The sequence below is a fragment of the Macaca mulatta genome, chromosome 9 (genome assembly GCF_049350105.2).
Source record: "Macaca mulatta isolate MMU2019108-1 chromosome 9, T2T-MMU8v2.0, whole genome shotgun sequence".
Classification (NCBI taxonomy): Eukaryota; Metazoa; Chordata; class Mammalia; order Primates; family Cercopithecidae; genus Macaca; species Macaca mulatta.
In genome coordinates, this window is record NC_133414.1 from 126,250,453 (window position 1) to 126,376,447 (window position 125,995).

At 38.9% G+C, this 125,995-nt stretch overlaps 2 protein-coding genes and 1 pseudogene across 6 annotated transcripts; 2 read left to right on the forward strand and 1 right to left on the reverse strand.

The window, feature by feature from the left end:
* The first annotated feature begins 7,184 nt into the window (after window positions 1–7,184).
* On the forward strand, window positions 7,185–7,650 carry LOC114669862 (ubiquitin-conjugating enzyme E2 variant 1 pseudogene; annotated as a pseudogene).
* A 2,925-nt stretch (window positions 7,651–10,575) lies between these two features.
* CCDC186 (coiled-coil domain containing 186) lies at window positions 10,576–65,845 on the reverse strand. Of its 4 annotated transcripts, XM_001118656.5 has the most exons (17): window positions 65,275–65,465; window positions 64,414–64,538; window positions 53,890–54,582; window positions 48,218–48,344; window positions 41,292–41,420; window positions 35,656–35,868; window positions 34,595–34,714; window positions 27,378–27,482; window positions 26,273–26,371; window positions 26,020–26,106; window positions 25,037–25,179; window positions 21,756–22,011; window positions 20,975–21,164; window positions 19,710–19,790; window positions 17,242–17,452; window positions 15,664–15,883; window positions 10,576–14,972 (listed from the first exon to the last, which is right to left on the reverse strand). In XM_001118656.5, the coding sequence occupies exons 3-17, from the start codon at window positions 54,519–54,521 to the stop codon at window positions 14,889–14,891; spliced, it is 2,697 nt and encodes an 898-aa protein (XP_001118656.2). In that variant the 5' UTR covers window positions 54,522–54,582; window positions 64,414–64,538; window positions 65,275–65,465; the 3' UTR covers window positions 10,576–14,888.
* Window positions 65,846–70,188: 4,343 nt separating this feature from the next.
* TDRD1 (tudor domain containing 1) lies at window positions 70,189–120,497 on the forward strand. 2 transcript variants are annotated; one of them, XM_077947556.1, is made up of 26 exons: window positions 70,189–70,640; window positions 78,880–79,210; window positions 81,992–82,050; window positions 90,149–90,293; window positions 92,396–92,501; window positions 93,539–93,602; window positions 94,375–94,479; window positions 94,707–94,886; window positions 95,353–95,496; window positions 95,984–96,155; window positions 97,501–97,587; window positions 101,870–102,037; window positions 102,149–102,256; window positions 103,465–103,635; window positions 104,950–105,192; window positions 105,573–105,710; window positions 108,356–108,466; window positions 109,205–109,375; window positions 111,369–111,644; window positions 112,198–112,317; window positions 113,416–113,532; window positions 116,896–117,063; window positions 117,920–118,147; window positions 118,752–118,798; window positions 118,880–118,972; window positions 120,361–120,497. In XM_077947556.1, the coding sequence occupies exons 2-25, from the start codon at window positions 78,886–78,888 to the stop codon at window positions 118,970–118,972; spliced, it is 3,546 nt and encodes a 1,181-aa protein (XP_077803682.1). In that variant the 5' UTR covers window positions 70,189–70,640; window positions 78,880–78,885; the 3' UTR covers window positions 120,361–120,497. The 2 variants fall into 2 exon arrangements, with proteins under 2 accessions (XP_077803682.1, XP_015003713.3); XM_015148227.3 differs by lacking the exon at window positions 120,361–120,497 and having other exon boundaries at window positions 118,880–120,304.
* Window positions 120,498–125,995: the final 5,498 nt, after the last annotated feature.

Here is a 125,995-nt window from a genome sequence, read left to right on the forward strand (position 1 = left end):
CTAAAAATACAAAAAAATTAGCTGGGCGTGGTGGCGGGTGCCTGTAAACCTAGCTACTCGGGAGGTTGAGGCAGGAGAATCGCTTGAACTTGGGAGGTGGAGGTTGCTGTGAGCCGAGATCATGCCATTGCACTCCACCCTGGGCAACAAGATCAAAACTCCATCTCAAAAAAAAAAAAAAAAAAAAGATAAAAGTAAATCCTATACAGTATGCTAGGGTTCAGAGAGAGTACTCAAGGAAGGAGTTGAGACCTTGTTGGAGAAGGTGTGGCTCAGCCCACTGGATAAGCAGCAATGTTAGATGGTTTGGCCAGGCCAGGGCTGGTCCACCGGTTGCTAAGCAACAGCTGACCTCTAGAATGTGGCTGGAGAGCAGGCAGTAGTCAGTCAGCAGCCACTGGTGTGGATATGCAGTGGGAGCCTGGACACCAGCAGGGAAGAGGCCTTCAGAGAATGTGGCCACACGGAAACTTGCAGAAGGAATGGCTATCCTGTGTATGACCCTCTAGGCAAAAGTACCTGTGTGTGGGCCAGGCAGGAGCTTTGGTTTCCATGTCAAGAGAGCTATGGAAAGGGTATCACAAGAAGAGGCTGTAAGGTTGTAGATGGACGGTTTCCTGGGCCCACAGCTGGGGTAGGCTACACTGGATGGAAATCTTCACACTCACAGGGCTGACACCAGCCTCACCCAGAAACTTGGGGAAGCCTCTTTGTCCTGGAATGTGCCTCCATGGCCCTCTACTGAGAAATCTTAACACCACACTCCCTTTAGTGGAGAAATGTTTAAAGGAATTCTCTTGTAATATTACAGGTATTGAAGAATGCATTTGGAGCTGTGAGGCAATAAATAGATAAGCAACACATCCTTCATCTTTAGAGCTTCCTTAGTTCATTTGGTTCCAAGGACCTACAGAACCCAAAGGTCATTAGTCCCTGTAAAGCCAGGAAAAGGCTAGCCTGGTGTAACCTCAGGCAAAACACTTCCTCCTACCAGCTTTTTTCCTCATCTTACAATAAGGGGTTGGACCACATCAGTGGTTGTCAAATACCAGGCTACTGTGAGGTGAAGAAAACAAATACAATATTTTGTAGAGTTGAAGTCATTCAATTTGAAAGTTGACTCTTTCTACCTTTATTTTCAGTGTTAAAACATCCTGTCGTTTATGAAATAGTGATAGTAAAGGGAAAAAAAATTTTTCATCCATACTTAGCAAAATAAAAGCAAGCTCAGAATTTTGTTTTCAGTTTTCCTATCCTGATAGTCTGGTCACTCTGGAACTGGATGTTCTCTCTCGAAGGGCTCTCCATTTCTGACGCTGGTCTAGAGGACCTGTTGGTCTTTGCTTCTTGTCATCCAACTCAAAAGCAGGCAGAAGAAACTCTAGAAAAGGTGATCGCTTCAGAGCATGTGTAGTAAATTTGGGTCTGTCACAGAATATCAGCAAGGCTCTGCACAATGATGACTGTCAAATATATGAAGAGTTTCATATTTTTAAGATATCTTATTAAACTCTACAGCAACCACAAAAACATTTTAAAAAGAGGCATAATTCATAAAGCCGTAATGAAAATATAATCAAATTTTATAAAATACTCAATACAAAAGCAAGCAGAAAATCTGGACAAAGATGGAACACTTATTTTGCATATGTGGTTTTTTTTTTTTTTTTTGAGATGGAGTCTCGCTCTGTCACCCAGGGTGGAGTGCAGTGGCGCAATCTGGATTCACTGCAACCTCTGCCTCCCAGGTTCAAGCGATTCACCTGCTTCAGCCTCCCCAGTAGCTGCGATTACAGGTGCGCACCACCACACCCAGCTAATTTTTAATATTTTTGGTAGAGATGGGGTTTCACCATGTTGGCCAGGCTGGGCTCGAACTCCTGACCTGAAGTGATCTGCCCACCTCGGTCTCCCAAAGTGCTGGGATTACAGGTGTGAGCTACAGCGCCCGGCCAATTTTTTTTTTTTTTTTTGAGAAGGAGTCTCGCTCTGCTGCCCAGGCTGGAGTGCAGTGGTGCCATCTCGACTCACTGCAACCTCTATCTCCCAGGTTTCAGCGATTCTCATGCCTCAGTCCCCCGAGTAGCTGGGATTACAGGCTCTTTCCATCACACCTGGTTAATTTTTATATTTTCAGTAGAGACGGGCTTTCACCATGTTGGCCAAGCTAGTCTTGAACTCCTGACCTCAGGTGATCCACCTGCCTTGGCCTCCCAAAGTGCTGAGATTACAGGCAGGACTCACTGCCCCGGCCTAGCAGGTGTTTCTTGCTTAGCATAATGGCTGAGTCCAAGTGGCAGCAATGAGTCTACGTTCTATCAAAACATTTATCATTTGAGTTAGGAGCAGTGCTTAAGATATATATATTGCTTTGGAAGCACCACAGAACCTCAGCAAAGTATTGAGGGGGAAGCTTTATTACATTTAAGAGAATGAGAGCGAACCATGTGGCGGGGTGACAGGTATGGAGACGTTCCTGCTTGTCTGGCTGCTCATCTTCATCAGCACCATCTCTGTGTCCCACACAAAGGGTGGCTGGAAATGTAACATCTAGACTCCCCTCCAAGGGCGGTTCAGATGCAATTCATGCAAACACCTCCCTTTTGTTGGAATTAGTAAACATTCCAATCCTTACAGTGCTTTTTCTCTTTTCTTCCCCATTCCTATAAAAAGTTAACCCCCCCACACACTATGTATACAATAGAAGCAGGCCCTCAGGACAGAAGCTGTGTCTGAGAATGTCAGACAATGATGAATTAAAAAGCTCCAGCCATCTGAACACTTCCCCTGCTGACTTTGTGTGGTTGTGCACAAGAGGAAGGGGCTGGGTTGAGAATGAGTAGAACACACACACAGCATTCCTCCATTCTTCCATCGTACTTATTCTCCAAATGCAGTGGCTACACCTACCAATCCACTTGTAGAAATGGGATTAGGCTCCAGGTGTCTCTTGGTACCTGTTGAAAAGTCAAACCAAGGTCTGAAACTGGAATTGGATTATAGATCTCAGGCGATGCTGCTCAGAAGGCCGTAGCTCTCTTTCAGCAACACACATCACCTTCTCCCACCTCTTCCCAAACCCAGTCTCTTCCAAAGAATTCAGAAAATTGAACATTAGGATCTTTCTAGACAATAAATGTATATATACACATACTATCTCCACACTCGCCCCCTTTCACCTTCCTAGAGGGCCAGGCATATAGCCCTCTAAAAATCAGGATATGATTCCTAGAATAATAATTTTTAAAGTTAACTATAGCAAAAGTAATACATACTCACTCAAAAACTTCCAACAACAGAAAAATATAAATTCAAATAGAAAGTCCACCACTCCATAATGTGATTTTCAGGAGAAACTACTGTGGAGTCTGGTATGTATCCAGTCAGAACTTTTTCTTTGCAAGTACACATGAATGCATATTTAAAGGTATTTTTTCGCTTGGTTGTAAAGTTTATGTTATTAAAGCAACAACTTTTACAGTACACATATGGACATCCTTCAACCTTTTTAATAATCACATTTTTTAAACAGAAATTAGGCCTCTGTTTTTGAAAATTTAGCTTAATAATATGTCCATGTCGCAGAGCTTTGCAGTTTTCAAAGTTCTTTCCCACGCATTGTCCTGTTTACAGAATGGCTCTGCCAGGCGGGCTTTCTCATCCCCATTTTACAGATGAGAAAACTGAAGCTCAATGAGGTGATTTGTAAACGGTTTCACAAAAAGTGGCAAGGTAAGGTCTTCCCAGTCCAAGTCCAGGGCCCCTTACGGTCCTCCGTTGCCTCCTCTAGTTGCCCTTGAAGGAGATGGTCAGGAAAGGGAGTCTCTGTTACAGTCATCCACAAGGCAGTGCACGGGAAGGTATGTGTGTAGGCAATTTAAAACTTAAGGAACACCTGGCTGGCACGATTGTTCACGCCTGTAATTCCAGCACGTTGGGAGGCCGAGGGAGGCTGATTGCTTGAGCCCAGGAGTTTGAGACCAGCCTGGGCAATATAGAGAAACTCTATCTCCACAAAAAATACAAAAAAATTTAGACGGGCTTAGTGACATATGCCTATAATCCCAGCTACTGGGAGCCTGAGACAGGAGAATCACCTGAGTCTGGTAAGTTGAACCTGTAGTGAGCCCTGACCATGCCACTGTTCTCCAGCCTGGGTGACAGAGTGAGACCCTGTCTCAAAAAAAAAAAAAAAAAAAAAAAAAAAGCTTAAGGAACACCTATTCGCTGTCCAGACTGTCAAGAAAATTACAATGTGATTTATTACCTATGATTCCCCCTCCATACACCTTTACAATTTAAGAGGAAATAAAATGATTGTTTTTATTTCCCTTCTTTGACTGTGGTTAGAGGAAAAGCTAAGTCAAAAGACAATCAAAAGATGAAAATAGAGGCACCAAGTCTCCAACGAAGAGTTTGCTAGATCACACGCTCTTTTGCATGTGCATCTTCTTTAAACTAATTATTGATACTTTTGTTAAAAGCATATTAAGCATAGAAAAGGAATCTAAATATGTCCTTACCCCACTTCCCAAGGTGTTAGAACTTTTGACTTTTGGGAAGCAGCAGAGAATAGCAAAAGCATCCCTAAACTGAGTTCAAATTCCAGTTCCACAAATTGAACTCTTACTACCCCTAGCAGTAAGCTCTGGGGTAAATTATTTGAGCCTCAGTTTCCTACCTCATAGGGTTGTCTGAGCCTCAATCAAAGCAGTTAATTAGTATTTGTTGTCTATCCCTCCACTAATATGTTTCCTTTAAATGTGTGTTATCATTTCGAAGGGAAAACATTCTTAAAATACGAAAGCACTAGAGTATGCTGCATTTGATTTCTGACCAGAATAGCTGCTAAATACTAGTCTGCTTTCTAAGTAACTATAGCATTAAGTAAACTTGGAAAATGCATAACAGCACCTCAGGGGATAAACAAACTGTGTCCATGTATGATGATGGAGCTACTTTTCTTACACTGAGAACAGAGAACAGGTATCCAGAATCACTTGGGGGCTTTGTAACTTCGTGGTGGGATGGATCATGTAGACAGCGGCACCAGGAAGTGAGAACTACGCCCGCCAGATCTCACCTGTATTCGAACTTGGTCTTTACCCTACTCCACCCTTGCAAAAAACTAGTAAGGTCCCTGCTTTTCATTTCCACAGATTGCAATACTCCATGCTGCATATTTATCTGTTAATGAGCATCTGAAAACAGGTTAACCTGGAAAAACGCTTTGGTATACTCTGAATAACTGTTTCTTAAGATGAACTGGCTCTTTTAAAAAAGTTCATAAAAGTCAACTTTAAATCACATAATACATAATTCCACAAAAACCCTGTACCCTCTTCCCCATCCCTCCAACACACATACATACAAGGTTACCATAGCTAGGACTTTATATCTTTCCAGAACCCTCTCCTTAAAAAATACATACATAGATGTCAAGCTGGTATATCTCTAGGTTGATTTATAATTATAAACGTACAAAGTGACATCAGGAATCACCATGGATTCACATGGAACATCCTCCATAAACACGATACATTAGCCTAAAGGCTGCTGGTCCTACTTCATGCGGCACTCCCGCCATCCAATGTGTAAGCCTCTCTGTGACGTGGAGCCCTCCCATCACCTCAACTGCAATTTGACAAATGTGACAAGGACTCTTGCTGAACTTGGTTCCTTCTACCTTTCATCTCTCACTCACCTGACTGACCTGGTCAATAAAAGCCCACCCCAACAGGATAATGGAGGAAACGTAGACACAGCCAAACCAGCTCTGGACGGTGAGAAGTGTTCTGGTTGTTTAGGACGGGGTGTTTGTTCTGTGGGTCGAGTGGGCACAGACAAATGGAAAACATTCTCTCCTGCTCTGTATCAAGTTGTTGCTGAAATGGGAACTGTACTATACTTGTGGGTCGAGTATGATCTTTAAAAATCATCAGCAACATCTTGGGCTTTGACATACAAGTTACTAGTATTAACCACTTACACTTCGGAGCACCTTTGTGAGATTGGATCATCCAGTATCTTGGAAGGCCCCTGGTACTTCTGCTTCAACTGTTTTTTGAAAGTTGATGCCTCAGAGCTTAGAAAGCATTTAATCGTATCAAAGAAAAACAGTGAAAAGCGTTTTTAGGCAAGCACATTCATCCTTTTTTACTCATAAACTGGGACAAGTTCTTAAGATAGTATCCACTATTTAAAATATGATTTCTATGAGAAAGAGTTCGGAATTCCAATTAGAGACACCAGAAACACCCTTTGCAGCCTGCTTGTCCCAGCAGGCTCTCTGCACAATCCCCTCCACCCTGACCTCAAATTAACACAAAGCAAAACACAAAGTCTAGGAACAAGCTAGTTCAGAGTCCAGAGAAGTACACCCCTTTGGTAGGGACACCTAGGGACCCGGTTTCTGGGGAAGAGATGGCATCCATAGGAGCTCTAGCGGGAGCAGAACCAAGACACAAAGTGTTTCTCCCAGAGGTGGCCAGCCCCACAGCTCCAGACCTAGAGCAAGGGCAGCAAGCTGGGGGACCGAGGGAGGGTGTCTTCCCGAGTCAGAACTCACCGAGGGGCCAGACCAAGAACCATTAGGTGGTGTGGCAGGTTTAACTGATGTTTCTTGGGACAAGCAAAGTGGGAAGATGCTGAAAACACTTCCCCCACACCCTTAGGGCTTTAGTGGCTAAAAACAAAAAAACTACACTTAGTTAAATGGACAATGTGGAAAGCTACTCTAGTATTTAATGTATTTCCTGAGTTACTGTAACTAGAAGTTACCTGTGGACAAGCTTGGTTATTTCAGTGGATCTTAAACTTTCAACAGAACTTTTGTACTGGGTTAGGTGGTAGAGATTCTTCTCTTGAATATAATAGCCTATCTGTTTTTATGGAGTGCAATTAGGGGCAGGTAGTCTGTCAAAAAGCCTGGCTGTTGGAAAAAGGCTGGAAATTCCTCAGAAATAAAATATTTCTTAAATATATGCTTCCCTCCACCTTGAGATTTTTTTTTTTAAGTAAGAATCAAGTATGTAAGTTAGGGAGCAACAGCGGCGGAAGGTGGCAGCTACCATAGGCTTGGGAGTAAAAAGGTCCCTCGCAGTTTCCGATTGCTGGAAGAACTTGCAGGCGGCCAGAAAACAGCAGATGGCACAGTTAACTGGGGTCTAGAAGATGACAAAGACATGTCACTTACAGGACGGACAGGAATGATGACTGGGCCGCCAAGAATAATTTATGAAAACCAGACATCCAGTCTTAAAATAGAATGTAGACCTAAATACCCAGAAGCACCCCCTTTGCAAGATTTGTAATGAAAATTAATATGGAGTTAATAGTTCCAGTGAAGTGGTGGGCCCAAGATCCGTATCAGTGCTAGCAAAATGGCAGAATTCTTAAAGCATCGAAGTTGTCCTGCAAGAGCTTTAGCGCCCAACAATATCTAAAGAAAATATGAAACTCCCTCAGCCTGCTGAAGGACAATGTTACAGCAATTAATTAAAAAGAAAAACCATGGGCCCTTCCCTTCCCCCGAATTCACTTAAAGGAGTCTTCATTTTCCACAGTAGTAAATTTTCTAGATATGTCTTGTAGACCTCAAAGGACTGGAAAGGAAACTCCCATTCAAAGGAAATTTATCTTAAGATACTAAATGATACCAATTTTTGGTCCGTTTGAAATAAGTTGTGCTATACGAAGTTATCCTGTCAAGTGTAACCACTGTCCACAGGGTTGAAACTCTGGGATCAAGGTAAGTATATTTAAATTGACTCCCATTGTAACTGGTGGGGCACATCTAACTGTGAAAAGACACAACACACAATCACCTTTTTCTGTTGATTACATGGCCTGGGCTCTCTGCCTTCTCTCCTTACCCCTCCCCCTAGGTCCTACCCTCCCTGCAACAGCCCTCTACTCTGGGGGCTTGTTACCCTCTTGTCCTAAATCTTCCTTTTTCTTGCAAACAAATACACAGTCTACTGAAAGCAGACTATTATGTTGAAAAGGTTTCTTTATGAATTTTACATTTACTCTACAGATCTTAGTTTCAGGGGATTCTTTCCAACAGTTAACTCATTAAGTTTCCTGGCATAATTTAAGTGTACCACAACTGTTAGAGCAATGGGAACCAATGCCTCCCTCTGAGATTGGCCTTCAATGAGGAATTTAGGGCTTTCTCCATATCTTCTCTTCCCCAGCTTTGAGGGGTGCTTTTTCTCCCCTTCTCCTCAAGTTCCTTTTGCACCATCACCACCCAACACTTTCCATGACATCCTTGCTTTGGCCAGAAGCGATTAGGTAAGGTTGGAAAGTTTCCCTGACCTCCCTCACTATTCACTCTCCACCAGGCTACAAAATGAATATTGGGTCCTCAGTCCTGCCACTCTCTGCGGTCATCATCAGCTGATGCGTTGTTTTTAGCTCAGGTTTTGATAAAGTGAATTGTCTCCAAGGTTACTCAGACCTGTCAGCTCTCAAAGTCCTTGGTGGTTAAACTTGGAGAAAGGGCACATGAAGACACTCATAAGCACACATAATCCCTCTGTATTTTTTTTTTTTTTCCTGTAATTGATTTTGCTTTTAGAAATTGAAGAAGTTTTGAACAGGGCTGTCATTTGGTCATCCTTCCAATTCATTGGGATCTAGTTTGAAATATGACAATTGGAACAAAACTTTGAATCCAGTGCATATTTTGGTTTTGGCGTCGCAGTTGCGTCTGAAGATCCTCGGAAGGGATTGAGACCTTGGTGTGCATGGTAGACCCCTGAAATTGGCGGGCTTGACCTCCTAGCAAATTGCTTCGTTTTTCCACTTCTGTTCAGGACCACTAAACACTGAAATGTGGATGCATACAGAAATAAATGCAGTTCATTATGTACTAAAGTTTTGTTTTTTAACTTGATATTTGTGTAAATCCACCTTTTGAAGCAACAACTATCAAGTCTGAAAAGCAACTGATGTTTCCATTAACGTTTTTCTGGGGAAAAGTTAGTTCTAAGGATTTAACATCCTGTAACTGAAGTTTAACATAACAGTATCCCATAAGCAGTCTTTTTAATTGTCATATTGCCAAATTTTAATTTTTAAAAGTGTGCGTTTTCTTCAAAAGTGTAAGTTAGAAATTAATAATTAATAATCTACTGGGCAGAAACATCAAGTCTGGTCACACTATTCTCAGACAGTCATTAAAACTTATTAAAACTCAGCATTAGCATCAGTTAATCACAGAGGAATGCTTCTGAGTTGCTGCTCCTGAAGAGCAGGTACTCATTCTGCATTCATTAACTTAAGCTATTTTTATTAAGAAAAAACAGATTTGGATATAAGTTCATCAGAATGGCCTTCCCATCTCATGACTGCAGGTCATACTGACCACGTGAATGGTACTTCGATATAGTTAACCGAATATAAAGGAGCCACTAAAAGCCTCTGCTCATAATTATCACCTCCAGTTCAAGTCACTACTGTCCTGCTACGTGGACCTAAATCAAGAACCACAAGCTAATATCTTTCCTTGATTTACCCTCTTGCCCTGTATCTTCCTTTCTCTTGCAAACAAATCCACAGGCTACTGAAAGCAGCCTGTTAAGTATGTTAGAAAACTTACTTTATTAATTTTACACTTACTCTACAGATCTTGATTTCAGGAGATTCTTTCCAATAGAGAACTCAGTAAGTTATATGGCATAATTTAAGCACACCAGAACTGTTAGAGCAATGGAAACCAATGCCTTGTTATGTGAAATATTTCATCCCACACATATTCACTTGATTGAATTAATGCCTTTTTCATGTCTTCTTATTGAACATACTTAGTTCTTTATTACTGAAGCTAGACTTCATGGCAAGTGAGTTCTATTTCACAGAAAATCTGAACACATCACTGGCTTACCAAATAAGAAATTTTCACATTACAAATGGGCCCAGAGCCTTCTGTAAAAGGCTCATGTGGTCTGGCTCTGTGTCCCCACTCAAATCTGATATTGAATTGTAATCCCCATAATTCCCAAGTGTTGAGGGAGAGACATGGTGGGAGGTGACTGAATCATGGGGACGGTTTCCCCCATGCTGTTCTCGTGGTAGTTAAGTTCTCACAAGATCTGATGGTTTTATAAGTGTTCGCAAGTTCTTCCTCCTTTTTCTCTCTCTTGCCTGCCACCATGTAAGACATGCCTGTTTCCTCTTCCACCATGATTGCAAGTTTCCTGAGGCCTCCCCAGCAATGCAGAACTGTGAATCAATTAAACCTCTTTCCTTTATAATTACCCAGTCTGGGGCAGTTCTTTACAGCAGTGTGAAAACCAATAAATACAAAGGCTAAGTTTTGCTATCAATAATTTAAACAAAAATTCAAAATACAACTTAGCATTCAACTTAAATCTGCTTACTATTGCTCACTGACTTCCAATCATATTGATAGAATAAAGACAACTATAGAAAGCAAAAATTCCCAGTCTAGTTAAAAAAAAGAAAATTGAAGCTATTTGAGTAAGCCTTGCCAACAGTCTGAAGAATCAGTCTGTTTACCAAATGGTGTATATAAACAAATAATTAAAGATGCCATTAAACTACAAGTTCGTAAACAGGCATTACCTATTTAATAAGTACAATATATACATAGAATCCTCTTGAAAAGCTTCATTTTATACAGAAACATATTTACAACAAACAGTGTAATCAAATTAAAGATTATCTGTACAATACACACAAACGCATATATATATGTCTTCTGGAAGACAAGTTTCATCACTGCAGTCAAAATGGATAGCCATTTGCATTTTAAAAAAGAATTCCATTCCAGAAGAAAAATACATCTCTAATATACAATTATATTTTTCATTTATTTTCCTAAAAATTCTCCATGTTTAGATTACCTTTTCAATTTTTCTTTGTTCATCCTTGAAAAATTTCAGGTTTCTAGTGCCACCAACTGGTGTTAATTAAAAATCAACAATCTTGGTGTCCAAAAAAAATTGCTTTTAAAAAAAAGGTTATCAAAAAATAGGCTACTGGAATAACCATTCATAAAGCATAAATGACAACATGATTTATAAAAATATTTTCACCAGGGTAGCATATCTAATAACATTTACATTATCAAGGATTCTATTTTTTTCTTTTACTGATAAATCTTGGTTTAAATTTGCATATAACAATTTTTAGAAAATAATATATTGCAAAAGAAAGTTTGGAAACATGCGTGACATGATTAATCTTTATGAGCACCAAATAGGCATTAATAATTTAATGGTAAAAAATCTAATGCCATTTTCTGGTCTTTGGATTTTTTTAAATTTTTCTTAAATAATAAACATTAAACTGTGACAAAAGTTAGGAAACATGCAGAACCACCTGGAAAACAGTAATTTACTCTCAGCGTACCTTTGCAAGGATTTTCCAAAGCCTCATGTAAGAGTGATTTCTGGGCCACTTGCACAAGTAGATAAACCCTCTTCTCAGGCTAGTTATAAAGGGCTGAGATGAGCCACAGAAGTCCAAGACCTGCTCTGATTGTCTCCCAGTTCTCCCAGCTATTTTCTTTCCTTTTTTTTTTTTTTTTTTTTTTGAGACAGAGTCTCACTCTGTCACCCAGGCTGGAGTACAGTGGCAATCATAGCTCACTGCAAGCTTCAACCTCCCAGGCTCAGATGATCCTCCCAACTCAGCCTCCTGGGTAGCTAGGACCACAGGCATGTGCCACTGCATCCGGCTAATTTTTTCTATCTTTTGTACACATGGGGTTTTGCCATGTTGCCCAGGCTGGTCTCAAACTCCTGGGCTCAAGCAATCCTCCCACCTCGGCCTCCCAAAGTGCTGGGATTACAGGGGTGAGCCACCACACCTGGCCCCAGCTATTTTGATTAGACCATAAACTCCATGAGGATGGAAATGCCCTGGTCTGCTCACTAGTATAAATACAATACCCTGTATGGTGCCAGTACAATAATATAGGTTTTCAATAAATGCATTTATTAAATAAATAAATAACATGTTGGTAGCCTGATAAAATTTAATTTCAAGCTAAATCGCTTTAAATGGGTATGAAGATAGAAAGTAAAAACAAAAAAAACACCATCAAAGTTCAAATTTATTCTTCTGCCCAAATCTACCATTTTCAGTCCTTAAAACTAAACAGGCTAAAGTCTGAAGTGGTATGGGAAAATGGAGTCACGGAAAATATTCACTTCAAAATTAAAACCTATTTAAGTGTATACATATACATACACAGAAAAAATCACTTCCAGCTCAAATAAACCAAAATATTGCTAAATAACCAAAACAGCCTTGATATGTACAACCAATAATGAACATATAAAACAAACCTCCCTCCAGGTTTCAGATTTATCCAGATCATTTTCCTTTTCCAGATACCCCATTCTTCTCGCCATGTATTTAGAGGGCAGAAGGCCCTCTAAATCCTTACATCAGGAGCTGTCTGTGAATTAGAGATAGGTATCTCTGACACATGTAGATTACTTTGCTCAGTCCTGATCCATATACAAAAGCACACAGTAGACACTGAAGAACAAAAGAAAACTAAAGCATTTTCTTTAAAAAATTTCCATAGTTTCTAAAATTTGTAAGGCAAAAAAGGTAATAGAGTCAAAATATTGTTTATAATAGTTTTCTTCTAAAATTTTCTCACTAAACTTCTCCAAGTAGATGGTAGCACAAATATTAATACTGGAGTGTGCATTTTTGTCTAAAATGTATACACATTTTAAAGTGTAGAGGCATAGGATACTATGGATCTGATCACTATTTGGTCTCCATTATACATTTTGTGCCTTGGAGGAAAAAATCCAAATACTGTAGTTTATGAATCTGTATCATAAGAAACTAGAAAAATTTAGTTATGCTGCCTACACAAAGTAGTCTTTAGGAGTGTTTAGTGTGTCTAGAAACAAATGGTAAAATAATTCAGATTTGATTGCACTTTCCCTCTCATTTTGATAAATTATTAATGGTAAAAAGAACAAGACACATTATGTTAAGACTAATAGTTTTTATAACTATTCTAAAAATAAAACATCTTTGAACACATATTTTCATTTTGAAGTGAAAAGATATTTGTTCTGGGATAACATCTAACTCAATATATAGAAAAAAAGACATTCATTAAATAATCTAATCCTTAGTAAATTATCTTTTTAAACAATGTTGATTAAAAAATGTTAAAACACATTAAAAGGATATTGCCACAATGAGCCCAACTTTTAGAGCCCATACAATTCTTTACAGGCTTTTAATCCATCATCCCAAAGCTTAATTCCCTTAATGGGAGAAAAAGGGAGGCAAAAATCCAAACCAAACAAGGCTTGCTGCAGTATCTGCACAAGAGCCAAGGTATCTTATTATAGTAATGATCTGAAGATAATGAAATATGAAAAATCACTCAGAAATTGTAAGTGAGAAATAATAAGGGGTGAGAAAAAATTCAATGACATAGAAATATTGATACTATGGCAACACTTAAGTGTATATCTTAAATAAATATTGTAAAAAATCCAACAAGATAGAAAAATTTGGCTCAAAAATTAAGTTCCTTTGGTTACAGATATATACTTATTTTAGGTACGTGTGAGGTTTTTTTGTTTTGTTTTAAGAGACAGGGTCTTGCTCTGTTGCCCACGCTGGAATGCTGTGGCACCATCATGGCTCACCTGCAGCCTTGACCTCCTGTGCTCAAGTGATTCTACCACTTCAGCCTCCCGAGTAGCTGGAACTAAAGGCATGCACCACCATGCCTGGATAATCTTTTAAAATTTCTTTGTAGAGATGGGGGTCTCGCTATGCTGCCAAGGCGAGTCTTAAACTCCTGGCCTCAGGTGATCCTCCTGCCTTGGCCTCCCAAAGTTCTGGGATTACAGGTGTGAGTTACTGCACCTGGACTATTTTATGTTTTAAATAAATACACTGAAACATCACATGTGGGGGAACTGTATGATCACTCCACTACAATACATAATTAATATATCAATGTTGAAGAATGGTGCTCAAATGAAATAGTTTATAGTGCCATATGCTGGTTTCTTTTGGAAGGTGGTTCTTCATAAATATTTATCTTTACACAATGTCAGTAAAACTAAAGTATTTCAGTTTCAAAGAACCATTCATCTCTCTGTTCTCATGATAGGATCCATTTCACAATTTAAAATATAAGTAAACTCCACAGAAATTTTATAAATTAATGATTTTTCATATTTTAAGTAACTAAAAACTTTAAAAATTCAACCATTAACTCAAACAATCAGAATCTGAAAAAATGTACCTAAAACCGATAAGAAAACCTGACAGAGGTAAATAATGACTGATCATTGCTGGTTACCAACAGCTAGCTTTCCTATTAAGTTCAGCTTTCATTAAAACTGAAATTAGAAGATTTAAGTATTCATACGCATCCCTAAAACTCACCCAATATGCTGGAGTATAAAAATAAAAAATTTTATCATTTTTTTAAGCTGTCTTGATGTTGGAGAAATAGTGTATTACTGAATGCTTACCACCTGTCTTTTTATACATAATTTTTAAAAGGTGAGTCATTTTTGACATTATGTATTTTAAAGGGAAGAAATATGAACAAAGGGCTTGATAAAAGCCCTTGTAATATTCAACATTTCTTATGAATATAAGCAAATTAAGTTGTTTAGATTCAATGACAGGCTGTTATATTACACCATACAAAAACAAACTTCATCAAAGCTTTCAGTCTTACAGTATATATAGCAATGCAATCATATTGTAAAAGGATATTTTCTGTGTACAGATGAAGCAAAACAATATTTTTACTGGCTGAAACAAAAAGTGGAAGAAAGTGTCCAACGATAGTGGTCAGTGGCACCTACTCCTGTGTGGCTTTTGTCTGTTTACTGAGCAGGAGGCTTGTATTAGGTTTTCTTTGTCTTCTGTTCTAGTTCATGCTGGTGTTTAATAAGACGTTCTATTTCTGTTCCAAGTGTTTGTAGATTTTCCTTTAATAATTGGGGTGAGGGGAAAGGGAAGAGAAAAACAAAAGTATAATAAATAAAACAATTCAGTTTGAACTATTTTTTGCCTAAATTTTGAAAATGAAAGAGTGGTTAGCCCTAAATGCTATGTCAGATAAACTAGCGATCCAGCTGTTTTCAGTAAAGTACTCCTGTCCATTTCAAAGTAATACTCAAACTTTCTACTGAAGCTACAGCAATTTTTTAATGCATAAAATAATTTCTTACTATTACTGATTTTAAAATTATTTTTAAACTCAGTACTAATTTTCAAGGCCCACCCACAGCAAAAATAAAATAGTTGGGTCAAATATTAACTGTAAAAAAGAAAATAAAGCTGAAAAATAAATCAGAAATGCCATAATCTTAAAAAATTGTTTCTTAAAAAATTTTTAATCTTAAAAAATTAAAACTAATTATATGTCAAAGCCATCCAATATAAATTTAATGACATCTTAGTGTCTATCAAATAGCAAAATTAATTTTTGCTATTTTTCATCTTTCCTAATATAAAGAACTATACTTTTTAAAAAGAGAAAATCACAAAACTTCATCTTCGGGTAAAATGACTGTCTTGCATTACAGAAACAGCCCAGTTAATTGCTAGATCAGACTGTGAAACAGGCATCATTTTGCCATGTTTACTGGTTGGCATATGAATGAGAAATACAAATACCTTCAAAGTAATATTTTTTAGTAACGTATCCTCCAAAACAGCCTGTAATTTTCGGTTGATCTCCAAAGAGAGCTCCAATGTTAATCCATTGTCAGCTGGATGGGATGTGTATAAAGATGCCATGATGCCACCCCGTCTACTTAAATGAACTTTGTTAAAATCAGATGCCTCTGAAGAAAGTGTGCCTGACTCTTCCCGTAAAATATAACTTTGAATTATTCTGCAAAACAAAATGATAGTATCAGTTGTGTACTTGTAGAATTAAAAAAAAATGGAATTTGCAAAAGTCAACTAATAATAAAGATAAGCATAAAATAAGTATTAGGTTAATAACCTAACTATATTAGGAAAGAATTCTCCTTATTCAGATGGTTTCTTAAACTACCTCATTTTTGTTCTATTGTAGCATTCAGAGTAAAGACATATAAACATTGTTTTTCTATGTCTTTCCTTATTAATCAAAATTTGAGCTTTTTTGTTTGTTTTTAAAGAGACAAGGTCTCATTCTGTCACCCAGGCTGGAGTGCAGTGGCACAAACATAGCTCACTGCAGCCTCCACTGGATGGGCTCAAGTGATCCTCCTGCCTCAGCCTTCCGAGCAGCTAGGACCACAGACGTGTACCACCATGCCTGAATAATTTTTTTTTTGAGATGGGGTCTTGCTATGTTGCTCAGGCTGGTTGACCTCCCAGCCTCAAGCAATCCTCCTGCCTTGGCCTCTGGCCTCCCAAAGTGCTGGGATTACAGGTGTGAGACACCATACCTAGCTGAACAATTTCTTTATTGCTCCAATTTGTTAATATTTTCTGTTTTCCTACTATTAGACTTACAATTTGCTGTATTTTATGCTCTTTTTTTTAAAAGTCACAGGCACACTTTCCTATAAGTCTAAAATTATTTCAAAATAAAAATTAAGTCATTGGAAAAGGCCTACAATATAAAAACAACTTTTATTTACATAAAACAGTATTTGTGAGAGGAATTTGGCGCAGCACTCCCCAGAGTTAGTCAGAGCTGGGTTTGGATCTTCAGCTCTAGGTCTGTCACACAGGTGATGAATGGTGGCCCTGAAACATTTAGTGATTTGACCTGAGCCCCAGTTATCTGCAAAATTAGAGAACTCATGCACTGAGTGGTTGTAAGCAATCAATGAGATATTGCTAAGCCATAGGCACAGTGCCTTGTACTACTAGGTACTCAATAAATTATCCCACTATGTCCTACCCAACAGGAAAAAAAAATCCACAACCCCATATATATCTCTTAGAGCCACAGTCATGAAAATAAAAAGCTAAGCAAACCATTATCTTTTTAAAATCTAAAGTTGTTTAAGTATCTTAAAAATATTAACATTGACTGAACTCTCTATCACTTTAAAGGAAAGACCCGTGTTTTATTTCATCTTAGTATTCACAAAACCTAGAACCTAATAGGTGATCATAAAAGACTGGGAACTCAATAACTATAATTATTTTTTGAAAGATAGGCTCTTGATAGGACTAATTTTAAAAACAGTAACTTTGCCATATGAGTAATAGTATTTTGAAGACCGATCATGCTACCATAATAATACATACTTTGTTTTTTTCCTAATTTCTTCCACCAGTTGTTTGATGTGGTCCTCCATAAATTCTATCTTTTCATTTTTCCGGGCATGTGCTTTTTGCAGCCTAACTATCCTCTCAATCAACATGGCCTTATCTACTTGTGGAAAGTTATCCACAGCTACTGAGGACCCAGTATTTTCTGGAGATCGATCTTCTGCACTGCTTCGAGCATTCAGGGACCCTGAAGACAAAAAAAAAAAAATTGGTTTAGATACTGTGCTTAATCTAACATCATCTCTCATCTCATATATTATTTATTCCAGTATCATTTCAAATATTCACTCTAACAGAGTTGGACACAGAAGACAACACAGGTCAACGTGGCCTAGGTTCTTGTTTCTGAATATACTGGTGACAGAGGTATCAACAGGGTCTATACTGTGTCTCTCAGGAAGTGGTAATAAGAGAAACAAGGATCTCAAAAAGAGTAACAAGTCTAAAGTGAGACCAAAATTAAACTATAATAGAACAAAGCAGAGAGGAGGAGGAAGGGAGGACAGGAACAGAGGTACGAGAGGAGACAGAGAAACAGAGGTTAGAATATAGTGGGTTAAGCTCTGAGGCCAGCCTGCCTGGGTTCAAATACTACTCCTCTACTTACTAGCTGTGTGACTTTGGACAAGGTATTTACTTTTCTGTGCCTTGGTTATGTCATCTTAAAGTGGCATAAATTACATTATTTACCTCACAGGATTGTTATCCTCATTTAAATGAATATATGTGAAATGCTTCGAAAAAGCCATATAGTAAGCATTACGCAGTGTTAGGTATTACTTTTACCAACATCAGTAAGAAGAATCTGATCCTCTTTACCCTACAAAGATTAGTTTTTTCCAATCCCATTTTATAGCTTTAAGTAATATCTCTTATCCAAAGTAATATATCTTATCCAAAGTTATATAACGAATAAATGGCAGACCTGGGATCTAAATACATGTCTATAATTTCAAATCCATGTTCTTACTACACATTTTTTTCCCACTACTATAACAGCTGATGATGGTTTTCTACTAATGTGCAACCTCTGGGAGGCAATATAGTATACTGCCAAGCAAGGACTCTGGAGCCAAAGATTTCTCACTGTGGACTTTGGGTGAATCATGCAGCCTCTGAATCTTGGTTTCCTCATCTATAAAATGGGAATTATAATACCTACCTCACATGACTTTTTTGCAGAGTAAATGGTATGTTTCAAGTGCTTAGCATGGTTCTTGGCATTCCAAAAAAGACATACTGATATTTTGCTAATTATCATTTTCATAATGGTATCAATCATAATTTTATAGACTCTACCCATTTTTACTTTAGAACATAGGCATATCTATCATGAGAAAAACTAAAAGATTTAAAAATATATACATGTGCATATATATGTAAAACTCTGGCACACAATGATGACATCTTCATTGGTTCTTGGCTGTTAAAAGAAAAAGAGAGAGACCACTGTACACCAAATCTCTTTATAAATCTGATTTTAAAAAACAGAAGAGGAAGCTGTTGCACAGAATAAAGCAGCAGCAGGCTAGAAAAAAGAAGGGGCTGGGCACGGTGGCTCACGCCTGTCATCCCACAACTCTGGGAGGCCAAGGTGGAAGGATCACTTGAAGCCAGGAGTTCAAGATCAGCCTGGGCAACATAGTGAGATCTTGTCTATACAAAACACAAAACAAAACAAACACAAAAACAAAAAACCAAAAAATAAACATTAGCTAGGCGTTTGGCATGTGCCTATAGTTGTAGCTACTTGAGAGGCTGAGGTGGGAAGATTGTGGTTGAGGTTGCAGGGAGCCAAAGTCACACCACTGCACTCCAGCCTGGGTGACCGAGTTAAGACCCTGTCTCCAAAAAAAAAAAAGAAAAAAAAAAAAAAGAAAAGAAAAGAAAAGAAAAGAAAAGACAACGAACAAAAAAGAAAGTAGGGACACAGATTGCATAGAACCTCATGACATATCTGAAATCCTGGGTAATGAATAGAACTTAAATATTTAACCAGAAACATTTTTTACAATATAATTATATGTAACCACTATGTTTCATACTTCAAACTGAAACAAAGCATATCAATACTTTTTAAAATTAAAAAATGCTATTTATTTATTTTTTGAGACAGAGTTTTGCTCTGTTGCCCAGGCTGGAGCACAGTGATGCAATCTCAGCTCACCGCAACTTCCACCTCCAAGTGATTCTCGTGCCTTAGCCTCCCGATGGGATTACAGGTAGGTGTAAACTACCACACCCAGCTAATTTTTGTATTTTTAGTAGAGATGGGGTTTCTCCATGTTGACCAGGCTGGTCTTGAACTTCTGACCGCAGGTGATCCACTCATCTTGGCCTCCCGAAGTGCTGGGATTACAGGTGTGAGCCATTGTACCTGGCCAAAAATGCTATTTATTTTTACATCAATCATGAAATAACAACCAGAGCCACTAGTTTTTTACCTGATGAACTAGAACGACTTCCCATGCTGCTGACTTCTTTGTCATAGCTTCCATTCTCAACTTGATCTAATTTTCTTCGTGCTATAGGAAAAAGAAGATTATTTGTCACAGTTATCAGGACCATTTGCTCCTACCATCTCTGACTTTAATTGCTAAAATCACTGAGGCAAAAATGGCATAGACAAGAGAAAGTTCTTGAATACATACTTTAGGCAGAGGGCTATGTCATTCATATAAAATGTCATTTGGAAATGTACAAGTACAAAATATACAGAAACAACATTATAACTGACACTGGCATCACTTAATCACAGTGGAGTTAACTTTTTAAAGTACTGAAAGATTCAGAAGTTCTTTACAGTACCAGAAATTTCCTCCAAATTTCCCTTCAATTACATCTACAAAAACAAATGAAATTCTATGGCAAATATCTGAATATATTCATATTAAGTAAATGCTAAGTCCCTTTTAGCTTATTACTATGTTTCAACCTATTTTAACACAAATAAAGCCATGGGAAATAGTGGAGAATAGGAGGTTAAAATACGTGTCTTACTTATTTTTGTATCCCAAGCATATAACACAGACACCCAATGATTATATGACTTTTTAAAAGAAAGAAATCTGGAATCTAGTTCAGCAGTCAATTGTTATGCTTGGGTAATTTATAACTTTTTGGGGTCTGTTTCTTGAGACCCAGGTGAACAGTTAAGTTGCAACAATTTCCAAGTTAGAGGACGCATCTGGGGTATCTGCACCCTAGATGCCGGTAGCCTAGATGCAGCACAAAAGAAATCACAGGAATGTGAAAGGAGAAGATATCAGAGCTGCTATTTATACTGATATTTAAAGATAGATGTTTAAAAATTTCTATTTTTCATGTTTTCTAATATACATAAAAGAGTAACGTATGTTTAAAATGTATAAATAAACACATATAAATTGGAGAACAAATGCCTAAGCACTTTTTACTGACAGGAGTATGTGATCACAAGTTTAGATACTAATGCCCTAACATTACTTTCCCAATTCTCATGTTTTGTGATTCTGTGAATAAATGTCCTTTAGCATACAAGATATCTTTTAGGATAAAAGACTATTCATGAAATTGCAAGAAGTTTAAGAATTTGGTTTACTAATATTAATAAAGAGAACATACAGCTTCAATGTGGTAGAACCACAAAAAATTATTTTTTTTCCAGAAAATCCTTAATGATTAAAAGAAACAAACACATTCATGGTCTAAGTGTGGAAGAATTTTATACCTTGCTGAAGTTGTTTGGTGAGATCCTTGATACTAGAGGCATGTTTACGTCTTTGAGTTACTAACTCATCTTTTAATTCTTCTACTTGGGTACTCAGTGCTTTAACTTCTGTTTGTCTACAAGTAAGTTCAGCTTGCAGAGTTTGGACTTCCTCTTTTCGCAGTTCTTCCTCTTTCAACAGCCTACTTTCCTGAATAGTAAGTAAAACAAAAACCACCAATTTTAGTATGTTTGTTTCCATTAATGCTCAGTTTATTACCTTAACAATCTAAGGTTCTTGACAGTGGAGACTGCTCTATTATTATTCCTTACCAGCTTTTGTTTACTTGAGCTTCTCACAGTTCCCATATAGCAAAGCAGGGGGATACATTAACGAGCATATCGTTCTATACATACCAAGCAACATGTGATACAGGTTGTTGAATTTTTGGATTAAAGTCTCAAATCATTTTTATGTGTAACTTGAAGACATTCTCATAAATTAAAAAAATAGAAATTTAAAGTACATTTTAAAATATATAATGATTCTAGTTAGGAAGGACACAAACCAGTTTTCTCATTTTCAAAAGTAAAATATTCTTCATAATTATTTTAGGAAGAAATTTTATTATAAATTATAACAGTTGAGGAAAAAAACCCAACATTTCTTACAGCAGCTGAAATTGTTAGAAAGTCAGTGCCCGGGAAAGAACTTAATTCAACTACCACGACGTTTATACTGTTAGGGAAATTTAATTTGTGCTTGTTACATTGTTTTAAATAAATGTAAATTTATACTTACCAAATTAATATTTGTCTGTTTCATTTGTTCACACTGGCTTTGTAACTGACTTTCACTACAAGAAAGTTTATCAAATTGTGACTGCAAAGAATTGGATTCAGACTGAAGCTGTGCATTCTTGCTAGTGAGCCTTTCTGTAAACAGTAGCAGCTCCGATTCTCTTTTCCTACTGCCTTCGATGTCTTTTTGTAGGTCATTAATCAAAGAATTAAGACTTTCCACTTCTTCCTTCAAATTTTCAATTTCTTGCTTACCTCTAAAAAACAAAATTTATATTTAAGAAAAAAATAAACCATTAAAAGACATTAAATTAATGGTTTGGGAATTTGCATCTAGTCAAATGCTTAATACAGGTACTTCTATTCGTTCATCCAAATATTTATAAATGCCTAATATATGCCAGGAAATAAAAGCTGGAAAGAAAAGTGAGCAAGACCAACACGGTCTCCGCTTTCAAAGAGTTTTTAGTCAAGGGCAGAAATTATGAGTGTAAAAAAACACTTTTGATGATAAAAGCACAGAGTGGGTTTGCCTAAATTAGTCTAAGTGATGCTCAAACTAATACTTAAAGCAGGAATCAGCAACCTTTTCCTGTAAAAGATCAGATAGTAAATAAGTTAGGTTTCTGGGTCACATGGTTTTGCTGCAATTGTTCCACTCTGCCATTGTACTATGAAAACTGCCACAGATATTACATGAATGAGTGTGGATGTATTCCAAAAAAACTTCATTTACTAAAAGAGGAAGTGGGCTGGATTTGTTTTGTAAGCCATGGTTGGTCCCTGACCTAAAGCAGAAGTTACTGGAAAAAAAAATATGCTCTAGGTAAAGGGAACAGTATGTGCTGAAGGCTGGGAAGGGAGTAAGAGGACTTTTTGTTGGTCCTAACAGATGTTCAGTATTGAAGAAGAGAAGGACTGTACTATATCCCAAGCACTTAACACAGGGTTTGGCACGTAGGAAACAATCCATTAACATCTGTTAACCAACTACAGCTGAAATACAAGGGTGAAGAAAGGGAAGGCATGGAAGCAGCAAGGGACAAGTCACTAATCTTATAAGCCATGCTAAGGCAATGGAACTCACTAAACAATCTCTGAGGCAGTGGGAAATCACTGAAGAGTTTTTAGATTTCCTTTTTAAAAAGGATTATACTAACCACAGTGTGGAAAATAGATTAGAGAGGATACAAGCAGAAAAAATACAAACGGTGGCAGTTTTCCAGGTGAGCGCTGATAATAGCTTGGACTATGGTAGTAGCAGCGGGGAGGTAAAAAGTGAATGGACTTGACAGATGTTACAGACTCAGTATCATGAATACTTTGTAACTGGCTAGATGTGTGAGGGGAAGGAAAGAAGAAATGTGGATGGCCCTCAACCTGTTGAGCTGGACAGTCACATGGATGCTGCACTCATCATTCATCCTAGGAACATGTGAGGAGAAGCATGGGACAGAGAAACCGATTTTGGACATGCTAAGGTTTGAGGTATCTTTGATACTTGGGCCTGGAGCTTAGTGAAAAGGGCTAAAGATAATGATTCAAAAGTCCTGCAGCATACTATAAAACCAGTTGGGGTCACCCAAAGTTACAATAAAATTAGAACAAGAGGGCTTTATGAAAGAAAGAGAAGCCTGCCAAGGAGATTGAGAGACGGTGGCCAAAAAGGTGAGAGGAAAATCAGCATGTGATGGAAATGAAGCCAAAGGAACAAGCCTATCAAGAAAGACAACTGAATTCAACAGTGTTTAAAGATGATAAAAATTCAAGCAAGGGTGGGTCTGAGATATGTCTACCATATGCAGGGAGGCATTAGTAATTTTTAATGAAATGCTGGGATAGAAGCTACAATGAACTGGAGAGGTACAGAACATAGGAAGTGAGGAAATGGAGAATGAATACAGAAGATTCTATAAAGTTTGGCTGCAAAGGAAAGGAGAAAAATAAGGCAGCAGGGCAAAGCTATAAGAATTTTGATTTTTTTTTTTTTTTTGAGATAGAGTCTCGCTCTGTCGCCCAGGCTGGAGCGCAGTGGCACGATCTCGGCTCACTGCAAGCTCCCCGTCCCAGGTTCACGCCATTCTCCTGCGTCAGCGTCCCGAGTAGCTGGGACTAAAGGCGCCCGCCATCACGCCCAGCTAATTTTTTCTATTTTTTTTTTAGTAGAGACGGGGTTTTACCATGTTAGCCAGGATGGTCTCGATCTCCTGACCTCCTGATCTGCCCGCCTCGGCCTCCCAAAGTGCTGGGATTACAGGCATGAGCCACCGCACCCGGCCAGGAGTTTTGATATTTTTAAAAGACACTTATGTTTAAATGTAGAAAGAAAAAGAAAGTGGAGAAAGGTAAGCCATAAAGGATAAAGAATAATAATCAAGACAGAACCCAAGAAGGCAGAAGAGATGAAATCCACAGCAGAAGTAGAAAGACTAATTTGATTCACAGAGGAGATTCTTCCATGGTAACAGCAGAAAATATGGCTGCAGATACAGGCAGTTCACGGGACTGAGGGCAAAAAGTTGAGAGAGCTGTTACCTGACAGTTCCCATTTTTTCTGTGAAGAAGTAAACACTTGCCAAGAGTAAATAGAAAAGTAAGAGGAAAAACTGAAGTGTGAAGAAAACGGTAGGGTTTAGAAAAGATGTTATGAAGAGGGTGGAGAATCTCTGACCAAGGACACATGGCAAGATTAGGTGCATTAATATTTCTAATTGAGGTTAGTGATCATGAATTTATTAGCAGAATCAATCTGAATGATGGTAGAGATTTTTTTTTAGCAACACTCAGCAGCTTAGTTATCAGCAAGGTGTGGAAAAGAAGTTACCTGGCTTCAAAATGAATCCACATTCTGTCAAGTAATGTCACAAGTCGAGTTTACTTAAATGGTTTTATAAGGAGCCAAGGAATAATGTCAGCTCCGGATCTTAAGGAACACACATGCAAAGATCTAGAGCTAGACTTACCTTTTAGAAGAAAAAGTAAACACTGTGCATAAGCAACAGAATTCGAAAGCTAAGGAATGGATAAGAGACTCAACCTATTCTGTCATAAATTGCCACTACCAATGTTTAAGGAATATAAACTTTGATTTTTAGAAACCATGATAGGAAGGAACTCAAAGATAATCCAAAGAAGTTCAAATAAAGAGAAAAAATTTAAAAATTTCAGCTAGTAAAATTCTAAAAATTGTTCTTGTTTAATGCAACAATTGCATTTAGAAAATCTCGAGATAAAATTTAAAAGCTTGTTTATTAATAAAAATAGAAGTTGCTCATTTTGTACCTTTGAAGCTGCTCCTGTAGCTGATCAAAAATTTTCACCTTGTCCAATAAATTCTGAATTTCAGCTTTTTGGCGATTAATAATTTCCTTATATTTTGATAATTCATCTTCTGTTCTTAATCGTTCATCTTCTAGACATTTCACCTATCGAATGATCATAACCAAGTTACAAACCATGTCTTCTTGTTCTTTATAAACTATTTTATATAGTGGTTACATATGAATAATCTAGAAATTCTAAAGCACCATTAACGTGAAGAAAATATAATGCAAATTTTACAATCCTACGTTTTAGTCTCAGGTTTCTTATGATTCAGTCATGGGAGTTTTAGCATGTCATTTCACTTTTTGCTGAATCACCATCTCCTCATCTGAAAAAGAATAATATATCTTCTCTACCTCAGAAAACTGGCAGGAAGAACAAGTAAGAAGGTTTATGAAAAACAATTTAAAATTATCAAGTGATCTCAAATTCAGAGTGGTTAAAGGACTATTTCTAAATAAATGAATGATACACATTCATATTCATATTGGAAGAGATACTAATCTTACAATAAAGACTGTAAACACTGACGAGGACTTAATAGATTATTGGCCATTAAAACTATCCGTCTATTAAATATATTTGGGAAAAATATAGCCTTCCTATTATTTTCTGACACAGTTCTAAGGTCCAGCTATCTTTCCAGTTGATTCATTGATGAGACTGTCTTTAGAGAGAGGCCCAAGGATAAGTTATAAACACAGCAAATGTGCTGTGAAATAGGAATGTTTGGCAAACACGTCAAAGGGACTAACACGGAAGACATTTTCCTTTAAACAAAAGCAGTTGCTAGGAAATTGCTCCTCTTCTCTACTCTGAGTTCATTTATTATGGAATATTTCTATGTTAATGTCCTTTCCCCACCACTTTAAAAATCAGAATGAATCCAAAATTTAAGATATTTACCCTTCCTCTGGATTCATGACTAAAGATTGAATTACCTTTGTTCTCAGTGTTCGTAACTCATCCATACCCTCCTTAAATGTTCTCTTCAGATCTTCTAGTTCCTTTATTTTGGCATGATGCATCTTTAAAAAAGTTTAAAAGAAACAACAAATCATAATGTACTAAACTGTATCTAGGATTTATTGCCTGTTCTTTCCAAAAGGCCTTAAAAGTAGATGGCAATAAGTTCTATTTCTCTTTCTGTATTTATTACGCAACTTAGGATATATAAAGAGCAAAACTACTCACCTCTAGCTGGTCAGATTTTTCTTGCATTTGTTTTTCAAGTTCTCCTTTTGTGACTCTAAGTTTTGCATCAAGCTCATTTGATTTAATTTCTTCTGACTCCTAGTGGAAAGAAAACGAAAAAAGTGTGACAATTTTTAACCCATTTCCCGTTTGCCCTGAGATTACTCCTCTCTAATCCTAGTGTAGCATCATATACATTTGTTACATTAGGATAAGAGACAAGTTCTGTTTAAAAATAACTCCAAGAACAGTTTTTATATTTTATCTTCACACTGAAAATCAGTCAGATTTGTTTCAGCCTCGAGTGTGTTTACGTAAAATTAAATGAGTGCTGGCAGCAAGCTGCACTTTTTTTCTAAATAGCAAATGGGTTAAAGTTTTATACTTTGAAAAGAAAGCATTGCAATTAAGTTCACTAATTGTAAAATACATAGTATACGTAAAATCGAAGACTGCATTGAAAGATTTTAAATATGTCAATTTTGCATAAACAAGAATAGTACATTAAAACATGTAACATAGTAGAGTAGTTATTTTTGTAAACTATACATTTCCTTGCACTCTTCATTCTTCTGACATTTTCTAGGGTTTTTATTTGTTGGAAAACTTCTCTTATAAAATCCATTGAAGCTGCAGGTACTTTAACATTGGAAATAACCTGCATTTTATTTAACTGCCTGCCCAACAAAGTACATTCTATATGCAGAAGTAGAATACTGCACATATGGAAATTTAACGAAACAAGAGAACTGGCTGGGCGCAGTGGTTCATGCCTGTAATCCCAGCACTCTGGGAGACCGAGGCAGGTGACTCACGAAGTCAGGAGTTCAAGACCAGCCTGGCCAACACAGTGAAACCCCCTCTCTACTAAAAATAAAAAATTTAGCCAGGTGTGGTGGCAGGCACTTGTAATTCCAGCTACTCGGGAGGCTGGGGCAGGAGAATCACTTGAACTTGGGAGGCAGAGGCTGCAGTGAGCCGAGACCATGCCATTGAACTCGAGCCCAGGTGACAGAGTGAGACTCCAACTTAAAAAAAAAAAAAAAAAGATATAACTGATATTTGCTAAAATTTGATACTAATCTATTTTAAAAGTTATGCATACCTGATATGTTTTTATCATATCCTGACAGTTTTTTCGTATCTGATCTGCTTCTTCCTTTGCTTGTGTTAATTTTGTTGTTGTTTCTTTGAGTTTATCTTTGGTTTCCTGCATTGACAAAAGACAGAGACAAAGTTGAGTACAGCAATGTGATGAATGGTAAGAAGTGTTCGGCAAGTAAGAAGGTTCTTGTCCTAGCACTGTCACTGAGCGGCCGTTTATTATTCTAGCAATAGTATTTTATGTTTCTGACAAAAAATTAAAATGTTTTGTATAGTTAACTAATAGCCATTAAATACAGTTAAATTTGACAGTTTTTGGCACAAATTACTAGAAGTTACTAACCTGATAAGATGAGCAAAGTGTTAAAAAGTTCTTTGTACACACACATCAAAGACAATTCTTTGGTTTACGGCTGTGGTATCTATTTATAACTGTCTTGGCTGGGTAAGGTGGCTCATGCCTGTAATTCCAGAACTTTGGGAGGTTGAGGCAGGTGGCTCACCTGAGGTCAGGAGCTTGAGACCAGCCTGGCCAACATGGTGAAACCCTGTCTTTACTAAAAATAAAAAACTTGGCCAGGTGCGGTGGCTCACGCCTGTAATCCCAGCAACATTGGGAGGCTGAGGCAGGCAGATCATCTGAGGTTGGGAGTTCGAGACCAGCCTGACCAAAATGTAGAAACCCCATCTCTACTAAAAATACAAAATTAGCAGGGTGTGGTGGCACATGCCTGTAATGCCAGATACTCAGGAAGGCTGAAGCAGGAGAACTGCTTGAACCTGGGAGGCGGAGGCTGCGGTGAGCCGAAATTGCACCACTGCACTCCAGCCTGGGCAACAAGAGTGAAACTTGGTCTCAAAAACAAACAAACAAACAAACAAACAAAAACACAATTAGCCAGGCATGGTGGTGGGCACCTGTAATCCCAGCTACTCAGCTTGGGAGGCTGAGGCAGGAGAATCATTTGAACCCGGGAGGCAAAGATTGCAGGGAGGCAGAGGCTGCAGTGAGCCAAGATCACACCACTGCACTCCAGCCTGGGAAACAGAGTCAGACCTTGTCTCAAAAAACAAAACAAAACAAAACATAAAAACTGTCTTTTTTTTTTGAGACAGAGTCTCATTCCGTCACTCAGGTTGGACTACAGTGGTACGATGTCAGCTCACTGCAACCTCCACCTCCTGGGTTCAAGTGATTCTCCTGCCTCAGCCTCCTAAGTAGCTGGGATTACAGGTGTGTGCCACCACACCCAGCTAATTTTTGTATTTTTAGTAGAGATGGGTTTTTGCCGTGTTGGCCAGGATGGTCTCAAACTCCTGACCTCAGGTGATCCACCCGTCTCAGCCTCCTAAAGTAAAACTGTCGTTTTATAGAGTGATGCTGCAATCTGGTTTCTGTTCCTAATCATTCTCCTAAGATGGCAACTCTGAAAGTTTTCAGGGGCTACCCTTATTAAATCCAATTACTACTTCTTCTTGTTATTCTTTACTTAACTTGCTCCAGTTCTGACCACCCCTGACTCTTTCAATATCCTTCCTCTGTTTCCATTACAAGACAATATTCTCCTTCTCTTTCTGCCCTCTTCATTGTTCCCTGACTGGCTTTTACTTCCTGTGGTGATTTTCCAAGATACAACCTGGCCATACACCTTTCTTCATAATTCTCCCTCAGCAGACCGATCCATGATTTTGGTTATCATGTGGATTTCAAATGGGACTTTAGGTATCATCTCCTCTCAGTAGCTTCCCTTCAGAAAAAGGCAGATGCTGCTCACTCTGCTTTTCCACAGATATAATTTAGGCATTCCCTGGATTCTAATGATCAATACATTATACTATAGCTTGTATGTTCCCCTAATACAGCATATAGCTTCTCAATAGCAACTAACTCGGTACTTGTCACATATTAATTGTTCGACAAGTATCTGTTGAATTAATAAAGGAATATCTAATATAAGCCTCTAGTTAGGCTGGGCACCCCCAAATACCCAATACTCATCTCCCTTTGTTCCTTTTTTTCCTGCTGTTCCTCTACATGGAATGCCTTTCCCTGCATCTCTTGAACCATCTGAATTGCATTAATAGGCCGGGTGCAGTGGCTCATGTCTGTAATCCCAGCACTTTGGGAGGCTGAGGCAGACGGATCACCTGAGGTCAGGAGTTCAAGACCAGCCTTGCCAACATAGCAAAACCCAGTCTCTACTAAAAATACAAAAATTAGCCAGGTGTGGTAGTACACGCCTACAATCCCAGCTACTCAGGAGGCAGAGGCAGGAGAATCACTTGACCCCAGGAGGCAGAGGTTGCAGTGAGCCAAGATCGTGCCACTGTACTCCAGCCTGGGTGACAGAGCAAGGTTCCATCTCAAAAAAAGAAAAAAAAAAAAAAAAAGGAAAAGAAAAAAGAAAAACAAAAATAAATTGCTTCTTACATGTCATTAAAAAAAAAAATTACCATATAAGTACTGAAAGTTATATATTTTCAGTTGCTAGTTTTTAATAATTTGACTTGTATTAAAAGGTAGTACCACTTTTAAAATATAAGCAATTATTTACTTTTTCAAATGCTGACTTTTTAAAATACTAGACTCAATGGACAGAGAGGGAGAAAAAGAGAGAGAAAAAGAACTTCATATATGTTTTTCTACTACTATACCATTAATAACTAAAAAGAGCCTGGCACATAGTAAGCACTTCATTCACTCAAAAAATAGCAATTGAGAAATTCCTGTACGCCAAATAAATATTAAGTAAATGAGTAAGGGAAAAGTGAGAATCACATTAAATGTTTTGGTTAAGGTATTGATTGTGTTTCACTTATTCATTCATTCAGTATTCACTGGCGCATCTATGCACCAGGCATTGTTCTATGCTCAAGGGACATAGCTGTAAAAGAAAACAAACATAATCTCACCTTCATGAAGCTCATATTCTAGTAATGGAGACACTAAATACAATACGTAAGTAAAATACATTAGTGGCAAGTGCTAAGGAATAAAAATAAAGCAAGGACATGAGAAAGTTTGGATTGAATGAAAGTTTGGATAGATGAAAGTTTAGATAGAATTCCTAGGGAAACTATCATTGAGAAGGTGCTAGGTGAGTACAGACTCAAAAGACATGAGCAGGAAGATCTGCTGAAGGACTGGATTTGCTAACTGAGAAATTAAGGAAAAATCCAAGGCTTTTAGCCTGAGCAATTAGATGAATGGATTGTCATTTATTGACACAGGAAAGCAAAGGAGAAAAAGGTACATTATTAGTTCAATTTTAGACATGTTAAGTTTAAGATGCCTTAAGTCATCCAAGATGTCAGATGTCAAATAAGCAACTAATATATGAATCTGGAGTTCTGGGTAGAAGTTGTAAATCTGGGAGTCACTAGCATATAGTTTTCTACTTCTATGTTTTCAAGTACACTAATCTTGTTCTCTGCAGTTTCTAATTTGCTGTTAATTCCATCCAATGTATTTTTCATCTCAGACATTATGTCAATCTGTTTTTTTTCTCTTTCGTGTCTCTCCGTATCATACTCACGCTTTTGTCTATCTCCTTGAACATATGGAATGTATTTATAATAGCTGCTTTAACATCACTGTCTCATTGTCTACTAATTCTATTATTTGTGTCATTTCTGAATCTTTTTTTTTTTTTTTTTTTTTTGACACAGGACAGGATCTTGCTCTGTTGCCCAGGCTGGACTGCAGTGCCATGATCATAGCTTTAACTCCTGGGCTCAAGTGATCCTTCCATCTCAGCCTCCCAAGTGGCTAGTACTACAGGCATGTACCACACCTGACTAATTTTTAAAGTTCTTTTTGTAGAGATGGGGACCTCACTATGTTGCCCAGACTGGTCTCAAACTCCTGGCCTCAAGCAATCCTCCCACCTCAGCCTCCCAAAGTGCTAGAATTACAGGTATGAGACACTGCACCTGGATCTGTTCCTACTGATCTAGTTTTCCTTTCTTCTCATGATGGGCTCCATTTTCCTGCCTCTCTGCATGCCTGGTAATTTTTGATTGGATGCCAAACAGAGTAAATTTTACGCTTTTAGGTGCCAGAATTCTCTGTAGTCATTTAAATATTTTGGGCCTTTGTTTTGGGACATAGTACATTTACTTGAAACAATTTATTTGAAGCTTGCTTTTAAAGTTTTGTTAAGGCAGATCTATAACAGACTTAATGTAAGGCAAATTCATCCTCACAACTAAAGCAATTATCTTCTAGGGGCTGCCCGATGCAGCCCTGCCTGATGTGTGTTGAGAGGTCATTTCTCTTTGGCTGATGGAAACATGAACAATTTCCTAGCCTTGTGGGAGCTCTAGGGATTGTTGACCCTATTTCTTTCGCCTCCTCTGTAGTTTCCTTTCTACACACACACACACACACACACACACACACACACTCGCGCACGTACTGATCAGTAGTCAGTTGAAGACTTGAAGGGAACTCACTGCAGATTGTATTTTTCTCTTTTCTGGGACTCTGCCTTCGTTCCCCATATTTTGAACTCTGTCTCCTCAATTCAGGTAGACTGCTATGCTGTTTAGGTTCTTCTCTTTGTTCTGCAGACTGGAACTCTCCAGGAATACCTCATTTGTTTCCCTTCGCTCAGAGATCACTGTCCTGTGCTGCCTGTTGTCTCAAGTCTGAAAGCCTTCATTTCATATATTTTGTCTTTTGTTTTTTAAGGTAGAAGGGTAAACCTGGATCTTGTTATTCCATAATGCAATATAGTCAATAGAATACAATTATAGAACAGTAAAGTTATAGAACAGACACAGAATAGTTTTATTGAGATAAAATGGCAAAGCAAATAGGAAGACCGCTCTAGTTTCTAATGAGTGGGCCTTCCGAGTAAACAAACCATTTAAGAATGACACTATCAGTGACAACACGACAGACAGCCTCAATAGCCTCGGGAGAAGAGCTTATTAAGCAACAGTCTTACTTCGGGTGACCTAGTGTACAGAACATATTATAAAATATACCAAGCCCCTGTCACACAGTAGGCCTGTAAAATATTACCATCTACAGCCTCCTGCTGGGTCCAAGACTATTCTTCTAGCTTTCTCTGAAGCAGTAACATCTGGCAAGCACCCAGCATAGCCAAACCACAGTAGCCAAAGAACCACAGCCACATCTATTGCTAGCAGGCTTATCCTGATATCAGGATAAGATAATCTCACTTGAACTATTGTTCAATCTCCACTGAACTACTGAACAATAGTTCAAGTGAGATTACTTTATCCTGATATCAGGTAGGTGAAAAAGTAGCAACCAGGTAGGTAAACAAGTAGATGACGTACACTGGGGGAAACTCATCTTTATTCACTGTACTCAAAATAAAAGGCTTCTGTTTTTAGAGGCTAGGTGTTAAAAACACATTTTCAGTTATATCCTAAAGGAGTTTAGGGAAGGAAACAAATTGTTTCTCTTGGGTACTCTGATGATCTGGGTAGCCAGTCCACCTACTCTTAAGTTCTGGGAATATGCAATGGGGGTCTGACCAGAAGCTACTGATCACAATGGATCCAGTAACCAACAAGACTGCAGTATTATTAGTACCTAAGACTTGGTGGACAGGAATCAGAAACTAGAAAGGGTGCCTCAAGAAAAATTTACTAAGTGTCTCGTGTCTCTTGCATGCATCTCAAGAGGTAGACTATACTAACCACATGATTATTAAATCTTGTATCCTTTGATCCAGGGACTCCTTCCAACATCCAATAGGTAAATACCTAAAACAAGTAACCAGGAGCCCATCTTGGGCACTCTTTCGAAGTAATGACTGTGTCTCCTAAGGCTTTTATAGCCTCCAAGTTATCTAACACAGTGTTATGCACAAAGCTTGCTGGTTAATAAATGCCTTTAGTTAAAAAGAACTAGTGAATTTCTACATACCAAGTCAATATATGCTTGCTCATTTTCTAGCAATCTGCACCATGTAACCTTACAGAAGTCAGCCTTAAACCACTTCTCTAACCTATTTACAGAGTATCTGGTTTCATCTGAGCTCAAAACTGCCATTAAGAATCTCTTACATCTTTAACAGTTCTTGTGTTCCTCAGTGCTAGTATTCTAACAGGTTTCAGGATCCTGTCTCTTAGCACTCTAGATGAAGATGAGGAAAGTACCACAGATATCAGATATGACCAAGTATTATGTTCTGATCTTGAAGCAACTCAGGCAGTTGAGAATCATTACTGTTTTTATGAATTTGGAATTCCAATTCCTCATTCTGTAACTCAAAGGGAAAATTTAAATGGCTTAGCTGTGTTGTGCTCCAGAGACTGTCATCCTCCTCCTTTCTGAAAATTCTTTCTCTGCCTTGGTAGTTTCCTCACACACATGTGCTGATTAGTAGGTCAGCTTCAGACGTGAGGGAAATCCACTATTCTCTAATCTACCTTTGACCACTGTCAACAGAGATTATTCCTCCTACAGTTTTCTCTGATAATGCTGTATCAGAGAATACAATATAACCAAAGGTTATTAACAGTTCTACTGATTTAGAACTATTTAATGAGGTAATCCACGATCATGATTTTAACCATTATCATTAATCCTGTTTGTGAAAACCTGGAAACTGATATTTCCATAAACTTCTTAAGTCACAATTCAGAGTTGTTCTTTTACTTCACATTCTATCATCTTCAGATTTTTATTACCTCTAATATCAGCTCAGTGAGTGCTTAAAATTATGGTATCAGGTATCAGCCTTTATAATTACTTATATTAGCTTTTTAATAAAATTATATTCACTAGGCATAATACCAATGAAATTATATTTATAAAAAGTTGAGGCAACTTATTCTTAAAATCTTTATATTTAAATAAGAATTTATATTTTTTGAGTATAAAATCTGAGCATCATTGATTTTTAAAAATTTCTAGAATTTACATTCAAATTTGAAAATTCACACACGTTCTCCCCCGTCCAATTTCTCACAATGTTATTTAAATTTTGCGTATCAAAAAATGCTTAAAGAACAGGGCAAATTTGGGTGTTGTAAACTATGGATAGTAAAATTTAACATTCCACCCCATATAATATGTAAATAATGTGAGGACATTTCTTTTTCATAATCACCAAATATTCAGGTCCAAACTAACTTGCAAGGGTCACTAAACAAAGCTTCATACCTCATTAACTGTTACTGCATTTGCTCTTAAAGCTCACTCTAATCATTATTCCATTGTATTACAGTACGTACCTTATGTGAATCCATTTCAGCTTTTAATTTGTTTTGTGCCCACTTTACTTTGATGACGTGAGAGTTAATGTCTTCCTTTAATTTGTCTATTTCTCTGATGAGTCTAGTCGTTTCACCTTCCTAAAATAATATCACTAGGTCATATATTTGCATTTATAGAATCAACTAATTATGTGTTTATCTTTTATATCTCCCCAACGTAATCAGTCCAGTAATACTATAATCAAGGGCTGGCACACTATGGCCCACAGACTATAAAACTGATTTAAAGTCCAAATGATGAGAGGGTAGTAAAATCCTAAATCCAATTAATAGAAACAAAGATGTTTAACATTTACATTTTAACCAACTGGATGTGTTGTCAACACAACATACCTTTATGATTCTTAACTGGCTGGCATTAATGTGAAATATGAACTAAATTGGTTTTGTCAGAATTCCTGAGGACGATGACAATGTTCCTGAACTAAAAGCTAATGAATAAAAAAATAACATTTATCATTGAAAAATGCTAATGCACTGGAAATATGACCGTTGAGAGGCTGCTAGTTAACAGGAAGGGTTCTGAATAGGTGGCTCAGTAACAAAATCTCTTTAGACAGTATCTAAGAAAGACATATTTTTCGTAAGAAAAACATAAATTCTCTTCTATGGTGGTGTTACGTTAAGATTATATAAAAATTATACTTCTGGCTCTAAAACTATTCACATTTGACACTACTATATACGTATTTTACCAAAATATAATATTCCCTTGAGAAGCAAACAAATTTCTCCAACATACAGATTTTAAAAGAAAGTTTTTAGAAAGCTCAAGAAAAAGTTATCTAATAAACCTGTGCCAACACTTCATCTTTTCCCTAGCAAACTTTTTCTCTGCAGACAAGTAATAAAACACTTGAATTACTAAAATATTCATGGTTTTAGAAGCTAAACTAATAAAAACAACTTTACATTTGAGTGTTAACCATGTTAAATTATGATTATTTGATTAAATACGGAAAAGCAAAGAGAACAAATTTCAAGTAAGGTCAACATATTTCAAATGGCGCAAATTATACCTTAGTTTCATACAGCTGGTGCAACCGTCCTTTCTCCTGAGAAAGCTGCTTAATTTTGTTAGTGTTTTTCTCAAGTTCCTTATTTGCATCTCTAAGTTTTTTCTCAAGTGTCTCTTTTTCCTTTCGAAGGTCTAAAGATTCCTTTTCACCTCTTACATACTTCATTACCATTGCTTCTTTTTCTTGGCGTGCCTCTTCACATTTCTTGTTGGCCTTCAAAAAAAAATATTACTTAGCATTAATGAAAAGTAATTTTCCAAATGGAAATGTATCGAAATACATGGTATTTGTCTCTTATATTACCAATGAATTTTTTTTTTTTTTTTTGCACAACATTCCCAGGACTTGTGCCATGAAATTTTAAAATGAAAGAAAAAATTCAAAATTATAGAAAAATTGTACAATATCCCTAGCATTTGCCTTTACCCTTTCCTGTTCCTTTTACTTTGGCTAATATGGTTGCTATTTTTCATGTACTCCTCCAGATCCCCTTTTCCACTTTTTTTTTATTCCACGTGGTGTCCCAGGAACATGACATCATGAACCCTATCAATGAGCTCTCTTGACCTCAAACTTCCAGTTGGGTTCAGCCAACAGAAGGCAGTAGGCAGAAGCTTGGGAATGTAGGCAGAGTGAGATCTGGCTCCTCCAGAGTTCCCACAGGTTGGCTGATAGCCATTCCTCTTGTCAGGTGCCCTCTCTATACAACTACCCTCTGGGGTGTAATACCTGCTCCCTGTCCAGCAGCCCTGAAATTCTGCATCTTCCCTTTTTGGGCTCCCTAAATCCTGTTCACACCTTGACAAAGAGTCTTTTTATTAAGTTATCTTCATCACCAGTTTAAGTGTGCCATCTGTTTTCTGCCAGGACCCTGACTGTACAGCTGACAATTTCTAAAATCTTAACTATCTTTCGAAAATTAAAGTAGCCATATGCTAACAAATGACCATTTAATTTCCTATTTATGAAAAGCTTTCTGAAGCATTTTACACTTAATAAGAAACACCTAATTGGATTAAGTATGAAAATTATATACTCATTTAAAAATTGTCTCTTAGTATGAACTGGAACTCCATATTCTGAAATTTCACAGAATGAAAACTTCTACAAATAGGCCTTCTTTGAAGTAAACTCATGGTTTGCAAATATGGTGAAGCACACATTTATTTTACAAAAGATAGAACTTCAAATTTTAGGAATTTTCAATATCTTTTGTGGTAAATACACACTGATAATGCAACTGAATTGAAGAAGGTAATTATTAAAGTTAGCAGAATGTAGGAAAAGCTTCTATGCTTTGATGAAAAATGGCTGACAAAAATGTTTCATAAAGTTCTGGCACTGCCGATAAACACATCTAGTCAACACTGAGAATGCTATACATATACATATAAGTACTTTAAAAATCTCCCAATTGGGATTTGTTTCTATCGAAATAGTCCACTAATCTTCAGCTTAAGAAAGACATTGAATTAGGGATATGATAGGCCCCTGAGGATGTAACAATGTGCTTGTAGACAAGGACTGAGAAAATTATGCTGGACTTGGCCAACAGAATTAGATTTTTAGACAACTGAGTATCTGTACTTAGAAAAAGTCAATAGTTCATTATCAACTTTAAGAGAAGTCTGGTTTCATAATAATTTAATATTCAGATAATGTATCGGCTATTGGAAACAAAGTAGCAGTTGTGGCCTCTGAAAGACCTCACCATCTAGAGAGAAAGATATATAAACAAACATTATAATATAATATGAAAAATTATAGTAAATGAAGGTACAAAGTCCTTCAAAACATGAAAATACTTACATTCCCTGGGAGGAGTTGGCAGGAAGGGTAAAAGATGCTATACTTGAGCTAGGTATTAAAGGCTAAGCAGAATTCAATAGAATATAAAGGGTGAATCAAGGAAAGGAATTAAAAATAGAGTGAATATCATGTGCAAACACCTAAAAGTATAAAACAGCATGACACATTTAGGGGATATCAAGTTATTTTATAGGGCTTAAATTTGGTATGTTGGCTGGAGTGGGAAGGAAGCAGTTATGAAAACAAAAAGAAGTGTAGATTAGATCCTGAAAGGAAGAATTACTTCTGTCATGGTAATCAGTTGAGGTTTTATTCCATAGTCAACGTAAAGCCAAAGAAGAATTGATGAATCAGAAGCTCTAATTAAAATGTGTGTTTTAGTAAGATAACTGGTAGCAGCACGGGAGCTGCTCTGAAGTTGAGAGATGGGGGGCAGAAAATAATCGAAAACAGATAATTGTAATAGATAAGGTGAAATATTATGAGGGTCTTGGCTGGGTGCAAGGGGTCATGCCTGTAATCCCAGCCCTTTCGGAGGCTGAGGTGAGCAGATCGCTTGAGCCCAGGAGTTCGAGACCAGCCTGGACAACATGGCAAAACCCCGTATCTACAAAAAACCAAAAAATTAGCTGGGCATGGTGGTGTGCACCTGTAGTCCCAGATATTCAGGAGGGCTAAAGGAGGAGGTCTCTTGAGCCCGGGAGGTTGAGGCAGGAGTTAGCCATGATTGCACCATTGCACTCCAGGCTGGGCAAAAGACCCTGTCTCAAAAAAAAAATAAACAGAAAACATTATGAGAGTCTTTACTATAGCAGGGAATGGTGCCCCAGATAATAGCTCTGTTACTCGTGGGGTCATCCATAGATCAACTGCAAAGGAATAACCTGGGGTGCTTGTTAAAAGTTCACACTCCTGGATCCTGCCCCATTCTGCTAATGGCAGCACCTACCTCACAGCATTATTGGGAGTATTAAACAAGACAATACAATAACTGCTATTTAAGCTATTATAGAAAGTTCATTTATGGCACAGATAAAGGAAGACAGGCCAATTAAGGTATTTGGATTTACCCACTATAAGTAAGATGATTATCATTGACTTGGATAAAGATAAGTAAAACATGAGTAAGATAACCAACAGATAAAATAAACACAAAGTATACGAAGTGTAGCTTCTACAAGTATGGCTTATGATAAACCCTCCTCATAAATACCAAAAATTTTAGATGAAAAATAACAAATATCTTTTAATATATAGTTGAGCTCACAAGAAAGTATGGGAAATTTCCAGGGCTAAAAGATCTAAGACAAAGTAGAAATCCAGAATGGTAAACTACGGCTATAAAACCTTCACTGCCCTGTGATATTTACCAATATCAGGCCATGGGAGATGTGGGTGGGGGAAATGTTATCAAGTCCCTGAGAATTTATAATACAGCTACACCCTCTTGTAAGCAGGGTTCAAATACATTCTACCTATCTGGTCTATGAAATGAGGAAACCTTGGCCGGGCACGGTGGCTCACACCTGTAATCCCACCACTTTGGGAGGCCAAGGCAGGTGGATCACGAGGTCAGGAGATCAAGACCATACTGCTTAACATGGTGAAACCCCATCTCTACTAAAAATACAAAAAATTAGCCAGGTGTGGTGGCGGGTGCCTGTGGTCCCAGCTACTCGGGAGGCTGAGGCAGGAGAATGGCGTGAACCCGGGAGGTGGAGGTTGCGGTGAGCTGAGATTGCGCCACTGGACTCCAGTCTAGGTGACAGAGTGAGACTCCGTCTCATTAAAAAAAAAAAAAAAAAAAAAAAAAACAGGAAAGAAATGAGGAAACCTCAATCTGGAAACTAAACAGCGGGTGAATGTGTGTGCACATGAACATGGGTAAACACATATGGGAATCTATTTTTAAACAAAACTTACTAGGTTTAGTGACAACAGGTGAAAGATAAACAGGTGTTCATTTCACTAATCTTTCACCTTTTCTATATGCTTGAAAATTCTCAAAAAGTTGGGAGGAAAAGTTAGGAGAAAACAGGAATGAGGCAGATCTATTAATAATTAAATAAATCAGTTTTCCAAAATCTACTTTAATAATATCTACTTCTTACGGTTGTTGTGAAGATCAAACAAGTTAACACTTGTAAAGTATTTTGAACATGGCTTTGCATACAGCTAAAACTCAGTATATCAGCTACTATTATTAGCATCACCTACACTCTTCATCATCAAGGAGAAAACATACATAGTAGTGAATGTAGTATATTGCCATTTGTTTTTTAAAAGGCAGGGAAGGAAAAAAGAAAAATATACAAGTGTCTATCCAACAAACAATTTTGGAAGGATACACAATTTTGGCATCAGTGGTTACCTTTAGGAAGGGGGTAAAATGTTTGGAAGAAGACTTTTTCAAATGTTTGAATTGTTACCATGTACACCAACTACTATTTTATTTTAAATATTAAGCTTCAGAGAGTTTTAGGAAGGAAGGAAGGAAGGAAGGAAGGAAGGAAGGAAGGAAGGAAGGAAGGAAGGAAGGAAGGAAGGAGGGGAAGGGCAAGGGCAAAAGGAAAAGGAAAAGGAAAAGGAAAGGAAGAAGGAAAGGAAGCTCACCAGGTGATTCTAATGATTGGCTGGCTATGTTTGGGCCCGCTAAAACCAGTTACTTCTAAAGCTCTTCGGCTCTTTATTTCCCTTCAATTAGTACAAAAGGGTTCAGAACTGATAGTAGGAGATTTAAACATAACATTTCTAATGCAAGGGGTCAGCATGTTTTAAAGAATCATCCAAATAAAGGCTGAGGATAATGTGTTTCCTAAAGTCCTTCCAGAATGCCATCTATAGTAGCAGCTTCAGGGTAGAAAGGGTGGGATCCACCACAGTCAAATAATGAAAGTGTGAGTTAACCCTTTCAGATTCAAATCATTGTGAGGACTAATTGTTGGTCAGATACTGTGCTACGTTTTGTGGATACAAAAATGAAGAGAACAAAGATGTCATCCATAGAGTTCAGGCAAGTAATAATAAAAAAGCACTGCTTAAAATCACCTCTTCTGAGATCATATATACCAACTCAAAAAGATTACCACGGTATATTAAGTATGGGAAAAAAGGTTACAAAAAAGATGTACAGTATTATTCCAATCAAGCAGGGGGAAAAAGTATATGACCATGCACAAATAAACATGTGTGACTTGTACATGTATATGTAGTAAGATACATAACCAAAATACCAATAATTAGCTATGGAACAAGGAATGGGATATAAAAGGATTGCAGGCAGGGGAAAAAGACATAGAGATTAAAAAAAAATTCACTTTTTATTCCATATGCTTTAATTTATTCATCTGTATGTATTTACACATTGATTTAGAATTTCTAATGACTTATTTTATTATTTTTTTTTAGACAGAGTCTTGCTTTGTCACCCAGGCTGGAGTGCAGTGGTGCAACCTTGGCTCACTACAACCTCCGCCTCCCAGGTACAAATGATTTTCCTGCCTCAGCCTCCCAAGTAGCTGGGACTATAAGTTTGCGCCACCACGCCCGGCTAACTTTTTTTTTATTTTTAGTAGAGATGGGGTTTCACCATGTTAGCCAGGCTGGTCTCAAACTCCTGACCTCAGGCAATCTGCCCGCCTCAGCCTCCCAAAGTGCTGGGATTATAGGCGTGAGCCATCGAGTCCGGCCTAATGATTTTTATATAAAAGAATTACCTAGTATTAATACAATAGTGAGGTCCAAAATAGTCTAACAGTGTCAGCTTATTTTAACAAACAAGAGTCACCAGAATATCAAGTTAATAATGACAACGATGTGAGAAATACCTGTTCCATCCGTTGGGCCATCTCTTTGTGTAATTGCTGAATTGCATTTTTAGCTGTAATGTCTTGAGCTACTAGTTTATCTTTGGAAGCTTTAACTTCTTTATTAAGTTCTTCTATTCTTGATTCTAACTGTAAAGAAAATTATATCCAAATTATTTTTATAGCTATACCAAACAGACCACGAATACTGCAAATAAATATAAACAAAGTAAATAAACATAAAGAATACAATGAATATACTTCAGCTATAGAAATAAAAACTTTCAGCAATGCTTCTATATCTCATTGGCATTTAGTAAAAATCTGGAGATTCCGTTAAGTTAAGGTATCTGGCAACCCCTAGAATATCCACTAAGGAATAACGCAAAGAAATACAGTAGAGTCCCGCCTTACCTGTGGCTTCACTTTCTATGGTTTCAGCAACCTTCAATCAACCACAGTCCAAAAATATTAAATAAAAACTTCCAGAAATAAACAATTCACAAGTTTTTAATTGCATGACATTCTGAGTAGTGTGGATGAAATCTCGTGCTGTCTTACTACGTCTCACTCAGATTGAGTCATCCCTTTGTCCAGCATGTCTGCACTGTACATACCACCTGCCAGTTAGTCACTTAGCAGCCATCTCAGTTACCAGACTGACTATGGCAGGATGACAGTGCTTGTGTGCAGCAACACTTAGCCCTTAATTAATAAGTAAGTTTACATATTAGTGGCCCCAGAGTATAAGAATAGTGATGCTGGCGATCCACAAGTGCCAAAGAGAGGCTTTAAAGTGCTTATTTTAAGTGAAATGGTGACTTGAAAGAAAAAAATCATATGCTGAGGTTGCTAAGATCTCCAGTAAGAATGAATCTTCTATCCATGAAACTGTGAAGAAGAAAAAAGAAATTCATGCTAGTTTTGCTGTCACACCTCAAACTTCAGAAGTTATGGCCACACTGCATGAGCGCCTTGTTAAGACAGGAAAGGAGACAGGCAGTGGCTTATGCCTGTAATCCCAGCACTTTGGAAAGCCGAGGAGGGGGAATTGCCTGAGGTCAGGAGTTCAAGACCAGCACAGTCAACACAGCAAGACCCAATCTCCACAAAAAATTTTAAAAATTAGCTGGGCATGGTGGTGCATGCCTGTAGTCCCATCTACTCAGGAGGCTGAGGCAGGAAGATTGCTAGAGCCCAGGATTTTGAGGCTACAGTGAGCTGTGATCCCACCATGGTACGCCAGCCTGGACATCAGAGTGATGAGACCATGTCTCTGAAAAAAAAAAAAAAGAAAATGAAAAGGGCATTGATTTGTCAGGGGCAGACAAAAACAGAAACATATTCTGATTAATGGCAATCGGGTTCAGTGCTATTGACAATTTCATGCATCTACTTAGGATCTTGGAAGAAATTCCCCTCAGATAAGGGAGAATTAATGTACCGTATAGAGAAAATATCATGAAAGAAATGTAAATGTTATATTAGACAACATTCACTTAACGCAAAAGAAGGCAGTGAAGGAGGAATAGGGGAAGAAAAAAGACTTGAAACACGGAAAACGAACGATATGGCAGACATAAATTCCACCATCAATAATAACATTAAATGAAAGTAGATTTAATAACCATGTAAAAAGGCAGAAATTAACAGACTTAATTAAAAAAACAAGATTCAACTATATGTTGTCTACAGAAGGCATTTTAGGTTCAAAATGCAAACAAACTGAAAAGAGTGGAAAAAATACATAATGCAAACAGCAATCATAAGGAAGGAAGAGTGGCTATACTTACATAAAAAACAGACTAAAATTAAGACTGTTACCAGAGATAAAGAATAGCTCATAAAAATAAAAAAGATCAAGCCATCAGAAAGATCTAACAGATAAATGTATATGCATCTAAGAATGTAGCATCAAAATACATGAGACAAAAACTAACAGAAATAAAAGGGAAAACAGACAAGTCAACAATAGTTGGAGACTTCACTACCCTACTTTCAAATAACGAATAGAATTAGGCAGACGATTAACACAGAAATAGGAGACTTAACCGCTACAAAACAATGGAATCTAATACATCTACACAACACTCCACCCAGGAACAGCAGTGTATACACTTTCATCAAGTGCACATGGAATATTCTCCATGACAGAGGATACGCTAGGTTACAAACAAACTTCCATAAATTTAAATGATTAAAATCATATGGAGTATGTTCTCCTACCATAATGGAATAAAATGAGACCTCAGTAACAGAAAGAAATTTGGGAAATTCACAAATTAGTGAAAATTAAAACACATACTCCCTAAATAAACACAGAAGAAATTGCAAGGGAAATTAGGAAGTACTAGATGACTAATGAAAATGAAAACATAACATACCACAACTTATGAGACACATCTAAATGAGTGCTTAGAGGAAAATTTATAACTATAAATACCTATATTAAAAAAGAAGAAAGGGGGGCCAGGTGCGGTGGCTCATGCCTGTAATCTCAGCACTTTGGGAGGCAGAGACAGGAGGATCACCTGAGGTCAGGAGTTCGAGACCAGCCTGGCCAACATTGTGAAACCCCGTCTCTACCAAAAATTAGCTGGGTGCGGTGGCGGGCGCCTGTAATCCCAGCTACTCGGGAGGCTGAGGCAAGACAATTGCTTGAACCCAGGAGGCCGAAGTTGCAGTGAGTTGAGATCGCACCACTGCCCTCCAGTCTGGGTGACAAGAGTAAAATGCCGTTTCAAAAAAAAAAAGAAGAAAGGATATCAAACTAATAACCTAAACTTCCATCTTAAGACGCTGGAAAAAGAGCAAACTAAACCGAATACCAAGAGGAGGAAGAAAATAATAAAAACTAGAACGGAAATTAATGAAATGAAGAATAGAAAAACAGAGACAAGGCCGGGCGCGGTGGCTCAAGCCTGTAATCCCAGCACTTTGGGAGGCCGAGACGGGCGGATCACAAGGTCAGGAGATCGAGACCATCCTGGCTAACACGGCGAAACCCCGTCTCTACTAAAAAAAAAAACACAAAAAATTAGCCGGGCGAGGTGGCGGCGCCTGTGGTCCCAGCTACTCGGGAGGCTGAGGCAGGAGAATGGCGGGAACCCGGGAGGCGGAGCTTGCAGTGAGCTGAGATCTGGCCACTGCACTCCAGCCTGGGTGACAGAGTGAGACTCCGTCTCAAAAAAAAAAAAAACAAAAAAAACAACAACAAAAAAAAAAAAAAAAAAAAAAAGAAAAACAGAGACAAGCCCAGGTGAAGTGGCTCATGCTTGTAATCTCAGCACTTTGGGAGGCTGAGGCAGTGGATAGCTTGAGCTCACGAGTTCAAGACCAGCCTGGGCAATATAGTGAAAACCCGTCTCCACAAAAAAATACAAAAATTAGCTAGATGTGGTAGTGCATGCCTGTAGCAGCAGCTACTCAGGAGGCTGAGGTGAGAGGATCACTTGAGCCTTATAGGTAGAGGCTGCAGTGAACCAAGATCGTAACACCACACTCCAGCCTGGGTGATAGTGCCAGACTCTGTCTCAAAAAAAAAAAAAAAAAAAAGAAAAGAAAAGAAAAAGAAAAATGGAGACAACAAACAAAACCAAAAATTAGTTCTCTGAAAAGATGAAAATTGACAAACCTTTAGTTGGAATGACTGAGGAAAAAAGAAAGATGACTGAAATTACTAGAATCAAAACGAAAGAGGGACATTACTACTGATCTTATAGAAATAAAAAGAATTGAATGAATAAATACTATGAACAATTTAACTTAGAGACGAAATAAACAATTCCTAGAAGACACAAACTACCAAAACTGACTCAAGAAGAAATAGAAGATCTGAATAGACCTATAACAAGTAGAGATTGAATCAGAATAACAAAAAAGAACAACAACGAAAACCTACCCACAAAGAACAATTCAGGCCCAGGTGGCTACACAGGTAAAATTGTTTAAAACAATTAAAGAAGAATAAATACCAATTCTTCACAAATTTTTGCTCTTCCCCCAAAAAGGAACACTTCCCAACTCATTCTATTCATTCCTAGGTATACACCTGAGAGAAATGAAAGCATATGTACACATAAAAACTAGCACATCAATGTTCAGAGGCATTATTCATAATAGTCAAATGGCAGAAACAACTCAAATGTCCATCAACTGATGAAGGGGTAAACATTAAAACATCAAATATCTATATAAGGAACTACTATTCAATCATTAAAAAGAATGAAGTACTGATACATGCTACAACTTGAATGAAACCTTAAAAACACTATGTTAAATAAAACAAGCTAGATAAAAAGGGGTACTTAATATATAATTCCTTTTATATGAAATGTCCAGAATAGGGAAATACGTAGAGACCAAAAGATTACTTGTTCCCTAGGGCAGGGTTGAGGGAGTACTGTTGGAGGGAAACAAGAAGTGACTACTAATGTGTGCTGCATTTCTTTTTGGGGTGATGGCATGTTCTATAATTGTGGTGGTTGTACAAGTAAAAGTCATTGAATTGTACACTTAAAATAAGTGAACTGTGTGGAAAGTTAATTATATCTCAATAAACCTGTTGAAAGAGACCTAAATCTTACTTTATCGTACACATATACTAATTTTCCTTATTACAAAATTATCTACAGCAACACTGAGCAACAGAAGTACAAGCCACATGTGGAATTTAAACTTTCTAGTAGTCACACTTTAAAAAGTAAAATTCTTTTTACTGCTGGCTGCAGTGGCTCATGCCTGTAATCCCAGCACTTTGGGAGGCCAAGATGGGCAGATCGCCTGAGGTCAGGAGTTCAAGACTGCCTGGCTAACATGGTGAAACTCGGTCTCTACTAAAAATACAAAAATTAGCCAGGCGTAGTGGCAGGCACCTGTAATCCCAGCTACTCAGGAGGCTGAGGCAGGAGAATCGCTTGAACCTGGGAGATGGAGGTTGCAGTGAGCCAAGATCGCGCCATTGCACCCCAGCCTGGGCAACAAGAGCGAAACCCCATCTCAAAAATAAAATAAAATAAAATAAAAAATAAAAAGAAGAAACAGGTGAAATAGTTTATTAAACCCAATATATCCAAAATATTATCATTCCAATATTATCAATCCACGTGAAAAAAATGAGCTGTTTTATTTTTATACTAACTCTTCTAAGTTACATGTGTATTTTACACTTACAGCACTTCTCAATTTAGACTAGCTACCTTTGAAGTGCTCAATAGCTATATGCAGCTGGTGGATGCCATATTAGATAATGCAGATCTAGAGATAAAATTAAGGAAGAAAAGCCTGTTATACTGATTTTCTATTTAGAAGTATAAAGTTATTGAAATGCTAGCAAAAGAAAGGTGAATCCAATTTTCTCTGGAAAAAAAAAAAAACCCACTAATAAGGTCGTGAAAGGAAGGGCTCTGGTTCCATTCTACCTGTTCAGTCTGAAGTTTCTGGTCATTGAGTGACCTGACTACCAAAATACGGATTCAGCCTGTTATTAAGGCTCCCTCACACTTTACCATTCTAACTTTGGTTTATATGTGGGGACCCTAGAGCACATCAAAATCAGGATTAAATACGTCCAATATTACAAATACAGTCACCTTCCAATCACGCATCAAGTGAAAGCTTGTTTTACCAATTGTTTACTGTTATTTTCATTATATAACTTTCTGTGAAAGATGAGACAAAATGAAATACTTTTAAGGCTAGAATGCTTCTAATCCTTTTCACAGAAGAAAAAGCACCTCAAAAATAAAGAGCAGCTCAGTTTTGCTATTAGTCTGAATATTCACTTTGTTGATTCATGCATCAGAGGAGTTCATTTAAAAACTAGAAAGAGGCGGGGGCAGTGGCTCATGCCTGTAATCCCAGTACTTTGGGAGGCCAGGCTAAGGCAAGTGGATCACCTGAGGTCAGGAGTTCAAGACCAGCCTGGCCAACATGGTGAAACCCTGTCTCTAATAAAAATACAAAAACTGGCTGGGTGTGGTTGGTGGCTGTCTATAATCCCAGGTACTTGGGAGGCTGAGGCAGAAGAATCACTTGAATCCAGGAGTCAAAGATTGCAGTGAGCCGAGATTGTGCCATTGCATTCCACCCTGGGTGATGAGAGCAAAACTCTGTCTCAAAGAAAAATAAAAAGTAAAAAAAAAAAAAAGAAAGAAAGAAAAGGACAGGCTAGGAAAGCCAGTAAGCCAGATGCAATCTAGTCTTCACAATATAGTTTTTAAAAATACTGAGAATGGAACCACACCAAAATATAGACTTAAAACATCCTAATGTCAGACATAAACTTTTATATTTCTATTGCTTCCTCCCTATTGGCAAAAACAGTCTAGTTGACTGTCAACTCAAATCGTCTTTTTGCTTATTTTGAACATAACAGAATGTGTTCTACTATATGTAGTACAGCAGTCACACATATAAGAATAAACTTACATAAAAGGAAATACATCAGGCTATGAGTCCTACTTTGTAAAAGAGAATGGTTTAAATGCCACGCAATTCTCTGCATTTAGAATATGATTTACCTTATAGAACTTCAACTTATATGAAAGTTTTTTTTTTTTTTTTGAGACAAGGTCTCACTCTGTCACCCAGGCTGGAGTACAGTGGCACGATCTCAGCTCACTGTAGCCTCAATCTCCCAGGCTCAAGTGGTCCATCCACCTCAGCCTCCTGAATAGCTGAGATTACAGGCGCATGCCACCAGATGCAGCTAATTTTCTGGTTTGTTTTTGTTTTATTTTCTGGTTTGTTTTTGTTTTTGTTTTTTGTAGAGACAGGGTTTCACCATGTTGCCCAGGCTGGTCTCAAACTCCTGGGCTCAAGTAATCCACCCACCTTGGCCTCCCAAAGTGTTAGGATTACAGGCGAGAGCTGCCACAACCAGTTGCCATGAATGTATTTATTTTATTAATTGAAGTATGGTCTTTGAAGATTTTTTTCTTTTTTACCTGTTTAATTGTGTTCATATGCTGCTTCTCTGTTTCTGTTCTTTTTTTTAGTTCTTCTCTTAAATTGTCTTTTTCTGAACAAATGTCTACGAAGAGCTCCTGATGCTTCTTATTTTCTTTAATTAACCTAAATATAAAAAGGGCAGTATATGTAAAACATAATTTAAAATGGAGATAAACTAATATGTGGAATATAATTTGTTTACAGATTAGGGTATAGATATCTATAATTATTCATAATGTTAATAAATTAACATTCCTAAATAATCATTTTATAGTGAAACATAATACTTTGCAAAAGATTCTCTGGCTAATTAGGCTATTAACTTTTCCCTAGAAATATGAATATTTCAAATCAAAATATAATCAGATGAATGAAAAGCACACTCTTCCAAATGTATACCTTCGGGTATCTCAATTATGCACCAATCCTGCCAGCACTGACACTCTTCAAATAAGTGGTTCTCAACGACGGGCAATTTTGCCCTTCCAGGCAAATCTGTCTGAAGACATTTTTGGTTGTCATAACGCGTAGGGGCTGCTACTGGCATCTAGTGGATGGAGGCCAGGGATGCTGCTAAAAACATCCTACAATGCACAAGACAACTCCAACAAAGAATCTGGCCCCAAAGGGCCATACTGCTAAAGCTGAAAAGTCTTGCTTTAGATTTTAACTATTTTAATGATATTCTAATAGTTATAATGTACAGTCAACGTAAAACAGCAAAATAAAATCTAGGCAGAAATATCATCTTGAATTCCCCTAGAAAAATAGAAATAAAATCTCAAAAACTGCCTGCAAAGTGCTAAGATACCTAAGAAAGTTAACAGCAAGTACTTGAGGCCTTAGCTGTAACCTGACACTTATTGCACATTTGCTATTGGTTAAATTTATTTTTAGTTTAAAAAAGTGTATTATTTCATTTAGTATTCAAAATAAGTCTATGAAATTATTACTATCACTTCTGTTTTACAAATTAAAAAAAAAGGCCGGGCGCGGTGGCTCACGCCTGTAATCCCAGCACTTTGGGAGGCCGAGGCGGGCGGATCACAAGGTCAGGAGATCGAGACCACGGTGAAACCCCGTCTCTACTAAAAATACAAAAAATTAGCTGGGCGCGGTGGCGGGCGCCTGTAGTCCCAGCTACTCAGGAGGCTGAGGCAGGAGAATGGCGTAAACCCAGGAGGCGGAGCTTGCAGTGAGCCGAGATCGCGCCACTGCACTCCAGCCTGGGCGACAGAGCGAGACTCCGTCTCAAAAAAAAAACAAAAACAAAAAAAACAAACAAAAAAAACAAATTAAAAAAAAAAACTAATTAGGCATGATGGCTCACGCCACGAGTCCCAGGAGAGGCACTTTGATTCCAGGAGTTCCAGGCTGCAGTGAGCTCCACTGCACTCCTGCCTGGGCAACAGAATAAGACCCTTGTCTCTAAAAATAAAATATTAATAGCAAAACAAAACTGAAGCCTAAGACTTGTTCCAGGTCACACAGCTAGTAAGCAGTTGAACTCTGAATTTTGTTTTGGATCCAGGTATAGCACCAAAGCCCCAGGCCTTTCCACCTTCCACTTCGAAGATCACTCATTAACTCAACAAGTACTTACTCGGCATCTATTTTATGTGGGAAATATGTCAGCAAATAGCCCCTGCCCTGGTGGAACTTACATTCATTCTAGGGGATAAAATAAAAATAGACCCTAGATATATAACAAAATGTCAGCTGGTGATTAAGTCCTATTAAGAAAAATAAAGGAGAGCGAAAAGCCAGAGAGTGACTTGAGCTGCTATTTTAGATAAGTAGTCCAGACAGGCTTCTCTGAAAAGGTGACAGTTGAGCCTAGGAATACAGTGAGGAAACAATCATAAAAATGTTTGGAAAAAAGGCAAATACATGCATGCTTATTCAAGCCTTTTATGACACAGTGGTTTAACTTAGATCATTTATGTGAGGCATACTCACTGTGCTACACAAAACTGCTTGAGACACAAGAGTCCTGGCTATAGTTCACAAGCGAATAATAAAGGGAGGGGGAAGTGAAGAGCAGTGAATACTCAATTTGTTACTTATGTGCCAAATGCATATGCTATATACAAACAACTGTTCTTAATTAAGAATTTTGATCCCAGCACTTTGGGAGGCCGAGGCGGGCAGATCATGAGATCAAGAGATCGAGACCACCCTGGCAAACATGGTGAAACCCCGTCTCCACTAAAAATACAAAAATAAGCTGGGTATGGTAGCGCATGCCTGTAGTCCCAGCTACTCGGGAGGCTGAGGCAGGAGAATCGCTTGAACCTGGGAAGCGGAGGTTGCAGTGAGCCGAGATCCGCCACTGCACTCCAGCTTGGCAACAGAGCGAGACTCCGTCTGAAAGAAAAAAAAAAAAAAGAATTTTGGGCTGGTCACAGTGGTGCATGCCTATAATCTGGGAGGCCAGTGTGGGTGGATCGCTTGAGCTCTGGAGCTCCAGACTAGCCTGGGCGACATCATGAAACCCCATCTCTACAACAACAACAAAAAACAACACAAAAGTATTAGCTGAGCATAGTGATGCACACCTGTAGTCCCAGCTACTTGGGATGCTGAGGTGAGAGGACAAATTGAGCACAGGAGGTCGAGGCTGCAGTGAGCTGAGATCACACCCACTATACTCCAGCTTGGGAGAGAGAGAAAGACCCTATCTCAAAAAAAAAAAAGAACAATTTTGGGCCAGGCGCGGGGGCTCACGCCTGTAATCCCAGAAATTTGGGAGGCTGAGGCGGGTAGATCACTTGAGGTCAGGAGTTTGAGACCAGCCTGGCCAACATGGCGAAACCCTGTCTCTACTAAAAATACAAAAATTAGCTGGGTGTAGTGGTAGGCACCTGTAGTCCCAGCTACTTGGGAGCCTGAGGTGGGAGAATTGCTTGAATCCAGGAGGCAGAGGTTGCAGTGAGCTGCGGTGGCGCCACTGCACTCCAGCCTGTATGACAGAGCGCACCTCCACCTCAAAAAAAAAAAAAAAAAAAAAAAAAAAGAATTTGGTTGAAACCTTAGACAGTAATATTGATGTGTTCAAAAATCAAGGAACAGAAATAAAGAGAAGAATGGTGCTTGCGAGGGCACAGGGGGTGAGGGAAAAGGGTAGATGTTGGCCAAAGCCTACAGACTTTTCAGTTATAAAATGAGTAAGTCCTGGGGATCTAATATACTCCATGGTGATAACAGTTAATAACATCATATTGTACACTTGAAATTTGTTTAGACAGTAGATCTTAAATGTTCTCACTACACACACAAAGGTAACTGTGATGTGACAGATGTGTTAACTAACTTGATTGTGGTAATCATTTCACAATGTATATCAAATCATCACATTGTACTCTTTAAATATATACAATTTTTATCAGTTATATTTCAATAAAGCTGGGGCAAAAATGGGGGAATAGATGTATACACAAAGATATCTAGAAAGAGATGGATTCATGAAAATTTCAAAGAAAGTAAAAGGCAGTTTTCTTCATAGAAAATTAGATGAAGGAAAAAGTTAAGAAAAAAATCTAGTTGTTTTAGAGCTAACCTGAATCACACAGCATTTTATCTGGAATTTAAAACATTATGTGTATAACCAGAGATTAACCTCGATTTAAAATAACACCTGACATTTGTGTGATGTCCTAATGTCCACAAACAATTCCATCAGGTAAGTACTGTCACTCTCAGGTGAAAAAATCTTTCACTCAAAGAGGCTGACTTGGCCAAGACAACAGAGCTGGCAAATGCCAATGGGTATCTTCCAAATACCAGACATCAGAATTATGATTATTCTACTCACTTGTTCTGCCACTGTTCTGACAGGATGAAGCAAAAAAGAGAAACCAGTTTTCTACTCTATTTCTAGTATTTTCAGATACACTTAACAACTTATAACTGGCTCATTTCTAATAACTGTATTTTAAAAAGCTCTAAAGCCCCATTAACAAAGCTTAGATTTTAACTTTGCATTTGTTAGCATATGGCCTTGAACAAGTTACTTTTTATCTCTCTGTGCTTCTGGTAACTCACCTATACAATGGGGATAATAATACATGTCACACAGAGTTCTTGTGAAGAATCCATGAACTAATGTATGTAATACACCAGGCACATAATTATCAGCATATACACGTTTACCGCTATTATTATTAAATGTAAAACATCTTATAATTTATAAGATATATTTATAATTTATATATGAAAGTGGCAAGAGTCTAGATCTAAGTAAAGTGGGAAGAGGCATCAGAGATAATCTCAAGAGGAAGGTCTAAAAGAATAGGTACAGGCTGGGCGCGGTGGCTCAAGCCTGTAATCCCAGCACTTTGGGAGGCCGAGGCGGGCGGATCACAAGGTCAGGAGATCGAGACCACAGTGAAACCCCGTCTCTACTAAAAATACAAAAAATTAGCCGGGCGCGGTGGCGGGCGCCTGTAGTCCCAGCTACTCAGGAGGCTGAGGCAGGAGAATGGCGGGAACCCGGGAGGCGGAGCTTGCAGTGAGCCGAGATCGCGCCACTGCACTCCAGCCTGGGCAACAGCGTGAGACTCCGTCTCAAAAAAAAAAAAAAAAAAAAAAAAAAAAAAGAATAGGTACAGACTACAGGAAAATGAGAAAGTTACCCTATAAAATGCAAGAACAGCAGCAGCACTGATGGTTCAAGTACAAAAGCATATAGTTTATTCATATAATATAGTATTTCAGTAATGAATAGCAATAGCAGGGGGTAGTATTAAGAAGGGCCTTGGAGTACTTGCAAACCCAAGTTCACAGTAGCATTATTAACAACAGTCAAAAAGCAGAAGGAACCCAGATGTCCATTAATGGATGAATAAACAAAATGTGGTATATACATACAATGGAATATTATTCAGCTTTAAAAAGAAATGAAATTCTGGCATGTTACAACATGGATAAATGAGGACATCAGGCTAAGTGAAATAAGCCAGTCATGAAACGACAAGTATATGATTTCACCTACATGAGGTATCATGAGTAGTCAAACTCAGCAACAGAAAGTATAACGGTGGTTGCCAGGGGCTAAGAGAAAGTGGAAATAGTGTTGTTGCTTAACGAATACAGTGTTTCAGATTTGCAAAGTGAAAAAGTTCTGCAGACTGGTTGTCCAACAGTGTGAGTATATAATAACACTACTGAAATGTATACATAAAAATGGTTAAGATGGTAAATTTTAAACTATCATGAAAACAGAAGTTCACAAATCCAAAAGAAGTCTAAAAATATATTATTATTTACTGAATGACAATTATTCTGTTCTCTAAATTTTAATTTTTTAAACCAATGAATTTAGAATGGAGATTCTAAGAAAAAGTTTTGGAATTTTATGACTTGTCACTTCCTTTTGAGTTTCTCTTAGTTCTGACAATATTATACTTCTACATTCTTTCAAAAGTGAATTTGAGTTGTCTATAAAAATTTCTAGCACGTTAATACATTTATACTATTTAACATATTAGATATTTGAAAAACTCAACATTTGCTCACACATTCAGTAACTATACATTTATTGTGCAACTACTATGTGCATGATTCTAATGTGGAAGTAAAAATGGACAAAATGATATTTTCCTTTAAAGAATTCTATCTCGAATCCCTGTGGGGAAAAAAAAATAACCTAAAGGTATAAAAAACTTACTTTTTTATGATATGTTCCTGCTGCAAATATTTATCTTGCACACACTTTTCAAACAGAACTAATGCATGTTCTCCCTTATTCATTCCATTTGGTACTCGATGTTCTGCAAACTCCGTAGATAAGAGCTCAGATTCTATTTCTTCCAACAAATCCTCTGATGCTGAAACGCTCTTTATTTTTGAAATAAATTTCTTGGTGCAGTCTGTATCATAGGGGCTTTCTGAATAAGTCTTTTCATTAGCTGATTCTGGAAATGTAGATGACCTTAATTCCACTAATATTTGTGTTACTTTCTGTTCTGTTTCATTTGTTTTTGAAATCTGTTTAGCAAAATTTCCACTAGGAAAATCAGCTGTTTGTTCAGAATTTTCTAGGCCTATGTCTGTTTTGGCACAAGAATCCTCACCTCCACCATGATCTGGAATATAATTTTCCTGGGCTTCAATTCGATTATTATGCTCATTAGGTTGACATAAAGTTTTATCAGTGTTTAATGACAATAGTTTGGACTCATTTTCTAATTTGCTGCTTTCATCGCCAGAAAACAAGTTGCATGAGTCTTCCTTTAATTCACGTGTTTTCCCAACATTTTTATCAGAGGAAGCAGAGGCTATGTGGTCTGTCTCTGACATGCTGACTGGCACCAATTCACTTTGTAATTCTTCAAATCTGCTCCTGATCTTCGTTTTACATCTAAGAAATTGAAACATCAAAATTAAAAACCACTTTAAATCAAAACCCCATACAAGCTTGAACACCCTCTGTGATGTGGAATAACTAACACCACAAATTTTATCACTAATAATTCCTTTAAAAGCCTTTCCTTGAGAAAAAAGAAAAAGGACTAGGACAGCTAACCCAAGCTGGCTAGCTACAAGCAGTAAGGCCATTGCAAAGTCTGTCTTTCCTCCCTCAATTCAAACAACTTCAGTAATTAATTTCAGTTGTAGTCTGCCATTCTCCAATCATCCCCATAAGATGTTAGGTAAGGAGTAACGCTAGCAACTAGAAGATGAGTGCCAAAGAATGCTGAGAATTCCTTCAGCTCTGTAAAGAAAAAAAGACTACCTCATAAATCTGTAAGAAAACACTGGAGAAATAATACACCAATAAAAGCACTAGAAGAGAAATCACAAACCAAGATAACAAAACAATGCACATTAAAGCAGATAAAAATTTACTGAGAAGGAAACCTAAATAACAAGACACAACTATCTATAGCCCAGAGATCTAGATTTGAGCCATAATGAAGTCAGGGTATAAAGAATCCCCGGTAGAAATTAGTTTTCCATCCAGGCAGGAATTTATGAAGTACTATGGTGATTTTCAAACATTCTCTTCAGGAAAAAAACAATGTCCAGTACAAATAAAATGGAGCCCATATGCACTGCCTAGGTCAATAAAAACAATTTTAAAAATTAATTTGACAAAGTTAGACTATATGTATACACACACATATATACACATATATACACACACACACACACACATATATATATATTTTTGGGGGGACAGAGTCTCACTATTGTTGCCCAGGCTGGAGTGCAATGGTGAGATCTTGGCTCACTGCAACCTCTGCCTCCCAGGTTCCAGCAATTCTCCTGCCTCAGCCTCCTGAGTAGCTGAGACTACAGGGGCCCACCACTACGCCTGGCTAATTTTTTGTATTTTTAGTAAGAGAGGTCTCAAACTCCTGACCTCAGGTGATCCACCTGCCTTGGCCTCCCAAAGTGCTAGGAATACAGGGGTGAGCCACCACATCCAGCCTAGAATATATTTTTAAATTGCTTATGGAGGTTACTATTCTAGCCATTTTATGAAAATTAGTCATCTTCAAATATTATCCTACAACATATAATTATAAAATATTTCCACAATCTTGATTAAAAAAAATTGTTGACTTCTTTCGTCAGGTATCAACAAAGCATGTACAAGGTCATGAGTTACTGAAACCATGTGAGGTTAGATTAAAAAGTGGGCAGATCACAGTTTTGACAGAAATAACAGAGCAATAATTCCAGATGAGAGATACACTAATGGAAAATACCTCTAGTTTATACATGAGATATAAACTAATGGAAAACTAATGGAGAGATACACTAAATTTTTAAGTAACAAAACGTGTATGATTACATCAGGCTGGGATAAAGGTGGTTATCAGAGGATGATGAAAAGAGAGAGAGAAGACTGGTCAGGTAGACTCCATAAAAGGCTAAGCAGGAGTGAATTTTGTTAAGAACAAATCATGGTAAATCAGAATAGACTTGTATACTTAATTATAGTGCAGAGTTTCTAGCACATAGTGGGTTCTCAAATATTTGTTCAATTAAAACTTGTAAGCACAGAAATGGTAACACTAGTATTTGAGAAATATTAGTCTAGGAATCTCAAAAATGGGAGGAATAAGTGTAAGAAAGGAAAAGCAGACCAGCTTGTTAAATATGCTAATTTCTAGACTGCCCTCTGAGGCATCAATTAATAGAGCCATTGGCCTAAATACTCTACCTCTCTGTATAAATATGTTTCTGAACAATCAAATTATCATTATCTTGCTGCAGGTATTTTATAACCAAGCCAAAGTACACACTAGTATTAAAAGCTTGGTTTAGACAATAGAAAAAAAGGGAGTAAATAAAAGACCTCGTAAGTACTCTGCATTCCAAAATCTAGGACAAAATAAAATAATTCTCAGAGGCACTGCCACCTACATTACCTCACCCAAAGTAACTCACTTTAAGATATAACTTGTGGGCTGGGTGTGGTGGCTCACACCTGTAATCTCAGCACTTTGGGAGGCCAAGGCGGGCGGATCACGAGGTCAGGAGTTCAAGACCAGCCTAGCCAAGATGGTGAAACTCCCCCGTCTCTACTAAAAATACAAAAATTAGCTGGGTGTGGTGGCAGCCGCCTGTAATCCCAGCTACTCACAGGGCTGAGGCAGAGAACTGCTTGAACCCGAAAGGCAGAGGTTGCGGTGAGCCAAGATTGCGCCACTGCACTCCAGCCTGGGAGACAGAGCAAGACTCTGTCTCAAAAAACCAAAAAACAATTAGCAAGGCATGACAGTGGGTGCCTGTAATCCCAGCTACTCACAAGGCTGAGGCAGAAGAATTGCTTGAACCCAGAAGGTGGAGGGTGCAGTGGGCCGAGATCGTGCCATTGCACTCCAGCCTGGGCAACAGAGTGAGACACTTTGTCTCAAAAACAATAAAAAAATAATAAGGAGAAGGAGCACGTCTTTGAGTCAAATTACACCTCCTCATGCCAAGCAGCTGGGAACAGCTTCAACTTTTCTTCAGAGAAAACAATGAGTTTGTGACTTCATTTCTTTTATTTTAATGGCTAGAACCTGTCTTAATTTCTGGAATAAGTTTTTTGTAGTAGCCAAAAGTGGCGTAATAGTTACATCAGACGAAGAGATTCTTAAAAGGACTGCACTTCAGAAGAAAGTACAGAGGTTAGGAGTGTTTTACACTGTATGACTGGAGACCTAGTAAGGAAAAAATAAAACCATTTCATGTTTATACCCCAGATTTAAGATTCCTCAGTAAACCAGTTGTACTACTTTTCCATTCTTATCTCTCAACACATTCCTGAAATCCTGGCACTTCACTATACTTCACTAGCCCAACCAATCTAACTCAAAGATTCCCCCAATTTGCATATTAACATTTCAATGGCTTTGTTCTCAACTAGAATGTTCTTCCCTTAGGTCTATCTAAAGCCTATGTTTAAAGGACCAATTCTAACGTCACATCTTCCTCCAAATTTTCTCTCATCACAAGTACAAAAATAGTCTCTCAGGGTAAATTAAAAAACATTGCATTTATACTCATCAAGCACATAGAGCCTTTCTTGTGACCTTTTTGACGAGGCAGCTTTAGCCTTTTAATGATCTTTGTACTTGCATGAAGATGGAACCTCATTCTGAACTGAATCAAACTCTGAAGTCTCATGCAATATAATAGTAATAATATATCTAACAAACATGTTCTCTACTACATTTACATGCATTTTTGCAAATGCTCTTCAGTGGTTATAAAAATGAAGGTGGGGTCAACCGGGTTTACACAGTGATCTAGGGAGCAAACAGCATTCAGTGGATGGAAAACAGGTTGTAAGATGACAATGTGCAAGACAGTACAGAAAAACAAAAATGTGTCACCCTGCTGGATATTCATCTAGACTTAAAAAGCTGTTTATTTGGTTACCCAAGCTTAGAATCTGTTTTATATATCCTTCTCCTGTAAATTAAGGAAGACTCAGATTAACCTCAAAAGGCAAGTACTTTCTGTAACTTCTCTCAGCAATATGCTCATGACCTTTAGAAAATCATGTAAATTGGCATGTGATAACTACTTAGCTTGCAAGCTGTTGGTTTTTTTTTAATTTTAATTTTTGTAAAGACAGAGTCTCATTCTGTTGCCAGGCTGAGTGCAGTGGCACGATCTCGGCTCACTGCAACCTCCGACTCCCTGGTTCAAGTCATTCTCCTGCCTCAGCCTCCCAAATAGCTGAGATTACAGGCACAAGCCGCCATGCCCAGCTAATTTTTGTATTTTTAGTAAGATAGGGGGTTTTCACCATGTAGGCCAGGATGGTGTCTCTGGACCTCGTCATCCGCCCACCTCGGCCTTCCAAAGTGCTGGGATTACAGGCGTGAGCCACTGCACCTGGCCGCTTGCACACCTTCTGATGATGCTCAAATGAATACTGTTTGGCAGCCAAAGGAAAAGGAGGGGGTTAACAATGGTCTATGTGTATATATGCAACAAAGCCATCACCATAAATAGCTGCACAAGAATGGCAGCAGATGGGGGGGAAAAGCGATGAACTTGATTATGTCCACAATTAACCAGAAGAAAAACAGTTGGCTGAGTCCTCATGTAGGCCTCCAGTTGACAATACTGATGAAGGCCAATTTGGTTGCTATTCAAGTTTTTTGAGGGGAGAGGGGCATGGGGTAAAAGGGGAGCCGTCATCGAGGCTACTAAGGATAGAATGGCAGGTAGTAGACTAAAGGGGAAGGATGTAAAACAAGACATTCATTTGTAAGATTATTTTTAGAAGTGCTGGTACATCCGGGTTGCAGTGTGTAATCCCAACACCTTAGAAGGCTGATGTGGAAGGACTGATTGAGATCAGGAGTTTGAGACCAGCCTGAGCAACATAACAAGACCTCATCTCTACAAAAAAAAAATTTGTTAAAGTTAGCTGGGCATGGTGGCATGTACCTGTATTCCCAGCTACTCAGAAAGCTGAGGTGGGAGGATCACTTGAGTCCAGGAGTTCAAGGCTGCAATGAGCTATGATGGCACCACTGCACTCCAGCTTGAACAAGAGTGAGACTAGGTCTCTAAAAAAAAGAAGTGCTTGTACAAAGCAAATTTACACTCATATATATATATATAAAAATATATATATATAGTAATTACAATTATAGATTACAATACCTTTTAGCAACTCTTACTCATTAGAAGAAACTGTATTTAATACAGGACAGTCACAAAATTTCTTTTAACTCAAGTACCTTTTCTCCCCTAGAGTTGTTTCTGTTTCTGACACAGTACTACAGGACCAATTCACACTTCGAAAACATTTCAGTGGTGAGAACTGGTTTCGCTCTTACTGGAGCTCATCAGCTGTAGGCAACTGGTCAAGAAACAACTTTTACTTGCCTTCAAGTCAACCATTACCCACTTTGGAACTTATTTTTTAATGAAAGAACTCACATTTCTACAAAATTATTTTCACACAAGAACCATATAAATGAAAACACTGTCTTTTGGTTCCATTTCCTGTTTTTCTAATTAGCAGTATAAACAACAAAAAATTTAGGTTTATTTGATAAACTGCAAATATTGCCCCTATATATAACATCACTATTGTTTGTAAAATCTAAGATTGGTGTTCGAGGTATTTTTCAGACCCTGCATTTTGATGCCTGCTGGTGCCTGCCACCTGGACCACTAAACTGGCTCAACTGGTCTTGTAACTTGGCACAAGAAGACAGCTTCAACCCCCTATGAGTCATCCCCGACCCAACCAATTAGCATTCCCCATTCCCTAGCCCCCTGCCCACCAAATTATCCTTAAAAAACTCTAGTCTCCTAATTTTCAGGGAGATTGATTTGAGTAATTAACTTCTTATTACTACTTGGCTGGCGCTCTGCATTTATTAAACCTTCTCTATTGCAATACTGCTATCTCAGTAAACTGCCTCTATCTGTGCAGTAGGCAAGAACCTGTGAGGTGATTACAAACTCACACTCAGTAACAGGTTATCAAACAACTAGTCTCATACGAAGGTACTAAGAAACACATTTCCAAACTAGATGTTCATTTTTACCAAATACATATTGAACATCTATTAATATGTGCAGGCACTATTCTAAGTGTTGGGAACATGGCAGTGAATAAAACAGAAATCCTCATTTTATTCTCGTATTTTACTGCCAATAAACACTAAAGTATTATGAATTCTACAGTATTTAATGTTACAGTATTTTAACTTTAAGGTTTGCCAGGGCTCCATCAGAAGCTAAGAAAGAAATGTGTGTTTTAAGTCTATTAAGAGAAATCTGGCTTCATTCACAGACTATAAATTTTTAAATTATAAACTGCAGTACCATTCTTTTTTTTGAGATGGAGTCTCACTCTGTCACCCAGGCTGGAGGGCAGTGGTGCCATCTTGGCTCACTGCAACCTCCACCTCCTGGGTTCCAGCGATTCTCCCGCTCAGCCTCCCGAGTAGCTGAGATTACCGGGGTGTGCCACCACACCCAGTTAATTTCTGTATTTTTAGTAAGAGGTTTCACCATGTTGGCCAGGCTCTCTTGAACTCTTGACCTCAAGCGATCCGCCGGCCTCAGCCTCCCAAAGTGCTGGGAGTACAGGCATGAGCCACTGCGCCCAGCCCATACCATTCTTAAATAATACCAGCTGTATACTTCTCAAGTAATATCCATTAAGCAAACTGACCTTGAGACCACTCCTGTTCTTCAATATAATGGCTTACTGTCCTTTGTAGGAAAAGTATCTACATCAAAAGAGCTTTAATGTATTCTCCAAAAACACCTTGAAAGCAGCATAAACAAAAGAATAACATCTTTCTGACTAGTTCTATCAAGATTTTGATATTGCAATTAATGTCAGAACTAAAATCAAATCAAAAAAGCATCCACACAGTTCAATGTAACCTGCTCACAACCCCCAAATAACTGATTTTTGATAAATAATTAACTTTAAAAGACAAACTTTCTGGATAAAGCTAGCTAGCTATTTACTTATTTATTTATGTTTAGAAATAGGGTCTTATTTTGTCACTCAGGCTGGAATGCAGTGGCTCAATCATAGCTCACTGCAGCTTCAAACTTCTGGGCTCAAGCAATCATCCCACTTAAGCCTCCCAAGTAGATAAGACTACAGGTGCATGCCACCTTACCCAGTTAATATTTTTAACTTAGCTTTTTAAAAACAGAATAATAGGATGGAAAAGAACTTGTGTAAGAAACATGAAAATGTTGTTTCACGTGATGAAAATATCTGACACTTAAGTTTCATACAAGGTGAATTTATGCAGATAAAATTCTGCTTTTAAAAGATAAAAACCGAGGGGGCTATTTGAAAAAACACCGTAAGCTCCACAAAAAGGAAGAAATGATTTTTAAAGTAGTCACATCCTATTAAGCTTTTGGGTAAAATTTAATTTTTTATTTTATTATTAGAGATAGAGTCTTGCTCTGTCACCCAGGTTGGAGTGCAGTCAGAGGTCACTGCAGCCTCAAATTCCTGGGCTCAACTGATCCTCCCACCTCAGGCTCCTAAGAAGCTGGGACTACAGGTACATGCCGCCAAACCCAGCTAATTTTTAAAAATGTTTTGTAGAGATGGAGTCTTGCTATGTTGCCCAGGGTGATCTCAAACTACTGGCATCAAGCAATCTTTTCACCTTAACCCCCCAAAAGTGCTGGGATTACAGATGTGAGCCACCATGGTTGGCACAAATTTAACTGTAATATACTGAATTTCCTTTAAGTGAAACATAGCACTAGAGTAAGAAAGTTTCCTTTAGTTCACCAGTTTGAAAAGTTTGTTTTATGAGACCACGGTTATTTATCCCTGTGGGGGTATGTTTAGCTTTACACCCAAGGCGCAAGGCAAGAACTTTATGATATATGCATTATATCACACACAGACACACACAAAAAGATGTTCTCTAAAGAACAGAATGGAGCAATAGAAGGGGGAAGACCCCCAAACTCCACCAACTCCCAAATAGTACCAAATCCTGTGATAGGTTAACAGCACAAAGAGAAATTATGGTCCATCAAAATTCCATGAAAAAGAGGGTCAGTGGCTACATCATGGTTCACATTGTCAAGTTACGCCATATATGTCATATCAGCTCAGTAATTTTACATATCTCCTATAAATACTTTAAAATACTAAAGCAGAAAGTTATCAGAAATAATTGCCTACTAATATAGAAATCTAATTTGAAGACTGCACTTGCACTTCAATGAGTCGAAGAAAACACGAAAAGTATTATCAGCTAATTTTCTTCCAAATCTGAAAACGAATAAAGGTAAAAAAAAAAAAATCTGTTCCTTTTTCAAAAAGGAAGGCTCTCAAGCCTTCCTTTACAGGTGGCTCACACCCGTAATCCCAGCACTTTGGGAGGCCGAGATGGGAGGATGAAATGAGGCCAAGAATTAAGAGACCAGCCTGGGAAACACAGCAAGACCTGGTCTATAAAAAATAATAATATATATTTTTTAATTAAAAAGATTAGCATGGTGGCCTGTGCCTTTTGTCCTAGATACTCAGGAGGCTAAGGCAAGAGGATTGCTTGAGCCCAGGTCAAGGCTACAGTGAATTATGACCATACCACTATACCCCAGCCTGGGTGACAGATTGAGATCTTGTCTCAAAAAACTAAACAAAACGAAGGCTAACATCTTTTAAAAAAATTTTTTTCAAGTTAAAAGCCTGCATTATATTAAAAAGTTTGGGTTAATGTTTAAATTTTGAAACCACCTTTGGCCAGGGTTGGTTAATTTGGTGTGCTCTAGTTTATTAAAAACATGAACTGATAGTCTACTTAACTGTAGTTAAGTGTGGTACACATTACATAGTCTACATAATCCTACAACCATCAGTTCATGTGTCTTAATGATAGACAAATGTTAATAAACTCACAATCCAATCAAAACTATGCTGGGGCTGATTTCCACTTTGTGTCTACTATCCCTTCATCTCAGTATTTGCCCTTTTTTTTTTTACTTTTTAGCCCAAATACATTTTTAAAATCTCAGTAGCTAAGAAAGTTCAAAGCAGTTTGAAACAATAGATTAAATTATCTATGCTCTCACTGCTGCCCCTAAAATGAATACTAAGTATAACATTTGCAATACTGTAAACTCTATGATATGTTTATGAGAAACTGAAGAACCAGCTTTAGTTATTTTAAGGTAGAGATAAAAGAAAAACCTAAGTTTTACTAAAGTAAAAAAAAAATTTCAGAGTAAGGATTCTTATTTTAACACGAAACTGTTGCATGAATTTGAGAAACTAGTGCAGATTACTAGTCCTTCTTCAAAGGGAAAGATTATTTTCTAAATCTCCAAATAAAGCTGCTTTGTGCTTCAACCTACTGTCTCTTCCCTAGAGTCAGTATACTGCAACGCTTTTATCTTCACTCCGTGATGTCAGCATAAAGCTGCAAATAGATGTTTCTAAACTGAACATACTAAGCAATCATCATCAGCTATGCTGTCACCGCATAGCATTAAAGAACAACTCTTTAGTTTATGGGTGAAAGAACTAAAAGGTCAGAGTGGTCACTGTGATACACACCAGTCAACCCTTTCCGTTAGCAATAAAGAGGACTCAAAAGCCAATGACACACTATGCAATCTCCACTGTTTAAAGAAACCTTAAGTTTATATGCAGTTATTCTCAATTTAACAGGGCCTTTAAAAAAATAAACACAATCTATGCATTTCCAGGGAGAATCTTCAGTAATTATACGTTTGCCTATTATGCTGTAAAAAGAAGTTTTAATTCTTAATACTGAAAGATTCGTGATCTAATATCTTCACTGAATTAAAAATAACATGAAAAGACCAAAAATAAAACAGAAAAATGAACCTGGCCAATCACTACTGTTTTTTTTGTGTGTAATGTTGGAAAAATAATTGAAGTTACACAGGGAACAGTGTACATTACACACAGAGATAGTTCAGTTTCACTATCAATCTCTCTAGAACCTGAATCCTTCCCACGAGATTAACACTTAGGTAAATATTAAGGTGTAGTTAGTCGCTGAGAAAGCCACACCTACCTATTTAGCATACCTAGATAATAGCAGATTAATTTCTTCTGAATGACTACCACCCCACCTCCTGAAACTCTAATTTACTGCACACATTAGAAGACAACACCTGGCCTATCGTTTTGGAAGAAACAAAAAGCTGGGCATCAAAGGAACATGACACACATGCAGAGAAAACGGCCAAGTACCTGGGACTGTACTGCGTATTTTTACTATATTCTCTCTTCTGATTCCCATAGGTAACAAGATTATCAAGTGAAAGAAGTAGGATTCTAATCCAGATGTTCTGACTCCAAATCCAGGACTTTTTCCTCTAAACAAAATCAAGACGGGAATATTAGCTGAAGTTGTTAAACTGTTAACAGCTAAGCAATAATCACACCTGCACTGTTTCCCAAGATTGCTACTTTAGGGACTCGGGGAAGTGTTTCCGTTTTGTTTTTACCATTTTTCACTACTGATGGAGACATAAATTTGAAACCCCGTCCTTACCAATCAAGGTTTATGAAATGCCTTGATGTCCTTGAAAGACCACATAAAGAACAGTATCCACACTCCAAAGAATCATTTCTAAGGAACTTAGAATCACAGTAATGGAAGTGTTTGGAAGAGGGTAACAAGTCATCACAACAGTAAACATAGAACACCCACATATGGTCAACTCCAGACGAAAAGCGAAATCGGCGACTGAGTCTAGGAAAGATTCTCGAGCAGGTGGGGCTTGGCTGCAGTTCACACGCAGCCCAGGCAAAGGGCTCGAATTCAGACGCTCTCGAGGCATAGCCCCCACAACCCCCGCTGACCCCTCTTCGCCACCTCCAAGGTCCCGGAACCGAAGGAGGAAGGCAGAGAGAGGAAGGGGCTTGAAACTCGTTCCCCAGCCCTCCCCTTCCTCCATGCCCTCGAAGGAGCCCGGCGGGCAGCCGGTTCGACCAAGCCCTCGCCCTCGCCCCCGCCCTGGGACCTGAGGAAGGAGCGGAAGGCTGGCAGCCCCACCGCACCGCGACCGCGACTCCCCGGTCTGCCCCGAGCGCCCCTCAGACACTCACCCCACTTCTCCAAGCCTCAGGCCACACCCTAACGAGGCTGCTGGAGCTGTGGCTCAGGGGCCAACTTTTCCATAACGGGGTCCGACCAGTCAAGAGTGGGAGGAAAAGACCGCGGTGAGAAACAGCCGACGCCTCACTCCCTCAGCCGCGGTTTCCCCAAGCCCCTGCGGAGCTGACACATCAACAAAGATGGCGGCGACGCTGAAGCCGGCCCGGTTACAGCTGAGGGGGCGGGGGCTCCCTGGAGGAACCAATCAACGCAGCGCGGGCGGGGTGACGCGGCACACCTTGAGGTCCTGGGTAACCTGTCTGCAGTAGGCGGGGCCGGCGGGGCTCACCTCCCACCTCGCCGCCCGGGAGGCCCCGCCCCGCACTCAACCGGGCTGGGCACCCACGCCCCCGCGACCTGGAAAGCCGACTCTCCTGCCCCTTGGTATTGTCCTTCCTCTTACGCTCCTCCCGAGCCACGCAGGTTGTTTCTTTCCGCAGGACGCTCTTGTTGGCTATTACTCCTCCTCACCCTTTGGCCTGCATGAGTCAGGGACATAAAGCAATTAAAGAGAATTTGAAATTGGTGGCTTCCCGGCTCTGGTGTGTAAACCTTGCACCTTACGTGGGCGGAATCGGCTGGAGCAGGCTACCTGCCAGGTCGACGATTCAGCCCTGGGGGAGACCTCGGGGGGTTCCACAAGAGCGCGTTCGTGTCTTCAGCGTGGCGCTGCTACCATTGTTTAATAATAAACTGCTGGTGCCTTCGTCTCTGGCTCCGGACTGAGCGCACGGATGGTAGGAAGTGTCCTCTCGCGGCTGGGTAACCTGGCACGCAGCATGGCAACAAAAAGTGTATTGGGTACAATTGCCTCCCCGGAGCCAGAGAAGGAAGGTCAGCAGTTCAGTCTCTGGAGGTTTTGCAAACCTCCTCAGTCCGGAGAAACAGTGTTCTTTGGTTTAGGACTTACACACATCACATGAATGAAAATAGCTAATTCAGACGATTCTGCAATGTAAGAGTTTGTAAAGCAAAACTTACTACTGCTCTGTTAAATTTCTTCGATACTGTTGGCAAAACACACACACGGAGGTGTAATGGCACCTCACTCCTTAAATGAAGGTACTACATTGAATGAAGCACATTTTGCAGTTAAAGTGTCTTGTCACAGAAAATGAATGATTTGACTTTAAAACAAATCGACCAAACCTTCCTAGGGAGACATTAATCCAAGGGGAAAAAACTGAAGAAATCTTAAGCTGTTTTCAGTACTCGTCAGTAATAACATTGGTATTGCTACTTCTGAATATTCATGAATTTATAATTAGTATAAAGTATCTTTGTGAACCAAGTTTTTCACTATAAAAGATACACAAATATAAACCAAAGACATTACATTAAAATTCTGCAATCCTATATTTGAATTTACAAAAATGAGAATTAACTCATGGTACATTTTTTTCATGAAAAAAAGGTGTGTCCACTGAAAACTCCTAGAACAGTGACCAACCCATTGCACACTCCTGTTCTCCAGATTATGATCTCTAAATAGCATTTCCCAGAAAAAGTTACTTTGGCTCCTCTTGGAGGTTAAGTGCTGATTCTCAGTAGGGGCAAGAAATATGCAAGATAGCCTAGGACATGTTGGTTGTAGCAGAAAGCAAGGAAGAAAGCAAAGATAACATGAACTGTGCCCAAAAGACTCAGAAGGCAGTTCAAAGATGCTGCAACTTCTCAAACAGGACAAATTTAGTATTCAAAAATGATAACAGCAATGGGTTACACATTCTGTAAAAAATCAGTGAGTGCATTTATTTTTTTTTAATGTCATTGACCCTCTTGGAAAGATGCCAACGAGTCATTACAATCTGAGAACTGATAAAGGTAAAGAATCAAGCATTCATCCTACCTTTCCTGCTGCAAACTGAATGTCAATGAGATAGTCAATGTGGGGAAGTTCTTCTCTATAGAACTCCATGTACTAATTGCAGAAAGAAAGATAGATGATCACCATTTTGCAAACCCTGACAAACTTATGGATCTAGGTAATGATCATCTGTGAATCTAGAACCATTAGATGAAAAAATGATAGGAAGCTTCGCATTGTAATGGATGGATGGGGCTGACACCACTTGAACCTACTAAATCAATCTTAATATCCTCCAAAGTGAAACCACTACATACTGTGTATTTTCTGAAATGCTGCAATAGAGAATCACACCACCACCTGTGACGTATTCCTGCCAGGGGGATGCAATCAACAAAATTGAATGGGGGAAAAGAAAAAAACAAAACAAAACAAAACCTCTGCAGTTACTGTAATAAATAAATTGCAAGAGAAGTACAGGATTGAAAGAGAAACCCCTTTTAAAAATAAATCACTGAGTGCAAATACAGGATGTTTTGATCCTGATTTGAACATATCAACAATTTAACACTTGAATGGCTGGGTGTGGTGGCTCACACCTCTAATCCTAGCACTTTGGGAGGCCAAGGTGGGCTGCTTGAGCTCAGGAGTTTGAGACCAGCTTGGGCAACACAGTGGGATCCGATCTCTAAAAAGAAAATTAAAAAATAACATTTGAGGTATCTGGAAATGTTTAGTATTAATTTTATGATATTAAGAAATTATGACCAGGCACTATGGCTCACACCTGTAATCCCAGCTACTGAGGCAGGGTGATAGCTTGAGTCCAGCAGTTCAAGTCTGCAGTGAGCTATGACTGTGCCACTATAGTCTGGGAGCAAGACCCTGTCAGAGAGAAAGGAAAGGACAGGAAAGGAGAAAAAGGAGAAAGGAAAGGAAAGCAAGAGAAATTACTGTTTTTAAAGTTGGGATAAGTTTTGGTGATGTTACTTAAAAGTGGTAATCTCAAAGACACCCATTTACAATATTTTTGGATGAAAAGGATACAATATCCCAGAAAGTAATAAAGTGCTTAACAAATAAAATACCACCTGATGATAGCATGTGAAAGAACACAAACCAACCGAAAGAGCTCCCTGTGGCCAAAGCTGGAAAAATCTGAGCAAGGAAATACAGTAGTATTGGATTATAAAAGTATAAAATAAATATCCATGAGTCCATTATTAAATTAGTAAATGGAGAAGAGACAAATCTCCCGTGCAGAAGAATTTCAAATAATTTCTGTAGATACTGCACCCTCAAAGAGGGACAACATAACTCCCTACTCCTTAAATGTGGGCTTCAAATAATAGCTTCCTTCCAAAGTGTATAGTATGAAAAGGGTAGGGGAAAAAAAGAATATAGTAGAAAGACCTAACAAACACTACCACAGTCAGATGACTAAGTCCTACATCAATTGTCATAATCATATTCATAGGATGTACGCTTGATATGATGCAATAAAAATGGCATTTTTACCTCTGTGATCTTCCTTCCAATAACCCATAACTCCTTTCTCTACCAGCAGAAAAACATCAGATAAATTCCAAAAGTAGGGCATCCTACAAAATGCCTGACAGTACTCCTGGAAGCTTGACGTCAGGGTCATCAAAACAAAAAGTCTAAGGAAGTCGCATGGCCAAGAAGAGCCTAAGGGTCTATGAAAACTAAATGAAATATGATATCCTGATGAGATCTTGCATCAGAAAAGAGACAGTAGGTAAAAACTAAGGAAATCAAAATGGTGGACTTTAATTAATAATGTATCAATGTTGATTCCTTAATTGTAACAAATGTATCATGCTAATAGACCATGCTAATAATAGGGGAAATGATGTGACTTCTGTCAGAACTTTGTCCAGCACTTTCCTTTCTTTTTCTTTCTTTTTTTTTTTTTTTTTGAGATAGAGTCTCGCTCTGCTGCCCAGGCTGGAGTGCAGTGGCATGATCTCTGCTTGCTGAAACCTCCGCCTCCCAGGTTCAGGCGATTCTCCTGCCTTAGTCTCCCAAATAGCTGGGATTACAGGCACCCGCCATGACACCCGGCTAATTTAAAAAAAAAAATTTTTTTTTTTTTTAGTGGAGACGGGGTTTCACCATGTTGGTCAGGCTGGTCTCGAACTCCTGACCTCAAGTGATCTGCCCGCCTCGGCCTCCCAAAGTGCTGGGATTACAGGCGTGAGCCACCACGCCCAGCCAGCACTTTAATTTCACTATTCTGTAAATCTGAAACTGCTCTAAAAAAATAAAATGTATTAAAAATGTATATCAACTAAAGAAAAAAAATCAGGCTTTTAAATAATTGAAGTTAGTTTTATTCAGAGTCTTACGGAGGACTGCAACCAGGGAGATCCCAGAAAATTTCTGTTAAACTACTCCAAAGCAGTGTGTCAGCACACTTGAAATATTAGGTGGTAGAGGTTATGCCCAGGGGTTACATTAAAAGTGCCCAGAAGCTATATAAGATAAAAATCTCTTCAAAGTTTGGGTGCGAGAGTAAGTCTAGGCATCATCATTAATCCTATCCGTTATGTACAGAAAAAGGCAAAGGCTAGATCTCTGAATTTATCTTTTCTAAAAATGCAGTGATTCTGAGAGGTGGGAACCTGAGTTCCATCCTGCTTACGCACTCTTCAAGGGATTCTTCTGGAGGGCTGAGAAGTTACTAAGTCAGGCGGTCTGAAATCATGCTGACAAACACAATGAACAAAGCTTTTTCACAGTGAGGGAGAACTATGCTGGGGGCCAGAAGCGGACGTTTGCTACTTTGTCTCACATTTACAATTCTCGGATTTGCTTCAAAACATTGCCGGAAGAGTGCTTGGGGTGCAGATGTAGACAAGATTAACCATGAATTGATAAGGTAGAAACTAGATGACAGGTACACAAGGGTTCCCTTCCTATGAAATTGTTAGGAAAGTTCCATAGCAAAAAAAAAAAAAAAAAAAACAAAACACCTTGTATTTAAGTAACACCAACAGGTATAAACACATGCCCTCAGTCGGGAAGAAAAGAAAAAAAGTAGCACGTGTGTGTTTAACTTCTAAGACCAGGCAGAGGCAGTTGATTTGGAAAACCTTGGAAGACTTTTAAGTGGGTACGGCGACCCAAGTGACCTTCAAGGGGACAAAGTCTGCATCTTTGCGCCCAAAATTTGCCGAAGACGTTGCCAGAGACATCTTTTTAGAAGAAGCTAGAAGAAAATAAAGTTTCTGCAAAGGAACTTTTTGAGCCTGCAACTAGAGCACAAGCCGCTTCCGGGGAAGGCGGAGGGAGCACGTGGGCACATTGAGTTGCACGTGGACGCGGAGTGCGCAGGCGTGCGCCGGGGCCAGGAAGGCGCAGTCGGGATTGGAGGCGAGGGGAGTGCCGGGCGCATCCCAGGCGGCGGGGCTCTCAGCATAGGCAGTCGCCACCACCGCCAGGCCGCAGAGACAGGTTCGGGTCCGCGGTCCTCTTGCCCCTTTCCAGGTCAGGATTCCCAGGCGTAAAGGGGAGGGAGAGAGCCTGCATGAAGGGGAAGGGAGGGGACTTCGGTCGTTGAGGGCCAGACGTTGGGCGCTGGACGTTGAGGTTGGGCGTTGAGCGGGTACAAGGGGCCTGGAAGTGGAGAGAGGAGACTTGGAACCTTGGCTGCGAAGGGCAGGTCTAAAGTTGGAGGGTTTGGTGTGGGAGGATTCTCTATGAGTTTGGAAATAGCACTTCCGGGCATCACTCCTTCAAATGCAAACGTTCACCTTCTCTCTAAGAGAAACTTGCATGTGGATTCACTGCCTTCGTTTGACTAAAAACTGCGATACAGACAATATTAACACTAGACTTTCTTTTCCCCACTTTCCTCCTATAGGAAAGGAAGATGCGCTAGGGCATTCACTTAGATGTGGGTCAGCTGGCGCTGGTTTGTTTAAGGAGTGCCTGCTGTGTGCCAATAGCTTTTCTGGGCCCTAGGGTCCTTGCTATAAATAACGTTAGCCCTGCTGGGCCTCTGAACTAAGGGAACTGATGCTTCCAGCTCCCTTAGTGAAGCAGCACGGTGCTGTGTGCTAAAATCCAAGGCCGTGGAGGCTGACCTGCGTTTTCATCTAAACTGTGTAAGGTGCTGGCCCTGAGGGGTTTGGTAAGTTATTCCAGCTTCCCACGTCTCCCTTGTTTATCTGTAGGAATAACGAAATAAAAATACTTTAGTCCTCAAATTATTTTCATCTTAAACCTGCAAGCTGGTTCCACAGGAATGGAAGAAATTTTGTGCTTGTAGGAGTGGTATAAAAGTAAAGCAGAAATAATAGCTGCCCTTCGAGCCCTTGAAGTACTAGCCAAGTGATTTACTTCGTCTCTCATTTAATCCTCGTGATTAGGATTTATGAGGAAGTTAACTACTGCACTCCGCATTTTCCAGTCGCTGAATCCTAGAAAGATGAAGTGATTTGCCCAAGATAGTGTGGCTAAATGAGGAAGACGAGACTTATCTGGCTAACTTCAGAGCTCATGCTTTACTGAACCATTGCGTTTTGTCTCTTCAAAGCCGGGGTGTTTTTTGTTGCTGCTGCTGCTACTGTTGTTGTTTTTGAGACGGAGTTTCACTCTTGTTGCCCAGGTTGGAGTGCAATGGCACAATCCCGGCTCACTGCAACCTCCGCCTCCTGGGTTCAAGCGATTCTCCAGCCTCAGCCTCCCGAGTAGCTGGGATTACAGGTACCAGCCACCATGCCCTGCTACTTTTTGTATTTTTAGTAGAGACAGCGTTTCACCATGTTGGCCAGGCTGGTCTCAAACTCCTCAGCTCAGGTGATTCACCCACTTCAGCCTTTAAAGTGCTGGGATTACAGGCGCGAGCTACGGCGTCCAGCCAAAACCGGAGTGTTTTCTTTGACTGGAATGGTTCTTGCAGAATACATAGGATTGCCAGGAAAATGAAAGCAAACATTAGAGAAGGAAAAAAATGACAGCTGAGTATCTCTGCGTGCACTTTTAATGTTAAAAGAACTCTAGCCTGTGGTGTCCTAGAGGGAAAAGAAATGACTTACCCCCACTGTATCTTAGGAAGCTCCCAGCAACATCAGGGAGGACCGGTAGGATTCCAAAGAAAAGAGAGGGTCTACCCTTAGGGAGCTTCAGGTCTTAGTGGGTTCAAAGCGTGAAGTACAGAACAAAGAGATCTAGAAATATGAGCCCTCATTTTTGCCTGTAGCACTATAGAAATGAGTCACTTTCAGTTCACTACTTTTTTAGTACATCAGTGATTCCCAATTCTAAGAAAGTCAGGTACTCTCTAACGTAAAGAAATGTTGAGACCCTTCTAGTTAACCTTTTGTGTTAGCTGAATCAACATTTAAATACTGTGGATTCCAGAATGATTAAATACTGTTTTTATCACTAGTAGCATGTAAAAGTAGTAGATTGTATATAGGGGAAATTACTTATTTTAAAACTGGGTGAGGTTAACCCATGTGGTTTCAGGGCCTTTGCAGCAATAATCTGTCACATTTGTTTACCTGGGTATCAAATCTAAAGCGTGAGGTTGGGAATCAGAGTATTATGCCATAGGGCCTGCCTACTTGTGATTCAAATATTCCCAGTGGTTGACACAGGATGAAACCAAGTAGGAATAGATGCTCAGTCTTACTGGTGTTTTGTAATGTTAAAAATTTATGGCTGGGTGCAGTGGCTCACACCTGTAATTCCAGCACTTTGGGAGGCAGAGGCGGCAGATCACAAGGTCAGGAGTTTGAGACCAGTCTCGTGAAACCCCATCTCTACTAAAAATACAAAAATTAGCCAGGCGTGGTGGGGCATGCCTGTCGTCCCAGCTAATTGGGAGGGCTGGGGCAGGAGAATTGCTTGAACCCGGGACGCGGAGGTTGCAGTGAGCCCGAGATCGTGCCACTGCACTCCAGCTTGGACAACAGAGCGAGACAACGCCTCAAAAAAAAAAAAATAAATATTTCACCCTTAAGAGCCTGTTCTGTATCCCAGTTGTGGTGGCTGCCTAAGTCTATGCCTGCCTTACATTCATAAAACTGTAAATCAGTGTACGTGTAATGGTATGATAATTGCATATTTAAAAATAAATTCCAAAAGGTTTTAGGTGACTGAATGTTTTATCTGGATTCACGGTAGTACTGGCCACCTGCTCCAAAAGCTAATGCATAAGTGGTAATAGTGTTCAAAGTCAGGGACATTCTGACTTTCCTGTTGACGGGCTGCCAACCTGTGTCTGGGATCCTGTGTTCCATTATGAGAGTCATGTCAGTATAAGAGTCTCATGTTTTTGAAAGGTTGTGGTTACAGGGCAGCAACAGTTGGGAAGGGAACCATTTTAGAAAATGGTTCCAATGCAGCACGATTGGCTGTCCCAAATGAAAGGAAACAAGAAGTTTGTGGTCCCAGAACAGGTGTAGATGTCTGTTTGCCCTGGGTGTTATAACGAAAATTCCTGAACAGGGTAAGTCCTTAAGACTTAAGCACATCACTTAAGACTGCCAGATGTCATTTCAGACAGCAAGTGTCATTTTCAGTGAACAGGTTGGCATGAAAACAGTGCAATAGTGCATTTAAAATAGTTTTTATCATATGAATATCTTTTGAATGCCTAGTTCTATAAAGCACCATGGTGGATACTGCAGGAAATCAGAGGTATTTTTGTTTGGATTTTTAAAAATAAGAGTTCCTGCACTCAAGCAACTTAAAATAAATGATAGATATAACTGTCTATAGGTAACTAATACAGGGTAGTGAGGCGCTGACTGTAGATTGATTGGCAGCCTGAGTTACTAAATAAAGATAGTGTTATGAAAGACTATCTCAGGTGTAACACAGCAGCCTACTGAGGATCCAACTCAGTGTCTTAAGAAGATAACTGTACGCTAGTTTTATGGTTAAAATATTGCTGTGATCCTTTACTTGATTTAGAATTAAGTTACCACATTTTTGGAAAAATGGTTTACTGTTAGATACTTCAGTCTTAAAAATATTTTCATCTATAAAAACGATTCATTCAATATAATTTGGAAAATGTAGTGAGAAAGATATCCTCATCAACCCACCTACTCTGGAATACTCATTGTTATTTATAATGTAATATGTTTCATTCATCTTTTTTTAACCTGCAGTTCTGATTTTCTTTTGCAGTTATAATTGTATTGAATATACAGGTTTTTTCTGCTTTTTCATTTGCCATTCTTTTTTTTTTTTTTTTTTTTTTGAGATGGGGTCTCCCTCTGTCCTCCAGGCTGGAGTGCTGCAGTGGCGCTGTCTGGGCTCACTGCAAGCTCCGCCTCCTGGGTTCACACCATTCTCCTGCCTCAGCCTCCCGAGTAGCTGGGACTACAAGTGCCCGCTACCACGCCCAGCTAATATTTTGTATTTTTTAGTAGAGATGGAGTTTCACCGTGTTAGCCGGGATGGTCTTAATCTCCTGACCTCGTGATACGCCCACCTCAGCCTCCCAAAGTGCTGGGATTACAGGCGTGAGCCACCACGCCCAGCCTCATTTGCCATTCTAATAGACATTATAACAGTGTTTCTGGAAACTAAGATTCTGAATGGTAGTGTAATAGTCTGTCTATTAAAGGCATCACAGTTAACTTTTTTTTTTTTTTTTTTTTTTTTGGAGACAGTCTCGCTTTGTTGCCCAAGCTAGAGTGCAGTGGCACAATTTCGGCTCACTACAACCTCTGCCTCCCAGGTTCAGGCGATTCTCCCACCTCAGCCTCCTGAGTAGCTGGGATTACAGGAACCCACCACTCCTCAGCCTCCTAAAGTGCTGAGATTACAGGTGTGAGCAACTGCGTCTGGGCCTTTTTTGCTATTTTAGGTGGACATTTTTATATATAGGATTTTTTGGTATTTAGGATTATTTCAATGGCATGAGTTCTAGATGTAGAGGTACCAAGTCAGTGGCTAGGAATGCTTTTTAAAAACCCATAGGTATATACGTATATATTTCTAAATTGCTTCCCAGAAAGAGCATATTAATTGATACTCCCTTCAGTAATGAGTGGCTTAATGTTTTAATTGCACTCACTAGGTGGAAAATGTATACTTGCTTCAATTTGAATTTTTTTTAACTATAGGGTTGAATGTTTTTCCCCTTATGTTTACGAGCTGATCTGCCTCTCCATTCTGTTCATGCCTTTTTGTCATTCATTTTACTGTACTGGCCTGCAAATAACAGCTTATTTGATGCCTCAGCGTGTCTCTGCATAGGCAAACCAGAGCTGGAGTGGCGACGTGAAGGAACCGCCAGACACACCTGGCTCTGCATCTTCTCCTTCACCATCCTCAGGCTGTGCTTATTACTTACTCCCTGATTACAAAACGTGTGATAAGTCACCAGGCCTCAGGACCGTGTTGCAGGAAGAAAGGGGTGAAGGACTGTGCTAGCCATGTCTGTCCCTCTTCTGCAGGGTAGGGAAGAGCTTTCTCAGAAGCCACCTCAGGAGAACTCTGTGGCCAGTATCGTCGCTAACTCTAGCTGGCAAATCAGAGGTTGAATGGTGTTTGAGTCTGCTACAGTATCTGGAGGTTCTTAATATTTATCTCACTTTTGAAAAGGTATCAAATTTGTCATCTTTGTGATAGTATTTCCTGGACTGCGTACTATTTTGGTAAGTTTTCGTTGTCACATGGTTATGTTTGCTATCATTTCCTTTGTGATTGTTTTAACCACTTTTAAACTAAACAAAAGAAACCCTTCACCCATGGCTATTGCAGGCTGATTCTCTGTGAAGCATAATCTGAGATGGAGATTTGTGTGTATTGTGATGAGTGAATGTGGCCTGTATGATACTAGTTTTTTTGTATTCGAGATGGATTTTGCAGTCCAGTGTACACTCAGTGTTGAAAAAAAGGAATGTTATTGGTTATATTAGTCCAGATTAGGTCAAGTTTGTTAACTCATACAGTCTTTACTATTGCCTGTTTTCTGTCTGAGTAGTAGTTGTCTAAGATAGATGCGCCCTAATCATAGTGGACTGAATTTCTTCTCCTTCAGTCAAATTTTGTTTTATACACCTCAAAACAACATTAAATGATTCAAAGATTCCTGGCTGCTCTATCTCCTTGGAGTGTTTGTTTTTTGTTTTTGAGACAGAGTCTCATTCTGTCGCCCAGGCTGGAGTGCAGTGGCGCTGTCTCAGCTCACTGCAACCTCTGGCTCCCAAGTTCAAGCTCTTCTCCTGCCTCAGCCTCCCGAGTAGTTGGGACTACAGATGCGCACCACCATGCCCAGCTAATTTTTGTATTTTTAGTAGCAATACGGTTTCACCATGTTGGTCAGGCTGGTCTCGAACTCCTGACCTCAAGTAATCCACCCTCCTTGGCCTCCCAAAATGCTGCGGTTACAGGCATGAGCCACTGTGCCCAGCCTGTGTTTTCTTAAGCAATGTAAAGTATCTTCATGTATCTTAATAGTTTCTACCTTGAGTTTGATTTTATGTGCTACTGATACTAACATTACATCTTTTTTTTTATTTCGAGACACAGTTTTGCTCTTGTTGCCCAGGCCGGAGTGCGATGGTGTGATCTTGGCTCACTACAACCTCCACCTCCCAGGATCAAGCCGTTCTCCTGCCTCAGCCTCCCGAGTAGCTGGGATTACCGGGGTGTGCCACCACACCCAGTTAATTTCTGTATTTTTAGTAAAGATGGGGTTTCACCATGTTGTCCAGGCTGGTCTTGAACTCCTGATCTCAGGTGATCCACCTGCCTTGGCCTCCCAAAGTGCTTGGATTACAGGCATGAGCAACCGTGCCCGGCCTAACATTACATCTTTTAGCTGTTTGCATAGAGCATATTTTAGTCCTTTTATTTGGAACCTTACCATATGACTTGGTTATATGTGTGCCTTTTGTGCCTAACATTTTACTGAATAATTTTCTTCCTGAGTTTATCTCTTTTTTCTTTTTTAACTAAGACTAACTCATTGATACTTGGATTACTTGGGCTTGATTCTGTCATCTTATTTGATGTTTTCTGTACCTGAATTTTTTTTTCTATTGGATTAAGATTTTCTTCTGTGATTTTAAAGTTATATATTCTGTTTGGCAGTTACTCTAATATTTTAATGCACATTCTTTGTCTTTCTTGTACAGAGTATACACTTTATTCCTCCCCGCCCGCCCCACCACCACCTGATTCCTCTGGAGTTTCTTTCTTTTTTTTTTTTTTCTTTTTTTGAGATGGAGTCTCACTCTCTCACCCAGGTTGGAGTGCAGTGGCACAATCTTGGCTCACTGCAAGCTCTGCCTCCTGGGTTTACGCCATTCTCCTGCCTCAGCCTCCTGAGTAGCTGGGAGTACAGGCACCTGCCACCACACCCGGCTAATATTTTGTAGTTTTTAGTAGAGACGGGGTTTCACTCTGTTAGCCAGGATGATCTCGATCTCTTGACCTGGTGATCCGCCCGCCTCAGCCTCCCAAAGTGCTGAGATTACAGGTGTGAGCCACCGCGCACGGCCTTTATTTTTCTTTTGTAATTGAACAACATTGCTCTTATTACACAAAACATTGCAGTTCTCAGCCTGTCCCTTCAATTTAGGCGTGCTTATCCATACAGTTTTACTTCCCCTGGCAGCTGCAGTATCTCCCCCATCGCTGCCCACCTGCAGTCGTTCTGTTAGGGATCTTCTCAGGGTCGGTCCAATAAGAGTTCCCTACCTTTGAGTGTGCCTGTATATTTTTGTTTTTCATTATCTTGTCTGTATTCTCATTAGATTAGGTTAGGCCTAATTTAAAGTAAGAAATGAGATAAGTCGTAGGACACCAACTGCTATTTATTTTTTTCTATTCAAGACCATGTTAAACAACATTTAGATATTACTCATGCTAGTTTCAGCTGTGACATTTTTCCTCCTGCTCAGCTGTTTGGGGAGCAGACAAAGCTATCAGTCACTACTTGAGAAAGGAGAGGTGTTTGTCCCTTTTAATTCTCCTGGGCAGGGCACTTAGCATTCTTTAAGAGTAATAGAAAAACAAGCCAGCATCCTTTCTGGACAGAGGTTTCTCAGAGACACTTTGTGACAAATTAAACTTGGAAAGCTTGCAACATTTCCAATTTACTTTCAGAGAAAGATGCATAGATAGGACCTTAAAAGCAGTAGGTATAAATTACAATTTGTGGAAGTTCAGCTGGAGATGATAAAAGCAGAGACCTTGGCAAAATGGGAGGAAGGAGGGGTCAGCTGAGATGGATTGTGAAGCCTGCGCAGGATGGTCAGGCAGTGAGCACGAGGGCATTCTGGGTAGAGCGTTCAGCATATTCAAGGACTGGATATAGGAGAGGGTAGAGGGATTCTGAGAAGGTAGAAAGGTAGGTGACAACCTGATTTAAACACACCTCTTCTGTTGCATTTTGCCATTAAGGTGTAAGCTTTAGCTTGGGAATATTTCTTTTAAAACATGAAAGACCTTTTCAATTAGTGTTGTCTCAAAAGCTTTTACAAGTAAGGAATGGTGTTGAATGCTGAGATTTACTTTTTTGGTTTTTCATGAGTTGGTCTGTTGTTGATTTCTGTTAGAGTTCATACTTAGAGAGAATCGATGTTTTTCTTGTGCCTTGTCGGCCAAGTTTTGATGTCATGGTTATACCTGCTTTGGAATCATTTTATAGGAATTATCTGTTACGTAAATATATTTGGGAGAATTTCTCTGAGCCTGCAGTTCTGAAATTTTGAAATTAAAAGATGTCTTTTCAATACATTTCTCTCCTTAGGCCTCTATGAGTGTTAAATCGCCATTTAGTATGATGTCAAGAAATAATTTGGAAGTACCTCCTTCTAAGATGACAGAGCCATTTAATTTTGAGAAAAATGAAAACAAGCTTCCACCACATGAGTCTTTAAGAAGTCCTGGAACACTTCCTAACCATCCTAATTTCAGGCTGAAAAGCTCAGAGAATGGAAATAAAAAGAACAATTTTTTGCTTTGTGAGCAAACCAAACAATATTTGGCTAGTCAGGAAGACAGTTCAGTTTCTTCAAAGCCTAATGGCATCAATGGAGAAGTGGCTGGCTCCAAAGGAGACAGGAAAAAATTGCCAGCAGGTGAGTGAAAACCACAGGCTTCCTACTTCTTGATTCTCGTGGTTTCTGTGACTTACCAGAAGTATATATAACCACACACCAGTGGGCTATTAACAGAACAGGCACATGACTACCTTACCGTATTTGCATTTAATTATTATTGTAGAAGGAAAAACCAGATACCAAGTGGCTGCCTTCGGCTTCATTAATCTCAGAAAAAAATTCCTGGGGAGAGAATGAGCTTTTTTCCCCACAGAGGACTATACTAGGAATGCAGAAAGGAAACACTCTAGCTTTTTTATGGGTGTTCTAAAGATTGACCGTATCTTAAAAATACTGTGCAAACTTTATGCATATATCACAAAGATACAGCTAAGATTTTAATTGGTTTCATGTGACTTATCATTCCTTTAGTTCCAATTCTAAAAACGTTTTTCGGCTGGGTGTGGTGGCTCATGCCTGTAATCCTAGCACTTTGGGAGGCTGAGGTGGGCAGATCACGAGGTCAGGAGTTAGAGACCAGCTTGGCCAACATGGTGAAACCCCATGTCTACTAAAAATACAAAAATTAGCTGGGTATGGGGGCGCAAACCTGTAGTCCCAGCTACTTGAGAGGCTGAGGCAGGAGAATCGCCTGAGCTTGGGAGGCAGAGGTTGCAGAGTTGACATCATGCCACTGCACTCCAGCCTGGTGACAGAGCGATACTGTCTCAAAAAAGAAAAAAAAAAAAAAACACACCTTTCTAAGGCGGTTAGGACCTGGTAGAATTTAGTTTCTTTGTGAAGGTATATGAGATGTGATCTTTTAACATGGTGATATAATTCTCAGAATGTGCCCTTGGGCTTCTGGGCTTCTGCAAGATGTCAAAACTGTTTTCCTCACATTCTTGCCTTTTCTGCTATGCCAGCTTTATACTGATAGTGCAAAAGCAAATTATTAGCTCAGCTTAAGGCAGGAGCGCCAACCTGGGTGAGGGTTCATTGAGTTTTTCATTGTCATGCACTTCCAGTTAAAAGGAAAACCAGAAATGGCAATTTCAGTTAAAAATGCCCTTGATTGAGCAGTAAAAAGTATTCAAGTATTCTGTTAAATCTTGGCCATTGTGTGCAGTATTTTTAGTATTTGTGTGATGAAATGGGAATGACTCCTTTTATCCTCTGAAGTAGGAAAAGCATGTGTGCAATTGAGTTGTGAGCTGAAGAGAAACTCTTTTCTTGGAATATACTTTTTACTTGAAAAGATGACACACTGGTTATTCAGATTTACCTGGCAAGCATTTTCTCAAAAATTAAAGTGAGCCCTTTACTTCAAGGAAAATAGCTGACAGTATTTTGTCAATGACAAAGTTTAAGCTTTCAAGCAATTTCGGATTTTAGGAAACTTGTGTCTGCCACTTTGAGCTTAAGAACTTCCCAAGACAGACTTTTCTGGTAAGATGCATGATGATATTAACACATGAATATTAATATTTTTATTTTTTTTGGAGACGGTCTCTGTCACCCAAGCTGAAGTGCAGTGGCACAATCATGGCTCACTGAGGCCTTAAACCCCTGGGCACAAGCGATCCTCCTGCCTCAGCCTCCCAAAACCCTGGGATTACGGGCATGAACCACCACAACACGCCCTAACTCATGATTTTTTGCTATTGCATAATGAAATATGTCAACATTTGGTAATGCCACATAACTCAGTGAACCTGTCTTTTCCAAATGGCCAGTGCATGATATTGCTGTCATGCATGGGCAGAAATCCAAAGTGTGGGATAAATCAGTGAATTCTAGTGTAACAATATGAAAAGTTCCTTAATGTGGTTTTAGAGTTCACATTGCTTCTAACTCTATACCACTTTGTTTTGGTGTATTAATAAAGGCAAATATCCACAGTTAATAGAGGAGGACATTAAGTATTCCTCCTTGCAAATACCTGTCTCTGGGAGGCCAGACTTTTTTTTTTTTTTTTTTTTTCCCCAAATACCAGAAGCAACTTTTCACTGAGTGAAGGCAAAAACTATATATGAATCCAGCCGTCTTCTGTTAAGCCAATCATTAATGATATGCAAAAATGTGTGATCCTTCTATATTTTGTTTTGAAAAATACAGTTTTTAAAAATTGTCAGCATGTAATGCATTTATTTTTAAATGGATGCTTTAGTTTTAATTTCTAATACAGTAAATATTGATTGAAATAAACTGTATAAACAAAAGCTCTGCAGGGTCCTCAGTTTTTAAGAGTGCAGAGGGTTTCTGAATCCAGAAAATTTGAGAACTGCTGCCTTAGTGAATGGAGAAAAGTTCACAATGAGAGGAGTACTAGTCAAGAAAATTTTGGACAAGTTCTTTTATTTATATTTTTATTTTTTTTGAGACAGAGTCTCTCAGTCACCCAAGCTGGAGTGCAGTGGCACTGTCTCAGCTCACTGAAACCTTCACCTTCCAGGTACAAGTAGTTCTCCTACCTCAGCCTCCTGAGTAGTTGGAATTACAAGTGTGCACCACCATGCCCAGCTAATTTTTGTATTGCCCATGTTCATGTTGGCCAGGCTGGTCTTGAACTCCTGACCTCAAGTGATCCACTTGCCTCAGCCTCCCAAAGTGCTGGGATTATAGGGGTGAGCCACCATGCCTGGCTAAGTCCTTATTTTCTGTTGGGCAAAGTAGGATGTTGCTTAGGTTCTGGTGTAGCTATAAGGTCATTGTGGTATAGCCCTGTTACTTGAATATCACTTAATTATACTATTTTTCATTATTAGCAATAAAAAGTAATATTTGGCTTTTATTCAAAATTGTGTTTTTCCTCCCCAGGAAACTCAGTGTCATCACCAAGTGTAGAAAGTAATTCACCACCCAAAGAAGTGAATACTGTAAGTTACTTTATTGTGTGTTTGCTTGCTGGGGTAAAAGATTCTAAACATGTTTTGGTATTTAATAAAGAAGTATTCAATTTGTAGGTATCATTCAAGATCAGACATTTTTTATTTAATGTACATTTTTAAAAAAGAAAACTTCCTTAGGTCATTGTAGATTCACATGCAGTTGTAAGAAATAATGGGGATCCTGTGTAGTCTTTCGCCTGTTTCCCCCATGGTAACATGCTGCAGAACTATAGAATAGCATCACAGCCGGGTTATTGATACACCATCAAGATACGGAGCATTTCCATCACCACAAGGGTCTCTTACATACCTTGTTGCTTATGTTCTGGTGTAGCCAATCCACTTTTCCTTCTGCGCCTGCCCTCTTAATCCATAGCAGCCACTGATATGCATATTTCCACAATTTTGTCATTTTTGAGAATATTGTCTAAAAGGCTACGTACAGACAGTATGTAACCTTTTGGGATTGGCTTTCGTCATTTCACATAATTATCTAGAAATTGATCTAGGTTGTATGCATCAATCATTTGATCCTTGTTATTGCTGAGTAGTAGTCCATGGTATGGACAACTTGTTTAACCATTTACTTATTGAAGGACATCTGGGTTGTTTCCACTTTTTGGCTCTTAAAACTAAAACTCTGTATCCATTGATGTACAGAATTTTATGTGAACATGTTTTTAATGCTCCAGGATAAATGTCCAGGGTTCAATTTCTGGGTTGAAGAGTAGTCCCAACTTTGTTTTATTAAAAACTGCCAAATATTTTCCAGAGTGACGGTATCATTTTACATTCATTCTTACCAAGGGTGTATGAGAGCTTGTTTCTCTGCATCCTCTTCGGCATTTGGTGATATCGTCAGTATTTTTATTCTACCCGTTTTCATCACAGATGTGTAGTACTATCTAATTGTGGTTTAACTTGCATTTCCCTCTTGATTGATGATAAACATCTTTTCATGTGCTTATTTGCCATCTGTACATCTTTGGTGAAATGTTTTCATGTCTTTTGTCTATTTTCTGAGTTTTTTTACTGTTTTGAAAGTTCTTTGTAATTTTCAGATATTAGTCATTTGTCAAGTATGTGATTTGCAAATATTTTCTCCTAATCTGTAGCTTGTCTTCATCTTAATAAAGTCAGTTTTTCCTTAATGGATTGTTTTTGGTGCTTTTGATACTCTGGATCCTGAAAATGTTCATTTTTTCCCCAAACAATTTGATAGTTTTACTTTTTTTTTTTTTTTAGATGGAGTCTTGCACTGTCACCCAGGCTGGAGTGCAGTGGCCTGATCTCGGCTTACTGCAACCTTCACCTCCGGGGTTCACGCCATTCTCCTGCCTCAGCCTCCCAAGTAGCTGGGACTACAGGCGCCCGCCACCGTGCCTGGCTAATTTTTTTTTTGTATTTTTAGTAGAGACAGGGTTTCACTGTGTTAGCCAGGATGGTGTCGATCTCCTGACCTCATGATCCGCGTGCCTCGGCCTCCCAAAGTGCTGGGATTACAGGCGTGAGCCACTGAATAGTTTCACTTCTTACATTAAGTTTTGATCCATTTTCAGTTAATTTTAAGATTTTAAGTTAAGAAACTTGAGAGATTTATTTTTGCCTGTGGATGTTCAATTGCTCCAGTGCCATCTGTTGAAAATTTTCTTCACTGAATTGCTTTCACGCATTTGCCAAAATTCAGTTGGACATATTTGTGTTGGTCTAGTTGAAGTTATTTATTTTCTGTATACTATGTGTCTGTCTTTCCAGTACCACACAGTCTTGATTCCTGGAGCTGTGTAGTAAATTTTGAAATTGGGAAAAGTGGTTCCTTTCACTTGATTTATCTTCTTAAAAATTTTTTTAACTATTCTAATTCCTTTGCCTTCCAACATGCAGTTTAGAATAATCTCATCTCTACAAAAAATATTGCTGGGATTGTCATGTGAATTGCATTAAACCTATATATCAGTTGGGGAATTATTGACATTTTTGCTGTGTTGAATCTTCCAATCCATGAACATAGTGTTTCTCCTTTTATGTAGATCTCTGATTTCTTTTCGTTTTGTAGTCTTTAGCTTACAGGTCCTGTGCATGTTTTGCTAGATTTACACTTCAGTATTTGATTTTTTTTGAGTAACTGTAAATACTATTGTATTTCTGTCCCCATGTTCATTATTTGAAAATATGATTGGTTTTGTATGTTTATCTTCTGTGATCTTGCTGAAGTCTTTTTTTTCTTTTTTTTTTTTTTTTTTGAGACGGAGTTTTGCTCTCGTTGCCCAGGCTGGACTGCTGGGCTGCTATCTTGGCTCACTGCAACCTCTGCCTCCCTGGTTCAAGCGATTCTCCTGCTTCAGCCTCCCAAGTAGCTGCGACTATAAGCATGCGTCCCCACACTTGGCTAATTTTTGTATTTTTTAGTAGAGACGGGATTTCACCATGTTGGTCAGGCTGGTCCCAAACTCCTGACCTCAGGTGATCCACCCGCCTTGGCCTCCCAAAGTGCTTGGGATTACAGGCGTGAGCCACTGGGCCCAGCCATTGAAGTCCTTTTAAGATCCCTTGCAGTTTTCTACATAGCCAATCATATCATCTGCAAATAGGGACAGTTTTATGTTTTCTTTTTCAGTGTATATGCCTTTGATTTCCTTTCTTGCTTTATTGCATTTACTGTAGGAACTTTCTACACTAGGTTTGAATCACAGTGACAGTGGACACCTTGCCTTGTTTCTAATCTTAGGGAAAAAGCATTCAGTCTTTTACGATTAAGTTTAGATGTAGGTTTTTGTAGATATTCTTTATCAAGCTGATGAAGTTTTCTCTAGTCCTGCTTTTCTGATCCTTTTTATCATGAATAGGTGTTGAATTTTGTCAAATGCTTTTTCTGTATTGATTGATATGGTAGTGACTTATTTTCCTTTAGTATATTAATTTGGTAGATTACATTGTTATTTTGAGTGGTTAACCAGCCTTGCATTCCTGAAGTGAACTACGCTTGGTCATGGTGTATAATTATTTTTATGTATTGCTGAGTTCTATCTGGTAATATTTTAATAAGGATTTTTACATAAGTTTTCATGAGAGATTTTGGTCTGTAATTTTCTTTTATACTGTCTGTGTGTGGTTTGAGTATCAAGGTAATATTAGTTTCATGAAATGAATTGGGAAGTGTCCCCTCTTCTGTTTGCTGGAAGAGAAATTGTATAGAACTGGTGTTAATTCTTTAAACATTTGGTAGAATTCTCCAATGAAAACCATCTGGACCTGGAGATTTCTTTTGGGGGAGTTTTAAAGGTATGGTTCAGTTTCCTTAATATTTATAATTGAAGTCTATTCAAATTGTTTCATATTGTGTTTGCATTTTTTAAGGAATTTGTTCATTTTGTCTACACTGTCAAATTTATATGTGGAAGTGTTCCCAGTATTTTCGTGTTAGTGTTGTCTGTAGTAATGTTCCCTATTTTATTCCTGATATTGGTAATTTCTGTCTGTCTTTATTGTCTGTCTCGCTACAGGTTTGTGTTTTATTGATCTTTCCAAAGAAATAGGTTTTTGTTTCATTTTTTTCCTGTTTTTAAAATTTCTTCTTTATGTTTACTGTCTCTACTGCTTTTGGGCATTTTTTTGGTCATTGATTGGGGGTTTTTTTGGTTTGTCTTTTTGGTGGTTGGTTGGTTGGTTTTTTAAGACAAGGTCTCCCTCTGTCATCCAGGCTGGAGTGTAGTGGCACAATCATAGCTCACTACAGCCTTGTACTCCTGGACTCAAGCAGTCCCACCTGCTGAGCCTCCTGGAGTAATTGGGACTACAGGTGTATGCCACCACACCTGGCTATTTTTTTTTTTTTTTTTTTTTTCCTGTAGAGATGGGGGTCTTGCTATGTTGCTAGGCTGATCTTAAACTCCTGGCTTCAAGTGATCCTCCCACCTTGGCTTCCCAAAGCACTGGGATTACAGGCTTGAGTTGCCCTGCCCAGCCCCAGTGTATCTTTTATTTATCTCGAAACTTCATCTTTAACTCATATTATTTAGAAGTGTGCTTTAGTTTCTGGGTGTTTGAAGATTGTTAGTATTTTTTCTGCTGCTGATTACTGGTTTGAGTCTATTGTGGTCAGAGAACAGCTTCTGAATCACATCAGTTCTTTTAAGTTTGTTGAGGTTTGTTTTATGGCTCAGGATGTGGTCTTGGTATACATTATCTTGGCACTTGAAAAGAATGTGCCTTGTCTGTTGGGTCAGACGATCTATAAATATCTAATAGCTCCTGTTGGTTGGTGATGTTGTGTTCCATCCTCTTGCTGATTTTATATCTCATTATGTCAATTGCTGAGAAGGTATTAAAGCCTCTATAATCCTGGGTTGTTTATTTTCAATTCAGTTAGGCTTTATATTTTGCAGCTGTGGTTCATGCATATTTAGGATTGCCGTGTCTTGTTGGGTTGACTCGTTGTCATTATAATGTCCCTCTCTTTGGTACTTTTCTTTCCCTGTAATCTGTTTTATCTGATATTAATACAGTCACTCATTGTTCTTAACATTTACATATTTTTCCATCTTTTTACTTTTGGTCTATATTGTTATACATAAAATGAGTTTCTTATAGACACCATATATTTGGGTAAGGTTTTTTAATTCACTAGGACAGTCTGTCTTTCAGTTGGTATACTTAGATAATTTACATTTGATGTAATTGGTACTTGAGAGTTTATGCCATTTGTTTTGTTTTCTGTTCTGTTTATTTTTCCTGCCGCCTTGTGGGTTACTTGAATACTTTCTGTAATTTTGATTTTTATCTGGTGTTTTCAAGTGTGTCTCTGTATACCTTTTCCAGTGGTTGCTCTGCATACTACATCATGTATACGCAACTTATGACAGTTACCATTTTACCAATCTGAGTATAGTGCAGACACCTTAACCTCCCTGTGCATTTCTTTATCTTCACCCGTTTATGTCTTACATATTCTATCTCATAGATTTACAACTCCTTCAGACGGTTTATCATTTTTGCTCAAACTCTCAAACATAATTTAGAACACACAACAGGAGAAAGTCTATTGTACTTATTAATATGTTTCGTTTATCGGGTCTCGAACTCCTGAGCTCAGTCCTCCCACCCCGGACTCACAAAGTGCTGGGATTACAGGCATGAGCCACTGAGCCTGGCCTGTTGTGTTTTTCTTCTCTATTTCAGTGTTCCTGCCTTTATCATTTCTTTTCTCTTTAGAGAACTTCCTTAGGCCATTCTTTTAGGATAAAGCTGCTGGTAACAAATTCTCTTAATTTTCTTTCATCTGAAAAGTCTTGATTTCCCATTCATTCCTAAAGGATATTTTCCTTGGATAAGTTTCTCAGATAAGTTTTCTTTTAGAACTTGAAAAATGTTTTGTCACTTTCTTCTGGCCTCCACGGTCTCTAATGGGAAATCTGTCTTTTTAAAGACGCCTTACTGCCATGTTGCTCTTTGGGTCTCCAGGTTCCTAGCCAGCCCACCTCCTCCTTTCCTACTTTCAGCGTCACCTTATGTTTGTTTTATATAGAAGTTCAGGGTTTTAGTTTACCTTAATAGAATGAATTTTAAAAATCCTCCCTCCCCCATACAGGTAAGGGATTCTTTTCCTCTTTCTGCTTTCAAGCTTTTAATTTTCAGAATTTTAAGATGTGTCTTGGTGTTTAGTCTCAGTTTACTCTGGGGCTCACTCAGCCTCTTAAATTAGTAAATTTATATCTTCTGCCAAATTTGGAAGTTTCTGGCAGTCTTTTTTTTTTTTTTTTTGGAAACAGAGTTTGACTCTTGTCGCCCAGGCTGGAGTGCAGTGGCGTGATCTCAGCTCACTGCAACCTCCACTTCCTGGGTTCAAACGATTCTCCTGTCTCAGCCTCCCAAGTAGCTGGGATTACAGATGCCCTCCACCACACCCAGCTAATTTTTGTATTTTTAGAAGAGATTGGGTTTCTCCTTGTTGGCCAGGCTGGTCTTGAACTCCTGACCTCAGGTGATCCCACCAGCCTCAACCTCCCAAAGTGCTGGGATTACAGGCGTGCGCCACCGTGCCCGGCCTCAGCAGTCATTTTTTGAGTACTTCTCAACCCTACCTTCTCTCTCCTTTCTGAAGACACAAATGCTAGATCTTTTGTTATAGTCCCACAGGTCCCCGAGACTATTCATTTATTAATTCATTTTCATTCTGTTGTTCAGATCAGGAGTTTCTGTGGTTCTGTCTTCAAGTTCACTGATTGTTACCTCTTTTCCCTCCATTATGCTATTGAGCCTGCTATTGTGTTTTTTATTTTGGTTATACTTTTCAGTTTTAAAATACCCATTTGGTTCTTTGTATCTTTTATTTATTTAGGGGGACTCCGTATTCATTTGTTTCAAGCCTATTCGTAATTGCTTGTTAACGTATTGATGACTGCTTTAAAATCTTTATAGATAAATGAATGTTTTTGTCATGTTGATGTTGGGTGCTTGATTTTTTTTTTTTTCCGGCATTCATTTGTGATCTTCCTGATTCTTGGTGCAGTGAGTTATTGTCTATTGAATTCTATTGAAACTGGGATATCTTGGGTATTATGAGACTTTTTTTTTTTTTTTTTTTTTGATTCAGAATCTTGCTCTGTTGCCCAGGCTGGAGTACAGTGGCGTGATCTCAGCTCACTGCAACCTCCACCTTCTGGGTTCAAGCGATCATCGTGCCTCAGCTTCCTGAGTAGCTGGGATTATGGGCATGTGCCACCATGCCTGTCTGATTTTTGTATTTTTAGTAGCAATGGGGTTTCACCATATTGGCCAGGCTGATCTCGAACTCATGGCCTGATCTGAAATCATCTGCACACCTCATCCTCCCAAAGTGCTGGGATTACAGGCGTGACCTACCACACCCAGCCTCTATCTTATTTAAACTTCCTGTCTTAGCTGGCTTCCTCCGACACTGCTCTGGCTGCTGGTTTGTTACTGCCAGGTTGGGGGTATATGTCCAGGTTCCCTACTCAGCCTCTGATATTCAACTGGGGAGCTCTTTCTTTTGGGTGAGGATGGGAGTTCCAGCTTCACAGGAGGCCTCAACTGATTGCTTTCTGGCTGACAGTGGTGAGTACCTCATTACAGCTCCCCATTTGGTCTCTAGTGACACGCATGGAGAGAGGGCCGACTGATAGAGAGGGTGTTAGGAGGGATTCGTTTGTATTGAATTGTGGTGGAAAGTCCGGACTCTCCACTAGACCTTTTCTGACACCACGTTGATGGGGATGGGGGCACCTCATTGCTGCCAGGTGGAAATCCAGGTTTGCCATGTGGTCTCCATAGGCAGGGATGTCATCCTTCCACTTCAGGGATGAAGTGCTGGCACCCTATTCTGTTGGCCTTCTCTGATACCATACTTGTGAGCAGGTTGGGGCACCTCACTGTAGCCTTGTGAGGGTGGAAATCTTGGCCCCACACTCTCCCTCTGTGGGTGGGAGTGGGGCCACAGTTTTGTCTGTGGTGTTTGGAGTAGAGCAGTTAACGTTAAGTTTTCTGTCTTTCTGGTCTGCCTTTTTTTCTAGTCCTTTGGCTAGACAGAGCAGGTTTCTAAATTTTTTTTTTTTTTTTAATGATGAGGGTCTCACTATGTTGGCCAGGCTGGAGTGCAGTGGCCATTCACAGGCACTATCGTAGCTTGCTACAGCCTTGAGCTCCTGGGCTCCAGTGTTCCTCCCGCCTCAGCCTCGGAAGTAGCCGGGACTGCAGGTGCCCGCCACCACACCCAGCTCGAGAGTACAGCTTTTCTTGTTGGAGTTTTTATCATCTCTGCCTTCCGGTGTTTCTGGGTTGCTGGCTTCTCCAGCACTCAGTCTGGTATATATGAGGCAAAAAGAAAACCCAGACACCTTACTGCCATGTCGCTCTTTGGGTCTCCAGGTTGCCAGTCAGCCCACCTCCTCCTCTCCCACTTTCAGAGTCACCTTATGTTTGTTTTATATATAAGTTCAGGGTTTTAGTTTACCTTAATAGAAGGAATAAGGAAAAGTACATCTACTTGATCTTATCTAGTCCCAAATCTAGTATTTAAATGGAAAAGTTATTGCCAAATTCTAACATTGCTCTTCTCTATTCTTAATAGAAGCCCGGAAATAATGTACGTCCTGCAAAATCGAAAAAACTAAACAAGTTGGTCGAGAATTCCTTGTCCATAAATAATCCAGGGCTCTTCACCTCCTTAGGACCTCCTCTTCGGTCCACAACTTGTCATCGATGTGGCCTGTTTGGTAAGCATATTGTTCTTAGGTGTCTGAATTCTTCTACATATTTGAAAATCATTTTTATTGTGGCAGATGATAAACATTAAGTGTAGTTAGAGCAGTGTCCCCATGCCACACACACATCTCAGCCTCAGCCACCGTCAGCATCCTGCCGTTCCTCTTCATCCATCCCTTCCCATTTTTCCTGCTTCCTCAGTGTACGTTTTCCTCAGTTTTTTTAGGGGAAGCTCACATGCATTGAAATGTACAGACTTAAATCCTTGTCATAATATAGGATGTTTCTGTCTCCTCAGGAAGTTTTCTCATGTCCCATCCCGGTCCCTACTTCTGAGAAGCAACCATTGGTTTTCTAATCATGAATTAATTTTGCCTGTCATAGAATTTCACATAAGTGGAATCACACAGCATGGACTCTTTAGTATCAAGGTTGTTTCATATACAATAATACTTTTGAGGTTAATCCATGCTGTTCCACGCACCATTATTTTTTGTTTATTGCTGAATAGTGTCATTGTATGGTTATACCATGGTTGAACTGTTCTCCTATTGATGAACGTTTTGGCTGGGTCCAGCTTTTGCCTGTTAGGAATAGAGCTCTCTAAACATTTTTGTACAAGTGTTTGTGTGGACATAACGTTTTCATTTATTGTGGGTGCACAGGTAGACACAGAATGGCTGAGTCAAAGGGTGGGTGTATGTTTAACTGTATAAGAAGCTACCAAACCATTTCCAAGGTATAGTCCCATTTTCTCTTCCCCCGGGAGGGAGTTCTGGTTGTTCCACATCCTCGTCCATGTTTGGTGTTTGTGTTTTTATAGCCCTTTTTGTGGATAAGTTGGAATTGTCATATGCCTCTTGAGTTCTAATTTTTCAATATATAAGTCTTACTTGCATGGCATTTACCAGTTTAGAGTTAAATTTGCAGTGCTCTCGTGATCAGTGATCTTGAGCAGTTTTTTCTGTTTATTACTGGCTATTCGGATATGTAACTTTTTTTTTTTTTAAGTTTCTTTCAGGGTGGAAGCATTTGAGGCCAGACTGGGTTGGTGGTTACTTCTTTGTTGTGGGGTGTTTTGTTGTTGTTTTTGTTTTTTAGATAACCTGTTTCTTTAGCATGAACACTGATAGAATTTTTTTAAAAATCCTTTATTTCAGAATCTCCCTGGGTTTTTCTAGATACGATTCTCGTTGTTTTTTGTTGGTTTTTTCATGATACGCAGCCATTTCAGTCACTGGTACAAGTCTGTTTTCACTACAGGAAAGTTTTGTTTACTTTGCTTGATCTTGCCTCACTGTAACCTCTGCCTCCTGAGTTCAAGTGATTCTCCTGCCTCAGCCTCCCAAGTACAGATGTGCACCACCACACCCGGCTTATTTTTTTTATTTTTGTAGAGACGGTATTTCACCATTGTTGGCCAGGCTGGTCTCAAACTCCTGACTTCAAGTGATCCCCCCCACCTTGGTCTCCCAAAGTGCTGGGATTACAGGCATATGAGCCATGGCACATTTTGCACCATTGCTTACTGCTTTTTTTTTTTTTTTTTTTTTTTTTAAAAGACTAGAGTCTCGCTCTGTCACCACCCAGGCTGGAGTACAGTGGTATAATCTCAGCTCACTGCAACCTCTGCCTCCTGGGTTCAAGAGGTTCTCCTGCCTCAGCCTCCCGAATAGCTGGGATTACAGGTGCCTGCCACCGTGCCCGGCTAATTTTTGTATTTTCAGTAGAGACGGGGTTTCACCATGTTGGTCATTCTGGTCTCGAACTCCTGACCTCAAGTGATCTGCCTGCCTCGGCCTCCCAAAGTGCTGGGATTACAGGCGTGAGCCACTGCACCTGGCCGCTTGCTGCTTTTATAACATGTATTCGGAGGTCTATTTTTAGGAAACTCAGTTATGTGTCCCAGTCTGATCTCCCTTTTTTAAATCTTTGTAGGTCTTTTTTCTCTGTATTCTGAGAGTTTAAAAGTATAATCTGAATACCTAATCCTAAATAGCACAATTCTCTTCAGATAGTCTTCTTGCCATGGTTAATAGAATATTTGATCAAGTGTGGACCTTGAGAATGTCTTGATCTTCATCTGAACTATTTTGTGGGTGGTGTTCTCTAGGATCGCTGAGGTGCTCTCAGTGCAAGCAGACCTACTATTGCTCCACAGCATGTCAGAGAAGAGACTGGTCTGCACACAGCATCGTGTGCAAGCCTGTTCAGCCAAAGTAAGGATTTATGGTCTTTTTATTCATTATGGATTGTGCATAAGGTCTTTTTCTGATACAATAAGCATCCAATAGTTCAGCAGACCACAACCAAGTAGAAGTTACTTTTTATTAAGCTCTATAACAAAAGTGTACAAATCTGAAGTGAAAAGCTCTATGAACTTAATTTTCATGTGTATTATTTTACTGGGTAGTACATGTGAAGATTTGTAACCTTCAAAGAGTTTTTCTTTAATGTTTAGAGCTTTAGAATGCCTTACTTTAATCATGTACTTTCCTGGATCTTAGTAAGTTTGGAACTCTTACATGCCTCTTGAGTTGTGTTTTTATTTGTAAATATATAAATTGTACTTACATGGCATTTACCAGTTTACAAAACAGTTTCACATATGACCTCAAAATTCTGTGTAAGTAATGTAGGGAATTATCTCTGGTTTTTGGGTTTTTTTTTTTTTTTTGAGACAGAGTCTTGCTCTCTCGCCCAGGCTGTAGTGCAATGTTATGATGTGGGCTCACTGCAAGCTCAGCCTCCTGGGTTCACGCCATTCTCCTGCCTCAGCCTCCCGAGTAGCTGGGACTTACAGGCACCCGCCACCACGTCTGGCTAATTTTTTGTATTTTTAGTAGAGAAGGGGTTTCGCCATGTTAGCCAGGATGGTCTCGATCTCCTGACCTGGTGATCCACCCACCTCAGCCTCCCAGAGTGCTGGGATTACAGGCATGAGCCGCCACACCCAGCCGGGAATTATCCCCATTTTACAGATAAGAAAACTGAGGCTTGAAGATATTCTCTCACTCTCACTCTCAGTCTCAGTCTCATTAGGTGGCTTTTGGAAGAAGCACACCTATGCACACACAGGGTGTGGACCACTGTGTAGCCAGCAGTGGGGAGTTTGACTTTACCACTGTGATTCTGGAAGAAGCTGTTTTGCTCTTTCAGGATTTTGTTCGTTGAGAATTTACCATAATTGTGATTGATAGCACCTATGTTAATTGCCTCTACACTATAAATATTGTAATCTGTTGCTTTATTGCAGTTTCCACAAACTTGAAGATAATAAATCATCTATTGAAACAAAGGATGTGGAGGTAAATAATAAGGTATGGTATACTTTGTCTTTAAATTTTGAATGACACCTCTTTATTGAATTAAGAGGATGTGAGATAAATAGTTTGGGCTTATTTCTGCATTTTATCAATATTTAAAAGTAAGTTTCCTATTTAAATATGTACACCATAGTGATACGATCAGGGGTTTTTGAAAATTACTTCATCTTTTTTTCTAAAAGGATGTGGTAGTATCTCAGCGTAAAATCATGTGGATTAAAGAGTCCCTTTAGCCTCTGCGGGCACAGGTTTTAGCTTTATGTGCTGTACTCTAATAGGGCCTAGTTATCTAAGGAGGCTTTCTGATAGCAGTTCCTCATTTAGACAACAACATGGGCTGAATTATTTGTAATCTGAAAAACATCCGTCACGTCCAACTCATATTTATGAATAATTTTTAGCTTTCTTTAGCTGCTTCTAGCATCTACTTTAAAAAAGGTGACTTCAAGTATTCATTCTTACAGAAAGCATTAACAAGTGCAGATTTAAAATAGTAACCTCCACCACCACCACTTTCATTTTTTAAAAATAAAGTCAACCTTCTCTTCACCCGCATGGCCTTATTCTTGGGTTATCCCCAGTGCTGTGCACACTGCCTGTGGACAGTGGGTTTTAGTGACTCTTGGAGGCCTTCCCTATTTCTGTATTCTTTTATTCAAGCTGAAGAGTCAGGATATTGTGGTTGCGGTTCCGGCGTGTAGTGGCCATAGAATCATTGAAACATGTGCTTTTAAGTAACTCCCTTCTGTGGTATTTTTCAAACCAGAGTGACTGTCCACTTGGAGTTACTAAGGAAATAGCCATTTGGGCTGAGAGAATAATGTTTTCTGATTTGAGAAGTCTACAACTCAAGAAAACCATGGAAATAAAGGTATTTGTTGTTGTTCAATCTCCACAGACAGATCCAGAGAACTGTATTTATTCTCTTGTTTCCTACTTGAGTTCATGCGGTAGCTGCAAAACATATCTGATTAAACTAATAAACATTGCAAAAACTGTCTGTGATCCTGTTTGTATTTTAGTTACAAAGCTTTAAGAAATTGATGTTTCCTTTTGTGCCTTAGGAATTATTCCTCTTTTTTTTTTTTTCTTTGAAAGGGTACAGTTACCGAATTCAAACACCCAGGGGACTTCTATGTGCAGTTATATTCTTCAGAAGTTTTAGAATACATGAACCAACTCTCTGCCAGCTTAAAAGAAACATATGCAAATATGCATGAAAAAGACTATATTCCTGTTAAGGGGGAAGTTTGTATTGCCAAGTACACTGTTGATCAGGTAACCCGTAATGAAATGAATTATTGAAAACGTTTGAGCTAACTTTGGTAGTATGAACTGAACACCAGAGCTTTTAATGATGCATGGCAAGGCTTAAAACCAGCCTCTGATCACTCTGATCCTCTTCAGTATCCCATGCCCTGTTCAGCTTGCTTCTTCCCTGTCTTACCCCTCTCCAACTCTGTTTACGGGTTCCTGAATTGCTGCTTGTAGCCGAATGGCTGGCTAGTCTTAGAGCTTGTGTTTTATTTGAGTAGCTGAGGCATTAGTGTGTGATAGTCTCATGGGATAGAAATAGCTTTGGAATAGTTGTGTATATTATTAATAACATGTCCTAAGTAGACAATTTTAGGGATTTCTTTGCAAGATTCTTAGAAAATTAAGTTGGCTTTTTGCATGTTCTATAGATCGATTGAGGGTTTTTAAAATCTAAGATTGTGAAATGCTGTTTATATTTCACTTTCAGACCTGGAACAGAGTGATCATACAAAACGTTGATGTGCAGCAAAAGAAGGCACATGTCTTATATATCGATTATGGAAACGAAGAAATAATTCCATTAAACAGAATTTACCACCTCAACAGGAACATTGACTTGTTTCCTCCTTGTGTGAGTCTCTTTTCCTTTCTAGATATTTAATAGTGTCCCAAAGGAGCTGTTTTCAACGTTTTGATGGGCACAGTGTTAGTTCTGTGTTATTGTACCTGTACTATGTAAATGAACACTCATTGGCTATCTTGACCTTATTTAAGTACTGCCCAAGGTGAGAAACTAACATTTTTAGGCACATCTTTTCAATTTGCTCTTCAAAATAATCATTTCTGTATTTATTATAGTATCTGAAAGTGGTCTTAATTTACTTGAAGGATAATTATTCTTTCACGAAGTTCTTAAGTTTCAAGTACCAAAAGTAAGCATTATGAATACAGTACTAGCAGAGGCTAATAATAATTATACATAAAATTGTCTGTCTGATTAGTACTTGAAGATTTGTGATAAGTTTTCAGCATGAGATACATTCTTTTATATACAAATAATTAGAAAAAATCATTTTTAAATGGCAATTTTTGTAAGTAACCTGCATAAAAATTTTCAGGCCATAAAGTGCTTTGTAGCCAATGTTATCCCAGCAGAAGGGAATTGGAGCAATGATTGTATCAAAGCTACTAAACCACTGTTAATGGAGCAGTACTGCTCCATAAAGATTGTCGACATCTTGGAAGAGGAAGTGGTTACCTTTGCTGTAGAAGTTGAGCTGCCACATTCAGGTACGATCTTTTTAAATTGAGTACTTAATAGGAAAAGTAGTTTCCACCTGTTACTCAGAAGAAACAGAAACATCAAGTGAGGCCAGGTAAACTGCCGTCTGGCGTCATTCAGATTGTGACTGAACCCATTCTTGAAATTGGCAGTTTGTCAAAGACGTGGCACAAATTCATAGAATTAGGTGGCTGGCTAGATTTAGACTTCATGTGAGCATAACTATTATCCCATTAATAGAGCCATTATAATATCACTCCTGAATGTTGGCCCCTTTGTTGAGAAAATTCCTGAAGTTCTCCGAATTCATTCGTCCTTATCAGTGCTTTTTCTTGGAGTAACCTTCACAGAACTGCCTTTGGCTAGTACACAGTAGCTAAGCTGTGGAAATGGAAATGCTTTAGAATTCTCTTCTTCCCTTCTGGCCTTTCACCTGTTTGATAAATGACTTCTCGCCGTGTGATGGGTGCCTCCCAGTTTCCAGGGTATCACCCCTCTGCTTTCAGAGATCTGGCATCATGGCTGAATTGGTAGAAAATCAACTAATCTCTTGTGAAATTAAGTAAAAAACCTGTTGTTTGCTGTGTTTCATGTTATGATCTCAGCTTTTGGATATTATTTCAGGGAACTTGAAGTTTGGGTCCATGCTGACCCTTGTTTCAACCATACTTATGTCTTAAATTTATTTCCCATGAACAGTGGTCATTCTAAGCATGTTCGTGAGATGGGAAAAGAATCTTTCGTGTTCTTCAGGATTTCAAAGTGAAACCTTTTCGTTAAAATTTCTGTCAAATAGAGGGTAGAAGACTGGTTACCAGAGGCCAGGAACGGTAGTCGAGGGCTGGGAGTAGGTGGGGATGGTTAATGGGTACAAAAAAAAAAAAAAGTTAAAAAGACTGTATAAGACCTACTATTCAGTAGCACAATAGCGTGACTGTAGTCAATAATAATTGTACATTTTAAAGTAACAGACTGTAATTGGATGGTTTGTAACTCAAAGGATGCTTGAGAGGATGGTCACCTCCTCCTCTGGTGTGTTTACTTCACATGGCATGCCTGTGCCAGAACATCTCATGTAACCTATAAATATGTACACCTACTGTGTACCCACAAAAATTTAAAAAATTACATTTTAGAGAAAAAATTCTGTCAGGTGACTATGGTAATTTTGCCTCAGTTTTTCAGGCTGGGTATTACCATAGCTTGCCCATAGGAATTGAACTGGCAAAACAAGTCAGCCTATTAATAGCTATGAACGTGGGTCGTATGATTGACTTGTTTCTTCTTTATGCTTTTCCCATAATTCTTTGTATAGTTTCTCAATGGAGGCATATTTTCTTACTCACTTTTTAGGAAAACTTTTAGACCATGTGCTTATAGAAATGGGATATGGCTTGAAACCCAATGGACAAGATTCTAAGAAGGAAAATGCAGATCAAAGTGAGTATAGATTGATATTGAGCAGTATGGAAGCTTCAGTTATTGAAACCGTCTACCTATTAAACAAAGGCACAACTTTATCACTGTTAAGACTTGTTAACGATAAACATTCTATGAAAGATTTAAATATGCTGTTTTATATTTAGCATATCATTTCTAATCTCAATCTTTCCTGCCTTTTCTCCTCCTCTATTTTGCACACGAATCCGTAACATGGTAATATCAGAGATTATGACGTATTAAATATTATAACACTTTAGAGTAAGGGCTTTTTTTTTTTTTTTTTTTTTTTTGAGATGGAGTTTCACTCTTGTCCAGGCTGGAGTGCAATGGCATGGTCTCAGCTCACTGTAACCTCCACGTCCCTGGTTCAAGTGATTCTCCTGCCTCAGCCTCCGGAGAAGATGGGATTACAGACAGGCGCCTGCCACCACGCCCAGCTAATTTTTTGTATTTTCAGTAGAGACAGGGTTTCACCATGTTGGCCAGGCTGGTCTTGAACTCCTGACCTTAGAGCAGTTCATTGGCCTCAGCCTCCCAAAGTGCTCACTCCTTACAGGCGTGAGCCACCACGCCCTTCCAAGTTAGGGCTTTTTAGCTCACATTTTCTTAGTTTGTTTTCCTTCCTTCTTGGGCATTCCGCCAGTAATTAATAGGGCTGTAAAATTATTTTCCAGCAGGACGGTGTTTCTGATTTTTTTTTACTTCTGTAAAAACTTGTGTGTGTGGTTTATTTAGATTAACAAGAGAACCAAGAAATTCTGCTTTTAGTGTTTTATTTCCTCATTGCCTAGTCACCTGTGTTAGTATTGTCTTTTTGATCCTTTACTTTGCTCCTGTACTGATTGCTTTAGGAGTAGATATAATTCATTGCCTCTTGCTCATTCATTCAGAGGTGATTGCTAGATTGACAGTGCCATGGTTGGCCACATCCTATCACATGAGCACACTTGAATCATCCTTAAATCTGCCTCCTCCTTACCTCCCATCCTTTGCCCTATCTGATTGGTTGCCAAGTCTTTATTGATTCTTCTTCCCAAGTATCCCTTGTATATGTCTTTTTTTATTTCTCCACTACCATTTTCTTAGCTCAGGAATCCTCATCATTCATGGACAATTGAAATAATTTTCTGATGTCAGTTTATCCTCCCTATCTCTATTCTTAGAGTACTTGCCTATGTGATATGCCTGAGACACAAATCTTGGTGGAACAGCTCTGATGAAAAGCTTTCAGTTCCTTGTCATTTGGTGGAGGAAACTAGAAGAGTTAGTGGTCTTGAGGTAGTCATGGTTGAAACCATAAGTTCTGGTGCAATAGAGTGAGGAAGAATAATGAGGAAGAGGAAGCTGGGGCCACCTGCAACGTGGAGTGAGGAGCTGTAATGGGAAAGGTGGGGACAGAATGGGAAGAACCTTGCCAGAGCAACAGAGGGTAAATGCTTCCAGGAGGGGGAGTCATCAGTAATATCAGATGCTATGAAGGTGTCCAGTGGAGGCAACAAGAAATCCACTGAGCAATATCTTCTTCACTAAGGCACTATGAAGGTACCTTCATGAAGGCTAAGACCAGTACAGACAAGCAGAAGAAATTATGTGGGATAGAGAAATTAGGTGTGATAGAGAAAGTGCAGGGTGCAACGGAAGCAGGTGGGAGGGTACCTAAGACTTGGAATGAAGCCATCTGGAAGTGATGCCACACGGAGCAGGAAATAACCAGGTGCTGCGGGTGGGGAGTATGTTGCACGAAAAGGAACATGTGTTAAGGCCTAGAGATGGGAAAAAGCATGATCAGGCCTGAGAAACTGAAAAATAAGTACGGCTAGATTTGGCCACTGTTGAAGAGGTGTATGTAGGATGGGGAAAGTATAGGTTGAGAGGTAAGCTAGAGCTGATCATTAAAGGTCGCAGGAGCTATGTTAAAGGGGTTGGACACGATTCTGAAGCCAACATAGAGAATGAAGGCTTGAGACACCTCTGTATTCAGCTTTTTGGATTCAAGTAATGTTGGTGGGTATGGGAGAATCAGATTTGGAAGTCAGAAAAGATGAGGTATGGGATATTAAGAGTTCCCATTAAACCACCTTCTTAAAAATTTAGCTGTGCCTCTGCCACAGAATTAAATCAGTCCTCCTGTCCTGCCCCTTTTTGGCCTAGCCTGGCTGAAAGCCATTACAACTTGTCTCTAATGTCAGCCTACGGAGCCAGCGACATCACCATGCTTTTGTCCTCTCTCCTCCTACTGTGATCCTAAGCCCAGCTGCAGTCAGCCTGGCATTATGATTTTGTACCCTCTTGTGATATTTGTCACACTGTAGCTCCTGATTGAACATCTTCTGTCTCCTACAAGATTTAGAATATCTAGATGCAAAGACTGTGACCTTTTACTTAACTACTTCTCCCCATTGCTGAGTATGGCATCTGACATACATTAGATGCTTAAGATACAATTTTTTTTTTTTTTTTGAGACGGAGTCTTGCTCTGTCACCAGGCTGGAGTGCAGTGCTGGTGCACCCTCTGCCTCCTGGGTTCAAGTGATACTCCTGCTTCAGCCTCCCGAGTCGCTGGGACTAGTAGGTGGGAGGTGTGCGCCACCATGCCCAGCTAAATTTTTAGTATTTTTAGTAGAGACGATGTTTCACCATGTTGGACAGCGTAGTCTCCATCTCCTGACCTCATGATCTGCCCACCTCGGCCTCCCAAAGTGTTGGGATTACAGGCGTGAGCCATGCCTGGCCAGATACAATTTTTAAAAGCTGACACAGTGGGTCTCTTCTCTAGTTCCAGCTACTCAGGAGGCCGAGGTGGGAGGAGGGCTTGGAGACCAGGAGTTTGAGGCCCCCAGTGTGCTATGATTGTACCTGTTAATAGCCATCACACACCAGCCTGGGCAACATAGCAAGACTCTGTCTCTTAAACAATAACTCATGGAGGATCTTATGATGGACTCATGCAGCTGAAACGAACTGTCCAGATCTCCCACTCCACCTATGTACACATGAAGAAACAGAAGCTGACTGGTCCAGTGGGTTACCTTAAGCCCAGAGATGGAGAACCAGAATCTTGCCCCCTTACTCTAGTTTAGTGCTCTTTTCACCATTATGCATACTGTGCTGTGAAACAACAGGACAATTGTTCATTTTCCTTGCTATTAAGTTTTTCTCTTGTCTTCTCCCTTATTTATGTTGTGATTTCTTTTGGAAACATTTTAAGAAATGGTTTTTAATTTGAGCCTATCTCTTACCCTTTACACTTGAGATCATTAAATTTACTTTGGCTACTGTTTAGAGCCAGTGATCCATTTCAGTGGGATTTCTAACATCAAGAATCCATTGTAATACATTCTGAGAGGTCATTCCTAGATAGCAAATTCCCTCCACTTTTTGTGGTGTATCCCAGCCTCCCCTTGGTCTTCAGAGTCAACCTATAGGTTAATGGTGAGAATCATTTCCTTTAATAAGTCTATAATCTAGATAATTATTTTCTCATATTTCTGTGTTTAAAACAATGAAGTCAGCCTTAGTTTTATGTGAATGGTATCTTATCCTTTAGTTCCTTAAAGCAGTAGTGGTTTTTGTCTTCTAGGATTCTGATTTGTTGTCGTAATGTCTCTAAATCTTGATGCTAAAAATATATTGCTTGAATAGTTGAAATTTTATAAACCATATACTTTTTTCATTTCTGTGAGTTTTCTCTTCTGAGTTATTTTTCATTGTGCTTTTGAAGCCTTTCCTTCTTAAACTCTTAGGTTAGCCCTAATTATTTTTCTCTTGACTTGTTACTTACGTTGCTTGTATCTTTTTTGAACTGTTGAATGCATTTTAAATTTCTAACAATTTTATCCTAATAAATTGTTCCCTATGGGGTTTATCATTTTCACTTAGAGTGAGTAGTAGGTCCTAATGTAATCTGATGTGTTTCTACTTGAGTATAATGAGAGGGTATCTATTCCAAATTGCATTTTCTTGAACTCTTTTAGGGACTATAAAGAGTGTATTATAGAGCATTTTAATTAGATCTGAACTTGTCTTTTATAAGTCGCTGATTTTCTATCTTGGACCAGTCTAGCTTTTGGTGACATTGAAGACTGCCCTTATAAACATTTATTATTGGGAAGAAGAACCACTATGACCTCTCAGACTGCCATCTTCCAGGAACCTTGCAGTCGTGGTCGTACTCTTTTTAAAATGATTAAAGCATGCATACTTTTTTTTTTTTTTTTTTTTTTTTTTTTTACTTTGGATGAAAACAAAATGCCTTACTTTTCCGTTTTCTTCTGATAAGGTGATCCTGAAGATGTTGGAAAAATGACAACTGAAAACAAAATTGTCGTAGACAAAAGTGACCTGATCCCGAAAGTGTTAACTTTGAATGTGGGTGATAAGTTTTGTGGTGTGGTCGCCCACATTCAAACACCGGAAGACTTCTTTTGTCAGCAACTGCAAAGTGGCCGTAAGTCAATTTTCTTGATTTGCTCTATCAAGCTAAAGTACTTCGAGAGATGACATGTAGAAATAATGTATAGATGCGTGTTTTTTTTTTAAATGTCATCTTTATCTTCAGGAAAGCTTGCTGAACTTCAGGCATCGCTTAGCAAGTACTGTGGTCAGTTGCCTCCACGCTCTGATTTTTATCCAGCCATTGGTGATATATGTTGTGCTCAGTTCTCAGGTAAGGAAAGAGTATTACTGATTTTTAAAATTCATTTTTATTTATTTTTTACTTACAATTGAGTAAAAACTGTTGAAACAGAGAGTCTTTGGTTTGCACTGATGGCTGGACTTAAAGTTTGAATATTACAGTGAACCAATCATGTTTTTAAATAGATCAAATTAAACTGGTTGAAGGGAGTGTGGTCTGACCTGGGTAAGGGCAGAGGGCCTGTGTGTGTCAAGGAGGTGGAGATATAAAGGAGGTATTTTGGGTTATTTTGTCAGCCTTTTGGTTTTTGGGGACTGGTGAAGATAATTCTGTTTAAGCTAATAGGTGGATGTGGAACCTCCCAGGTTCATATCTTCACCAGTTTTATTGAAATAGCAAGAGGGCCTGGAAGTGTGGAGCTGTCATGGTGCAGCCTTTGGATGGCACATGGCCTGCCTTGTGATAACCAGGTTCTGTTACTCTCTGCCAAAGAGAGGCCCAGTGGCCTCATGGAAGGGGAGATGCAGTAATCCTTCAGTAAACTCATTACTTGGTTAGTGGAGTCTGGTTGACCCATGTTTGCCAGGTGTTTTAAAACTAGTCTTGCTGCCGGGTGCGGTGGCTCAAGCCTGTAATCCCAGCACTTTGGGAGGCCGAGATGGGCGGATCACGAGGTCAGGAGATCGAGACCATCCTGGCTAACACGGTGAAACCCCGTCTCTACTAAGAAATACAAAAAATAGCCGGGCGAGGTGGCAGCGCCTGTAGTCCCAGCTACTCGGGAGGCTGAGGCCGGAGAATGGCGTGAACCCGGGAGGCGGAGCTTGCAGTGAGCTGAGATCCGGCCACTGCACTCCAGCCTGGGCTACAGAGCGAGACTCCGTCTCAAAAAAAAAAAAAAAACTAGTCTTGCTATTGAATGCTTCATGTATTGAGACCTTGTGATTCACATGATCAGGTTATGTTCTCTGTCCTAATGAGCTAACTACTGGAGAGACAAGACATATAAACTAATAATGACAGCATAAGATATAATTACTGTAGTAAGCTATTAATAAAGGTTACGTTTTAGGAGTTGAAGGCTTCTGATAAGCAAAATTAGTAAACATACTGTTCTATAAGCTTGATATCTATCAAAGAAAAATCTATAAATGACCATCTCTAATTTGAGGAGGAAAGGTTTTTGTTTACATCTGCAGTGGAAAAATCATTTGAGATTGAGTCTCTCCTTTTTTCAGAGGATGATCAGTGGTACCGTGCCTCCGTTCTGGCTTACGCTTCTGAAGAATCTGTACTGGTCGGATATGTAGATTATGGAAACTTTGAAATCCTTAGTTTGATGAGACTTTGTCCCATAATCCCAAAGTTGTTGGAATTGCCAATGCAAGCTATAAAGTGTGTGCTAGCAGGTATGAAATTTTTGTAGCCTCCATATTCTTTAAAAATTCTTAAGATGAAGAAACATGAAAACATGAAGAGAGAAATGAAATAGGGAAAAGCTGGCTCTCAAAACAACATGATCAGATGCTTAAAAGTTACTGTATATGTCATTTATCCCACTAGGATCAGAGATTTCGTTCCATGTCAGTCAGTTGGCTTCATTCAAACATACCATAATTTAGAAAGAATATCCTATCTCAGAAGGGTATTATTATTACATCTGCAGCATATCCAAGATCTTTTCCTTAGGCTATGTTGCAAAATGTAGTTATATCCCAAAATACTTCCTTAGGCTACATTCCCACAAGTGGAACAAGTCAGTCAGTCTCCTTCTTTTCATGTTTGTAATACACGTTGTACATTTTCTTCCAGAAAGGGTTGACCTAGTTTACATACCCAGCAAAAAAGTATGAGAGAGTCCGTTCTCGTACACATTGGTGCATCAAAGGGATGCTTCCATATTATTTCATCCTGGCCAATTTTGATAAGCTAAAGGTGAAATCATTTCAATTCACCTTATTACTAGTGAGGCTAAACATTTTTTTGGTAAGTTACTTGGCCCTTGCATTTCATAAACTGACTGAAGCATAACTCCTGGATTGCTGATTTGTAAGTGTCCTTTCAGGGTCGAGTTGTAAGTGCCACCAGTGTTTCGTATGTTTATGAGGGACCAGTACTTCTTCAGAGATGGTTTCGTACTTTTGTTTGTGGCTTTATTTTATTGGGCTATAATTTACGTACCTACCATAGTGTTCACTTTAGATGTTAACTATACAATTCAATAATTCTCAGTAAATTTACTGAGTTGTACAGACATCACTATAATCTGATTTAGAACATTTCCATCAGCCCGGTATGGTCTCTCGTGCCTATTTATAGTTAGTCCTTGCTCTGCAGGTAATAACTAATCTAATTTCTGGCTCTGTAGATTTGTGTTTCTGGACATTGTATATCAATGGAATTAACGTGGTTTTTGTTTTACATATTATAGAAGCTTTTTACAAGCTTTTTCTTTTTTTTTCTTGGTAGAGATGTGAGTCTGGCCATGTTGCACAGGCTGGTCTCAAATCTGCCTCGGCCTCCTGGAGTGCTGGAATGAGCCATTGCACACCAGCAGGCCTTTTCTTTGTTAATTATGTATTCATTTTTATGTTCCTCTTAAGTGACACGTTTCCTTTCCAGTGTTTGCCATAGGTTTCTTAAGTTTAACGTGGGGAAGTTAGGAGCTAAATTTCTAAGTGCTTTAAGAATAATTGTAACATTCATTCAAAATTCTTTGTTAGGAGTAAAGCCATCATTAGGAATTTGGACTCCAGAAGCTATTTGTCTCATGAAAAAACTTGTGCAGAACAAAATAATCACAGTGAAAGTGGTGGACAAGTTGGAAAACAGTTCCCTGGTGGAGCTTATTGATAAATCCGAGACACCTCATGTCAGTGTTAGCAGAGTTCTCATAGATGCAGGCTTTGCTGTGGGAGAACAGAGGATGGTGACAGATAAACCCAGTGACGTGAAAGAAGACAGTGGTAAGTCAGATGTTTACTGGATAATGCCTGTTCTGGAGTTCAGACGGTTCTATAAATAGTTTTTTGTACTTATAAAAAGAATTTATGTTGAAAGCCTTTCATCTTTTTAAATCAAGCATTCATCTAAGTACCTGTAAGAATGTTTGAAAAATAAAATTTTATGGTGAGTTTTATAGGTTGTCAGCAGCTGATGATCAGAAATGTAAATCTGAAATCACTTAGATAATTAATTGTAAGACTGACTTTAAGGTTAGTTTTCCTATAAAGTCACTTAAAAAGTCAGTGGAAATTCAGTTCTTCAAAAGCGAATTCCTCAGCCACCCCAACCTTGCTACATCCTTCCTCCACTATGTCCATTTAATGTTTAATTATTTTCACAGTTCCCTTGGGTGTGGAAGGAAAAGTAGATCCATTGGAGTGGACATGGGTTGAGCTTGCTGTTGACCAAACAGTAGATGTTGTGGTCTGTGTGATATATAGTCCTGGAGAATTTTATTGCCATGTGCTTAAAGAGGATGGTAAGTTGACCCTTGTCATTTGTTTCTTTTTACAAATACATTGGCATAGATAATAACTTCACAGGAGTTTGTTACTGAGTGATAAAAGTACCTCTTTCCAAGCAGGGCCAAGTGGGTATTTGTATTTCCAAGAAAGATTTGGTTATACGTAGTTAGCTTTTGTTCTCTTTTAAGCCACTATTTCTGTTTTCAACAATGCCTCTTTATATTTAAACCAGTTTACATGTCATACAGTATCTCCTAAATTCATTTACAGAAATTAATTCGGCCTAGTATAGTGGCTCACTCCTATAATCCCAACACTGGGAGGCTGAGGCAAGAGGATGGCGAGGCCAAGAACTCAAGGGTGCAGTGAGCCTTGATCATACCAGTGCACTCCAGCCTGGGCAGCAGAGCTAGACCCTGTCTCTGGAAAACAAACAAACAAAAAAACAAATTTAACTTGTATTGAAGTATTAATGTAACACATAGATACATGTGTATATAGGAGTACAACATAATGAATTATCACAATCTCCACACACTTATATAACCAGCCTCTAAGTCAAGCAATAAAACATTACCAGTATCTCAGAAGTTTCCCTCCTATCCCCTCCCATCATTACTTCTTCTTTCTTTTTTTTTTGGGATGGAGTCTCGCTGTGTTGCTCAGGCCTGAGTGCAGTGGCGCAATCTCGGCTCACTGCAACCTCCGCCTCCCAGGTTCAAGTAATTCTCCTGCCTCAGCCTCCTGAGTAGCTGGGACCATAGGAGCGTGCCACCACACCCAAGTATTTTTTTTTTTCTTTTGTATTTTTGGCACCTATTTTTATAGGTGATTATACAAACATAATCTAAAAATTCTAAAGATGAAGAAGGAAACATGAAAACATGTTTCAAAAGTTACAAAAGTGTATATAGTGGAAAGTAAGTTTCGTGGTTCCTCTTCTCAATTTTCCAAATATTTTTTTCAGAGATACTCTATACATATGCTTGTATGAGTACATATAATCCTTTTCTATATCTATAAATAGTATAAAATGGTAAGTTTTGCATTTTTTCTTCCACTACATTTTGGATATCAGGTCACATACTGTTTAGTCTCTTTTTAAATAAGTTTTTATTTTGGAATAATTTTAGGTTTACAGAAAATCACAAAGATGGTACATAGAGTTCCTGTATGTCCCTCACCCAGCTTCTCCTGTAGTTAGCATGTGATCATGGCACATTTGTTGCAACGAAGAGACCAACAGTGGTATATTGCTATTAACTGAACTCCAAACTTTATTTGGTTTTTGCTAGATTTTCCACTAGTGTCCTTTTTCTGTTCAGGAGCCACTCTGTGATACCACATTGCTGTTTAGTCTCTCTTCTTTTTCATGGCTACATGATACTCCACTGAGTCGGTTTATCCTAATTTAATTAACCTAAGTTAACATCTAGTTGCTCCATATCCTCACAAACATTGTGTGTTTTCTTTTTTGTTTGAGCCATTCTGGTGAGCATCATTGATCTTAACTTTTCCAAATCTTGGTTTTTCTTTGTTAAATAAGGACATTAAACTAGATAATAAGGACATTAAACTAGAGATAGGGTCCTGTCTCACCCCATAGTTGTGAGATTTAACCTAAGTGTGGATAAATACTACTTAGTATGGATAAATACACACTAGTAAGTGTGGATAAGTACAGAATTAGTGGTTTCCAAGCTTTTATTACTAAAACAAATCCTTGTACTGTGATTTTTACTTTAGGAGTAGATCCCTGGGACAAGTTGCTGAAACTGTAACTAGAGTATTAGGTCAAAGGAATATGTGTGTTTGTGCTTTTGAGAGCTAGTGTTCTTCAGAGGCCAGGCAAACAATCCCCCAGCAGCAGTGTATCATTGTCTATCGCGTGTCCTTAAACTGTATTTAGGCTAATCTGAAAGGCGAAACTTCTGAAACATTAGAATTTGTTTTCCATTTTAGTAAGTGAGCCTTTGTTACATACTTAAAAGGCATTTGCTTTTCTTTTACTACTACTAAGTGATTCAGATCCCTTCTGCATTCAGAAGCTCTCCGTGGTCTGCATTTTGCAGGGACAGCTCCAATGTCACTCTCCAGTGGCTACTTTTCCACTTCTGTGCTTCGCTAGCCTGCTGCCCACTTTTGGTTGCCTAATTTCATAATTCTGTCCTTTGTCTGACAGCCATGTCTTCCTTCTGGAAATACCCTCTCCTGCAAATGTGGTGTACTTCGAATTTCTTTATGAAACCTCCAGCATGCAGAGCTCATGAGCTCTGACTTCTTACACGTTACCTGTGCCATCCATTTAGTGATTATAGTCACTTTCAGGACAGCTTTTATGTAGCGTCTGTATGGGCTTGTATGCTGTTTTCTTATCTCTCTGCAAAGTTAATGCTTGAGTGTACTGATGATCATGCTCTAATTGTTTCTTTTTGCTCAGTAAATCGTTGGTGTTGGGTTTATTGAGAGTATTAACTAAGTAACTTATTTGCCCAATGGTTTTTTAATAAGGAAAAGCATTGGGTAGACTTAATAGTAGTTCGGGGCGGTACCTGTGATTTTTATGATCAAGACGTTTTCTGACTTTAAAGGAAAATCTATGTTGTTTATTTTTTAATATGTTCTTAATTTTTTAATCCTATATGTATTTTATTTTCAGATTTAAAGAAACTGAATGATTTGAACAAGTCATTAGCAGAACATTGCCAGCAGAAGTTACCTAATGGTTTCAAGGCAGAGATAGGACAACCTTGTTGTGCTTTTTTTGCCGGTAAGTTGTAGTTGATGTAATCTTGACTTTTAGAACCTTACATTTCTTAACATTCAACTCTTATTTTTAGTGCACATTTTCTTAATGTTTAAGCAAATGTTTTTCATGGCCAAGACTAAATGAATGCTTACGATGTCATGTGTTTTTCCTTCTCTTTGTAACAAGGAATCTCCAAGTGATGCTTTGTTGCCTAAACTTCATTAAACATTATTTTAATGCTTTTCTTTCCAGAATTTCTGGTAATATTAAAATAAGTTAGCTCATGGAAGAGTTGTTCACTGCAGGGTGTTTCCTGTCACTCTAAGTGTTTAGAGTATTTTGGAAATCTATTTGAGACATCTTCATTACAATAATTTTTTTACTATTTAGTACTTATTTTACCACATAACAAGTAAAATAATCTGAGCCATTAGTGCTAAGAGTATTAACTGACAAGTATATTCAAGTCTTACCTTCACCTTCACATTCTGTTTATTGGATAGGTTGTGAATGAAATCTTTAATTCATATCAAATGTAAAAGTATGGTACTACACATTTTGGCGATAGTCTAAAAATAGATTTTGAGAATTCTTTCATTCTAGAGATTTTGGGATTTTGAAAAATGAAAGGCATGATTTGGGGAAGTAAGCAAATTTATTACCTGCTTTTAGACAAAGGGTGGCTTTTTTTCAAGATAAGTATTTCAAGTGCCAATAGAAAGGAAATGTTCCATGTCACAAACTGTGTGTTAAACCTAGGTGATGGTAATTGGTATCGTGCTTTAGTCAAGGAAATCTTACCAAATGGAAATGTTAAAGTACATTTTGTGGATTATGGAAACATCGAAGAAGTTACTGCAGATGAACTCCGAATGATATCATCAACATTTTTAAACCTCCCCTTTCAGGGGATACGGTGCCGGTTAGCAGGTATGGTATACCATAAGAAACTTTCTCGACTACTTTCTAATACTTGCGGCATATAATGTAAGTGTTAATATCTACAATGTTAACATTTTGTGTGAGTTAGAAGATCCTGCTTCATATTATTATAAAACTTAGAAATTTATTTACCATATTGGCCAAAACGTCCAGTGTTGTCAGAGTAGGGAAGCAGCTGCTTTCCTGACCATGGGAATAAAAACTCCTTGATCCTCTGGAAGGCATTGGCAGGATTCCTTAAGAACCTCCAGTGTTCATACCTTCTGATTTAGTAATTTTCCTCCTAGTAATTTTTCCCGGAGAAATCCAGGAATTGCACAGAGTAAGTTACAAAAATAATGATTACACTGCTGTTAATAATGACAGAATAACATAAATAGTCAATAATAGCGGATTGGGTAAATGATCCATAAAATGAATAATGATAGTACTTATTTCGTAGGGTTGTTGGGAGGATTAAATGAAGGCTTAGGACAGGGTCTGGCACCCAAAGTTCTGCCTGTTTAACTCTCTATTGCACAGTCATTATGGATGATGTTAAATATGTGTTATTGATAAGAATTGTTCATGATTTAAGTGAAGAAAACAGGTTATAAAAGAGTGTTGTGATGAAGACAACAGACTTCAGAGCCAACCGCTGCTTGCTGTCTATGAGATGTTTAGACAAATTATTTAAACTTGCTGTGCTACTCTTTCCTTATCTGGAAGTTATTCCTACCTTCCTCAATGAGTTGTTAAGAGAAAAATATAAAGCACTTAACAGTGCTTGGCATTATACCTATAGTAGCAGTTATTATAAAAATTTTATAATAGAATATATGAGAGAATATGTGTATATGTGCATGTGTGTATTTTGGACATCTGCACATAAAAAGTATGGGTGGTTGGATTCCAAAATGTGAACAGTGGTAAAGTCAGGCAGCACAGATGGATTTATTTCTTCTGCTAATCTGTTTCTATTTATTTTACAATATGTTTCAGATTATTGGGTTTTTTTTTCTTTTTTTCTTTTTTTTTTTTTTTGTGATAGGGTTTCACTCTTGTTACCCAGGCTGGAGTGCAATGGCACAATCTTGGCTCACTGCAACCTCTGCCTCCCGGGTTCAAGCGGTTCTCCTACGTCATCAGCCTCCTGAGTAGCTGAGATTACAGGCATGTGCCATCACGCCCGACTAATTTTTTGTATTTTTAGTAGAGACGGGGTTTCTCCATGTTGGTCAGGCTGGTCTTGAAATCCTGACCTCAGGTGATCCGCCTGCCTCCACCTCCCAAAGTGCTGGGATTACAGGCATGAGTCACTGTGCCTGGCCCAGATTATTGTTCTTAATTACCATATTTTATTCCAGCGCTGCTTAAATTATGGCCTCCAAACTAGCAACATCAACATGGGAACTTGTTAATAACTGCAGATTCTCAGCCCCCACCCTAGATCAGACCTACAAAAATTAGAAACTCTGGGTAGGGCCCCACAGTCTGTGTTTTAACAAGGCCTCTGGATGATTGAGATACGTGTTCATGTTTGAAAATCGCTGCTAAGAAAACAAGGGTGTAAGCCAAAGTTATCCAAGAAAAATAATTTTTGCTTACATAATGAAAAACATTTTGATGTTACTAGAAAACTGTCCACAAAAGTGGCAGTATATCAGCTGACATCTTCTACCAGCATAATGGTTAACTCAGAACATGATGGTGAATTCTAAAACAGTACTCCTTTTTCTATTGGAAAATGCCAGGTAAAGATACGTTAGCAGAGAAAGTAAGGAAAGATCCTGAGCCTCCTAAAACCCTAGAGTGTATTAGTAAATGCATTATCCGTAAGTCAGGCATGCAAGATGTAGGTGTGTAATTGAATATTGAAGATACTCAGGTTTGCTGACCTGAAAGTAAACTTGGCAAAGACCTGGTCCTGGGTACGGATACTACTAAAGCAAAACTGAAGCTTGTGCATAGGATTCTTTTTACTGCTGTCCTTATTTTCCAGATATACAGTCTAGAAACAAACATTGGTCTGAAGAAGCCATAACAAGATTCCAGATGTGTGTTGCTGGGGTAAAATTGCAAGCCAGAGTGGTTGAAGTCACTGAAAATGGGACAGGAGTTGAACTCACTGATCTTTCCACTCGTTATCCCAGAATAATCAGTGATGTTCTGATTGATGAACATCTGGTTTTAAAATCTGCTTCACCACATAAAGACTTACCAGATGACAGACTTGTTAATAAACATGAACTTCAAGTTCATATACAGGGACTTCAAGGTAACGTTTTAAAACCATTTTATTTGTTTAAATTTGTTATTCTTTGCTCTCAGAGACTGAAAATTATTCTGTCATAAATGACAATTTTCCTGTAGAAATAGGCTTTACGGACATAGATTAGTAGGTTAATATTAATTATATTATTGAAAGATAATTATTAAAAAAAAAAAGAAAGATAATTATTTTATTGAACAAACATTCATTTCAATGTAATTATCAGATAAACATATATTATACAGAGATAATCTCCCTTAGAAGCTTGAGTAAATTGTAAGAATTAAGTATTTGACAGAGATGGAAATATAGAGAAATACACTACAGGAGTGTAATAGTTCAAGGATTTCATTGTAGACTGAACTTTTTTGTACTGCCCACACAATCCCTCAAATGGAATAGATTGTTTTGTGAAAATACAGATTTTTATTTTGGGGATTTGGAAATGTTGATAATCAATTGATGAACAAATGATTGAATTAAATATGTTACTGAGGAAAACAACAGTACATTTTTTTTTTTATTCCATGTGTGAGACCTGTGTTTTGTATGCTTCCAGCTACTGCTTCAGCTGAGCAATGGAAGACGATAGAATTGCCAGTTAATAAAACTGTGAAAGCAAATGTATTAGAAATCATAAGCCCAAATTTGTTTTATGCTCTACCAAACGGGATGCCAGGTAAGAAACCAAAATTTGAGAAATATTTACGCTCGTCTTTTAAACTGTAAAATGGAAGTGCCGGTCTTGAATTCCTTAGGAAATGAAGGGGAGAAGAGGCTCACTGTTTTAAGGAAGAACTGATCATAACACTTAAGGCCAATTTAGTTACGAAACACAAGTGGGAACTTGAAGGGAAGCCCTACTACAGTCAGCACCTGCCTGCCCAGTGGCCTGGTCTACAGCTTTTTATAACAAAAGTGTCCTTAATTACTGTATAATTTCTTGTTTAAAAACACGTTCTCTATATTGAATCATATTTAGTGCTTTAGATATATCGAAAGACTTTGTAATCCATTCGTAATCATAGCTTTACTACACCTTAGAGACTTAGAGAAATGTTTCATACTAGAACGAATCTTGAAGAAAAGTAGCACATAAAAATTTATTTTTAATTTTCTTTTGTTCTTTCGTGAAAGTTACAATTAAGGAATCCCTTAAATGTATATGACTTTATCCTTGTAGTATCTGAAGATGCAAGTTGAGTGCTTTTTAGAATAATTTGCAGGCACTTTTAAAGCTGAAAAAAATGAAACTTTTGTTTCAAATTTTCAAAGTTAGAACTGTGGTAATGCCAATAACTGCTCTTAAATTTATCTCTAATACTACAAAATGATCTTTATTCTGTGTACCAAAAAGCAGGAGCTTAGGGTTGATTCTGACAACATGTGGTATGATGAATTGGAAATGCTATTGAGGATAGTTTTATTAAGTATAGCACTCACTGTGAAAAGTACACTAAACAATCGTGAAAATACAACTTAGTAAGTTTTCACAGAGTGAACAAACCAGTATAACCACCCTGATCAAGCAATTGATCCACCGGAGGCTTCCTCCCTGCCCCTTCCCAGTATTGATTGCGTACCTTCTGCAAATGGCAACCAATAGTGGGTATATTTATTTTCAAATATAATGTATATTTTATATACGTGTGTATATTTTCAGTATGCATATTTTAATACACAAAGGGTTTTTTGATTAGACTTGCCATTCTTTTGTATACTGTTAATAGTAGCATTTGAAATTTTCTTCACAAAAGATTGCTTTTGTATATTTTAGAAAATCAGGAAAAGCTGTGCATATTGACAGCTGAATTATTAGAATACTGCAATGCTCCGAAAAGTCGACCACCCTATAGACCAAGAATTGGAGATGCATGCTGTGCCAAATACACAAGTAAGGTTGTTTTAGGGAAAATATTAGAGGAAAGGTATTTAGTCTGTTTTCTTTTACATGATACTATGTAGATTTTGGTATTTTAGCTGCTTATTTCATTTGGTTTAGGGAGAGAAATTAAGGAAGGCAGTCATGTGGATTTAATTCATATATTGGTCATTCAGCTTTTCGATTCTATATAGATTATTTTTAGGCAAGGATATAGGTAGATTTCTACAAATCTGTCAGTACTTACAGATAACCAGCTCGAGATAACCACACTTCTAATGGATCAGTCACGTTACACTTATTTATGGAGGGGTTGCAAAGAATTCATAGGGTTCCATATGTGAATGTACTAAAAGAAGGAGGAAATGCTTCAGGGAGTCAGGCTCATTGATGAGGGCATACTTTGAGCATTCTCTGTTTTAATATCTCTTTTTAATAAATTTCCTATGCTAATATAAATAACACTTGGATTTGCTTCTGGGATCAAGGTTAAGTGGAGCGGAGCCAGGTTACAGTGCTGCTTCATGGTCTGCACTCAGGTCCAATTGGCAGGCCTGTTACTGGGGGTCATGGATAAGTATGGCTCCTGCCAGTCCCTGGGCAGAGGTGGCTGGTGGCAGGATGGCAGCCACATGGGGCAAGAGCTGAGATCAGTTGGGGACAGGGCTGCTTCCAGTCAGTAGCTAGGAACAGGGTCTTGAAAGTCTGCCACTGGGGCATGGGCCTGCCTTCTCAAAGAGCCTTCCTCAATCTTGGGCTCCAATGGCGTTTCAGAACCCCCATCTGTATCCCAAACCTCTCACAAAGGCATTTTTGTGGTTAGATGGGCATCAAATTGCTTTTGTTCAGGGTGCACAAGTTGGGGACCTTCAAATTTCATGGTCTTGCAGATATCACGCATAGTTTTGTTTTTCTTTTGTATGAGAACTGGATCTACACTTTCCCTTTCTTCCCAGGATAAATCATAATTTTTGGTTCTGTAAGTATTCTGCCTTACTGCATTAGGACTGCATGAGCACTGTTCACAGCTGAGCTGTGCAGTGTATTACAGTTACATTCTCGTTTGCCACTTTTGTTGTTAGTGTTCTATAGACTTTCACTAATTATTTCTAGTGCTCTGCATTAGTGCAAATTCCTGCAAAGAACACAACATGTACTTTATCAACTATTACCATATTGGAGGCATCTTCAGCCTTCCAGTCTGCTTCTGCACAGGCTGCTTGTCCTCCAGACCTGAGCTGTTATCCTGGGTTTTTCCTCACCATGCTGAGATCGTTTCAGCCCTGACCCCCTTATTTCCTGGATGGTGCTTCTGCCCCCCACACCATGTTAGCTAGATTTCTTCCTCCCTCCTCCCACTTTGTTTTTTGGATCCTCGGCTTCCCTTTTGATTTACTCCAGTATTTGGGCGGATCCTGTCCTCCAGAAGCTGAGAAAAGGTGCATGTAAGACATTTTCTGTTACCTCCTATGTTTGAAAAAGTCTTTAGCCTAATCATTAATCGATAGGTTGCCTGGATATAGAATTCTAGATTGGAAATGGTTTTTCCCTTACAACTTTGAAGGCACTGCTTTTATTGTGTTTTAGCTGTTGGTGTTTCTGGTCAAAAGATCAGTGTTATTCTGGATTCCACAAACTTCGTATGTTTTTTCCCCCTTTCTGGAACAGTTAGTGTTCTCTTCACCTGTTGTGAAATTTATGATGTGACCTTAGTATGGTGTTTCTTTTTCTACTATTTTGCTGGGCACTCAGTGGGTGGACCCCTTAAGTCTAGAAATTCATGAGCTTCAGTTTGAGAAACTTTCCTGAATTAATGCTTTTAGTTCCTTTTGTTTTCTGTTCTGTTAGGAGCTCCAAGTCTTCTAATGCTTAATTTGGACTCTTCTGCTAAATGTCCTCTTCTCTCATCTTTTTTGTTTTTAAAGAGATTTCCTCAATTTCACCTTCCAACTTTTTTAATTTAGGTTTTCATTTCTATCACATTTTAAATTTCAATAGCTTTTTTTTTTTTTTTTGGTTTTTCATGTGTATGTGTTTTAATACTACCCTGTTCTTTCAAGCGTGGAATGTATTTCTCCAAGGATATTACTGTCAGTCTTCTAATGTTCATTGTCATGTTCCTCCTTTGCCTTGGTTTCCCTAAGGTCCTATTTTGTTTTGGTCTCCTCTGATGTTAGAAGCTTTCTGCAAATCTCTGGTGATCCTGTGCTGTTCCTGTATTTAAGATGGGGCACTGAGAAGTTACTGGGAAGTTGCTTTGAGAGTGGGCAGGGGCTTATCCACTGGTGGCCTTCACTGTGGGTGATCTGGCTCAGCCATTTCACTGCAGACTCCCAGTGTCGCCATCTTGATGGGCTGTCACATGGGCTGGTTGCCTCCTGCCTGGAGTGCACAGCTTGCCCGCTGGTGTTAAACTCCCCCTGGTCTGCTCTGCCTCATGCTCTCCAGTCCATGGCCACTGTGGTTCATTGTCTCCGGAGAGGAAACCTCCAGTCTTCTGCCCTCAAGTAGAAGCATTATTAAAACATGGGAACATAAAGCTCACCATTCTCTTTAGCAACTTAAAAGTAGGTGTTATATGTAAATAAGTGTATGAACCAAAGCCTGTTCAGATGTCTTTGCAAGTAACTCTGCTTCCTTGGCCAGTCATTTCCAACTCCATCTTAACTCCTAATGTTGAATGAGTAGCACCAGTCGTTGAGACTTTAGGGACTGGGGATTTGTGACGCGAGCTGGGATGCTTTTTGGCTTCCCCATTGCCAACTTTGGTTGAGCTACCATGGCTCTATTAAATGATTTTCATTCAAACATCTGCTTTCCAGCTTCCAGTATTCTGTGGTCTTTTCTCTTGTTCTCTATTCTTGTGGTTTTACACATTAAAAAAAAAAAAATCCTGTTAGGGATTGGGCCCAGTGGCTCACGCCTGTAATCCGAACACTTTGGGAGGCTGAGGCAGTAGGATAACTTGAGTTCAGGAGTTCAAGACCAGCCTAGGCAGCATGGCAAGACTCTATCTCTACCAAGAATAAAAAATTAGCTGGGCATGGTGATGTGTACCTGTAGTCCCAGCTACTCGAGAAGCTGAGGTGAGAGGATTGCTTGAGCCTGGGAGGTGGAGGTTACAGTGAGCCAAGATTGTGTCACTGCACTCCAGCCTGGGCTACAGAGCCAGACCCTGTCTCAAAAAGAAAGAAAAAAAATTCTATTACATTTTACATAGGAGTGTAGAGGTAAATGCTTATATTTAGTTTGAAGTCTAACCAGAAATTTTGGCATGGATTTTTAAGTGACATAAATATAACTATGGATAACCATCTTAAAGTAGGAGGAGTCACTGACTGTAAATTCTTACCTGAGATTTCATTCTATTTTCAGGTGATGATTTTTGGTATCGTGCAGTTGTTCTGGGGACATCAGACACTGATGTGGAAGTGCTGTATGCAGACTACGGAAACATTGAAACCGTGCCTCTTTGCAGAGTGCAACCAATCACCTCTAGCCACCTGGCGCTTCCTTTCCAAATTATTAGATGTTCACTTGAAGGTAGACAGCTAAGTCACTTTCCAATTTAGGTGTCTGGGTTTTGTTTTGTTTTTTTTCCTCTTTGTGTTTCCTAGCTCTAAGTCTGAATCAAATGGGTATTTCCAGTAAGTGCCTTAATGTTTTTAAATATTAAGAGTTTTCAAATCAGTTTCATATTCTTTATTGAATTCTCACAAAAACTATACTCAATGAGTCTTTGTTTTATAGATTAGTTTCAGAGGGCCAGGGTTCAGAGATTCGGTTTGCCCCAGTTGCTGAGCTAGTAAGTGGCAGGGCCAGGATGTGAACCAGGGTGTCTGGTGTCTGTGAACCAGGGTGTCTGACCTCTCATTTGGGGTCTTTCTGCTTTGTCACATCTCTCTTTAGGGACTAAAGGCATTCAGATGACACCATTTTTGGCTACCTTATGCATAATAAATCATATATTCAGCTCCTTAGTTGAAATTTGAATAAAGTGAACAAAAATACTTAAAGTAGCTTTTTAGTGTCGCTCCTGATGTCCTTATGCAGAGGACTTGCAGATAATACCATACCAGTTGCTTCATGGTCCTCTTAGGTTTTGACTCAGAGTTGGAAAATTATCTTTGTTGTGTGTTTCTCCTGTTGGAATATATGAGGGACAGATGTGTCTGTTTCATGCCCACTAGTCCAAGATGAGTGCTTGATGCCTTGTTAGGTGATCAGTAAATATGTATTGAATAAATTTGCCTTTTGTAATGCAACAGCAGTAGTACATCAAAGCATACCTAAATCCAGCTGCAGTCCAGTAAGCCTTTTGCTTATTATTCTTAGATAATTTATCCAAATTATATCTTTTTAAAAGGGACTAAAAGACTGTAATATCCATTTTTTCCAGGGTTAATGGAATTGAATGGAAGCTCTTCTCAATTAATAATAATGCTGCTAAAAAATTTCATGTTGAATCAGAATGTAATGCTTTCTGTGAAAGGAATTACAAAGAATGTCCATACAGTGTCAGTTGAGAAATGTTCTGAGAATGGGACTGTCGATGTAGCTGATAAGCTGGTGACGTTTGGTCTGGCAAAAAACATCACACCTCAAGGGCAGAGTGCTTTGAATAGAGGTATTCTTTTCAAGTGTTATTAATAACAGATGTTAAGTGTGAGGAATAAGAGAGAATCAATTTAGTTGACTTGACCTTTTCTCACTCCCCGTGCCATACTGTCTCCTCCTCCTCCACAAATCCAGTGGTGGGATTCTGATTCCCATGGCTGCCGGGGAGGGCCGCCTTGATGGAGGCAGTCCTCCGAGTCCAGATAGTCCTTAGATCAGACTTGTCAGCACTGCTGTGGGAATTGACACAAAGGGCTTTGAAAATGCCAGGCATTCTGCATGTCCTTATTTCCAATTTACTTTTATCCTGATCAAAAGGAGAAGTCATAGTTTTGAGATTCCATCTTCTTGGTGCTTCATAAGATGTATGTTTAACAGACCTGGCCTCAACCAAAAAGAGAGATGATAGACAGCCGAAACCTTGGAGACATGGGTTGTTAATGTAGTCAAATTCAGACCACGGTAGTAGATCGTCTCAGAGCCCAAATGGATCCATCCAGGTCTCTGTAGTCGGAACCCATGCACAAGGGGGAGAGCTATCTGTATGTTTAGACTCTCAAGTTTCTTCTTTACGTTGTATGTTACCTAATGGCTTATTTTTCTTGTGCTTTTAGAAAAGATGTATAGGATGAAGTGCTGCTGCACAGAGCTACAGAAACAAGTAGGTAACATTTCCTTTAAGTGAAATTATACTCTTAACGTTTTTAGAAATTAAATCATACGGTTTCTTTTTCACCCACAGGTTGAAAAACATGAACATATTCTTCTCTTCCTCTTAAACAATTCAACAAATCAAAATAAATTTATTGAAATGAAAAAACTGTTAAAAAGTTAAGTAAGTTAAATTGTATGTTTTCGCCTCTTTTATGATCACCAATAGGACATCTTCAGGCATATTGTCAGGATAGAGCTCACGAAGTGAAACCTATTGTAAGGCTGTACTTTTGTGATTTAATGACGTGAGGTTTGGTCGTAATGCTTCTGCTGTTTTTGTAGGTTTATCTGATCGTTTTCCTTTGCCACTGCTAACAGAACTGAACCCCCAGGGGTATTCCAGTTGTGATAGCCTTTCCTTACTGTTGTTCAATTTTAAGAATGCCTATGTTACTGATACATGGAGGGACTTGTAAAACTTGTTGTGACATAAAGCTTAGCCTCAGATCTTTTGTCTAGATTTGAAATTAACTCAGCTCTCACTTGTGCACATTGCTGTAAATATGTTTAGCACTTTTTGTGAGGGGTATCTGAAGGGCCAGGAACAGAGAGTGGGCTGCACTGAGGGTATTTTTCATTTCAAAACAAAACATACTCCTTGCTTTTGGCTGTGGTGATTCTATTGTCTGGAGAACATACTGGTGAGTTTTAAACCAGTGTTCCTTCCCCTCCACCCCCTTTTTTTTTTAAATGTCTGGCATCCTTCGTTGCAAGATGGCTCTCAGAAATACATTTTTGGTTAAGAGCCAGTTAGAACTTGTGATCAGGGCTGGGGGTGGTGGCTTACGCCTGTAATCCCAGCACTTTGGGAGGCTGAGGCAGGCAGATCACCTGAGCCCAGGAGTTCAAAGCCAGCCTGGCCAACATGGCAAAACACTGTCTTTACTTAAAATACAAAATTAGCTGGGCGTGGTGGTACACACCTGTTATCCTAGCTACTTGGGAGGCTGAGACAGGAGAATCACTTCAATCCAGGAGGTGGAGGTTGCAGTGAGCCAAGACTATGCTACTATACTCCAGGCTGGGCGACAGAGTAAGACTTTGTCTCAAAAAAAAAAAAAAAAAAAAAAAAAACCACAACAAAAAGCAACTTCTAATCTCAGAATAAAGTTGTCCTCCTCACCACGTTGAGTTGTTATAGTTCCAGCCAAAAACAAAGGAACTTTTGTTGGTTAACAAGTTTATGTTAGACTGGAAATAGTTCGAGAGGTGGCTGTATTACTCTTCATGAATCTTTTATGGGTGTAGTGACTCTCAGGAACCAACTGCCAACTGTGTTAAAACGTATCTTTCAAGTGATAATAGACGATTTCTTTGTTTTTTAAGAAAGGTCAACTGAATTATAAGCTAAATGTAATTAATACAAGATCAACTATCTTGATTCTTAAGTTTCCTTTTACACATTTTGGGTTATTACAACTTTCAATCCTTTCTAATACATTGTCTTGATACTGTTTTGTGTGTTTGAGCTTAAAATCTTTTAATCTTTTTTTTTTTTTTTTTTTTTAGAGATGGAGTCTTGCTCTGTCACCCAGGCTGGAGTGCAATGGCGTGATCTCGGCTCACTGCAACCCCTGCCTCCCAGGTTCATGCCATTCTCCCACCTCAGTCTCCCGAGTAGCTAGGACTACAGGTGCATGCTGCCACGCCTGGCTAATCTTAAACTTAATGGTGATTTTAATTTCATAGATTAAGGAACATGCAATGACATGGATTTCTGGAATTTAGTCCTAGTACCAAGTCATTTTATATATATATATATGTATGTGTGTGTATATATATGTATGTGTGTGTATATATATATATTTTTTTTCTTTTTTCTTTTTTTTGGATGAAGTCTTGCTCTGTCGCCCAGGCTGAGAGTGCAGTGGTGCGATCTCAGCTCACTGCAACCTCTGCCTCCGCGGTTCACGCCATTCTCCTGCCTCAGCCTCCTTAGTAGCTGGGACTACAGGTGCCCACCACCATGCCCAGCTAATTTTTTTGTATTTTTAGTAGAAAAGTAGAGATGGGGTTTCATGGTGTTAGCCAGGATGGTCTCGATCTCCTGACTTCATGATCCGCCCGCCTTGGCCTCCCAGATTGCTGGGATTACAGGCATGAGCCACTGTGCCCGGCCACAAAGTCGCTATATTTTTAACCAAGTTGGTTGCCCTGTATGTTCTTCTTATGTGTGTAATAGGCCTTTTTCCTAAGGATATTGAAAGTGCTTACACATACAACTTAAAGTGAAATTTCATTGTTTCTCCATAGGTTTAGGATAGGGCTTAGTAGCTTTCAAATTAATTTGATATAAAGCATAGTAGTTGAACTGGATTTTTCCTTACTGTGGGAATACATAGATATTTTATTTACATTTGAATACAGTGTAATACCTTGTGTTTGGGTAGTGCATATTTACAAAGCACTTTTACATCTATTCACACACTTAATCTTCACAATACCCTTGAAAAGAAAGTAGGACCCATTTTACAGTTAAGGAAGCTGAGGCTCAGAGAGGGTTACAAGACTGTCCAAAATCACACACAGGCTGTGAAACTAGGTCTTACGACTCAAAACAATTCTCTCAACTTCCCTTAGCTGCTACATGTACAGTATCCTTTTAGATCAGATCAGATCAGTTCCACAGGGCATGAAACTAGAGGGTTATATTATTGGGAAAAAAACGATGTACAAGGTTGCTTAAGCATTACTTCATTGTGGTGAAAATAGAGCTGAATATTTACTCCTTTAAATTATTTGGTGTAGAATGGGTGTAAATATGTATTTTGGCCAGGCATGGTGGCTCAGGCCTGTAATCCCAGCACTTTGGGAAGCTGAGGTGGGCAGATCGCATGAGGCCCAGGAGTTTGAGACCAGCCTGGCCCATATGGTGAAACTTCCTCTCTACCAAAAAAAATATAGAATTAGCCAGGCAAGGGCACACACCTGTAGTCCCAGCTACTGGGGAGGCTGAGGCAGGAGAATTGCTTGAACCCAGGAGCCAAAGGTTGCAGTGAGCCAAGATGGTGCCACTGCACTCCAGCTTGGGCAACAGAGTGAGACCCTGTGTAAAAAAAAATAAGTAAAAGACAAACACATGTTTTTCATAATCTCTCTGGAGAGATTTAGTTGTTAATTTGTTAATTTAATTGTAAAATTGCTAAAACAGAAGTGCGGTGGTGATAAGAACATAAAATCCTCTGTAATCTGTTGCTCAAGTGATGTTTCAACACACAAGTTAGTGTCAGATACCTTTTATTTATAAGGAGAGCGTGAACAACTGTATGTTATATTTGTGAAGGAGAGTATAAACGGCTATACTTAGCATATATTATGCTATGTTATTGTGGGTTAATTTTCTTAACTGACAGGTCTGACAAATGCATAATTTCAGTTAAAAGTGAATATTTGGTTTGCTTGTGTTTGAAATTAAAAGCCATAGCAATTGAGTTTTTGTATAAGGCATAATGATAGTTGATTTTTTTCTTTTTCAGAAACAGCCTCTCTTGGAGGTAAACCCTTATGAGACAGGAAACAGCAAAGGCTAGCTTTAGGATAGAAAGTACAGCACCTGTTTTTTTTGTTTATGGGAACCTTTTTTTGTCCTCTTTCTCTGTAGTGACCTTCTATGCCTCTGTTTTTGCCTGCCTGCCATTCTCCTATTAGGTTGGTGGTTTTTATTTTCCTCTAAGTTCCTCCCACCAAATAAGTATTACATAGAAAATTCATACCAAATCTATGAGAATACTGGCAAGGAATACATAGGGGCTTTCTACTATATATGTAACTTTTTATTACTTAAACATACTGAAGGAAGGGCCAGGTGTGGTGGCTCACACCCAGCACTTTGGGAGGCTGAGGTGGGAGGATCCCTTGAGGCCAGGAGTTGAAGGTTACAGTGAGCTATGATAGCGCCACTGCACTCCAGCCTGGGCGACAGATTTTGTCTTTAAAAAAAGAAAAAATAAGTAGTTAGTGGATATGAGTTTTATTTTCTGTCCATTTAAAATATTTTGCAATATTCCCTGCATTCTCTGTCCTCTGCCTCTTCCACATAATGTCCTTTGCTTTCATGTTTGTTACCCTCTCTTTTCCTGTTGACTCAGAGGTCATCAATTTCTTTCTCTCCGTCCTTAATTGGATTACTTTTCTTTTGGCCTTTGGGCACAGAGTCTGACCTCTGGACCACTCTAGCTGGAGAAGGAACTTTATGTTCCCTCCACTGCTGTGTCCACACAGTTAGAAATCTGTAGCTAGTTAGATTTTTGTTGTTGTAGATAGAATTTACTGTTTCTGAAACCCAAATACAGTTATCAGTTTAAGGTTAAAAAAAAAAAAAGTATATATTTTTCCTGAAGCATATAAAATAATCTCAAATTCTCCTAAACCACACATATGCAGAATTATGGGCCGGCTGACTTTATTGCCAACCCCAAAGTTTGAATTTTTTCATGATTTAACTATCAGGCTATGAAACCTAAGATGTTTCTCACCAACTCATAGCAAATACTTAAGACACTTTTTTTTTGTTTTTTTTTTTTTTTGCTTTTACTGGCAATGTATGTTGTCTAATCTGTTAAATGGAATATTTCCTCATGTAAAAAGTTGTTAAAACACTGATGTGCTTCTGTTAGATAAAAGTTCCCGCTGCTTTGCCCAATAAAATTATTTCACTTCCCAACCAGCTTTCTCTTGTTTTCTTATTGCAGGCATTTTTGCCAATTTCCTTTTCTTTCTTGTACATACTGGGAGAGTTAGAGGCTTAATGTGTTCATACTGTCTGCTTTATTGTAACTACGGAGGAAGTGCAAAAATACGCAATCACACAATTGCCATTTTTATTAAGGAAAATTAGAGAAACAAGTCAAGGAACACAGAAAAATCAGGAGTCAACATTTGTCTTCAAATTGTAACATTTTATCCTATGGTACTAGACATTTGAATAGGAACTGTTTTAATTAAATGGAATTTAATATTACTTGCTGATTCAGCTAATTTGCCTTGTTCTCCAAAACAGACTAATATCTACAGCACTAGCCTCACAAATAGAGATATGGGTTAAATGTCACTTGGATTAATTAGACATAGTGGATCATCAGGTATTCCTTCTGAGTAGATTTAACATGTTTCCGATTTTAATGTGCCAGCTGCATGTTTCATTCAATGAATATTTGAGCTCCCGCTATGATTTTGACATTAAGGTATGTGCCAGATTTTTTATTAGGGCCAGCATAGCTCTATCATACCAGCTGATAGGTTCTTCAGATACCCTCAAAATATATCTGGTTTGGTCATAAGTACAGTAGAGCTTCAGTCTTGAGATCCCCTCAAAATACCTGGTTTGGTCATAAGTATGGTAGAGCTGAGACCATATATCTGAACAAATGATTTAGTCTTGGGTGGAGGCCTCGTAAATATTAAATCTTATCCAGTTTGCCAGGGAGGAGATTTCTATCATAGGAAAAGTGAACTCCTGGGGGTTGACAAGGGGAAAAGGGACATTTTTGATACGCTTCTTGTTTTGTTAAAATTCTTTTGCTGCAGCAGCTAGAAATGTAAAAGTCTCAAAATTGTGAATGAGGATGATTACTATTCTGAAATTGATCTCGCTTGCTATGTAATAACAGCTCCAGAAACCAACACATGAAGATCCTCACCAGCGGGGACCCTAAGCTGCCAAATTTTCAGAGAGAAATTAAGTCATTGTGAGGCTCGCTGCTGAGAGACTGTCAGCCACCAGCAATAGATCGTTAGTGTTACCTAATAGGCTCCTCACCAACACAGCTGCCTGGATTTGGCAAGTTGAGCTCTTCTGGGATCAGCCAAAGAGGACACCTGGGCTCCTCACCAGTAGGTGGTTTTGTGGCCCAACTTGCATCCAAATAGCTTTTAATACAAAATTGTCAGAGTGGTTGTTTTTCCAGATAAAGGAAATTGGAGAGTAACCTGTGATTCTAAACATGCAGGCAGTTAAGAAAGAATGGTAGAATGGTTTTGCTTGCCGGAATTAAGGTGGTGAAGTTCTGTTAGAAGTAAGGTTACCGCCCAATCTCACAGGGTGAGAACTGCACATGGCTCACCCAGAGAACCAACCATTAACGTTCTGGTATTGCCCTATATACACGCTGCAGTCTGGTTTTCCTAGGAAAGTTCGTGCATTTTGGCTGTAGCTTCGGATAACCTAAAACTGGCTTCATTTAAGGTGTTAGCTAGCTGTGGCGCCTTAGCCATTTTTTCCATGCTTGCTTGCTTCCCTTAACACCCTGAGGGGATGCCGTTTTTAACACCTTGTGGTGTTAACCTTTTGATGAAGAGGCCCCTATCTCCTGTGATGAGAACCTTCCAGGAAGTGAGACAGACTCTGATGCTTATTATAAGGCAGGAGGAGCCTACTCTGCCTCCAGGGTACACCCAGATGCCTCTCTAAATGTGTTCCATGAATACTTAGTTAAAGCAGACATGTGAAAACTAAAATTCATGATACTGGGAATTTGGAGAGGAGGTGGAAATAACATGGAAGTACTGACAGGTTGAGGTAGAGCACTTACAAAATTTCAAATGTTGGCTGAGTGATTATTACACAAGCCTGTGCCTTTGTTCCATGTTTACTTGATTCAGCCAGAAAGCACGTTTCCCAAAAGCAAATCCAATACAACTTTGTGCATAATTCTCACTGTCTTAAGTAGGAGCCGGGATGAATGCATTAACCCTTAAAACAATTGCTGCCTGTTTCACACCTAAGTGGCTTTGGCTTGTATTTCTGCTCCTCACGTCCTGTGTCTCTCTCTGCTCCCAACTTTGTTCTTGTTCTTGGCTCCACAGTCAAGAGCCACAGACCAAATTAAGCTCTGGCTTAATTTGCCGCTTGTTGAGCACCTCTGAGTCAGGTTCTTTGTTTCCTCGGGGATGGTTTCTTTGCTGTTTAGTAGGTACTGTTTCCTGTTCTTTTATTTCTCAATAAGAAGGCTCTGATTAGTGGCTACTATGTGGCTTCTGGAAAATATACAACTCTTGCTGCTCCATTAAGCATCCTCCTTTTTGTCTGTTCGTTTCATGTGTGCTTTACCTTTCATCATTTGAGGGACTGGATCAGAATTTTAGTTGGGATTCTACAGAGTTAGGAACTGTTGTACCCATCACCCTTTATAGGTCAGGAAACTGA

Bases quoted from the DNA above. Each gene is read 5' to 3' on its own strand.
- CCDC186 (XM_001118656.5), bottom strand. From the start codon at position 54,521: ATGTCAGAGACAGACCACATAGCCTCTGCTTCCTCTGATAAAAATGTT. The intron at 26,107-26,272 runs GTGAGTAGTTTT...ACTTTTTTAAAG, and splicing joins AAAAATCTGACCAGCTAGAG to ATGCATCATGCCAAAATAAA. The intron at 19,791-20,974 runs GTATAAAATTCT...TTTTTCCTATAG, and splicing joins CACCAAACAACTTCAGCAAG to CACGAAGAAAATTAGATCAA.
- TDRD1 (XM_077947556.1), top strand. From the start codon at position 78,886: ATGAGTGTTAAATCGCCATTTAGTATGATGTCAAGAAATAATTTGGAA. The intron at 79,211-81,991 runs GTGAGTGAAAAC...TTTCCTCCCCAG, and splicing joins CAGGAAAAAATTGCCAGCAG to GAAACTCAGTGTCATCACCA. The intron at 95,497-95,983 runs GTGAGTCTCTTT...AAAAATTTTCAG, and splicing joins TTGACTTGTTTCCTCCTTGT to GCCATAAAGTGCTTTGTAGC.